Here is a 118,542-nt window from a genome sequence, read left to right as displayed (position 1 = left end):
GGGTGTAAAAAGTGCCATGTCAATTAAAATCTAAAGCACTTGACTATGGGAAAACTCAACTGTTGTTAAACATTGAGTTAACTAAGCAAACCTATCTTATCTAAATATTTCAAAATCTCAATCTCTCTCCTCCATCGCCATGCTTTGCTCTCTCTCAACCTTGCCGTCGCCGCTGCCACAAACACCAACGTGCCAAGCCATAGTTGTTTCGTTGGCCACATCTCACACTAGCCAAAATCGTCGAACCCACTACCTAGTAAGTTTTCTCTCCCTGATTTCTTATTTATAAGCTCTGTTTGGTTGCTTGGAAAACAAAGAAAATAAATAAGTATACTACTATTTTTTTATTATTGATTCTGTGTAGGTTGAGCTTTGGATAAAACAAAACAGCTGGTGGGTGTTTTAGCTTTATGGGGTTTATGGTTGTTTTGATTTGAATTTGTTCCAAAAGGTATGAGATTTTTGGGTTGTTTTGATACCACACCCAAGTTTCTTGAGACTAAGATGAAAAATCTGAAAAAGGAAAACAATAAGCAAAGCTAATACTGGAAGGGCGTGAGAAGAAATAGAATTAATCATTGGAAAATGCAAAATCTTTATAATTTGCAAAAGTTGGAGAAAAAAGACATGTAAATGATAACATATAAGAAAAGCATGAGTTATTTTTTGTAAGCTAGGGTAATCTCTTTTCCCTTTGTTGTGTCTCATCTTCTAATTTATTAAATTATCTTAAATTTTTGGTTAGTTGTTTGCAAACTTTCAATCCGATTTTTTTTACTATTCTTTTGGGGAGGACTTAGGGGAAAATTTTTGACAATTTTTATTTGGTAAGCATGCATGAGTGCACTAATTCACCTTATAAAAAGCTTACATCCTTGTCTGTTATTGTAAGGTCAATCACATTGGCTTGAGGATGCGTAGACTAAATGTATGATATTGTGAATGTTCAATTTTGGCTTTTAATCAGTTGTTAATTATTTTTATTATTCTTTCCTCTCTCCCCAATCCCACAAAAAACATAATATTGGTTGCGAGCATTCATCAAAATACAAGCTTAGTGTTTTACTTAAATCATAATAGTTAAACCTGTTGGAAGATAGAGAAGTTTACAATATGAATGATTGGCATTTGTTGGATATTGCTTGTAGGTTTCATCAATCCTTGCTTGGTATACTTTCCTGCATTATTTTGAATCATCAGTAGCTTGAGGGGAAAGACTCTCAAAGTGCAAGGTACTCTAGGCGATTGCATTTCATATGTCGAGAAACCTGGGATTCTAGAGCTTTGGTACAAAAAACTTAATAATGAAGAGACTTCATACTAGGGCAAGCTATATAACACAAGACAAGTTAAAGTGATCAAGCTAAGACTGAAAATTGTAGACTGTGGAGGGAATGTATGGTCAAGAAGCAAGAGACACTTCGAGTGTGGAAGTGTCTGACATTGTTATCAAAGTGTTTATTTCAGTAGAACTTTTGTTATTATGGCATTTGTAATCAAAGTGTACATTTTAATAAATTTGTTCTTTCTTGGATCAAATTTTGATTGTAACGGACCATCAATTATTCAACTTGAAGCAATTTACTTTATTGTTGATGATGCCTTATGAATTCAGTGATGTGAACGTTACATATTCCTTTGGTTTATGGTTTCTTTAAAACAACAAAAAAATAGAAAAATATGTTATACACAAGTACGCACCAGTTGCAATGATTTAAGAGCTTTGAATGTTAATGTAAAAGGGCATCAGCACTGTTATACATGAGTCAGTACCAACATATTTGAGTATCTTCCAAAGCCAACTACAAAAACTATCCAAAATGTGCAAATAATAGTCCAAGACTCCAAGTTGTCCTAAAAGCTAGAATATATCAAATGTGAATCTTTACTAAAATTGAATTTTAAAGTTGCTCAGTTCAAGATACATTGTCTTCAATGAGGCATGGAATACTTCAAAACCATTCAAAACGTTTTCTTGATAACGAGCAAAATTTGGTACATGAAACTTTGCATAACAAAGCTTGCACTTGACTTCATGAATAACACTTATAACCTTCTCTTCAAACTTTTTTTACAGTTGGGCTGTTAGGCTACTTCAATTCTTCACCTCATTTTCTATAAAAATAAAAAATCATATGCATTATGTACATCAGAAAAAGAAAAAAACAATAAAATTCCTTAATAATCCATACCATCAAATTAAAAGTTCTACACATATTGCAAATACACCGTGACAAACTGAAAGTGGTCCACATACTCAGCCATGAAAATGGACCAAAATAAGAACAAAAGCGCTATTTCCTTTTAAAAATACCTTCTAGCGTAAAGGAAACTAGGTAAGAAGCGAAACAAAATTCCAAACACTTCTGTTTCAAAAGAACATGAATTCAAAGAGAGAATGGAATAATGTTCATCCACTCATTAGACTCCAGAGCAAGACAAGAAATTGCACTCAAAAGCCATTTAATAATAGATATTTTGATGATAAATATTTATGCTTTTATATGCAGCAAGCCAAATGTTCAATGCTTTAAACCCCTTCACACAAGCATTTTGACATGTCAACCCAAAGGCCATTTAAAATTCAAGCACTAGTTAGCTAGGGATATGATACAATGTAAATGTATGATTCAAGCACGCCAAGATGCAAAACCAACCAAAAAAAAAAAAAAAAACATATATTATGGAGATTCAAAGGCCTGTTGTCCACTTTAATAAATTCCCTAAAATAATCATATCCTTTAGTTATATTAGTTTTCCTAATAAAGAATAAAAAATGGTTTAAAATGTATTTTACTATGTTCCGAATTAACTCGCAAATACAGCTTCTCACCAAGGTTTTTAGACCCGGACCGTTTATTGAACCGTAAAAGGGAGAGGTTCAAGATTTTTGAAGTCGAACCGAGGTCGAACCCTGATGATGTCATAATTAATTTAATCTAAATAAATATATTAAATTAGTATAAATAGAAAATTTAACTAAAATTATCCAATTAAATATAAATATCTATATTTCAAATATATATTTTCATATCATAACTTTTACAAGACAAATAAGAAATATCAAATCCTAAGCAAATTTAAATATAATATCTATTTATTTATTTATATATTGATTAGTTAAACTTGTAATAATAATAATAATAATTATTATTATTATTATTATCTATATATATATATATATATATATATATATAAAACCGAAGCCTCTAAAGCTCTCACAATTTTCCACATCATCACTATTTTCTTTTTCTTTTTATTTTAGATTCTTTTTATTTTAGTTTTATATCTTATATAGAATCCACCAGAAAAAAAAAATGACAAAAGTTTGAATTTTTATTAATATCAATAATATTGAAAAACGTATACAAACTTGGAGGCCTATTTAAGGCTCCATAAAACTTGATAGACAAGAAATATATTCTAAAATAAGCCTTAATTAATACCTAAGCATAATAGGAACCAAATTTGACCTAAAAAACATTAAAAGAACCTAAAAACAAGGAAATAAATCACCTAGACCTAAAATAACGTTTTTGCATAAAAATACCAAAATTAAATAATTACAAAAATTAGGTTTCAAAAAAAAAAAAAACCTCACATAACACGTTAGAATTTTATTAAAAAAAAAAAGGACTTACCAAAAAAAAAAAAAACTTTAGGATTAAGAAAAAAGAGAGAGACTCCTGGTCGGACTCTCTCTTCTCTCCTTAAAACCTTAGCAATTACCATCTCAAAATCCTAAACTTAACTTCACTTTAAGATTAAAAAAAAAAAGAAGAGAGAGACTCACTAAAAAAATTTTAAATTGAAATAATTTTTTAATAATTTTTTTTTTGAGAATGAATTATTTAATAATTATTATATGCTTAATTGTAAATATTAATTAAAATTAGAGCAATAATAGGAATATAACATTTTATACAAATTTTGCCACAATTTGCCACGTGATGAGATGTGAGTGGTATAGATGTAAACCCATAAATTTTTTTTTTCATTACTCACACTTTGGCTTGTGTCAAATTATAGCAAAAAACTGTGTAAAATATTAGAGAAATAATATGCTCATAATATTTTTACAACAAATCTTAAGTGGCAGGTTGTTACTGATTGTTATCGTTGGGGCAAAAAAATAATCTTAGTGTTAGTTTCAAATTTGAACCAATAACAACTGTGGGGCCAGAATATTGGGCGGCCTCGGCCCATTCCAAGCCAGGCCCAAAAGGCCCACGCCGAAGATTCATGAGTGGTCCGAGGATGAAAGCGCAAAAATCGACTCCTGATGATCATATCCGAGGAGCGCCCATCCTCGGGCATCCGAGACCTCGGGGGAACACGAGGGCCATCCCACCAGAGGACGCTTTGAATATCCGAGGAGGAGAGGGCCCAGTGCCACGCGTCGGCGACAGGAGAACGGCGAAGGAGCAAGCTTGAGGTGAACTGTCACTTCTGCATTGAATGCGCTCACCTAACCCCCCTGGCCGCATTAATGGGGATGTAACCTCTTGACAGGGCAGCATCGATCAGGGTGAGCCACTGGAGCATGGATAAGACCTCTGATAGGACGGACGGTCAGAGCAGAGGCCAGTGGATGATCAGCAGAAGGAAGGATATAAGAAAGAGGAGCAAGATAAGAAGAGAGAGAAGGAAGGAACTTGAGGGAGAGGGGTCTCCTCGGACGAGTGCCGAGGAGCTATCTTCAGTTGTAAACTGGGCTCACTCCCCTTCAATAAAGGGAAAATGATTTGTATCCCGTTGCTAGTCTGTTAGGGCCTATACCTTTAACCCACTCTCTAAAAATGTATTGTTGGGGAACCTTTACAAAATGAGTCCCTACAATTGGCACCGTCTGTGGGAAGGATTAGTGCGCTGGCCGGCGCAACGGGCGATCGTTCTAAGTAGTTATTCTACAGAAGGTTGGCGGTGATGTATCAAAAAAAAAAAAAAAAACTACCAGACAAACATTGCAAAAAAATAAAAAGTCCGAAAAAGAAGATCCAGCAAAAACGAAAATGAACTCCATGTTACTTTATTAAATCAAAGGGGTACAATGTACAAACAGAGGCTCAGGTAGGCGTGTATTAAAACTACTCCTACAAGCTAATTCTACAAACAGAGGCCCAGGTGGGCCTATCCTAAAACTAGCTAAAGGAAAGGGGGCTGAGGCTGGCTTGCTTCAAGGCCACCAACAACTCCTTGTCCGGTGCGGCGAAGCTTGAACAAAGAGAGGAGCAGACGCAGGTGCTCCGGGAAGCCCTCCTCCGTGATGTTCTCTTAATTCTCTTCAATCCTCACGAGCGTTGGCCGTTGGAGACAGCAACACTCGGGCACCAGCCATGACATGAGTTCGCGCATCTCCTTCGGCAGGGGTACGCTCCGGGGAGAAACATGAGGTACTTTAGCGACATCATTCCTGGCCACCGTGCCTGGCACTATCAGTGTTATGCCTAGACTCTGCTGCGCCGGAAGCCCAGTGGGGGCTGCGGTTACAACGGCTCTTGGCGCGGATGTCCTCACACCCGCCCAAAGCAGCCCCATATCTACCAACTCCGATCACAATTCTAGCGGCGTTATTAAAGGGGCTTGGAGAATGGAAGGACTCGAAAAGAGAATCATCAGCAGTGCTAATCACGAAGCTACCAAATTCCAAGAGGACCGTAGACCGCTGGATTTGTGTCAATTCACGAGGATATTAATGAAAGTGCGGCTCGCGCACCGAAATGTCAAGCGCGGAGCGCGAACGGTTAAGGGACGCCTCATAAATGAAAAAGATGGGGACTCGAGCTAGAGGCGAGGTCAACGCCACATGTAAGATCATAGTCCGACACAAGGAGGAATCGTCTCCAATAAAGCGGTCCGAGGACAAACCCCTTCATACAGAGAAATGGAAGTGGTAGACAGAACCAAGGCATTGCATGGTCCTCGGACTCAAGCCTATGGGGAAACTAATCACTCAACTCTACCTGGGTACTAGACAGAACCAAGGTATTGCATGGTCCTCGGACTCAAACCTATGGAGAAACTAGGTACTTACAGAGAAATGGAAGTGTTAGATAGAACCAAGGCATTGCATGGTCCTCTGACTCAAGCCTATGGGGAAACTAATCACTCAACTCTACCTGGGTACTAGACAGAACCAAGGTATTGCATGGTCCTCGGACTCAAACCTATGGGGAAACTAGATACTTACAGAGAAATGGAAGTGTTAGACAGAACCAGGGCATTGCATGGTCCTCGGACTCAAGCCTATGGGGAAACTAACCGCTCAGCTATACCTGGGTACTAGACAGAACCAAGGTATTGCATGGTCCTCGGACTCAAACCTATGGGGAAACTAGATACTTACAGAGAAATGGAAGCGTTAGACAGAACCAAGGCATTGCATGGTCCTCGGACTCAAGCCTATGGGGAAACTAACCGCTCAGCTATACCTGGGTACTAGACAGAACCAAGGTATTGCATGGTCCTCGGACTCAAACCTATGGGGAAACTAGATACTTACAGAGAAATGGAAGCGTTAGACAGAACCAAGGCATTGCATGGTCCTCGGACTCAAGCCTATGGGGAAACTAACCGCTCAGCTATACCTGGGTACTAGACAGAACCAAGGTATTGCATGGTCCTCGGACTCAAACCTATGAGGAAACTAGATACTTACAGAGAAATGGAAGTGTTAGACGGAACCAAAGCATTGCATGGTCCTCAGACTCAAGCCTATGGGGAAACTTATCACTCAACTCTACCTGGGTACCAGACAGAACCAAGGTATTGCATGGTCCTCGGACTCAAACCTATGGGGAAACTAGATACTTACAAAGAAATGGAAGTGTTAGACAGAATCAAGGCATTGCATGGTCCTCGAACTCAAGCCTATGGGGAAACTAATCACTCAACTCTACCTGGGTACTAGACAGAACCAAGGTATTGCATGGTCCTCAGACTCAAACCTATGGAAAAACTAGATACTTGCAGAGAAATGGAAGCGTTAGACAGAACTAGGGCATTGCATGGTCCTCGGACTCAAGCCTATGGGGAAACTAGCCGCTCAGCTATACCTGGGTACTAGACTGAACCAAGGTATTGCATGGTCCTCAGACTCAGGCCTATAGGGAGACTAACTACAAAATATCCCAAGTTGGGAAAAGATCAAGCCCTGCCTAGCCCTTGAGACGTAAGAGGGCTGCCCATGCATACGTTCTCTCTCCTTATCATCGGTACTGGCACAATTGGTCGACATACAATTCAAGCTAAAATCGTGCAGATCAAAGAAAAAGAGGAAAAGCAGGCAGCATGTACACAAATAAGTAATTGAAATAAATAGAAAGGGAAATTAAATTCGCAGTACAATAATGAGTCCGTAAAAGTTACATGGCAAGAGCCACAGTACATAGAGGAGAAGCACAACAAAATAAAATAAAACGACGTGAAAGTAGGACGAGCTGAGACGCTGGGGAGTCTACTCCTTTTGCTCAGGTTGGACAGGGGCAACCCCTGACCCCTCCGAACCCTGGCTTGAGGGGACGGCCTGCAAGGGTGCGGCGAGAGCAGCTGCTTCCTCGGGTGTGGAGGTTTGATCATCGGACGGGATCTCCACTATCTCTTGGGGCACCTCCTCGCTTGAATGCTCCTCTAGTTCAGCAGCCCCTACCTCTTCAACAATCTCCCCGGCCTTAGCGCCGTCAAGGGCAGCCTCGCGGATTGCAGGGGGGTAATACATGCTCTCTGCCTTCTATAGGTCGGACGTGGCCTCCACCCCAGCATGTTTGAGGGCCTCAGCCCAGACCTGGGAACATTATCGCCTACACACCCCCGGGACTTGAGCTTTGTAGAGGGCCTCTACCGCAGCCACCTCATCAGCGTAGGCTGTAGTCTCAGCCTCCTCCTTGGCACTCAGGGCCATCTCCCTGCCATAGTCAGCCTCGTCCTTAGCCCGCCGAGCCTGGTCTCTGGCCCATTCTGCCTCCCTCTGGGCTCCCTCGGCCTTTGTCACCTTAGCTCGCAGATCTGCGATCAGATCCCTCGCGACCTGTAGCTGCTCCTCCGCCTCGCCCAGGCGCCTTGTCTGCTCCTTGGCCTGGTTCTGGGCGCCCTCAAGACCAGACAGGGCACTGTCCCGCTCCCTGGTCACCGCCTTCAAATCCGCTCGGGCCTTGGCGAGGTCAGCCTCGAAATTCTTCAGAGCCCGGGTAGCCTGAAAGCGCCAATCACGCTCCTGGTTGAGGGCCTTCCTCTGGTCGTTCGCCGCCCCCTCCAGCCTAAAGATAGCCTGTACATCCTGCCAGAATAACCAATACGCTATAAGCCCAATAAAAGAAAAAGAGTGGGCGAAGAGTCAAAGTTATAGCCCTTACCATCCCCACATATCGCTTGAGGCTGAGGAAGACCTGCTCGCTCGTCAAAGAGTTAAGCTTGGCCATGTCCGTCGGGAGCAGCAGGCTCCTCTCCAGTGCATCTGCCACGCGTGCACCTTCGCCTTCGTTGAAGTCCCTGAGGGAGGCGTTATCCTTCAAGGGCTCCCCGCGGAGCATCGGAGCTGGGAGCCAGGCCTGGGCCTCAGACGAGGTGGTATTGACAACTTGCCTCTCCTGACTCTGGTCGCCTATTTTAAGCTGCTTGGACGGCCGCAGAGTAGTATCCTCCTCCTGCGAGGACGCCGTCTTATCCTCCTTAGGCCTTTTGCCCTTGTCCTTCTTCTTCTTGGGGCTGACAGGCACGGACCCAAGGGGTGAGCTTGTTTGGGAAGGAGGAGGAGGGAGCTTCTGCTGAGCGGAAGTCGACCTAGTCTTCGGAGGAGGAGGAGGTAGTTTCTGTTGAGACTTCCCCGACTGGCCTTCAATCAGGTCCAACAAATCGGTGGTGGGCTTCCTCTTATAACCCATTGTCGGCGGAGGAGGGGCTCCTGAAGCAAAGAGGTCTGCTTCGGTCAAATTAGGATCACCCAAGTCCCTAGGAGGGTCCTCGGACTGATCAAGCTGAGCGAAAACGTCAAACGCGTCCCCTTCCCTCTCTGGACCTTCCTCGGCGGCCTCAGTGAATGGTTGGGAAGAGGAGGGGACGGCTAGCGTCACAGCTTCCTGGTCGGAGGGCTCCTCGGGGAACGAAAATCCTTCTTCGGTCACAGTAATCATCTGAAGCCGAGGATCGTTGGCTCGGATGACGTGCTTTGGAATTGGAAACGACTTCTGGGCAGGTTTATACCCCAAAATTATGTGGGCGGCCCTAACCTGATTGTGGTCCTCGTTCATATAAACTGACGCCCTCAGCGTTTTCTGCAAGGTTGACTAAATGGAAGTGGCGCTCAAAAGCGTGCGGGTCTGCAAGGGGAAAACACCACCATGTTAGCAAAAGGAAAAAGGAATGAAAAAAGGGGCAAAAGAACTTGAGACCCCTCCTACTCCTACTGCCCCACCTGGTATTCCCTCTGTTGTTGGGCAGTGAAGGCCATCGTGCCACTCCCCTGACACGATGAGGAAGTCCTCATTCAGCCCCTTGCTGGACTCAGGGAGGCACTGGATGAGCCGCACCCTGTCATCCCTTGTCTTTAGGTAATAAGACTTGCCCTTGAGAAGCTGAAGGTTGTAGCACCAGTTCACGTCGTGGTGGGTCAACCTAAGCCCCATCTTCTCGTTCAGAGTGTCCACACAGCCCAAAATCCTAAAGACGTTTATCCCACACTAGGTAGGGGCCAACCGGAAGTGCGTGAGGTAGTCCTTCATCACTGGTCCCATGGGAATCGTCATCCCCCTTTCAAGGAAGGCGACGATGGGAATTACCACCTCGCCCTCCCGTCTATGTATACGCCAATCCCCATCCTCACAATATCTCAGACCTACATTGCCGGGAATTCTGTGGTCGGTGATGAATTTCTCCATCGCCTCCGCAGTATCGACGTATTTCTTAAACCTACCCATCCCAGTTGACGCCTAAAAGAACTAAGAAAGAACAGGCGAAGTAGAAAAAAGGGTGAAGAGAAAGAGAGGTCAGAGAGAGACAGAGCGACTTACTAGAAAGAGGAGGAGCTCCTCAGACAGGCTTTTTGTGCTGGAGATGTAAATGAGATTGTGGCTGAACTCAGGAAGGACGCACGAGAATTCTTGATTACAAGTAAGGAACAGGAAGAAGCGGTTCGTACGGATATTTATACCCCAAATCGAGGAGCCATGCGGGTTTTTCCGCCCATAAATGCGAGACAAACCTGCACCGTTGGATTGGTAACGCCTCATTAGACGTGGGGAGCACAGAGCAGCCTGAATTTAATGACGGGCACGTTACGCGCTCCGAAACGTCAGCGACGTGCTTTGGGTAGATGAATGGACCCCAGTGCTGACGAGGGGTATGGCCGAGGATGTCAAAATCCTTCTCCCCGCTCGAGGATGCGTGCAGCAAGATTTTGAGGGGCTATTATGGGGCCAGAATATTGGGCGGCCTCGGCCCACTCCAAGCCAGGCCCAAAAGGCCCACGCCGAGGATTCATGAGTGGTCCGAGGATGAAAGCGCGAAGATCGACTCCCGAGGATCATATCCGAGGAGCGCCCGTCCTCGGGCATCCGAGACCTCGGGGGAACACGAGGGCCATCCCACCAGAGGACGCTTTGAATATTCGAGGAGGAGAGGGCCTAGTGCCACGCGTCGGCGACAGGAGAATGACGAAGGAGCAAGCCTGAGGTGAACTATCACTTCTGCATTGAATGCGCTCACCTAACCCCCTTGACCGCATTAATGGGGATGTAACCCCTTGACAGGGCAGCATCGATCAGGGTGAGCCACTGGAGCACGGATAAGACCTCTGATGGGACGGACGGTCAGAGTAAAGTCCAGTGGATGATCAGCAGAAGGAAGGATATAAGAAAGAGGAGCAAGATAGGAAGAGAGAGGAGGAAGGAACTTGAGGGAGAGGGGTCTCCTCGGACGAGTGCCGAAGAGCTATCTTCAGTTGTAAACTGGGCTCACTCCCCTTCAATGAAGGGAAAATGATTTGTATCCCGTTGCTAGTCTGTTAGGGCCTAAACCTTTAACCCACTCTCTAAAAATGTATTGTTGGGGAACCTTTACAAAATGAGTCCCTACAACAACTAACCACTTGTAATTTGTTATAAAAATATTGTAAAAATATTGTGGACGTAGCATATTTCAAAATACTACATTACTCTTAAAAATACTTAAAATATTTAGTGCACCTATCAATCATGTTACATCACATTGGGCAGCTGAAAAAATATCTAAATCTAATGGCTGAAATTTTTTTGCTTTTATTAAAAAATTAAAGTCTTTCATCATTTCCAAGTTAGCCACGTGAAGGACAGGGACTTAGGAATTCAAAAGGAGTAAAAAAGTAATGTAAGTCCAAAGAAAGAAAGAGAACCACATACCCTAGAGAAAAAGAGGAAATTACAGAGCTCCATCAATGGAAAAAAGAAAGAGAAGAAAAAAAAAGAAGAAAGAAGAAGAAGAAGTAACAGTAGCAGAAGACGAAGCGTGATCGGCGACTATGTTGGTAGAAGACGAAAATACGTGTTATTGTAATTTGTGTTTTTTATTTTTTATTTTTATTTTTTTTTATTATCTAATGTAGTTTGTGTTTACTATTTATTTGTTGAGCAAGTGTGGAGTTTGTTTTGGTGAAGATTGTTTATTTGCTGAGTAAGCGTGATCGGCGACTGTTTTTTATTTTTTGATCTAATGTAGTTTGTGTTTTTTTGATCTCTGGTTCTTTTTTTTTTCCTTACAAATCCCTTTGTTCAAGATCTGAAATTATCAAATCTCCTTCCGATCTTTGTTCTTCTTCATGTTCTTTCATTTCTTTTAGATCTGATCATAAATTCATACCGGTGTACTGGCCAAAATTCACCGGAAAAGTTGAAACAAAAAGAAACCGTCCGAACCTCAAAAACCGGTCACGGTTCACAGAATCGGGCAGTCGGATCACGATCCGTGCGGGTCCCTGCTTTTTTTTACATGGAACGGTTCTTCAGCCTAGACAGATTGTAAAGCTGAACGGTTCGAGGTTTTCCCGGTCGAACCGTAAGGTCCGATTCGGGTTTCAAAACCTTACATCTCACCAAGATTCAATCAGCCACTTTCTTTTCATTTGTATGCCACCTCATTTCTCCTCGCTCTTTCAATCAATCCCCAAGCTCTAAAAAAAAAAAAAGGATCAAAATTAGCATGAAGAAATCAATAAAAAATAGCTGTATAATAATTTATTTTCCTTCTTTTTTCAAGCAACCATACAGAGGTTATCAATAAGAAATAAGAGACAGAGAGAGAAAACTATCTGGATAGTGGGTTTGGCAATGTTGGGCTGGTGTGAGATGTGGCCAGCCAGGGCGGAGGCATAGTTGGACCAAGGGGGGCAATGGCCCCCCCTAATTTTTTTTTTTTAAATAGAAATATCATATAGGTAATAATTTTAGCAATTTTGTTCTATAAAATTACACTTTGCAGCCCTTAATAATATCATTAATTCTTTTACTAGTAATGCTATTGTAGGGACTCATTTTGTAAAGGTTCCCCAACAATACATTTTTAGAGAGTGGGTTAAAGGTTTAGGTCCTAACAGACTAGCAACGGGATACAAATCATTTTCCCTTCATTGAAGGGGAGTGAGCCCAGTTTACAACTGAAGATAGCTCCTCGGCACTCGTCCGAGGAGACCCCTCTCCCTCAAGTTCCTTCCTCTTCTCTTCTCTTATCTTGCTCCTCTTTCTTATATCCTTCCTTCTGCTGATCATTCACTGGCCTCTGCTCTGACCGTCCGTCCCATCAGAAGTCTTATCCGTGCTCCAGTGGCTCACCCTGATCGATGCTGCCTTGTCAAGGGGTTACATCCCCATTAATGTAGCCAGGGGGGTTAGGTGAGCGCATTCAATGCAGAAGTGACAGTTCACCTCAGGCTTGCTCCTTCGCCATTCTCTTGTCGCCGACGCGTGGCATTGGGCCCTCTCCTCCTCGGATATTCAAAGCGTCCTCTGGTGGGATGGCCCTCGTGTTCTCCCGAGGTCTCGGATGCCCGAGGACGGGCGCTCCTCGGATATGATCCTCGGGAGTCGATCTTCGCGCTTTCATCCTCGGACCACTTATGAATCCTCGGCGTGGGCCTTTTGGGCCTGGCTTGGAGTGGGCCGAGGCCACCCAATATTCTGGCCCCACAGCTATAGTCACAAAATTTTCTACAACATTTTTACAAACTACTGACATAGTAAATTATTATTGGTTCGCATTTAAGTTCATCACTTACATTACTTTTTTAACTTATCAATAATTACTCACCACATTAGTAATTTGTAAAAAAATTTTGTAGCTTTAGCATTTTCCTCCTTTTAAATGCCATAAAAAATAAAATTTGATCTAAAATCTAAACATAATATACAAGCCCAAAAAAATTAGCCAAACAACAAAATTACCAATAGTAAAGTTAAAAACAATTAAGCTTAATCAACAATTTTACCCAAATCAAACAGCCTAATCCTTTAAAAAAAATTTAATGAAATAATTTTGTCCTTACTTAGAAGCAAGACACACGTCAAAAACATACAAAAATAAATAAATAAAACCCATTAGTAGTTAAGCAACAAAATCAAAAGCCAGAGCTCTACATGCAATCAGCAGCAAAGTTGGCCCCCCATATTCCTAGTCCTGGCTCCGTCCCTGTGGTCAGCATAATAACAACGTTGATGGCAAAGTTAAGAGAGAGAGAGAGGGGGGTAATGGAGAAGAGAGAGAAATTGGGGTCGTTTGGTATGGTAGTTTAAGCAACACTTTTTAGTTTTTTAAACAACATTAAGCGTATTTCCACACACTTTTTCACCTATACAATTTCTAAAAAATACAAATAACGTTATTAGAACAAAGTTACCAAACAGCCCCTGAGATTTTGAAATATTCAAACCGGATGGGTTTTCTAAAGGGTTAACTGAATAATTAAACACATATTTTTAATTTTAAACAACAATACACATTTTTTCACTCACATATATTTTTAAAAAATACAAAAGAATATTACTCAAGTTCCTTTAACAAACAGCCGGAAGCAAGTGTTTTGGATTTTCATTTACATGTCATATCTTACACAGTTACACCATTAATTTATTTCGAGTACATCCTGTCCATGAAATGGAGAGTATTCATCTCAAAGAGAAATGGAGAGGATCCAAATCCCTTGCTCCCCATCTCTCAGTCTCGATATTTTCTTTCCCTCTCTCACTATCAGCTCTTCTCTCCCACAGCCCAGCCAATCACTCACCCTCGGGCTCATCACCTTCCATCTCTTGGTTCTTCTCTCCCCCTCCATATTTCGTTGGCGCAACTCATCACCGGCTCCACCATCGTCGTAGCAACCAGTTCTTAGGTTCGATTTCTCAGTTTGCAGCGTCAATCTAGTCCACCAATCTCACCGCCGATATCTGGTTTTGTCTCCTCAATATGGGTTTTGGGATTGTTTGTGGATGCCGATCTCATTTTCTGCCACCGGGTTTCTATGTCGATCTGGGTTCTACCACTGGGTTTTAGTCGCATGGTTTGTTTTGCTAAAAACTGTGAAAGACCACCTGAGTTTGCTGGGTTTCAATCTTGCTGGGTTTTTACCAATAGCGAGTTTTTTTTTTTTGGGTAGCCTATTTGAGATTGGGTGAGTTTGTAGAGAAATTAAAATTCGGGTTAAGAATTTCTGCTTTGACTGAAATTAGAGAATTTGAGTTTGATTTGTTCAGAATTTTGAGTTTGGGTTTTTCGTGATTGAAGGAAAATTTCCATTTTACATGTTGGCAACCAAACACGGTAAAAGGAAAACATTTTCAGTAAAATATTTTACTTCACAACGGAAGAAAAATGTAACGGCAAATGAGTCCAGCGACACGGTGATTTTCTGAAAATGGGTTGTATTTTGTGGTCAGGCAAAAGGGTAAATTTGGGTTTTTGAAAAAATTGTAAGGGTAAATTTGGGTTTTCGTATTGGAATTGGACCTCCGAGAGTCCAATGCGAAAACGTGGGTTTTCACGCAAAAACAAAATATTAGGATTTGGTTTGGTTTTCAAATCAAAGCAAAAGACAAGGCTCAATAGTGTGTATATATAAAATAAAGAAATTGAACGAATCAAATAAAGGAGAAGCAAAGCATGGGGGATAAGAGTCGGAGCCTACCCGTGGATCCCAATCTGCCCCGATGGGTCTGCCAGAACTGCCGCCACTCTCTCTGCGTCGTCGGCGTCGATTCCTACGCCGACAAATTCTTCAACGACTATTCCTCTCGCTCCGGTAACCAATCAAATTTCGCAATTTCATTCTCTTTTTTATTTTCTTGCAGATTTTGATATGAGACCCTTTTGAGTAACTCAACTCACAACTCCTTTTTTTTCCTTAGCTTCTTATTTCGAGTAATTATTAGCATCTGGGATTTGTACAAAAAAAAGAAAAGAAAAGAAAATCAGCCTTATGTGTTTTTTAAAATTGATTATAGTATTTGTGTTTCACATTAATATTATATGATTTTGCTTGAAAAGTGATATGGTTTGTTTGGTTGGTTTGTTGATAAGTATGGTATGTGGTTTTCGGCAATGAGGATGTGTAGGAATGCAGGGGTCTTCAATTCATGGGGCCAATAGTGTGTTAGGTTCGACGCGGATGGACAACTCTTTTGTTGTGTTATCAAAGCAAAAACCCCAGCAGCAGCTACAAGGGATTCCTCCTCGTCCTCGGGCTGGGGCTGGACCTGTCCAGCCGGATATTAGCCAGCCTGGGAAGACAATGGAGGAGTCATTTGTGGTTGTGTATAATACTATTACTATGCTCAAACGTGCATTTGAGATTGCCACAACTCAGACCCAGGTATGCTTATTGCAGAGGAACTCGGATGTAAATTTTAATGTTGCTTTGAAAATTTGACTCCATGTTCATATTTACAGGTTGAGCAACCTTTATGTCTTGAATGCATGAGAGTGTTGTCTGACAAACTTGACAAGGAGGTTGAAGATGTGAACAGGGACATCGAAGCATATGAGGCATGTCTTAGGCGCTTGGAGGGAGAGCCACGTGATGTTCTTAGTGAGGCTGATTTTCTTAAGGAGAAATTAAAGGTGCTTACTCAGCAACTGGCTCTAATCCATTAATCACTTTGTTGGACATGCTCTTGCTTTTGATTTATAGGAAGTTAGTCAGCGTCTTTTTTAAATAATTTACCTTCATGTCTGTGTGAGTATTGAATTTAGTGATGAAATTTGTTGATCCACACTGGTATCTAAAAGACATTCGAGTGCTAATGCTATCATAAGTGCTACAACAATGTTTATCCTTTGGGAGGGTGGGGAAAGGGTGTTAGATCTCACATGTTGGAAAGATTTTTTAATTGTTGAAGTAAACAAAGTGCTCAATGATTCTTTGTTTTCATTATTTTTTGGTTAATTTTACCTATTGCACAAAAAGGGGGGCAAGGAGCTATTTATCTTCAAATAAGGAAAGCAATGGTCTGTTAATTATTTTATGTCTTAAAAACTTTCCACATTTGTAGTTTTATGCCTGCGTTGTACTTTTTGAAGGTATATTAGATCAATGTGACCAGGATACTAGTGGGTCTGCAATTTTACAAGATGAAATTACTAATAAAGCGAATGTTTTAAAAAGGAGTGTAAATGCACTTTGACATCTTACATTAATTTATATATGCTTATTAGATGCCAGATTTTATAGAATATTGTGGTCAAAATGGTCATTCAATTATTTTTGTTTGGTGTTTAAGATTGAGGAAGAAGAGAGAAAGCTCGAAGCAGCAATTGAAGAAACAGAGAAACAGAATGCTGAAGTTAATGCTGAACTGAAGGAGCTGGAGTTAAAATCTGGCCGCTTTAAGGAATTAGAGGAGCGGTTAGTTTCTTCTCCTCATAATGCTTGGTGAAATCATTTTTCTCATATGTTCCATGATAAAATAAAAATGAGCACGAGATTTTGTTTTAATTTTTTTTTTTTTTTTTATATTTGCTTGTAAAAACTGGATATGTTCATAGTACTAAATCAAACAGTTATTTTGACCTTTGCAAGACTATTTTAGTTTAATGTTGTAATCAACTTCCGTTTTCTATTGTAACTCATTTATTGTCCTATTCTCCTATAATTGGATGATGTCTTTTTTCTATCTATTTAAAACCTGAACTTTCGCTGCCTTTAATATGATATTTCCTGAGAACAAAATTGTTTTGGTCAACAGGAAGAGAGAGATGCAGTTCTAGCAAAAATTGAGGTCTCCCAAGCACATTTGGAGCTGTTGAAGCGAACTAATGTGCTTAATGATGCATTCCCCATCTGTCAAGAAGGAGAATTTGGTACATTAACAATTTTCGACTTGGACGACTTCCTAAAGTTCCGGTAAGCAAACTTTATTACATCTATTTTTTTATATGAGTTAATTGAAAGTTTGTCCATCATCTACCTTCGTTGTTTGCCTACCATAATCAATAACCTTCAGGACAAACACATATTGTGTTGTCTCACCTGGGGTGTAAAGCTGCTTACTTTAAATTTCTCTCTCTCTCTCTCTCTCTCTCTCTCTCTCTCTCTCTCTCATGTTCCCTGTGCAATATGCAACTTAATGGAAGGTAGTATTGAATACAAGTCACATAATGCTAATCATTCAACTTAATAAAGCTTAAATCTCATACTTGGGGTTGGTAGTAACCAAGAAATATCATAGGTGTTAGAAGTTTAGCAGATTTGATAAGTATCCACTCAACAAATATTATATCTGCTGAGATGAAAATATGGCAAGTGGCCTAAGGACAACTTTGTTACCTCATATTTGGGATACCTGACATGGGTCATAATCTGTAAAGATACATGTGGTATGTGGGTAACCTTGGATTTATTTCTGTATTATTTCTCCTTATTGATGTTGCTTGCCTCATAAGTTGTGTATTGCTCTTGATACTTATAGAATTCCAAAAAAATATAAAAGTGTGCTGCTCTTGGAATTTGATGGCTTTTAATTTTACCTTTTCCTTTATTCTTAGTAGTTTATAACTTAACTGAATTTCTCCTTTTATAATTCTTTTCTTTCTCACACTTTGATAATTATGATTTGCTTATGATTTTTACCGTGTTCTGGGATCATATAGGTTGAGTGGGATGAGATAAATGCTGCTTGGGGCCAAGCTTGTCTTCTTCTCCATACAATGTGCCAATATTTCCGGCCAAAGTTTCAGTATCCTTTATCAACAAAATCTATGGATTTATTTATTTTTGAAGTTGTTATAATTGAGCATCTTTATTTCTTAATTCTATATGTTTAAAATGATGATATTTATAGTTAGCAATATATGAGATATAATATATGTACATACATGCTTTATTTGGCTCAAGGTTTTGGAAAAACTTACTAAAAATTGGGTATTACAAAGGGAAAAAATGTAAAAGATTTTTATTACTCATAAAAAAAATAAATAAATAAATAAAAAAAATAAAAGATTCTAACTTGTGTCCTACTTTTTCAAAAATTGCTGTGTCATCATACCGTACCTGTACCCATACCCTTTCCGGTATTCGTGTAGGTGCTTCCTAGCTTTCAAATTGGTCCCTTAACTATGAAAACTTGCATTTTACAGCCTCAAGTTGCAACAGTATCAATGTGCCCCTTATGTTAACATCCATTATAATCTTGCCGATACTCACACAAAAAAGACATTTTGGACAAAGAAATAGAAAGGCATTTTTTAGCGGGTTAATGGTGAAAAATCCAACAGACCATAATGGAAGGAGCATATTGACATCATTTTAACAGTTGAGGGTGTCAACTGCAAGTTTTAAAAGTCCCCTAACTGATTTTGAAGCAGCCCCAAATTTAGAGAATGTAAAGTGCATAGCATTTAATTTTCATTTTTAATTATAAGTCATAATCTCTCTAGGAAATGCCTTGTTCCTATTGAGGCAATCCTCCATAAGCTTCTGTAGAATGAGGGAATCTATTCTGTTGGACTAGTGGACTCCACAAACTCTAATTAATTCATGCATTCTACATTGTCTTATATTCTGCATTGTTCGGCCAAGATTGTCTCTAAAATGATAAGTGTTGTATCCTTAATTCTTTTATCTTTAGATATCGAATAAAAATTATTCCTATGGGGAGCTACCCTCGAATTATGGACAGCAACAACAATACTTATGAGCTGTAAGTGTAGACTACTCTCTTGATAGTTGATACTGAACCGGAATTTACTGAGCTGATTTAAAATGATCAACTAAGTGCAATATAAAATGAAAAGAGCATGGGCATCAGTAACCTGCTGTGCATGGTCCAAGGAGTTGGGGGGGGGGATGCCAAACTCTCCCAACTACTAACCTCCACAAAACCTAGACTCAGTATAAAAGCAAGCAACGCAGAAAATAAGAACATTAAATATGAAGGTCACTCTCCTCTCTTCTGGATGAATTTATAAAGATATCTTCACAACTATACATACAAAGACATATAAATGGAATATTGTCCATAAAGATAAGAAAACTTACTTATAGGGCAATTTGAATTGTTTGTCAGGAGGTATGTTGTTTTCCATATCCCTTAAACGTGCAAACTCAGCAAAGTCCTTGAGGCATGTGACAAACAATGTCATTGCTTTGTCATAGCGAGTGCTCCAAAACAAGTTCACAGGACCAAACCTAAGAAATACTCATCGTTAAAACAACAAACAAATAAACAATATGAAACAGAAATGTGAATAGGTTAATCACATACATGGTCTACGCATCTTTTTTTATTAAGAAAAAATCAATAGAAAGGACATCCATAGATAGAAGCAGTATATATAAGAATTAAAAACTAAAAACTATCAATATTGTCCACAAAATAAGATAAGAAACTCTGCCAATACCAATAGACTACTCATACAAAGACTGTAAAACTAAAAAAATAACTTCATGAGTAGAACTTAATGTGTAATTATTTCACTCTCTGAACTATCCATCTCACCACTACACTTGTGCATGCAACACTAGTCTATCATGATAAGGTTCTTTTTAATTAGATTATCCATTATTAAAATTTATTTCAAAGCAGCTGTCCAGACAAAAAATGGAAATTTTCCTAAGGACTTTGCTACCCAAATACTCCTCCAAGGAAATTGCACAGCATTACAACCTCTTAATGTCTCAAAATAATACCATCAAATTTAACTCCAAGTTTCAGCTTACAACATATCAAGAAATGAGTTCACAGATTCTATTATAAAGGATTCAGTTTCCATGCAACTAAAGGTGTATATGTGCCATGTTATTTAAAATATCATACCACCAAAGAAGTAATGATAACTGAATTTAAAGAAAAGTGATCCCTGTGTTCATCTTTAGATTTGTATATTGCTAAATCTTTATCAATAAAATGGACTCTCTCCCTTTCAAAGCAAACAGAGAGGATCCTTTTCCAAATAAATTTAGGCTTTCAGGATTGACTCATCCTGCCCACTGAAAAACTCAAATAAGAATACACAGAAGCTTTTTTTTATCTTTAATGATTAAAAATATATCAGGAAATAACTCCTTGAGGGCAATGTCCCCACACCACACATCATGGCAGAAGTGCACCCTTCTTCCATCCCCTACCACATATGTTATGAAACCCAAAAACCTCTTCCAACCAACCCTCATGCTATGAATTAAACTTCACCCATGGGCCATGAGGTCACCTCACTAGATTTGTCCACTAACCCATACTTCCCCAAATACGTCTCAAGAAGTGATTTCCTTCCTCACCATAACACCACAACCATTTACCTAATAAAGCTTGGTTGAATGTAGATAATTTTATCAAACCCAATATTTCATATTGTACGAGGGAACAAACCAACTTTTAATCCACCAAATGAGACTTGAATTCCACAAAGCTACTGCCTACATAGGATTTTCCCATATGCCAACCCTTAAACAGGCTGCTCATAATTTGTAGGGAACAGACCAAATTAGATCATATCCCCCCACCCNAAAAAAAAAAAGATGATTTGACATGCCCAAACAGCCAGCCCGCGCATTTTGGTATTAGACTGAGAGAGGGGAAACATTTGTGTATAATCCCATCAGACATCAGTAGACAACAGTTACCTTTTCCACACAAATTCCCAACATACAAATCAACTGTTAATCTCAAATTAAAGTTCAAAATCAACGGTGTTGATAAGAGTGGAAGCTGAGCACGATTTGACTAATTGCAATGGCACAATTACCCAATTTCGAATCAACAGTTATAATACAAAAAGAAGACCTAATTTAACGGTGAGAATTTCATATCAAAGATTAGATATCTAAACGGTAATTAGATACCTTGTTGCACGTGATCTTCTTGTGATTCGTTACCGTTTAGATATCTAATCTTTGATATGAAATTCTCACCGTTAAATTAGGTCTTCATTTTGTATTATAACTGTTGATTCAAAATTGGGTAATTGTGCCATTGCAATTAGTCAAATCGTGCTCAGCTTCCACTCTCATCAACACCGTTGATTTTGAACTTTAATTTGAGATTAACGGTTGATTTGTATGTTGGGAATTTGTGTGGAAAAAGTAACTGTTGTCTACTGATGTCTGATGGGATTATACACATACATGTTTCCCCTCTCTCAATCTAATACCAAAACGCGTTTTGTATTATAACTGTTGATTTGAAATTGGCTAATTGTGCCACTGCAATTAGTCAAATCGTGCTCAGCTTCCACTCTCATCAACACCGTTGACTTTAAACTTTAATTTGAGATCAACGGTTAATCTCAAAATAAAGTTCAAAATCAATGGTGTTGATGAGAGTGGAAGCTGAGCACAATTTGACTAATTGTAGTGGCACAATTACCCAATTTCAAATCAACAGTTCTAATACCAAACGCGTGGGCTGGCAATCTGGGCATGTCAAATCATCTTTTTTTGTAAGTTTATATAAATAATTCGATCGGTTCGGGTTATTCGGGTGAAATTTTTGTAAACCCAAATCCGAACCGAATTATTCAGTTATTTTTATTGCCAACCCGTGACCGACCACTGACTGATTTCAGAACCGCCTGTGGACCTTCAGTTTAGGCGGGTTCAGGCGGGCAGGTCAGTTGGTCCAGGTCACTGGACAGCCCTAAGAGAAACACTAGTGTCATACACATGCCAAACTCTCCCAACTACTAACCTCCACAAAACCTAGACTCAGTATAAAAGCAAGCAACGCAGAAAATAAGAACATTAAATATGAAGGTCACTCTCCTCTCTTCTGGATGAATTTATAAAGATATCTTCACAACTATACATACAAAGACATATAAATGGAATATTGTCCATAAAGATAAGAAAACTTACTTATAGGGCAATTTGAATTGTTTGTCAGGAGGTATGTTGTTTTCCATATCCCTTAAACGTGCAAACTCAGCAAAGTCCTTGAGGCATGTGACAAACAATGTCATTGCTTTGTCATAGCGAGTGCTCCAAAACAAGTTCACAGGACCAAACCTAAGAAATACTCATCGTTTAAAACAACAAACAAATAAACAATATGAAACAGAAATGTGAATGGTTAATCACATACATGGTCTACGCATCTTTTTTTATTAAGAAAAAATCAATAGAAAGGACATCCATAGATAGAAGCATATATATAAGAATTAAAAACTAAAAACTATCAATATTGTCCACAAAATAAGATAAGAAACTCTGCCAATACCAATAGACTACTCATACAAAGACTGTAAAACTAAAAAAATAACTTCATGAGTAGCAACTTAATGTGTAATTATTTCACTCTCTGAACTATCCATCTCACCACTACACTTGTGCATGCAACACTAGTCTATCATGATAAGGTTCTTTTTAATTAGATTATCCATTATTAAAATTTATTTCAAAGCAGCTGTCCAGACAAAAAATGGAAATTTTCCTAAGGACTTTGCTACCCAAATACTCCTCCAAGGAAATTGCACAGCATTACAACCTCTTAATGTCTCAAAATTATACCATCAAATTTAACTCCAAGTTTCAGCTTACAACATATCAAGAAATGAGTTCACAGATTCTATTATAAAGGATTCAGTTTCCATGCAACTAAAGGTGTATATGTGCCATGTTATTTAAAATATCATACCACCAAAGAAGTAATGATAACTGAATTTAAAGAAAAGTGACCCTGTGTTCATCTTTAGATTTGTATATTGCTAAATCTTTATCAATAAAATGGACTCTCTCCCTTTCAAAGCAAACAGAGAGGATCCTTTTCCAAATAAATTTAGGCTTTCAGGATTGACTCATCCTGCCCACTGAAAAACTCAAATAAGAATACACAGAAGCTTTTTTTTATCTTTAATGATTAAAAATATATCAGGAAATAACTCCTTGAGGGCAATGTCCCCACACCACACATCATGGCAGAAGTGCACCCTTCTTCCATCCCCTACCACATATGTTATGAAACCCAAAAACCTCTTCCAACCAACCCTCATGCTATGAATTAAACTTCACCCATGGGCCATGAGGTCACCTCACTAGATTTGTCCACTAACCCATACTTCCCCAAATACGTCTCAAGAAGTGATTTCCTTCCTCACCATAACACCACAACCATTTACCTAATAAAGCTTGGTTGAATGTAGATAATTTTATCAAACCCAATATTTCATATTGTACGAGGGGAACAAACCAACTTTTAATCCACCAAATGAGACTTGAATTCCACAAAGCTACCTACCATAGGATTTTCCCATATGCCAACCCTTAAACAGGCTGCTCATAATTTGTAGGGAACAGACCAAATTAGATCATATGGCATGTCAAATCATCTTTTTTTTTTTTGTAAGTTTATATAAATAATTTGATTGGTTCGGGTTATTTGGGTGAAAATTTTGTAAACCTGAATCCGAACACAATTATTCGGTTATTTTTATTGCCAACTTGTGACCGACCATTGACTGATTTCGGAACTGCCCGTAGACCTACGGTTTGAGCGGGCGGGTCGGTTGGTCCGGGTCACTGGATAGCCCTCTCTAAACCCTTTTTTTTTTTGCTTGACAAAACTGTTTGCATCTTGCATTTAGCATGCAATATCTCTCTGTCTGTAGCTGAACTTTTTAATATTAAGAATTCATCATCTTTTATATTACCTTTTTGCTTAGTTGATTCTAAGTTACTGGTTACTACTCATTGATTGTCTCTAAAGGTAAGCGCACAGCACAAGCCATACTCTCAGGTGAGAGCTAATTGCTGGTTTTCAATCGAATGGGAAACTAATATCTTCTGGAAAAGTTGTTTTACATTTACCATTTTTTGTCTAAATCGTGAGTTTAGTAAATGTATCTTGTATTGCCAGGAGTCTTGTAATACAATTGGCACCGCTTAGTGTTTCCAACAAAGACATCCATGGTTTGAATTCCCCCCTCCATTTAACTATGGAATTATAAAAAGTCTTGCATTTTGTATGCAAAGTAGTTTGCTCACTTCTTTTGCTTGTACAGTAATGTGTGAAAATGACAGTTTGTCATGGTTTAAATTAGTTGGGTGTGGAAAAACTGTAATGCAGTAACATCTTTTCTCAGGAACTTCCTCTCTGCCATTGTAGTATTGGATTTGAAATAAACAATGCATGATAGTGGAAAAATTCAGATTGATTGAGATTTTTTTGTCATATAATTGGGAATTGATTATACTTAACAAAAAAGTAATTGGGAATTGATGATAGAAAACGCTGACAAGGTAGGTGTATCTCTTGTATACTTCCCATGCATTGTCCTGTGCTCCTATTTAGGGCTTTCTTAATAAATTTTTACTTACCCACCAAGAAGAAGAAAAACCTGAAAAGAAACGTGTGCATAGCTTGAGAAAAGTTGAGAATGATTTCTGGGGGAGAAAGGTATAGAAAATTTGCAGATAGATAATATTCTTCAACTAGAAATTATTCTGTTATGCATGTTGAGGCACTTTTCATGTGTAATTATGGATTAAGATTGTTAATGCTTTTGTTTTCTACATGCCTCTATAATCATTATGGGCTAATTTGCAGGATTGAGAATGACAAAGTTGGAACGTATTCCATCACGCAAAGCTTCAACAAGCAGGAAAACTGGACCAAAGCTCTCAAGTACACCCTCTGCAATTTAAAATGGGCTCTCTTCTGGTTTATAGGGAATACCAACTTCCAGCCTCTTACCTCAGTGGCATCTTCACATGCTGAAGTTCCAGACATAGGTTCTTTATACAGGCGTGGGACCGACTCCAAACTTGAATCTCGAAACACATCAAACCCGTGATACTAAATGAAATTTATACAACATGTCAACTTGTAAATTAAAATTCACAGTTTAATTTTGGTTAGTCCAAATCATTAGTGTTTGTTGGATTATGTATTCCGTATGCAATGGACAGTTTGGAAAGGAAAAGTTTCTATCTTGTTCTGTAATTGCCTTTTGACTTGTAAATATCTTAAGATACATAGATTGAAAGATAATAGACCTGGTTGTCCGTCTAAAACTCATTTACTGCATTATCTTGCTGCAACGTATTGTCCATGATGATGCTTAAGCTTAACAGACAGACCCCGTTAATGCTATATAGGTACTTTAAAACAAATCTTTGCATAGGCCTCCTGTACTTTTTGTTGTTGCTATTTATGGCACTTCAAAAATCATTGGTCTACGTGGTATACTGATAATCATTCATTAGATATTTAGGATTTAAAAAAAAAAATAAAATTTATTGAAAACAAACAACTTCATTAATTAGTAAAAGATACATCAAGGATAAGAGCTTGTTCTAGAAAACAAGGACTCTCATCAATTCAAATTGTGTAAGTTGAATGTGCAGAATTGTGAATGATCTTCAAAAAATTCATACATTGAATATACAAAATTATGTAAATTTTTTAAGGAATTGTGTTCGTTGAATGCTCAAAATTTTGAACATTCTTTGAAAATTTGTGTATGTCAAATCTGTTTTTTTGTTTGTTTTTGTTTTTTTTTTGTACATTTGTTAAAATATTGTGTATGTTGAAAAATAAGAATAGTGTACATTCTTTGACAACTTGTGTAGGTTGAGTACAATGAATTGTGTGCGTTTTTTGAAAAATTATATACTTTGAATGTGCTGAATGGTGTACATTCTTCAACAAATTGTATACTTTGAACGTAGAGAATTATGTATATTCTTTGTGAAATTATGTTTGTTGAAAGTGCAAAATTTCAAACATTCTTAGAAAATTTGTGTGCGTTGAATTTATAGTTTTTTTGTGCGTTTGTTGAAATATTGTGTATTGAAAAAAAAGAAAGCATAGAGTATACGCTTTTCGATAACTTGTGTATGTTGAGTCTAAAGAATTATGTATATTTTTTGAAAAATTGCGTACCCTAAATGTGCATAATTATGTATGATCTTTAAAAAATTGCGTACTTTGAACATACAAAATAATGTAAATTCTTTGACAATTTGTGTTTGTTGAATGCAAAGAATTTTGAACTTTCTTTCAAAAATTGCATACGTTGAATATACAGATTTTTGTACATTTATTGAAATATTGTGTACCTTGAAAATAAGGAACATGTGCACTCTTCTACAACTTGTGTACGTTGAGTCCAAAAAATTGTGTACATTCTTCGAAAAAATGTGTACATTGAATGTGTAAAATTTTGTACTTTAAACATATAGAATAATGTAAATTCTTTGAAAAATTGTATTCCTTGAATGCGCAGAATTTTGAAAATTCTTTAAAAATTTATGTACGTTAAATCTACAGATTTTTTGTACATTTATTGAAATATTATATTCTTTGAAAATAAGAAATAGTGTACACTCCTCGAAAACTTCTACAGAAAGTGGAGAACAAACCCTTCTATGGGAAAGGCTCGTTTTACAGAGAGTAATGTTCTTTTTGTAGACTGGAGGATGTCTCGTTCCATAATAGAGCAATGTTCCTTTTAAAAATTGTAGAGAACAAATCCTTCTGTAGAGAAAGTTTCATTGCATAGAATAATGTTCCTTTTGCACACCGTGGAGTAGGTCTCGATACACACCAGAGTAATGTTCCTTTTGCAAAAAGTGGAGAACAACTGCTTTGCTGGTAGGAAGTGGAGAGAAGCCCAAGCCCATTCTGTAAGATCGCTCCCTGAACTTTGGATTTAATGTTTGTGCACAAACTAATAGTGGCAAAATGAGACTCTGGAGACCATTCTGCGAAAGCGTCAAGCTCAACTTCTTTCTTAGCAAAAACACATTCTAGAACTTGTTTAATAATATCAAGACTAGTGTCTAAGGTGTAAAAAAGACCCTCAACACCAACATAAACCCGAACTCTGAACCTGACACAGTTGTCCAGTGGGATCCATTCTATTGTGTTCGTCGTTGCCCATTTCCACTACTTCCACCACTTACAAGAATGATATCATCATACTGTGGATTACCAGTTACTAGGCTAGCTCTAATACAATTCATAATGATCCAAAGGAATGTGCTAACCGCATCTATACAGTATCCCAAAATGACTAGTCTAATCACAGTTGAGGATTTTAAAGTTGTTAATAAAGCCCAAATTACCCCAATTTATGCCTGATATGGGACACAAAACACACCCACAACATACAATCAATCAATTTCCCCTCAATCCGAGGCATCACAGATACCATCTCAGGAACTTGAGATTCATAACTTTCATTCACAGTTCTCTTAACAAAAGATAAGAAATTTTTAACTCTCAAAGATTAATCATAAATTAAAGGACTTTTTCAGTACCTAGTATAATGTTCAATTTTATTGTTAGTTCCAACTAGGATTAGTTCTTGTAACATAGGTTTATAAAGGACCACAGGTTCGATGAAAAATTGGTCCTATAAAGTATGCTCTTTAACACAACTCTAATGCATCCTTACTCCCGGGTAGGATGCAAATGGTGCTTAGTTCTTGAACTATAATAATGTTCAAAAACAAAAGCAAAATCTAATCATTTTTCCGGGAGAGAAATAAGAAAAGGAAAAAAAAAGAAAATTTGGTATTTTCTCTTTCAGTTTTTGTTCGGTGCATCAGGAGATTGAAAGCTAGTTTCAGAGGAGACTAGACTCACCCTTCTTTTTACCATGTACAGTTAAAAATGAAAAGATACAATCAAATTTTAATGTACTTTTATATACAAAAATGACTGAGATCTGATATTTATCAAATGAGTTATCCAATAAGTCATTTGTAATTTTGTTTTATATTTGGAAGGTTGATATTGTGCAGAAATAAAACTTGTGTATTTGTTTTACTTATCTTTGTGTTATTTTGTTTTAGATAGTAATGTTAGGATTTGTATAATTTTAAAATTGTTGAATAAGTATTAATAAGTTTAATTGAGTTCATTCTTGATATAAGTGGTGAATTCAAAATAATGCATTTTACATTAAGTAATTTGTTGCATAACTTTCCAAATGACAGATACATGTTGTTTTCTATATAAAAATTAAATAAAAAAAAATTAATGTGAAAAATACGGGTCAACCCGACCCGACCCGAAACCCGATTGACCCAAACCCGATTTTGACCCGCTTAAAGTGACCCGATTTTGACCCGTGACCCGTTTGACCCGTAACCCGATTGACCCGACCCGACCCGACCCGACCCGCCCGTTTTGCCATGTCTACATACTCTCAGGTGAGAGCTAATTGCTGGTTTTCAATCAAATTGGAAACTAATATCTTCTGGAAAAGTTGTTTTACATTTATAATTTTTTGTCTAAATCGTGAGTTTAGTAAATGTATCTTGTATTGCCAGGAGTCTTGTAACACAATTGGCACCGCTTAGTGTTTCCAACAAAGACATCCATGGTTTGAATTCCCCCCTCCATTTAACTATGGAATTATAAAAAGTCTTGCATTTTGTATGCAAAGTAGTTTGCTCACTTCTTTTGCTTGTACAGTAATGTGTGAAAATGACAGTTTGTCATGGTTTAAATTAGTTGGGTGTGGAAAAACTGTAATGCAGTAACATCTTTTCTCAGGAACTTCCTCTCTGCCATTGTAGTATTGGATTTGAAATAAACAATGCATGATAGTGGAAAAATTCAGATTGATTGAGATTTTTTTGTCATATAATTGGGAATTGATTATACTTAACAAAAAAGTAATTGGGAATTGATGATAGAAAACGCTGACAAGGTAGGTGTATCTCTTGTATACTTCCCATGCATTGTCCTGTGCTCCTATTTAGGGCTTTCTTAATAAATTTTTACTTACCTACCAAGAAGAAGAAAAACCTGAAAAGAAATGTGTGCATAGCTTGAGAAAAGTTGAGAATGATTTCTGGGGGAGAAAGGTACTGGATTGATAATTAGAAAATTTGCAGATAGATAATATTCTTCAACTAGAAATTATTCTGTTGTGCATGTTGAGGCACTTTTCATGTGTAATTATGGACTAAGATTGTTAATGCTTTTGTTTTCTACATGCCTCTATAATCATTATGGGCTAATTTACAGGATTGAGAATGACAAAGTTGGAACGTATTCCATCACGCAAAGCTTCAACAAGCAGGAAAACTGGACCAAAGCTCTCAAGTACACCCTCTGCAATTTAAAATGGGCTCTCTTCTGGTTTATAGGGAATACCAACTTCCAGCCTCTTACCTCAGTGGCATCTTCACATGCTGAAGTTCCAGAAATAGGTTCTTTATACAGGCGTGGGACCGACTCCAAACTTGAATCTCGAAACACATCAAACCCGTGATACTAAATGAAATTTATACATGTCAACTTGTAAATTAAAATTCACAGTTTAATTTTGGTTAGTCCAAATCATTAGTGTTTGTTGGATTATGTATTCCGTATGCAATGGACAGTTTGGAAAGGAAAAGTTTCTATCTTGTTCTGTAATTGCCTTTTGACTTGTAAATATCTTAAGATACATAGATTGAAAGATAATAGACCTGGTTGTCCGTCTAAAACTCATTTACTGCATTATCTTGCTGCAACGTATTGTCCATGATGATACTTAAGCTTAACAGACAGACCCCGTTAATGCTATATAGGTACTTTAAAACAAATCTTTGCATAGGCCTCCTGTAGAGAAAGTCTCATTGCACAGAATAATGTTCCTTTTGCACACTGTGGAGTAGGTCTCGATACACACCAGAGTAATGTTCCTTTTGCAAAAAGTGGAGAACAACTGCTTTGCTGGTAGGAAGTGGAGAGAAGCCCAAGCCCATTCTGTAAGATCGCTCCTTGAACTTTGGATTTAATGTTTGTGCACAAACTGATAGTGGCAAAATGAGACTCTGGAAACCATTCTGCGAAAGCGTCAAGCTCAACTTCTTTCTTAGCAAAAACACATTCTAGAACTTGTTTAATAATATCAAGACTAGTGTCTAAGGTGTAAAAAAGACCCTCAACACTAACATAAACCCGAACTCTGAACCCGACACAGTTGTCCAGTGGGACCCATTCTATTGTGTTCGTCGTTGCCCATTTCCACTACTTCCACCACTTACAAGAATGATATCATCATACTGTGGATTACCACTTACTAGGCTAGCTCTAATACAATTCATAATGATCCAAAGGAATGTGCTAACCGCATCTATACAGTATCCCAAAAAGACTAGTCTAATCACAGTTGAGGATTTTAAAGTTGTTAATAAAGCCCAAATTACCCCAATTTATGCCTGATATGGGACACAAAACACACCCACAACATACAATCAATCAATTTCCCCTCAATCCGAGGCATCACAGATACCATCTCAGGAACTTGAGATTCATAACTTTCATTCACAGTTCTCTTAACAAAAGATAAGAAATTTTTAACTCTCAAAGATTAATCATAAATTAAAGGACTTTTTCAGTACCTAGTATAATGTTCAATTTTATTGTTAGTTCCAACTAGGATTAGTTCTTGTAACATAGGTTTATAAAGGACCACAGGTTCGATGAAAAATTGGTCCTATAAAGTATGCTCTTTAACACAACTCTAATGCATCCTTACTCCCGGGTAGGATGCAAATGGTGCTTAGTTCTTGAACTATAATAATGTTCAAAAACAAAAGCAAAATCTAATCATTTTTCCGGGAGAGAAATAAGAAAAGGAAAAAAAAAGAAAATTTGGTATTTTCTCTTTCAGTTTTTGTTCGGTGCATCAGGAGATTGAAAGCTAGTTTCAGAGGAGACTAGACTCACCCTTCTTTTTACCATGTACAGTTAAAAATGAAAAGATACAATCAAATTTTAATGTACTTTTATATACAAAAATGACTGAGATCTGATATTCTCTCTCTCTCTCTCTCTCTCTCTCTATATATATATATATATATATATTCTTCATATCTTTTGCAAAAATTCTAGAGTCATGAAAAATGACAAGAAGTTAAATTGCAACAGCAAAGGCTGGCCAGTATTGGAGAGTAAACAAATGGCGAATCGCACAAATTGGGCTCATGATGTTTTAAATCTAGAAAAGCCAATACTTTTTTCTAGCTGCCCTGGTGGGAACATCTGTAAATAAATTCAGGAAAATAGTCAGGATTATTTGTGAACTAGGTAGACTTAGGGCTAACAGTGTAAAAGAAGGGAAAATTGTAAACAGCAATTAAAGCAAATAGTTGGGTTCATCACCTCCACTTCCATATAACGAATTATAATGCACTTCACTCCAAAAGCTCAGCCAGAGCTCTAGAAAACAGAAAGAGGCAAAATGTAAACATCATCAGATAAAAGCAATGCAAATTTGAAATAAAAGGCATCCACAGACCACAATACGTATCTAAAAATAAGACGAGGAAAACAAAGGAAGATTTTCAAGTTTTCTTGGTAATGACCACAGACTTTTAACAGAATTTGTGAGTTGAAGGCCACTCTTTTCCAATGGTCCTAATTGTGATTATGCTACATGAATTATTTACCATTCAATTGTTGCTGACACCAAACACACCTTACCGGTTTGCTAGGGGTCTATTCTTAAAAATAATCTGTCCCTGAAACTGCATGGCCATTTTCTAGAAAAGGAAGTGACGTAGGACAAGGGGGAACAACCAAAATCTGACTTAGAAATCTTGGGGCAGATCTGGTAACACTTCTGTTTTGAGGGTTTAGGGGTAGGTGTTGGTGGGGAAAGAGCTGAAAAATAATAGGATTATAGGGTTTCCACGGGACTAAGGATTAGTAGGGTTTAGGGATGAAACAAAGGAGAACAATCAAGGTTTGGGCAGCTGTTCCTGTGCTGTGAACAGTGAAGTAAATAAAATAAAAGATAAATTCCAGGCATCAAACCTAGACTTCCTATTCATCACATCTGGGGTTCCTTAGCATCGCATCTCGGAGAAGGTTGCATCACACAAACCATAAAAACATTAATCATCTGAATAGAAAGCATTACAACTCTTTAAATAGAAGTCTAATACCTAATCCTAGTTGAACTAGGATATCTTAAAACCCTAATAAGACTTGACTTGGACTCCTTAGGCTATTACTAGTAAGCCCAACTAAATAACTAAACTTAAACTAAAATAAGACTCAACACAGTCCTTCTAGAATATCAGCAAATTACAAAATTGCCCTTGATACATAAAATCAAATAAAATATAATAAATCTGTCTTCCCACTGCCTCCTGCATCAGGAAGTCTAGTAAAACAAAGAAGAATACACTTCTGAAGAATAACTCTCTCGAGCTGAGTTAGTTCAAACCTGATTCCCCCCAACCAAAAAATAAAAAAAGAACCCAGAGAAACTACTAAAGAATGCAAAGAAAAAGGAAAGTTAAAAATAAAAGGGGATCAACAGTTCAAATATGTGTTATGAAACCTTCAAAGGAAAAATATACCAAATTGAATGTGCACATCTTTCGCGATAATTTTATATACCAAAGAACTAGGGTATTGGACACTTCATCATTCTAATACACGTTTCAAGTACTCAACTATCCCAATTTGTCTGTTCTTTTTAAAAGGCCTATCCACTATCCAATACTACTCCTGTCAAGCATTTTATGATAAAGTGACTGCTCTCAAGATTGGAACAAGTGCTTCACAACCCAAGATTTTCACCATTGCACCCAGCAATGTTCACTATTTTATCATTTCTGTAATCCATTTAGGTCTATCAATTGTGTCAGTAAGCATTTTCTTTCAGTGTTAGGTTCTGCAATATCCTTTACAAGATTTTGTTCTTTAGAGGTGGTGAGGGATCAACACCTAGAAGATAAATTTTCCAAATGTAGAGGATGATTTCAAAGATAATCCAGTAATCTGTCCGCATCCCAGCTCTAGGATCCAGCACCGCCGTCGCTCACCAAAAACCCACTGGCCTGTGATTCCGTGTTGATATATGAGATGGAGAGAGAAGAGGCAAAGGTAGCAATGAACAGTGTCTCAATATGTCTAGGGAGGACACTGTTCATTGTTAAGAATTTTTGACAAATTATTGAGTCTGAAGTGCGAGGTTTGGGGCTGGGTTTAGTTTCTATTTTTATTTTTTTACTAATGGTCGCTTTGGAGAGGCTGCTGTAAGTGCTCTTAGATCTCTATTTGAATGGACGTTAAATTCTACTCCTTTTAACACTAATTCTATGACTTTTTAGCTGATATGAACTTTAGAAAATACTTATGTACTTTTTTATTTTATTTCTTTTACTTTTTTGGGTTTTCCTTGTATACTGTCCTGTACTAGGGTTGCGCTGCTTTTTGCCATCTTTTATGGCTTGTTTGGAAGTTTAGAGAGGGAGGAGAGTAGAGGGGAGGGGAGTAGTGGGGAGGAGAGTAGAGGAAAATGATTCCCCTCCACCTTGTTTGGATGTTTTTAAAATTAATAAGGAGGAAGGGAGTAATTAGCCGTTCCCCTTGTATAATTTTGTTAATATAATAAGGGTAAATTAGGTAATTTACTTGGTCAATAGTTTATGTACTCTACTCTCCCTCCAAATCTCTCCAATTTGGGGGAATTAAAAATGGGGGGCTAGAGGGAGTTGAAACCCCTCCAAACCCCTCCAAACCCCCCCCTCCTTCCTTAAAAAACTTCCAAACAAGGTAATTAGATTACTTTCCCTCCCTCTACTCTACTCCCCCTCCTTTTTTAAACATCCAAACAGGCCATTAATGATATTGATTAATTATTTTAAAAAAAGAAAGAACCTAACATGGTAGTGTTGAGAGGGGGTGGAACCTGATAGCATTTGGCTACAAAATAGCTACGGTACTATAAACAACACAAGATATAATATTTATATAGGAAGAGAATAAAGAAGTATAGCTGAAAACAAACATCATAATTTGAAAAGAAATCTGGTTGAATAATATTTACCTCTGGTGGGATTCTTGTCTTTTGGAAGGATCTCAATATAACAAGTGTCTCGAAAAGAGGTTACTAAACAGATTTTGGCATCAAACTGCAAAATGTGTCATAGGTCAGAAACCAATCCCCAGAGAAATTAATAAATATTAAAAAATGGAAAGGATAAAAACCAATAAGAAAACAATAAATACATGAAAATAAAGACAATAAGATATAATAAGAGAGATTGAATTTGACCAATAAAATAATAAACATGACATGATCACAATCACTAAAAAAATCTTTTGGTGTGTGTCCTAATTTTTTAGCAGTCTTCACAAGCAAGGGGTCCATGCAATGCTGACTAAGAAAAGCCTATTAAGTTAATGTAATCTTCAAGAAATTGAAAGCCAATGCCAAGTTGTTTGACTTGTTACACAATATCAGCATTGGGTATAGATGAAGAAACAAAGTCACTGCTGATTGCTGACAGGACATAATTGCATGGGCAAATTTTCCCAAATCTTAAGAAGATTCCAAAACTTTTTTTTGCAATCTTGTAACTTAAAAAAAAAAAAAAATATCATTTCCCCCCCCCCCCCNGAACCTTTATTCTCCTCATTAAAAAAAAAAAAAAAAACTAAGCAATGCCATTGAATTACAAGGCTCTTGGCACAATAAGTCGATATTTTAATGCTAATAAGAACTTTTGGTTAGATGTCGGCTCTCTAAATGATTACTGCCAGCATAAGTGCTGACCATCAAAACCCTCTTTGGGCTGGCACGTTTGGTGTACCACCAGTTCAATGAATTACTAATTGTCATTTCCTATCTTGTCAATGCGGACTTATTTGAAACTTGGTTAAATGTCAACACTATAAAACCATGCCACACTCACTAACAAACATACACAACATCAAGAGTAATAAATCAATAAATAAGAAAACACAAACTCCTGATCCCTAAACAATCTGGCATGTGACAAACAACTTCTAAAATTGAGTTGTATAGAATTCTTAGGATATGTTTAGTACACTATAATGGGCATAGTAATATAATAGTTATTCTTATAGTTTACCTATTTAGTAGTTTGATTATATTTTTATTACAAGAAATAATCATTCCTTATGAATAAATATTCTTTAAAATGAGGAATAACTATTCCTCCCTAAAAGGGTTGTAATAGCTATTCCTTAGTAGGTATTATAATTTTAAAAATTAATATATTTCCAAATAAACAAATTTTTCATATGCACATAACAATTATGGAAATAAAAAATCATAAAAATTTCTCTCACAATTTTAAAAAATATTATTTTTTATGAAATATAATTATATGGGTAAGATATTTCCTAAAATATATTTTAAGTTTATTCTACTATTACAATGTACAACCAAACTTATGAATAGGTTTGGTTATTCCATTACAACACATTGTACCCAATAATAAAGATTACCATTCCTGTTGTAATTCACATTCAGTGTACCTAACATGCTCTTAATTTTTTTTAATAATACAAGATAGATACAATGGAAGCTTCTGCATAATTCTACAGACATCAATTATCTTTAGTAATTTCTGCATTTCCATCAGTAATGTCCGTTCTTCTAGTTCTTGATACACAAAATACGATATAGTCTATAAACACACAAATCGAATCAGGTTCTCCAAGTTTGGTGTCGTCAATAATAACACAAAATCCCTTGTTTCATTTGAGGAAATAAGCCAATGGCTTCCTTCAATGTCATGTTCAATATCTGTCCTCCCCCCCCCCCCCCTCCTTGTACAAGCATGAAAATTATCACAAAGGGGAAAGATGAGCATGAAGTTGATCATGGAAATTTCAAGACGAAGGAAGATTTGATGTCATTGCTATGGTCATTCTAAACCAGATTTTAAGTCGCAAAGCCCTCTAATCATTGATTTCATTATTCCACATGAATTTAGCAACATGGTGGAAAAGGAAGATTCTTTATTTGTGCGGCTTCATCCGAAAGTGATTGAAGAATTGGTGAAAATTTCAAGTTCAAAGGTTTTTATACTCCAACACTTCAAAACTCGAGGTTGAATTATTCCAAGTGATGAAGTCATGGAAGATTAATATGCTTTTACTTTGCAAATTCACCTATTCAAGAATTATTTTATTGGGTCCTCTTGTGAAGTCCAATTGAAGTGAAATTTGTGTCATTTTAATGGTCTAACTATGAGTCTTTTAGGGTTAAAACAATTTTTAATTTGTGTTATTTATTTATTTGATTAGTTATGGTCAATTTTATATTCGGGAGAAAATCTGTAATTTTTGCAATTCCTACGAATTAAGGGTATTTTAGTAATTTTGTTGAGTCTAGAATCTTCTAAGGTATTCTAAGTGTCTTAGGTTTATTTTCTTTAGGTCCAAGTTAGTATATATTAGGTTTTATTTTGCTAGTCAAACTAATAATCCTAATTCTACTAGGAGTCTTATAANTCATGCTTGTACCACATTCTGTTGGCTTTTTGTTAAGGTGGACTTGTGGGGAATCATAAGGCTGACTTTCTTCCTTTAAGGCCACACCTTGAGGTACTAAACCAATATGCAATTGAGGCTGCTGTAACAGCAAGTTTTCAGTGCTGCATCTATCAAATTTGAAGGGGTAATGGGTGCAACATTTTGCCAAAAAGGGTGGGGATAAACTAGGCTCTAACTTAGGATCTCTAAATTGTTTATAAATTGCTACTCTAACATGATATTTAGCCAAAATAGTAACTTCCAACTTCTTCATATCATCTCGCATAGAGCATAATTTGTCAAGCTTTGCATCTATATAATTCAGCTTCTCATCCATTTAATTAACCTTCTCAGATAATTGATGCAAAGCTTGAGACAAAGTCACCATAAATTTTAGTAAGAAAATTTTCACAAAGAACTTGTGCTAGGATTTTCGATCTGATACCAAATTGATGTAGGATAAATTAGGGAATTTGTCTGTGTTCGTGGTGGGTTTAGGGTTATGAAAGAAGAAGAATTAGAGACACATTAATGGTGCTAGGGGATGTATGAACAATAACTTTAGAAAAAGAAGATGAAGAAAAGAAAGAGAAGAGAGAAGGAGAAAGAACCAACAAAGGCCAATGTGCCTATTGCTCAAAACACTCAATTTTATAAACCAACTCATTCTGTCACCATTGAATATATTGAGCACAATATACATAAAGACTCTTGTTTGTACTAGTAGTAATAGGACTCCAAGTAGTAGTATTAGGACATTAGTTTGATTAATAAAATAAAACCTAATAAAAACTAACTTTGACCTTAAGAAAATAAACATAAAATACTTAGAATACCCTAGAAGATTCGAGACAACAAAATTATTAAAATACCTTTAATTTGCAGGAATTGTAAAGTTACAGATTTGCCCCTGAATATAAAATTGACCATAAGTAATAATATAAAAACCCAAATTAAAAACTGTTTTAACCCTGAAAGACACATACTTAGATCATTAAAATGACATGACTTTCACTTCAACTGGGCTTCACACGTGGACCCAATAAGATAATTCTTGAATAGGAGAATTTTCAAAGTGATAGCATATTAATCTTCCATGACTTCATCAAGAGCATAGTGAAAATTTGATTTTTGATTATTTACATTTTACCCATTTGTGTTTTAGGTCTTTTAGGTCTAGTTAGATTTCCAACTGGTTTTTTAAAAACTTGCACTCTATTCACCTAAGGTCACATCCTTCGACATTTTTTCAGCCCTAAACCACATGCCTTGAGAGATGGCCTAGAAAACCCAATAGCAACTTCATCCCAATTTGATTACATTAAAGCTCATGAACCAAAAGCAAATATTAGACCTCAAATTGATAAAGTGCAACTTTTCAAATGAAATATTGGCAATTTGAGCCATAGCACATGCAAGTATAAAACCACCCCCCCTCCCCCCTCCTCGAAAAAAAACCAACACCTGTTGTAGGCAAACACAACTCCCAAACTTCATTTATAATATGATACCCCAAACCAAAAAAAAACTTTAACGAGAAATTTGTGATATGAAGAAAGTAGTGTAAAAAATATTTTCTAAGAGATCTCAAAAGCTGAGTCATAAAAAGGATTGATAAAGATTAAACTTACTCGGTCTGCAGCTGCCTGTAGAGTAATATGATCTCCCCACTCACCTGATCTAGTAGAATAAAAGATTGAATGAAAATTGTATTAGTGTTTACTCACATATCAACATGCTTTCTGGTTTGCAATAAAAAAAATAGGAATCACCACAGATGTCTCACTTTTTCATCTTCTTTACGTAGCTTCTGTACTTCTCTGGGACATAACCTTCATAGAATTTTCTGCACTGCTTTAGCTGAGAAAATAATAATAATAATAGTAAGCCACATACAGTGATTATTCATTTTACATCAGAATTCATAACCTTTTAATAATATATTAAAATTGGCAAAATGCACACAAAAAAAAACATAGGTCTTACTTCTACTCTATATATTTTAACATTTGCATTATTTTAAAAAGTATAGGTAAACTAATAAAATCTGTGATTAGAAATAGGCTATTATAAGAGAGTGATTTTTAGGTTAAGGTTGCTCATACAATGATATAGACCAAGAGAAAATTGAAAACAAGCAACCACAAGAAAATTATTTTAAAAAATTGTGGATTCCCAAAATATCAACTAGAGAAATTGATGATGTAAACATGGTATCACTTTTCTTGATATTACGAATCTAGTCTTCTTTCCATATCAACAATATCAACACCATTATTGAGACAAAACTGCATAAATGTGGAAAATTTATGGAACATTAGAATTCTTCTAAGGCCACAACAAAATCTCACAACAGCTAAGGTGTCAATCCACCATAGGTCAAAATAAAATGAAATCAAATAATATTATACCAAGACCCTCCACAACTCAAAACAAGGATGCTGTGAGACTTTGTTGCATTCTTAGACTTTCTCAACAGTCTATGAGTAACAATGCCAGCTAGTGAATCTAGTGGTCATCCCATATCAACAACTAGAACTGTCAATAAATCAATACATGAACTTGTAATCCCAAATCAAAGAAGCAACTGCAACACTCTATTGCATCTTTCTCAACACTTAGTAATAATCAACAGAAGTGATACATTCCTGTAATCATGTGGACAATTCTGAGCAAAAGGACGGACCTTGGGCTAGCTCAATCCAATTGAAAGCCCAGTCCAAACAAGAACTCATGTAAGACATGAATCATAATGAGTATGCAACACCACTTTCTAGAACAGGATGTGTGTGTGTGTGTAGTAAATACTATATTGCATGTGCATATATGCTTCATTCCTTGTATCTAGAAAATATTATGATTATATCTCCTTTGTTATTGCACTATAAGATAAACTATAATATATATATATATATATTATAGAATTTGAACTTGTGGTTTTTGTTGCATGATGATTGCTTTTTATCATCAGGCCAAGACACCAATTGGTTTTTGGTATAGGCAGGATCCAAACTTAGGTCCCTTATTTGACAATAAGATACTTCATTAGTTGAGTTAACTGGAACGCACATTATAAGCTGAGTTATGTAGTGAAGTATTTTCAAACTGCTGATACTCCCAAGAATAAAGAAGACTAGCAATATAGCAAGCAGCAACAGGTTTTGGCAAATGATAGTAAAAGACTTGAACTAGAAACTTAAAATTCAAGAGACCACAGTAAAGACACCATGTATTATTTTTAACAGTGCACAAGCTCCTAAGAAGACTTTTAAATAGACTATTTATGCTAGGTCTAGCAACCATACAGTATCAACTGATAATTGCACATATATCTTTCTAATCTTAATCATCAAAAATCACTAAAGTTTATGCACATGAACTCTTTAAAATGCTAGAAACATAGATGCAGTTTGTAGAGGTAACATAAAGTAGGACAAATTAGAACAAATGGGACAGGACTCATGTTGGCTGTTGAGTTGATTCTATTAAACAAGAAGCCATACTTGGGCTTGCTTTTACAGCAGGCTGCTTGGATACTCTTGCATCAATCTCCCTATTTTTCTACTTCATAAACCTGACGATGATAGTATCATATCAAAACACTGACAAAATTGGGTAAACATTACCCCACCTCACCCCAAATTGATAATCTGCTCTAATGTCATTAAATATTACAGATAAGAACATGGAGCACCCAATATCAATGATGGTCAACATCATCTAAAAAATGGGCATAAGAACCATTAAAAGATCAGAGTATTTGCCCAGGGAAACAGTCTTCTGAGAATCATCAAATCATAACTAATAACATTTCCAACTTGCATCTTTAATATTAGCTAAATAACTGAATGCAATAGTGAAGTTTTATCAACTATACCTGCTTGATGACCTGCTTCCTTACATGCTTGTGATAATCCGGATTGCGAAACAACTGATCTGCTACAGCTCGAAACTGTCCAACAATTTGATCAAATATTTTATTAAATACAGGCAAAGAGAAAACTATCCAAAGAAAGGGTTGTGCATAAGTTGACAGAAAAAGAAATCAATAATGAATTGAACCTGACAATTCCCATCACCCTCCATTTGCAGTTCAGCTAATCCATATGTTACCAACCTATGAAAAACGAATTCATTATCACCCAGAAAACACAAGCCACATAACATGCACATCTACGGTATGGAGTATACAAATCCTGATGATGAACCATTAATGTCAAATCATCAATAATCATTCCCATTAGCATTTCTTTCAGCCAGATTTACACTCTACATTATCACATAGCATAGCTATAAATATAGTTACTATGCTCTATTTAGCTTCATTGTGTTACTTTGCCAATATGGTATTCTCATAAGAGACCAACCAAAAAGGATGTCATGGAGTAAAACAGAAGCCAAGAGAAGTTACTGAAATGCAAATTAAAATGTAAAGAACCGGAAAATCCAAAAAAGAAGAAGGGAGTGCTGCCATCAAAACTGAATTTTAATGAAAGAGTGACCATAGAAACAACCTGGGAAAGCACTGAGCTCCCTTTGACCATACTGGCAATTATTATAAGTTAATGATGAACATTTTTTTTTCTTTCTTTTGAAGTAATGATGAACACATTAAATAAGTTAACTCCACAATGCACAGTGAGCCCTGAACCAAGGATAATCTCACAATAGGTTATGGAAATTTACAATTTTACGATATATATATATATATATATATGTTATGGAAATTTACAATTTTACAATATATATATATATATATATAGAGAGAGAGAGAGAGAGAGAGAGAGAGAGAGAGAGAGCTCATAATGGAGTCAGAACCTTTCAGACAGCCGCTCATGGTCTAAGGTTGCATCATTTACATCAGGAATTTCCCCATTAACCCGGGGAGTATGCTGCCAACACAGTTGATCAATAAGTACATAGGTAGCAGGGTAATTAATGCAAAGCTATCCAAATTACAACAATACAGATGATAGAAGATTATTTTGTGAGCCTTAGTCAAATGCTAATCAACAAAACAAGTAAAGAAGGAAGAGAGATACATATGATTGATTCTAAAACTAACAAGTAACAAAAACTCAGGAAAAAGTTCAAAAGAATCCTAATGTAGATTGATGGACTTAATAGAGTAAGCAGTGCCACCTAGATAACCACAACAGCACATCCCTGAACAAGGCAAATACTAAAATTAAGTGTAATGAAAATAGAAACAATAGAATACATGTACTTTTACATAACACAGACAGAGAAGGGAAGACTAGATCTACATCCTGATCAATTAAGAATGCCTAAGTTATAAGATGCCAGACTGTATATACTATGACCCTGTTTTTTGGAACAAGTAACAACTATAAGCACTATGAACCAACAGAGAATAATTATACATGGTCATGCTATATCTTTTAATTTATTTTATAAGTAACATAGTCATGCTATATCTGACACCTCTACTCCACTTTTCATTTACAGTAATACAGAAAAACAAGGATTTATAGGGCATCTTTGAAATTTTGATTATAGCAGCTTGAACAGTGTCTTATTACTTTACAACATGAAACTCTTTCAAATAAATATCTCAATTGGCCACTTATACATCATTAAGTGAGGATGAAGGGAATATGGATGATTTTTAAGCTCATTTGTCTCTATGGATAGAGTTTGACCCAGACTTTGCAAATTTACTGAAAAAAAGAAAAGAAATGGAAGTTGACAAAGAAGGGGGGTTTTGACATCTGCTTGTTCTATAATAAGTTACGAGGTCCCTTGCCTATTATCTTTCCTTGGAAAGGTATTTGGAAGGTCAAGGCTCCTCGGCGTGTTTCTTTCTTTGTTTGGACGGCAACTTGAGATAAGATTCTTACAGGTGATAATTTGCAGGGTAGAGGCCTTGATTTTGTTGATTGGTGCATTATGTGTTGTTGTAATGGGGAGACGGTGGATCATTTGCTACTCCATTGTGAAAAAGTTTATCAGTTGTGGAGCTTGATTTTTTGATCTTTTGGGATTTCTTGGGTCTTGCCAAGATTGGTTGCAAATACTCTTTTTGGTTGGTGGAATTGGTTTGGAAAGCACTCTTCTAGCATTTGGAATTTATAGCTCTATTGTGCCTAATGTGGTGTATTTGGAGGGAGCGAAATTGGCAAACTTTTGAGGGCATGGACAAATCCGATGACCAGTTGCTTGCTTCTTTTAGTGGTTCTCTTTTTGAATGGTCTAGGGCTTGGGGACTCACCTCTAGTGATTCTCACCCTTTGTTTCTTAGTTCTCTCCTTTGTACTTAGTTTTTTTTCTGTCTGCTTGTTTTTTTTTTTTTATGTACTCTTTGTTCTGCCTTATGTTTTTTTCACATGAGGTAGTTTTTTTAATATACATCTTTCTTACTTATCAAAAAAAAGAAAAGAAATGGACATGGTTACAATATTTTGCCCAAAAACTCTAAATATTGAATCGCACAAAAACCAGTACCTTTATTTAATCAAAAATAAAATAAAATAAAAATTGTTTCACTCAAAAACCAGATGACTTCAGCAGTAGCTTAAACAGTTAACCAGAAGACTTCAGCAGTAGTTGAAGTGGTTAACCTGACAATGTGCTCTGTGAAAGAATGCATAACAAATCTTACTGATTTAAACAAACAGAAAAAGTAATTATAGATTGCTATAGACTGTGATGTAGGACAACCTAGGCTTCCCACCTAGATTAATCCCATTGTAGACCTTAGGCTTCACCACCTAAGGTTGTTTGGATTCACCACCAAACGTAATGCTAACTTTGCACGAATAATCACTGAATAATATTAATAATCGTCTGAATACAAAAGAAACCATCTGGAGCTTTATATACAGTTTTTAGGAATCACAATGATAAAGATAAACTCTCGTAATACGAATTACAAATGCCAAAAAAGGAGGAGGATTTAAAATAAAATGCGAGATCTAAAATAAATAAATAAAAACATTAAAATCTAAAATTATCCAATGGAAGTCCAAAATAAAATATTGAGAAAGTTTCTGGTTGTGCTCTGCATCACTAATACTACAAACATATCTACAAAAAGGCCAATTTACATGACATGCATGTTTATAAATAATTTTACATTAAGAAGGCATCAGCCATGAGTTATAATTAAGCATACCGGAATGGAATCCAAATGGGAGAGTCTCTTCCCAAGCCTGCGATCAAATTTTGAACTTTCCTCTTCGGCTAAGATGCTTGCAATGGTTTGGTCATCCTCGGTATCCTGGAAACTGCTACTCAAACTTGAACTCGAGCTTGCACTTGCATTGATATGACTGTCATCCATACTACCTCAACTGAAACAGATGGCTAATACAACCCTGCAAAGCATGTCAAAATAAAATAAGTCAATGAATTAACTTGATCTATACAATACACATAGAGTAAACGCATAGATGTCCACGCACCAAGTGCCCATTTGCCATAGGTTATTTTCAGCTTATGAACAATATTTCAGAGTCCTAATTATTAAGCCTAATAAACCAATGAAAATAACTTCTCCCAAACTGAGTACTAATGCAAATATAGGGTTATTAAGGATCCATACATGCACACACCTAATAAACCATTACGCGTGTCTAAACACATAAATAAAAAAGACCCCACCCCAGATCCTTATCCGAACAAATAAGGAATACCCAGATGCTTATATCCATGAAAGTTACAGAAGAAAACATGGAAACCCAAAATCGATTGCTTGTTCTTCTTCATGAATTCTCTATCCAGTCATACGAAAAGAACAGAAAACCCATACAGATGAAATGAATCTTACTTTATATTGGGTTGTTGTTTTAGATTCTTCAACTGAGGCTCAAATTACTGTCTTATCGTCAAGCAACAGAGAAGAAAACAAAAAAATAAAAATAAAAATAAACTAACTAAAATAACGGATACCCAGAAGTCAAATAGGAAGGAAGACAATCAAAGAACAGAAATAACAATATATTCTTCAAGCTCTGTGCTTCCCAAAAAGAAGCATATAAAAAAATAGTAAACCCAGATTTCAGTTCTTTTTTAAATTTTGTTTTGTTTTCTGAACAAGCAAACAGAGGCAACGAACTTCAACGAATTGGAATCAGAATATTAATAGAGAGAGAATAGTGGTTACCCAAATTTGGAAGAATTCTTTTTTTTTTTTTTTTTTAAAAATAAAAATAAAAATAAACTAACTAAAATAACGGATACCCAGAAGTCAAATAGGAAGGAAGACAATCAAAGAACAGAAATAACAATATATTCTTCAAGCTCTGTGCTTCCCAAAAAGAAGCATATAAAAAAATAGTAAACCCAGATTTCAGTTCTTTTTTAAATTTTGTTTTGTTTTCTGAACAAGCAAACAGAGGCAACGAACTTCAACGAATTGGAATCAGAATATTAATAGAGAGAGAATAGTGGTTACCCAAATTTGGAAGAATTCTTTTTTTTTTTTTTTTTTGAGAAAAATTTGGAAGAATTCAAGGAAGGAAGGCGTCCAAGTTTGTAGTGTGTGTGTGTTATGACTAACGCTTCATTTCAAGACTTGTACTAAACGTAACTCTTTCTATCTCTGTCTCTCGCCGACGAGAAACCTACACGTCCACACAATACACGTTCACCACACGAGGATTTATTTTTTTTTTTTTTTGCCATTTAGCATTATTTTAGCAACAATTTCATTAGTTAGCATGTTTTTGAAACATTTTAGCAAACTAAGAGCAACCACATCAGTTAATGCAAAATTTCCTTCTATTTTGCAAGAAAAAATCTACTTTTTCTATATTACACATTCACTTTTACAAAACATCCACATCAGTTTATCTATTTTACACATTTATTTAATAAAATATTCATTTCTTTAACACTATCATCCCTCTCAAAGACCCAATAGAACCCACACAGCCACCATCATCAAACAACCACCATCCAACCCAGCCATATGAAATCCCAAAACCCACTAATCAAACAAAGAATAAAAAATGGATCAAAACAAACAACGATTAAGGATCAACCCAGTGATCAACGATCAACGATCAACCCAATGATTAACAATCAAACAACGATCAATAATCAACAAGAAATCCACTGATCAAACAACAAAGTTAATGCCCTGAGCAACAAGATTAACGCCTTCGACCTGAGCACTGAGCACTGATCAACCCCATTCAACTCGAATGGAAGCTAGAGGAAGAAACTCGATCAAACAACGATCAACAATCGATGGAAGTTAGAGGAAGAAAGATTTATGAGATGAGAGAAAGAGAGAGTTGTGAGCCTAAGAGAGTTGATCTGATGAAATGAGAAAAAGAGAGTGAGGTGAGAGTCAGAGGTACAGAGAGGAGAGAGAAAAAAAATACTAAAATATTAAATGGAAGAGTTACAGTAACTGTGCATATATATACAGTTACTGTAGCAGTGGTGCATATTTGCACACTTTTACATTGATTGATGTGAGCATTTTTTTTTTTTTTGGGGTTAAAATGTGCAAAATGATGCACTTTTTGTATAATGCAAGATTTTGCAAATGCTGATGCAGTTGCTCTAACATCTCGAGTTTGTTAAACTCACTCGCACTCAATTTTGATGTTCTGGAAGGCTGATGTGGAAATTTTTATACATGTAGAACTCGAGTCTCATGAACTTAAATTAGTTTTTACTGACCTGAGAAACAAAGAAGAAGAACGAAGTAGAAAGAAGGAGAAGAAGAAGAAAGAAGGAAAAGAAGAAGAGACCCATGACAAAATCAAACTCACTCTATGAAGTCACCTGCAAAACCAAACCCCCTCATGGCAAAACCAAATACACCCCTCTGTTGCCATCTCTATTTGCAAAACCAAACTCACCTGCAAAAAAATCTTTCTTTCTTCTTCTTCGTGTTCTCTAGATTAGATGTGTAATATTTGCTTCAAAGCATAAATCGAGTGTATTAGACTCAAGATCCACGTGTACAAAAGATCCACATCAGCCTCTGCCAAAGCATAAATTGAGTGTGTTAGGTTCGATTTCCTTAGTTGAAATAGAGTTTAACAAACTAGAGATATTAGTTTGCTAAAATGTTTAAAAAACATGTTAACTAACGAAATTGTTGCTAAAATGATGCTAAATGGCAAAAAAAAAAAAAAAAAAAATCCCACAAAACGACCTCAAAGGATTAAATGACAATTTATGGCATGAAAGTAAAGAAACAATGCCAATGGCAGAGCTAAGATTTTAGGTCGGAGCAAAGTTAAAAGACAAGATTGAAGGTAAAATTAATCTAAGAAATATTAATCAATACTAATAACAAAATAAATAAATGACTATATGCCTAAGTCATTGTCATACATGATCTAATATAAATTTTACTTTAATTCATTTTTTTTTTCATTCCTAATTTTATTTACTCAATTGCAAAATCTACCTCGATACGAGCTCGTTTAGAATTTGACTAGGAAATATTACTATGAAGTTGTATATGTTACTCAGTGCCATGAATGCTTTTAAAATGTTATGTAGACATTTGAGTTTATAGCAAATCTCGTTTTATTTATTTATTTTTTTTAGAATAGCAAAACCTCAGGTTAAGGCTGAAAATTGTAGATAACGAGAGATAATAATTGTAAATAAGAGGCCGACTAGTGAGGTGCTACAATTTGGTATAATTATTATTTTTTTTTTCAATCCTATTCGGCAAAGTAATGTGCAAAACCAATGTACTAGTAGGTGGGCCCCATTATTATTTAATAAAAGTGCTATTTCAGTACTTTGGGAAGAAGAGCAGAAAATCTAAATTTTTACCACCTTAATTACAAATCTCACAAGTAGAACTATAAGAGCATCTGCATCAGATGTGGCAAATGCCAAATATTTGGCACATTTGTCACACCAAGCACAAAAATGAAGCTTTATCAGATGTTCCAAATTCCAAAAATTATACCACACCACTACAGTACCGTCTTAAATATGAGACGGTACGGACAGATGTTGCAAATTTTTTTTTTTTTTTTTTTTTATATTTTTTATAGTTTTATGTTCTCTTTCTCTCTCCTCTCTCTTCGTTTTTTCTTTTCTCTTCTCTCTCACCAGTTCCCTCTCTTTTCTCCCTGTTTCGGTTCCCTCTCTCTTCGACTAGTCCGGGATGTTCACTGGCAGCGACAACGGTGTAGCTCTGACGACGACAGCACACTCCGCCGGTGAGGGCTTAGAGGACAGCTTCTTGGAAATGCACGCCGATCTCTCTCACCCTCTGAAGCCGCCACTGCCGATTCACCCCGAGGCCGCCGTTGATCTCACCTTGAGGCTGCCGTCGATCTCACCCTCTTCCTCTCCTCTCTATCCGCCTTTCACTCTGCCTCTCTTTGGTTGTGGTTTTTTTTTTTTTTTTGGCTACAATTTGGGTTGATCTGATATTGGTGAGTAATTGTGGTGGTTGATTTGCAGTAGGTGGGTTGTAGTGGTGGTGATGGTGGGTTCTAATATAATGGGTGAGCTGCGGGTGATGGTGGGTTGTGGGGTGGTATGGGTTTTGTGTTTGTTTTTTAAATTGTAGGCGGCAGGTGGTGGTTTAGTTGATTTGGGTGGTGGTGGGCTGTGGGCTATGGGCGGTGACAATGGCAATGGTGGTGGGCTGTGGGGTGATGGTCGTGGTGGCTGTTGGCGTTGTTGATGATAATGGGGGAGGGGATAATAATATATTTTAATGTGTAGTAAATATTAGTTTAATGTATAGAATTGAATGATAAAACATTTGATAAATGGGATGTTGTAAAATGATGTGGTAAAATAATAAAGTAAAGTTTTAGTGTGGCAAAATGGCATAATTTTTGCCACATTTGATGCGGATGCTCTAATCAAAGAAGGTAAAGACCTTATCATCCTAATTGCTCCCACTTGTTTATGGATTTTCTATTTGCAAACTTGGGAAAGAAAGAGAGGCAAGAGAGTGAAGGAAAGGGAGAAAGAATTTTTTGGCTATTCAAGCAACACCATGTAAGTCTTTCAATCCGATTTTCCTTAATGTATTTAATATTTTTTTTTATCATTGTTTATATTTTATTTTGAGTGAAAGTGCAATTTTAGGGTTTTATTTTTTTAGATTGGTTCACAAGAGGTTGGGTTTTTGTTTGTAGTTTTTTCTCCCTAATAAATTTTGGTTGAATTTTCAATTTTTGTGGAAGTGTGAAAATCCTGTGAAAAAATTAGTTTCAACCACTGAAATTTGGGAACTAAACAATGAAATTGTTTGTGACTCACTTTACTCTTTGTCACTAATTTTATTCTCAAGCTTTTGACTATTAATTTTATTTTCCTCTTTCTATAGAATTTATTTTCCTATTTTCCTACATAATTTATATTATATTGGTTTAGCCATGAGCTTCTTGGAAAAAGNTTTTCTTCTTTTTGTGTTTTTGTTTTTGTTTTTTATTTTTGTGATTACCATTATCCTTTTAAAATATAATAGTTTATGCCAATCAGCTATAGCTCAAGGTACTCCTTCCCCCCCCCCCCCCCCCCTTCTTCTTAAAGAGGACGTGTAACTTATCAATTAAAAACAAACTTAATTACTATTTTAATAATGAATTAGTTTTAACTGTTGTAATTCGTTTCTCCAAAAAAAAAAAAATTGTTCTAATCCAATTATAAAATATTTCTTCATAGTTAATTCTCTTTATCCTTCCATATTTGTTTCATTGTTCTTTTTACCATGGATTACCCTCTCATCATTTAAAGTTCTTTAACATACATTCCAAATATGTAGGTTGTATTGACCTTAAATGCTATGAAAGGGATGTATTGGGATCCCCACATCTATATAATAAGCAAGGCAGTAATTTCTTCATTATGTACAAATTACACCTATTTGTACTTTTTAATTGAATAAGCTATTAAAGAGCTAATGGGAAGTGGCTAGAAAAACTATTGTTGGTGCTAATTCTTTTGCTCATGAAAGTGATATTCAACAGTTGGATATTACTTATTATCTGATTGTTCCTTATTTGTTATTGTTATTTGTAGACACCCCATTTCGTTTTGGCCTATATCCATCCAAGCTCCTTGGTCCCAATGATGAGAAATCAAATCGCTACCAAAATTATCAATATCATGTGTGGAACCTGTGGGCGCAAGCACCCGCAAAGAGTTGGTCTCCAATTGTGGGAAGTACACCTCGGCCTAAGGTGGACTAGGTGAAGGGTAAAAATAGAGTCACCACCTAGATTAGGTTTAGGAACCATCTACATTGTGTCCTTGTGGAATGACTAATCTTTACCAAAGCATGAGTTTAGAGCATGACATCATAGCATCTAAACAAGTGTGTTCATCATTCTATTTCTACACAACCAACTCATAATCATGTTAGGCAATCAAATCATATACATGTTCGAGTGATTATGCATAACTCACCTTACTGCACCCCAACACCTTTTTTCTAAAATATCAAACACAAGCCTAAACACTACCCCAAGTCAATTATCAAACCTTTTTTCTAAGCTCCATCATATAAGCGCATCCATACATTCCCAGACAAGAAAATAACCCCAATGAGCCTATGAACAATCTCCAAGATCTCCTCAATACCCTTGTCTCAAGCCAAATCCAACTTCGAGAAGACTTCATTTGGGCACAAGTGCCCACCCCTAGTGTACTTGTTCAACTCCCCTTTGTTGTGCACGATCGTCATGCTCTAAGGAATACACCTTAACCAAGTGATTCATGGAGTTGTCACCTAGATTAAGTCTAAGAACCATGTATGTACCCGTTGCAAAGGACCTGATCCATCCAAAGTATTTGTCCATTGTTAAGGTACAGAGATGGGAAGGTGCTAGCCACCCAACTCTGCTCGACTTGTGGGTTGACCTCCACTTATTGTGTTTTATATTCTAATTCTATCAAAGTGTCATCTAATAGGCTACCCTATACACACGCATATATTAATCCTACCCTAGCATACATCTAGCATTCATCTAATCATGACATGACATACATCAAATGGCGTCATGAACATATATCATCCTGACATTCATCTAGCACAACACATATCCTACCATTCATCTAAGCATTTCATACCACACATATCATCTCATAGGTCTTAACAACATACATCTAGGCATATCATGACATCTCATCATCTCATGGTATAAACACATAAAATCATGTTAGCATACAAACTAGAATCATCATCATGTAGATAGCAAACATGATAACAAGACAGCAAGTATATCTCATATCATCCAAAGGCAATAAGCATTACATGTTATAAACCAGTTATGTTCATCATACTATTTGGTTTTGTTTGTGTTTACCTTGGTTGTGTTTACCTAAGTTTGACAATGGGGGTATATTTGGTGGTTTTCTTATTGAGTTGAGGGTATTTTAGATTTTCATAATAAAATATTATAGGAATCAAAAGATTTTGTTAAGTTTAATTGTGTGTGTAACGAAATGGGGGTATTTGTTCATTTCCAAAATATAAAGAGGGAAATTGGTTGGATTTTACTCATAGAATAGGAAATTATGAATTAGAAAGTTTTTTTTTTTTCCTCTCTTAAAAAAAAAAAGATTATATGTAATGTTGTTGAGGTTCAAAATGTGACAAAGAGCCCAGCTTGTGAATGTAAAGAAAGTCCAATCCATGGGGACAGAAAAAGGAGGGCTTGGGCTTTAAGTAGAAAGGAAGTCTAGCCTATAACATCAGAAGAACATAAAGGCCCAAAAGAACCCAATGAGATAAGTAAGAACAAGGAACAAGGAAGCCTAGGAAGGAAGAGGACCTGGGCTCAAGCTTTAGTGGGTCCTCCATCCTTAGAGAAATCTAGAGGATGCTGAGAAAGATATGGATAGCTGATGTAGAACACACAGCACATGACTACCTAGAGCAGCAGAGGCGTAAGAAGTTACAATGCAAGATCAAAGGGGGGTACCAGTAGAGGCCATCGAGGCGACAATGTCGAAATTGCATGAAATTTGGTAGGTTGAAGCGAAACGGTATTCTAATCTAGACTCATGAGCATCGCATAAATTTAGGCGAATTTCTTTGTTAAGGCCCTAAAAACAGTGTTTTTTTCTATTTATAGTAATATTCATTTTTCCTTAATAACTTTTAGTTTAAAAGTTAAAATAAGTTCCTGTCTGTTTTGGGATGACCTTTTGAGGTCCGTAGTTTATGATTCTACATTTAACTCAATTTTGTCATTTTTTATAAATTTCGGTATTTTGTTACCTAATCACGTAATTAGTGCGAATAGGGTTTTAGACGTTTTTCTCAGTATTTATATGTTTTGTAGCCGTCAAAGTCAAATCAGATTATTATCAATAAACACAAACTTTTGTCAAATTATTTCTCTAGTGGATTCTAGTTTGTTTGTTTGATTTTTTTTTTTTTTTTTCTCTTTGTGGATTTAGGGAAACCCCTTGTGGATTGAGGTTTACTACTAGAAGCTAATAGTTTAGTTTTTGTTCATCAAGAGAGTATCGCGTGTGCTTTCTTTAAACTTCCGCAACATCAGTTGGTATTAGAGCCTTGAGTTACCTTGGTCTAATGGCTAACCAGCGAGACAGTGACCACCATAACAATGACGGTGGTGACGACGTCGATAACCTAGTCCTCACTAGGGTTAAGTTCCTCGATTTTCGTGATGAAAATCAACGATTTTGTTATTTAATCCAACAGACTCTAGACCAGGTTCAAGAAGCGGTTGCCTCCCTGCTTAACCGAACCCTAATTGTGATGATGAAGAGTGATGTGATAACTAAGCATGTGGCCCTCCTCATCGTGATCCAAATTAGAACAGGCAGCAAGACTACAACGAAGAGAACAGTGAGGACGAGGAGAATGCAAAAAGAGTCCTTGGGAATCATCGTAGTCATGCGAGGGATAATGACCGAGATTATCAGGAGCAGAGGGACTATCGGATGAAAATAGAGTTAACATCCTTTAATGGTAATATCTCCATTGAAGAGTATTTGGATTGGATTAGTGAGGTGGAGAAGTTTTTTGATTATATGGTATTGCGGATGACAAAAAGGTGTGTTTGGTGGCTTACAAATTGAAGGGAGGAGCATCTGCCTAGTAGGATCATGTTCAATTAAATAATACCCGTGAACGAAAGCTTCCGATACGATCATGGAAAAGGATGAAGAGATTAACGACAGATTTGTTCTTACCACTAGATTACTAGCAGGAGTTGTTCAGACAGTACCAAGATTGCAGGCAGGGTACTCAGACAGTTAATGAGTACACAGAAAAGTTTGACAGGTTGGCAAATCGCAATGATTTAGAGGAAACTAGAGATCAATGGATATCTAGATTTGTACACGAGCTACGAGTTTCCATCGGAGACCAAGTATCCTTATAGACCCTATATACTTTAAATAAGGATGTAAACCTATCCAAGAAAATAGAATATCAGCATCTTATGGCAAGTTCGAATTTTTCCAATTGTAGTTTGGAGTTATCCAGTTCCATTGCCAACAAAGGTAAACAGCCCATGTTTACACCACGATCAAAACTCGTGGTTAGGGAGAATAGTGGTGTCAACTAGTCCACGGTGGCAGTAGCAGGTTTCGCAACCTAGCCGATAGTGAATGCCAACCCCTATGCTAGACCAACTGGGAATAAGTGCTACAGGTGTGGAGAACCCGGACATCGATCTAGTACTTGCCCTAAGTGAGTCGTAGTGAATTTAGTGGTGGCAAAAAAGGGTGAGGCGGATGGAGAGCAAGAGGGTGAAGAGATTTATAATGATGCTGATCCATATGCCTAGGATCCTAAAAAGGTTTAGGAAGATAAGGATGGCATGCCATTACGGAGGTCTTTGGTGATTCAGAGGTTGTTGCTCAAACCAAAGGTGGATTACAGTGGTCAGTGGAATGAGATCTTCTGAGCATGTTGCACTATCAGTAAGAGGGTCTGTGATTTGATCATTGACAGTGGCAGTGTAAAGAATATCACGTCGAAGAGTTTGGTTTCCAAACTGGGGCTAAAGACAAAGAAACACCCCTCTCCATACAAAATAGGTTCGATCAAGAAAGGTACGAAAACTCTAGTTACTCAACAATGTCGTATTACTTTTTCTATGGGTAAAAGTTATGTAGATGAAGTAGTCTATGATGTTGTTGAAATGTATGTATGTCATTTAATATTGGGTAGACCTTGACAGTATGATGTAGATGCTACTTATAGGTGTAAGGATAATGTATATGTGTTCTTTAAGAATGGCAGAAAAATTGTCCTTGGTCTTATTAAGGATAGTAGTGTACCCAAAGCTTCTAAAGTGGAGGGGAAGCCGTCTCTTCTTATAGTCAACAATGAGGATGAGTTTAACAAAGAGTGTAAGGAGATGAAATAGGATTATGCAGTAGTGGTGATGGATGGAGAGCCGAAGAAGGTTGCTAAGATATCTGAGGCAATTCAACAATTGATCAAGGAGTTTGAGGAGATTTTTCTAAAGGAGCTGCTTGTTGGTTTACCACCAATGCGCAACATCTAGCATTGCATTGATCTAGTTCTTGGAGCTAGCCTACCAAATCTACCACATTATAGGATGAATCCTCAGGAGGGTTAGATTCTACGGGGGTAGGTGAATGAGCTTCTGAGCAAGGGGCAGATCAAGGAAAGTATGAGTCCTTGTGTAGTCTGGGCATTATTAACACCAAAGAAGGACAGAAGCTGGCATATGTGTGTGGATAGTCGAGCCATCAACAAGATCATAGTCACCAACTAGATGACATGTTTGATATGATGAGTGGGTCCAAGTGTTACACCAGGCTGGATCTCAAGAGTGGGTATCACCAGATTTGGATCCAACTTGGAGATGAGTGGAAGACAGCTTTCAAGACAAAGGAAGGGTTGTATAAGTGGATAGTGATGCCTTTCGAATTGTCTAATGCTCCCAACACTTTCATGAGGATTATGAATCAAGTATTGAAACCATTTATTGGGAAGTTTGTGGTAGTTTATTTTGGCGATATCCTAATTTACAATAATACAGAAGCATCCCACTATAATCATGTGCGAGAAGTATTGACAGTGTTGTAGGCTAATGAGTTGTATATCAACTTGAAGAAGTGTAGCTTCTTGACTGATAAGTTGTTATTCTTAGGGTATGTGGTTAGTGTGGATGAGATTCATGTTGATGAGGACAAGGTCCGTGCAGTCAAAGAGTGGCCAACCCCAAAGATAGTGAGTGTTGTGCGAAGTTTCCATGCATTGGCAACCTTTTATCAAAGATTTCTTCAAGATTTTAGTAGCATAGTAGCCCCTATCACTGAGTGTCTGAAGAAGGGTAGGTTTTCATGGGGAAAGGAGGTAGAACAAACTTTTCCTTGATTAATGAGAAGTTGAGCACTGCTTTAGTTTTGGCATTGCCCAACTTCAATAAGGTGTTCTAGGTGGAGTGTGATGCATTTGTGGTCGGGATTGGCACTGTTCTTCCAAAAGAAAACAGACCAGTAGCATTCTTTAGAGAGAAAGTTTGTGAAGCTTGAAGTAAATGGTCAGCCTATGAGCTAGAGTTCTTTGCTATAGTATGAAATCTTAAGTATTGAGAGCACTACCTGATTCGGAGTGAGTTTGTATTATATACAAATCATCAAGCATTGAAGCACATCAACAGTCAAGTTAGCATTAACCAGATGCATGCTTGATGGTTAGCTTATATACAATGCTTCCATTTCACTTTGAAGCATAAGTCCGGTATCACTAATAAGGTGGTAGATGCGCTTAGTAGGTGAGCATCTTTGTTGACCACATTACGTACTGAAGTTGTAGGGTTTGATTGCCTTAAGGAGATATACGAGAATGATGAGGATTTTGGTGATATTTGGGGTAAGTGTTAACAAATTCACACTGCTGTCAATAGTATGTATGTCCAAGATGGTTTCCTCTTTCAGGGTAATCAATTATGCATCCCTAAAAGTTTATCGAGGGAGTAGATTATTAGGGAGTTGCATGGTGGAGGTTTGGGTGGACACATGGGTAGAGACAAGACTATAGCATTGGTGGAGGAGAGGTATTATTGGCCATAACTCAAGAGAGATTTTGGAAATCATGTGAGGAGGTGTCCAATTTGGCAAACTGCCAAGGGTCAATCTCAGAATACTTGTTTATACATGCCATTACCAGTTCCACAAGCACTATGAGAGGATCTGTCTACAGATTTTATACTGGTTCTTCCTCGAACCCAACGAGGTATGGATTCGATTTTTGTTATGGTTGATAGGTACTTAAAGATGTCCCATTTTATAGCATGCAAGAAGACTTTAAATGCTACTCGAGTGACCAATCTGTTTTTTAAAGAAGTTGTGCATTTGCTTGGAGTACCAAAGTCCATCACCTTTGACCTTGATACCAAGTTCCTCAATCACTTCTGGCAGACCTTGTGGAAGCGTTTTTGACACTTCCTTAAATTACAGCAGCACTAGTCTTCCTCAAATTGATGGCCAGATAGAAGTCGTTAATTGAACTTTGGGGAATTTGATCCAGTGTATCTTAGGAACGAAGCCCAAGCAGTGGGATCTTGTACTGTCCCAAGCAGAGTTTGCTGACAATAGCTCAGTCAGCAAAAGCACCAGTAAGTCTCCATTTGCAATTGTTTACTACGTGCCCCCCAAAACAAACTTTAGACTTGGTACCTTTACCTGAGCTTCTAGGAGTGAGTTAACCTGTAGAGAATATGACTGACCATATTTAGGCCATGCAAGAGGAGGTGAGACAGAAACTTGAAGTTACAAATGCCAAGTACAAGGAAGCTATCAATAAGAATAGGCGTGAGAAGATCTTCAATGTTGGAGATTTAGTGCTGGTCTATCTTAGAAATGAGAGGTTTCCTATTAGTACCTACAAAAAATTGAAGGACAAGAAGTATAGGTCATTTTCGATTACTAAGAAGATCAACAACAATTCTTATGTGGTTGCTCTTCATCTAGACATGAGCATTTCCTCTACCTTCAATGCTTTTGACTTGTATAATTATCATCCTCCTAATGAACTAGATAGTGGGAACTCAGGGTTGAGTTCTTTTTAAGTGAGGGAGATTAATGTAGAGCATATAGCACATGCCTTCTTAGAGTAGCAAGGGCGCAGGAAGTCACAACGCAAAATCAAAGGGGGTACTAGTAGAGGCCACTGAGGCAACAATGTTGGAATTGCATGAAATTCGGTAAGTTGAAGGGAAACGACATTTTGATCTAGACATTTATAGTAATATTTTTTTTTCCTTAATAATTTTTAGTTTAAAAGTCAGAATAAGATCCCGTCTATTTTAGGATGACCCTTAAGGTTAGTAGTTTATGATTCTGCATTTAACTCAATTTTGTTATTTTTGGTAAATTTTAGTATTTTGTCACCTAATTGCGTAATTAGTGCGAACTAGGGTTTCAGACGTTTTTCTCAGTATTTATATGTTTTGTAGCTGTCAAAGCAAATCAGATTATTATCAATAAACATAGACTTTTGTCAAATTATTTCTCTGGGGATTCCAATTTTTTTTCTCCTTGTGGATTCAGGGAAACCCCTCATGGATTCGAGGTTTACTACTAGAAGCTAATATTTAGTTCCTATTCCATCATGAGAGCATCGCGTTGTTGACACCCCATTTTGCAACCTGCATTTAACCTCACATGGAGGGTAAAATGGTACTTTCACCTTGGAAATATGCATTTTGATTCTGGCCATTATATCCTTAATCTCATTTCACTAAAATAATCTTGATATTGTAACAATCAAATTGATTGGTTATAAGGCATAATCGGACTACCAGATTGAAAGTTATCATCAAATCAAGTTTTAATGGCTGCGATGCACTATCACAAATTGAGTTCAACTATATGTGATTATAAACAATTGATTTCAATTAGTTATAAGTGTAATCAATTGGAGATCAATGATGTGTCATAATTTGATTGGTTAGGACTACATTTTATGGTGAGGTTGCATACATTTAATTATTAGATAATTAAACATTAATTATTCAATGAGTAATTTGTGCAATTATCTTTTAATTAGAGTAAATTTGGATCCAATTAATTCTGAAATGGGAGTGATTGGAGCCATTTAGTGTTAATTGGGAGCTAATTTGAGACCTATTAATGTTAATTGTGCTGAAACCATTTTCTAACAAATGACCTCTACTCACCATTTCGTTGATATCTCTCAGAATATTTTGAATCTGTGAATGAGGTTAATTTTCCCAGAAATTAGACATTTGGGGTTTCAATTTGAGCACAAGAATGAGACAATCCCGATCAGAATTGAGTCAGATATGATTTTTTGAAGTTGGCTCTACAAGCTGTTACAGCAGCTATGGGAAAATCGAATTTTGGCTTGCTCCTCACTCCTACCAATCTTTCCATTTAATGCACCAGATTTTCTCCAAGGCTAAAATGAGGTCTAGGTTCATGATTCTTTGTCAACCCTCATTAAATAGCCTTCCATTCATATTTCCTCCACCACTACTATATAAACCCTTCATCTCCTTCATTCCAAAGCACACAAAAAATCCCCTCTCTTATCCTCTCTTGAGTTCTAGTGAAGTTGAGTAGTCTTGTCATATCTTGGTTTTCCTGAAACTCAAGGTATTGAGTGAGACTTACTCTCCCTCTCTTAGTTCTTCTTTTCTCCTCCACCCTTAGGACCTCCACTAAGAGTCTTCTCCTCCACCGTATGGATCTTGTATGAAGACATAATCTCTTTCCCTAACTTGTTTTTTATGTTGTCATGATGAGAATTCAAGATTAAAGTATGATAGTAATTATTTAAATTTTCTTGAATATGTTTGAATGTTTTTAAATGTTCTTATATGTTCTTCACATGTTCTTGGTTGTTCATCACATGCTTATGCATAAACACTAGCTTTGATCTTAAATCCACATAAAAAAAAATATGAAAAACATGTTTGTTTCATAATTCTTTCAAATCTTTGATCTAGAATATCACCATCCACGCACATTCACTAGAATTTATTTTTCAATCCAAATGCAATGTTTAATAAATTAAATTAGGGTTTATCACATGCATACACTTTAAATTCAACATGCAAATTGATTAATAACATATTGGATGATGTGATATGAATGTTGGCTACCATAGTCTAGAAGACTGGTTTCACCGGGTAAGGTGGGTGCCTAACACCTTCCCACCTTGTAACATAGCCTCCGAACTTAGATCAAGGGTTAGTAGGTCAAATGCTTATCCATGTAATTTTTTTATTTTTAGATTGTAAATAGGGAACAAAGCTATGTACTTTATCTTAGATTGTATCTAGGACCAAAGCCATGTAATTTTTCGATGATCAATGTAAATTTCAAATTAATAAAAATGAGGAATTCTTCAATTATGGTTTTCTTATTTTTCTAACAATTAAATAAGTGGCGACTCCATTGTAAAACCCTTAATCTAAGGAGGAAAATATAACTAGTCGAACCTCCATTTTGAGAGGCAATAACACAACTCCACACATTCACGTGGGTTTGGCCCAACACACTCTAAAAAAGGGGGCGAGGGCGCGGTCTCTCATACGTGTGTGTTTTCTTTTGGCTTTCGCGACATTAATAGCTTAGGAGGTGGTTTGAGGGCAAGGCATGCTTATTTTGAAAAGAAGGAGAAGACGAAAGAAGTCCTGTCAAAGTCAAGCTCTTGGGATCCAGAAAGAGGTGATAAAGACAAATGATGGCCTTAAGACCAACACTTGGTGAAGAACCAAGGGACCTCAAGTAAGGCAGAGGATATGGAGTAAAAGGAAGGTGGTCAAAAGCCTTTCAAGTTCACCATTTGCAAGAAGTACTCCATCTCATTTTAAGAAAAATGCCAAATTATGAGAAGTCAACATCAAGGCTTAAGGATCTTTGAAGTATCCTTTTAAGGCTTTGAAGGATGAATAAGAGGTGTTGACCTTAGAAGGAAATATGGGTTTACCCAAGAAAGAAGTCCCCACAAGTAGAAAGTTAGTGGATGAACTTTCAGGTACGAGTTCTCAGGAAAGTGAAATAAGAGGAAATAAAGAAAGGACCAGCCACCAATGTCTCAGACAAAGTAGTGACTCAGGGATCTAGAAGAACAAATGGAGGGAATAGTAATTTGAAGAGCCCTCCAAGAGCACTATAAAAGGGGGAGCCTAAGGTAAAAAAGGGGCATGTAGACACAATTTATCAAGAGAGAAAAACATAAGAAAAATGGTCTTAAATCCCTAGTTGAGTTCATTAAGAGTAAAGGCATTACAGGAGATCCTAAGATAAGCTATGTGAGGAGCCACTCAAATTCAAAGGAACTTAAACCTCACAAGTCTTGAGAATCCAAAAAGAGGATTACTCAAGTCTATGATTTTTGAGCTTTATTGAGCCTTGTGAAACATCCTCACAAAACATGATTTAAGGTACTCTAATAACTTGACTTAATCAAATGAAATATAATCCTCTTTAAGGCATTTATAATAATCGTTTCTTACTTTGCATTGTGTATTTGTTGTTCCTTCATTATTTGCTCAGCCAATATGTGTGTGTGTGTCGTGGAGTTCACTTGTTTTGTACATAAATTAGTTTGCATAATAGTCCAAAATGATTGTGATGAGCCAAGCCCAGTCCATCCAATATCCACTCACTCCTTTTGGTGGCCCAGTATCCCCTATTAGTGCTGGGCGTGGGAATCGTCAAAAGAAAGACCAACAAATGTTAATCATTTTATTTAATATTATATAATTTTAAAAAAATTAATATTTATAGTTTCTTGAATTGTGTTTCACGTGAATAAGGTATGAAAACATTGTCTCTCTAGATGTTTCTGTGAGAGGTTGACTTGTTCTAGATGTTTCTTCTTCTCAAGCGCTTACCTTCGAGCAATCCCTTGCATTTTCTATGCTTCATGGAATTTAGGTGGATATAAGCTGAACTCGAGTCTCGAGCCTCGAGGGTAGGATAGGTCGTGCTCGTGCTGCTACACCCAAACTTAAATTTTTTTTTTGAGAAACCAAACCTAGTCCTTGAAGTCGGCCGAACAAGATGTTGCCCATTGGCTGTGCGAATTGGGCTTTCATATATACATTTTATAACAAAGCATGTCTAGATTTGTTGTCAATGAAAACATTAATATTAGAGCCTCTTCTCAATACCCCACTTGTTATCATAGCAATTCATGTTTTTTTTAGGTCAATAGACAATGAACCATAGTAATTTATATTGACTCTATAAACCTGTCCACATTTTATTGAAAGCCAAAAGCTATCTAACAAATCCAAGCAATTGTCCTATTTTACAAGGAAAAAAAAAAAAAAAACTAAAAATTAAAATCAGGAAAAGATTTAATGGGATTGCCAAGCGTTATTAATTGAGATCATGGATAAAGGCCGTGAGATTAGACATTACTCTGGACATAGCCTCATCTCCCATTGTTCTCTCATGTAATCTCTTTAATCTGTTCTGCATCTCAGTGTCTTCCATTACTCTTCTTAAGCCTTCTTCAACATCTTTTCGTCCAAACCCATTGAGTTGCAACCCAATTTTCCACACTTCAACAATGTACTTATTATTTATGAACTGGTCCCCTGCCACTGGATAGCACAGAAGTCGCTTTTGGCATTGTACGGCTTCCATTGTTGAATTCCATCCACAATGTGTAAGATAACACCCCACAGCCTTGTGTCGCAACACTTCCATTTGGGGAGCCCATGAAACTACTTTGCCTTGAAATTTAATGGCCACCCTCTCCAAATATCCAATTGGTAGCCCTTCACGCCATGTTGACCCTAGCACCCATAGAAATGGCCGTCCTGATGCCTCTAGAGCCAATGCTAGATTCTTAACTTTACCTTCTCCAATAGGGCTAACCCAACTTCCAAATGAGATGTAAATAACAGAGCTAGACTTTTGCTTGTCTAGCCAATCTAAGCAACTCTTATCTTCTTCCCAAAAGCTGGGGTTCTTGGACATTACATGGTTAGGCAAAGGTCCAATAGAGAACACACGTGGATGATCTTGAGAGCTTTTGACCGATTGAGTATGTTTTCCATCTATGTATTCATCAGGAAGGGAATTCACTAGGAGCCATCTAAGAGTTCTTGATCGATCCAAGGTTCTGGTCCAAAATTTGAATCTTGCTTTTCTTGCTGGAAGAGTTCCAATCAGCCATGGTAGATCTTCTGTTGATAGCATTGGTTGATTTGGTAAAAAGTGAATTCTACCTAGATGTTGGGGAATTCCTGCCACAGAATATCAAAAAAAGATTATAATGTAGTTAATGGGTCAAAGATTTATTTCATTGAGCAACATGCCCATATTTTTTGAACAACAAACAAATAAGCGTATGGCTAAAGATAATAATTGAATTTAGAAAGTGGCCAATAACAATAGCTAAAGATATGACTGTTCAGAAAAATCTGCTAGACCTGCCACCCCGCTTGACCAATCTATGTAGGTTCATTAAGTGAGGCAAGTTGGGTTGGGTGGATTAGATAGATAACTTAAACGATTGGGTTGAATAGTAGGTTAAGATATTTTAACTTGTCACAATCCAACCCGCTAAGGTGTATGCGTGTCTATATATATATATATATATATATGGATTATGTGTGCATAAACGCGCTTCCCAAACGCACGTTTTGCATTTTTTCAGTTTTTTATTTTTTTTTAATTTTTTTATTTTTATCCTTTTGAGCCGAAATGGACCCTATGTTCAAGTTACACCTGATTTAATTTTAAGTAATATTACACCACTCAATATTTTTTAATTAGATGTGAATTTTGATAAATCTACCGTTGGATTGCATTATCTTCATTTTTTAACAACTTTTTTTTATTAAAAATGGGTCCTACGGTACTACTCACATATTTAAAAATTATTTTGCTACAATATTTTTCAGTTTTCAGTTTTCAGCTATATCTAAATGGACCCTATGTTCAAGTTACACTTGATTTAATTTTAAGTAATATTACACCACTAAATATTTTTTAATTAGATGTGAATTTTGATAAATCCACCGCTGGATTTCATTATCTTATTATATTCTCCATGCTTACAAAATTTAAAGATGATCAAAGATCAATAGCCGAACCATCAATTAATTATTTAAATTCAAGTTTTTGTAATTTAAAATAATATATAAAATATGAGTTTATGAATTGAATGGTAAATTACATTCGATTGGCATGCTTATTAGGAACATATAATTCAACGGTTGGATTTTCAAAATATGAATTGGATAATAAGTTATTGGGTGGTGTAACATTACTTAGAATTACACCAGGTATAACTTGAACCCAGCCTATATATATATATATATATATATGCACCCCCTTTATTTCTCTCATCTCTTTCTCTTTCTTTTTATTTTTTTCATTTACACATTTTTCTTCCCTAATAAACTCCAGCCACTCTCTCTAAGATTTTGTTATTATTCTTACTTTATGTACACCTCTAATTTCAGATTCTTAAATTTTTTCATTTTAGTGTGATAAAATTTCAGTCATTCTAACAAAAAGTATGTAATATTTGTAATTATTTTTAATAAAAATTGCAAAATTTTCTTTTCTTTTTTGACTTAAGAGAGTAAACAATTATCCAATTAAATTAAAATAATTTCATCTAGTCAATTGAATTTGCCAACTTGTCCAACCCGCTCAACCCGCCAAGTTGAAAATGTTAAAATTTTCAACTGACTAGCCAGATTTATAGATTGGTGGGTCGGCAGCGGATTGGAACCATTCCAACCCACTATTAGCGGATTAGTTAAAAATATTACCCTCCACTCGCCCAACTTGACCCATGTATACCTCTAACTAAAGATATAGAAATAAATCAAGTTGAGCTTGGAATAAATTGACATTTTTCACTTACTATATATTAATGGGATTTATTTTCTTAATTTTTGAAAGTTATATTAGAATGTATTCATTTAGTTGAGCTTTATATGATAGAAAACGTTTTTTTTTATTTTAGAAAGTGATAAAAAAAGTTAAGCAGGAAGTAATGCAAATTATTTAACGTTGACCAATTCTGGTGTCATGGTATTGACAAAATAATAATAATAATAATAATAATAATAATAATAATAATAAAAACGTTTTCCTTAAAAGCTTTTAGAGACTAACTACTGTAGAGTTCTTAAATTTCTATTAATTTATTTGAAAATAAGTGAATTATATTTTACCACAATACTAACATTTTAAAATTTTAATTATATTTAAGTATCTATTTAAATTATCGATGATGTGAGAAAATTTGAATAAAATAGATGATTAAAATTTTAAGAACTTTTAGAATGAAGATACCATAGAAACACTAGAGAATCTTGGTCTAAATTGGGAAATTATTGGGTTACAAACAGAGGCACTGTCTGAAGGGCAATAATTCGTGAAGATGGGTTAAAAATGTAACTTCGCACATGCAATATGCACCGGCACTCAATCATCTTTATGGCACTGGTCAACTTCTTATTGAAATATTTGAAGCACGTTAGTCAAGTTCTGTATAAAGATTTTCCCATGTGACATATTCTAACAAATCACCGATACTTTTGCTGCCGACTTCTAATGATAGCCAACCATCAGCACTCCACAAAAAGGGATAAGATAAGGAGAGAGAGAGAGAGAGAGACATGAAAAAAAAATTATAATTTCTTTCAATACATTGATAGCTGGGAGTAGAGCGATTTAAACTCTTATGTTTTGTTTGGATTAAGAGAGAGTAGAGTAGAGTAAAATTTGCCAATTTTTAGCCAACTCTACCCTACTCCCTTCCACTTAACCTTCTTTCTCCCTAATTCAAACAAGTCCTTAATGTTTTTGTAGGTGTCAACCAATTAAACTACAAAGCTCGTGATATATTTTTCATAATAAATTGATCAACATAATGTAACTGGTGTTAATAAAAATTTGGTCATAAGAGATCCATTTAAAGTTGATATTTTTGTAATTAAAACTTATCACGTTTCTAATTGTAATCAAAAAAATCTAAAACAAAAAAATTTATAATTATATCTCCCTAAAATCATTCATTCTCTAATTCAATATTGAGATAGTCAACTTTTCTTAACAAGGCCCACAAATATTTTATAATCCCTCTTAATTTCTTATCTCAACATGTGCCATGCGCTTACAATGTCACCTAGGAATAAAAATATATTAATCTAAAAAGAGGTTGCAGATAATTAGTTACTAACCTGTATCAGAAACAAGACCTGTCCGGACCATGTCTGGTATGGCTGCAATCATTTGATAAGCGGCAAACATGACAGGCCAAAATCCAGCAACGGGGACTCTGCACCGATTGGCTACTTCAATAGCCCATGATGCCAACAAATCAACCACCACACATACAACTTCACCATCCTCAACAAGCTTATGAATCATGGCTTCCAAATGGACAGGCATGTTTTTCTCCATAGCCATTTCAATGGCAAAGAAATCACGTGGGGTGTCCTTGTCTAGACCATCTGGTATTGGCATGCACAAAATCTGGTCTTTTGGTTCCATACTTGATGCAATCTGATGGTGAATGAACTCTGGGGTGATCAGGATTGTGTCAAATATTCTACGGTTATGGAAGGCAGAGGCTAGCTTAAGCATGGGAGTAACATGTCCCTGTGCAGGGTATGGAACCAAAATCATCTTTGCTTTCTTTGTGCACTTCATATTACCCATCTCTTATTCCCCTCCTATGACAAATCAAACTCAACTTCTATTCTGTATGTGTGGTTTTTTGTACCCATTCAAGCCCTCTAACCAAATCCCAATATATAGAAGAGAGAGAGAGTGAGAGTCAACTAAGCATGTGCCCCAAGATGTGCTAAAATAAGTTATAAGCCAACATGACAATTCTTTTCTCAACAAAATGTTATATAAAAGGGTGGGAATAAAATTCTAGCACTTTTATTGCTTCAGAAATTGACTTGACTCACTAGTTACTTGTAATTTTGCAAAAGCATAATTTTAGGATAATTATCCAGCCAAACTTAATTATATAGAACTTTTTTGGTACTTGAGTTTGTCAAATTCAAATTCTAAGTGAAATTCAAGTTTACCAAATTCGAGTTCCAAGTATTATATTTAATCAGACTGTCATACAAGTCCATAATACTTGAAACTTGAGTTTTAGTGTTACATAATTAAATAAATTTGGCCAAATGTGTTTCTCATGAATTTTTCATTAAATTATGCAATTTGGCAACAAGGCCCTCTATCACTCTAGAGAAGCAATAAATGTAAAGGAGTACAAATGCTGTAAAAAGGGTGTAATTAAAATTTAAAAACAAGGTGTAAAGTTCCATCCAAACGAAAAAAAGGTGTAAGTTAGGCTAAGCGGCACCCATAAGTTTTCTGATTGAGACATGGGAGCATTTTTTTTTTCTAACACGTGATAGCATTTCACGCCACATGCTTCAACTTTTAGGTTGCCTGTTTGATCATCCACGTATTTGCAATAATAACTACCTGCCTAATCAACCTTTAGGTGAATGGGTCCCAATTAGTATTCACTCAGACGTGGAGGCTATATTTTATGCCTATTTTGCACTTTTTGTTTCCTTTTTGGATGCAATTGAAAGAAGTTTCTTTACGTATCTTTTTTAAAATTAAATTAGACCACTGAAACAGAAGGATGAGCTTTAAATTACCATTAGACATCAAAAAGAAAATGCTATTTTTTAATTTGTGAGTCGTGCCAGTGGCAGAAGCAAAGGGATCGACTCGATCCATGAGAAAATTATGTCTCTTAACTCTTATTAATTTCATTCCTTTATGCGCATTTGTGTTGTTTACATCTCTCTCTCTCTCTCTCTCTCTCTCTCTCTCTCTATATATATATATATATTTTTTTTTTTAAAGATAGTTTCAATTTATGATATTCGCTCTCAGTGATATCAATCAGTTTTTGGTGTAGATGGGAGATGAATCTCAAATCTCTTATTCTACCATTAGAGACTTTACCAATTGAGCTGGAAACCCACTATCTATATCTTTACTTACATTCTTTAGTCTTTGCTACTATTTAAGGAGCTTTTAAGCTGTGATTTTTTTTTTTTTGAAACTTAAATATCCTAAATATCCCCTCTAGATTTTTAACTAAGGGGGATAAATTCGTAAAATAAAATCCCACAAGGGCAAAAAATGCAAAATTAGCCCAAATCTCCCCTTGAGCTCTTTAGAAATGTTTATTTGTGGAGAATCAAATCTTAAAATTCCAAATGTATAATGAACAAAAGGTTAATAGTACTTTAACAAGAGAGAAATCAAAATGCCATAACTGAAATACAAGAAAATATAGAAAAAGTGCAAAGGTCTGAAACTTCGATCCACAGTCAACTCTGTGGGGAAGAGAGGGAAGGTTCTCTTGTACCCATATTTCCACCCTAAAGCTTCAGAATTGTGAGGATGTTAGCTGGTTGAATGACCTTTTGCTTTAAAGTTTCAACTTCGTGGGAGAAAACTTGGTTGGTTTCTTTAGCTAAAGAGAGACTCTTGTATTGTTTAAAACGTGGTTACTTTTGAATCTAATTGGGGCCTTTTGTATTGAGTTTGGGAGGCTCTAAGTGACTGAGTTTTGGTCAATAAAAAAGGCTTTGAACCCTAAAGTTTCAATTAACAAGGTTATGGTAAGATTTGCTTTAATTGGGTAAGAGGGTTGGCTTGCTTTTTGCATAATTTGGGAAATAAAATGGCTTAAATTCATGGGCTAATGTTTCCTAGAGATGGCAGGTTCTTAGAGGCTGCATTTGGTTGCTGTAGCAGACAAGACTAGTCATTTAGGGTCAGCTACATGTTTTAGGCAGTAAAAGTGTTAAGTAGAAAAGTTAGGCCACAATCAACTAGACCATAAAAGCTTTTTTGGGTTGGAAATTTAGGGTACAAGGACCTCCTATATGAGCTTGAGGTGCTATCAATGTTATCAAATCTAGACCGGACCGGATGGTCCGACCTGGTTACTCGTGACTCGTGCTCCAACCTGGTTCTTTAGCAATTGAAATGGGTCCTGAAATAAAAACGCATTCATCAGGTATAGAACCAACAATCTCCAACACATTTAAGCCCTTTGTCCAACGCAGCAACCACTGAACTGGTTGGACTCATTGTGTCAAACTATAATTTATATTATATTTATTTTAATTTTAAAAGATTAATAATTATGCATTTAATTTTATCACTATTTACTTAATAGTATTTTCTAAATTTATTTTTGTTCTAGAATTATGCTTTTACATCAATAAATATGAATATGAAATTGGTAAATTTATGTTAAAAATGATATTATTTTAAATTAAAATGCTTTTTATTTGAAAGATTAATAAACATAATTTTTTAAAGCTTGTTTATATTTATTATTTTCTACTTACTTTATAAAAATAACGAAAATTATTTTGAAAGTTTTTTTAATTGCTTTATTTTTTTTAAGGGTAAATTTCTATATTTTTACACTCTCTCTCTCTCTCTATATATATATATATATATATTTTTTTTTTTAAAGATAGTTTCAATTTATGACATTCGCTCTCAGTGATATCAATCAGTTTTTGGTGTAGATGGGAGATAAATCTCAAATCTCTTATTCTACCATTAGAGACTTTACCAATTGAGCTGGAAACCCACTATCCATATCTTTACTTACATTCTTTAGTCTTTGCTACTATTTAAGGAGCTTTTAAGCTGTGATTTTTTTTTTTGAAACTTAAATATCCTAAATATCCCCTCTAGATTTTTAACTAAGGGGGATAAATTCGTAAAATAAAATCCCACAAGGGCAAAAAATGCAAAATTAGCCCAAATCTCCCCTTGAGCTCTTTAGAAATGTTTATTTGTGGAGAATCAAACCTTAAAATTCCAAATGTATAATGAACAAAAGGCTAATAGTACTTTAACAAGAGAGAAATCAAAATGCCATAACTGAAATACAAGAAAATATAGAAAAAGTGCAAAGGTCCGAAACTTCGATCCACAGTCAACTCTGTACCCATATTTCCACCCTCAAGCTTCAGAATTGTGAGGATGTTAGCTGGTTGAATGACCTTTTGGTTTAAAGTTTCAACTTCGTGGGAGAAAACTTGGTTGGTTTCTTTAGCTGAAGAGAGACTCTTGTATTGTTTAAAGCGTGGTTACTTTTGAATTTAATTGGGGCCTTTTGTATTGAGTTTGGGGGGGCTCTAAGTGACTGAGTTTTGGTCAATAAAAAAGGCTTTGAACCCTAAAGTTTCAATTAACAAGGTTATGGTAAGATTTGCTTTAATTGGGTAAGAGGGTTGGCTTGCTTTTTGCATAATTTGGGAAATAAAATGGCTTAAATTCATGGGCTGATGTTTCCTAGAGATGGCAGGTCCTTTGAGGCTGCATTTGGTGGCTGTAGCATACAAGTCTAGTCATTTAGGGTCAGCTACATGTTTTAGGCAGTAAAAGTGTTAAGTAGAAAAGTTAGGCCACAATCAACTAGACCATACAAGCATTTTTGGGTTGGAAATTTAGGGTATGTTTGGTACGCTGTAATAGCTCCTGTAATGGAATAGCTATTCATGTGTAATATCAATTCGGTCATTTGGTTGCATCTTTATTACATGGATTAATTATTACATTGGAATAACTATTCTTTAAATTGAAGAATAGCTATTCCTCTTTAAAATGGATGTAATAACTATTCCTTAGTGTATATAATAGGTTTTAAAATTAATATATTTCAAAAAATGTAAAGTTTCCTTATACATCTTCTTTTACAAGTTTTCCATATGTAACAACCAAACTTATGAATAGTAATAATTATTCTATTATAATGTCTTCTATTCATAGTAATAAAGATTACTATTCCTAATGTAATCTACATTCAGTGTACCAAACGTGCCCTTAGGGTACAAGGACCTCCTATATGAGCTTGAGGTGCTACCAATGTTATCAAATCTAGACCAGACCCTCCTATATGAGCTTGAGGTGCTACCAATGTTATCAAATCTAGACCGGATCGGATGGTCCGACCTGGTTACTCGTGACTCGTGCTCCAACCTGGTTCTTTAGCAATTGAAATGGGTCCTGAAATAAAAACGCATTCATCAGGTATAGAACCAACAATCTCCAACACATTTAAGCCCTCTGTCCAACGCAGCAACCACTGAACTGGTTGGACTTATTGTGTCAAACTATAATTTATATTATATTTATTTTAATTTTATCATTATTTACTTAATAGTATTTTCTAAATTTATTTTTGTTCTAGAATTATGCTTTTACATCAATAAATATGAATATGAAATTGGTAAATTTATGTTAAAAATGATATTATTTTAAATTAAAATGCTTTTTATTTGAAAGATTAATAAACATAATTTTTTAAAGCTTGTTTATATTTATTATTTTCTACTTACTTTATAAAAATAACGAAAATTATTTTGAAAGTTTTTTTAATTGCTTTATTTTTTTTAAGGGTAAATTTCTATATTTTTACACTTTTCATACATTTATTTGTATTTTAACTAATATTAAACAAATTTTGACGTCATCATAGTTTGACCTTGGTTGAACCACGGTCCGACCTTAAAAACCTTGAATCTCTTCCTTCTCTGATTCTTTGAACGGTTTAGGTTTAAAAACCATGGGTGCTACTAGTGTCCCTTATTCACTTGGTAGCATGCATAGGCCGGGCTCATGTAAAAGATCTGAAAGAAATTGACCTATACCCTCCAAATCACACTCTCCCAATTTTCCCAATATGTTACATGGGCTTGGGTCATGCTTAAAAGAATAAAATATAATATAATACATGAATGAGCCCGTAATAAGGTCGAGTTTGGTTGAATCGGGCTTGTTAAAAATGTATTGTGAAAATGGATATCAACATTCATCATGAACAGAAAAATCCCTATAGGCATTTCGAACAAAAAAAAAGAAAAAAAGAAAAAAAAAAATCTCTATAAGCATTCAACAAACTCAAATTCACCACATATTTTGAGTGCACGATTATCATTCCAAAGGTATGTTTCTTAATTAATACAAAATGTGATTCCATTATATGAAACATTTTCTTTAATATTTTGTTCTACTTTGTAAACTAATTGGTAAATGGATGAGATTTATATTTCGTCACAAAATGTAACTATAGTGATGAATTTAAGTGACGAACATTTTTTTGTTGCAAAAAAGTACCATATAGTGACAAAATTTATATTTCGTCGCTATTTATAAAAAAATTAGTAACATTTAGTGACGACACTTAGATTTCGTCGGTATAGGTTGTGTTGAATTAAGGGCGCCAAACGAAAGTGTAGGGGCGAAACCAAATTGATCTAAAGCGATGAATTTTTTCTTCGCTAAAGGTTTAAGTTTTTTGCGACAAACACTTTCATCGCTAAAGGTGCTGCTGGTCATGCTATTAGTGACGAAACCCGTTTTGTCATTGAAGGAGACAATTAGTGACGAAAATATGTTGTCGCTAAAAAGAAAAACAAAAGATTATTGCGGAGTGACGAACTCGGATTCATCGCTAAAGGCAAGCAATAGCGACAAAACATAAATCGTCACTATAGATGTCCTATATATATCACTCATCAGCCGCTTTTTTTTTCCCTCACTCACTCACACCAATACTCCCTCACCCACTCTCTCCCTCACACAGTTGAAGAAACATGGCACCGCCGTACCCCACCAGTGTCGACCCACCCCTCTACTGGCGACGTCGACCCACTCACTAGCCGCTGCTGCTGTCAACGAACCCACCACCGGTGAGAAGAACTCCTTTGACCCACTTCCTTTCTCATTCGACCTCCCTCTCTCCTTTCTTTCCCTCCCCTTTTCCTCCACTACCTCCCCTTTTCCTTCCCTTTGTCTTGCTCCACTAATTTTAGCATTGTAAGGTTTTTTTTTTTTGGGTAATATTTGGTTTGTATTTGATTAAATGATATGGGTTTTGAGTTTTTTTCTTGTAAGTGTAAGTATGAGTTAATGGGTTTTGTGTTAGTTACTTGTAATGGGTTTTTTTTTTCTTTCTTTCTTTCTTCACTTCTCTCCCAACTAAGAAAGTTATTAATTTAGTTGCAAGTTCTCTATTTGGGTTCTTTTCAAAAATCAATTCTAGTATTTACTTATCTTTTCTAATGTGTTAGCCTTTGTGTGCTATTTGGAATTGTGTGTTCTTGCAGAGGTACTTATCCTTCTATCAACGTGTTCTAAGAGAATCAACAGTAGGCCTGCCATATGCCAAATGTAAGGTACATTTGGCATTCAGGCCCAAAACACACTAAGCAACTGGAAGGCCAAATGGGAAAGGCTAAATTTTTTTTGGCATATAGCTAGAATACCATCTTAAATGTAAGATGGTATTGTAGTTAAATGGAATTAAAAAAAAAAAAAATTTAATACTCTCTCTCCTCACTTTTAACCCGAGAATTTCTCTCTCCTCTCTCATTATTTCTCTTCTTTTCTCTCTCTTCCTTCTCTCTTTCTCATTTGCTCTTTGCTCTCTTTAGACCCAAGACCCCATGCACTCTTTGATGACCCTCTCTCTCCAATAAGTTAGATGCTTGCATGTTTAAAATCTGAAAGGCTATCCGATTATGTACTTTCGAGAAGCTGAGATCAAGGTCGGCGTGGGTTTTGACAATGGTGGAGATCGTGGGTTTTGACGATGGTGGGTCGGTGGGCTGGGTTTAGATCAGCGTGAGGGCTTCGATAGTGATTCCGATGAGGCATCAGTGCTCCGATCCCTTTATCGATTCACTCATCTCATAAACCCAACACTCTAGATACCCATTTAACTTTTCACTCCATCACTCTCTCTTCAAACCGACATTCTCAAGGGTTCTCAAGGGTTTGTCGGTTTGGATTAAGATTTTGTTTGCAAAATCTTAAAACGAAGCTTCGTCGTTCTCTCAAATCAAATCAAAATCAAAGCAATTTACTATATGGGTTTTGATCAATGTATTCGAGTTTTTGTGTTTGTGTTTCTTTTCTCTTTCTGCAAGAAAAATGGGGATTCAGCTTGTGTTTATGTTAGGGTTTTGATCAAAGAATTGTTGTTGATGTTTGCAGAGGTGGGATTCAGCTTCATCAAGAGGGGTTTTTGCTCTTTGTCGGATTAGCATCTTCAAAAAGTTTGCTCAGGTTCAACTTTAATTACCAAAATCCCAGTTTTATCAAAATCCCAATTTTATTAGATAATCAATGTTCTTGTTTACTGATTTTTTCTTCAACAAATTAATATGTTGTATGCAAAAGTTCTATCAGTGGTTTTTGTTGTGTTCAACTCTATGGTTTTATTTGATTTCTATTTGTACATGTTGGCTATGAATGGGCTGTGTTTGCAGATATATTATGCAGAGTATATTTTGAGTTATATTTGTTGTTGTATTCTATTAATATTTGGCTGTGTAAAGGACTAGTATTTCTATAACAAAAAATTACTATTGTATATATAGTCAACATATATATATATATATATATGTGGATTTTTAAAGTTGGCAAATTTGAGTACATTGATAAAAAAAAAAAAAAAAAAAACTAGCAGGTTGTTGAAAATTAACTGTTGGAATAGTTGAATTTGAAAAAAAATGACAATTGGAAAGAAATAATAAAGAAAGATTTAAAAAATAATATTTTAATAAAATGGTAAAATAATAGAGTTTTGGGATGTTAGGTGTATTGTAAAATGGTATGGTATAATTGATAAAGTAGTTTTTTGGGATGGTAAAATAGGATGAGATGGCAAAACCGGTTGGAGATGCTCTAAGCAACTTAGCCTTTCATTGTTTCTAAACCATACACAAATAGCCCATCACATTCCTTGCATCAGAGAGAGAGATGAGTGGGGGAGAGATTGGGAGGGATTTTGCCGTTTGGACTCCTTTCCTAGGGTTTTTTGGCCGGTCCTTGTACCTAGACATGTTTTCATCCTCCTTCTATGATTTTTCACATCTTTTCTAGAAAATTCAGGCTATTTAAGAACAACCATTTTGTAGATAAATACCTTAAAATAAATCTTGATAAAGTTTAGATTATTCACAATTTTATTGTTATCCAATCATCCTTTTTATTCCTATGCATGCAATCCTATTTTAAACACTAATTATCAATCAATCACAAAATTATTTAATTAATTTTAATGGCATAACCAATTAGAATTAATTTAAACTAATCATGTGTGGTCGACCTTACCTAGACACAATGCATGTTGACTGTGCAAACTTGATCATGCGATATCTTTCGATCCGATGGACCGATTTGAAAATCGGAAACACTGTTGCAATCGTTAGAATCTCAAGATCATTTTTATGATATGTAATGAATGAATTAATGCATGTAATGCAAAGACAAGTTGATGTATGCAATGCAAGAACCAGTTGATGCATGTAATGTAGTCATGATTTTTGAAGTACATGGATGGTCATTTAAGTCATTCTCTTTGATTAAATTATGAGTGCAAAATTGAGTGTCTACAATACACACACACACACACACACACACACACGAGAATAGCTATTGGATCAGTTTCAGGGGAAAAAAGCCATTATTTTTGAGTTGGAGTAATAAGCAAAAATGCATAATTTTTTTTTTCAAAATGATATTGAAAAAAATAACACAAAGTTTTATTAGTTAGGTAGAAAAAAACAATGTTGTTTTATATATATAAACAATAGTCGCTAACCTGTAGCTACTAGATGAGTTTCAAGAAAAAAAAAAACTATTATTTTTGAGTTAGAGTAGTAAGCAAAAATTCATAAATAAAAAAAAATGATATTGAAAAAAATAGTACAAAGTTTTATTAATTAGGTAATATTTTTAAAAAATAAAATAGAAAAACCTCTAAGCATACACGTGAGCGTGTGCTTAGAAGCTAATTAGAATTAAAGATCATTTGGGTGAACAGTTATTCATACTTTTGGTATGGATTGTTATGTTAGTTTGTATTAGACTACGTGAAAAAAAAAATGTATGTCCGTATCTTGTGTCAGTAAGTGAATCTTGGTTCGAGTAGAGAAGCAATTCAGACAAACGTTAGATGCTCACAGACCATGGGGCTAAGCTCAGACATCATACGACAATTCCATCCCTATAGTCACTATCCTTGAAGCAGTTTTTAGTGGTTCTATATGTGAAATTCAATAGCACAAAAAGGAATAGTGATACAGAATTCTTCAAGAAATTAACTAACAATTTGACAATATCAATGGACTAGATAAAAGAAAACTTGGCATATTGTTTCTAAAGCAAAGGAAAAGGCAATGATTAAACAAAAGAACAATAATAGTATAAAATCTGGCTATCGAGAACTATAACCAGTTTAGTTGAAATCCTAGGCTAAACGCCCATGCTACAATGCATTTCCATTGCTGTACAATTTGCTCTGTATTGCAATTCACAGTAGCAACGATACACATCCCGTGTAAATATTTATGTAAAATTTAAATATTACTTAAATTCATTGAAAAATACATACCTCCTGTCTTGAGCAATACCCCTGCCCCCTTCACACTTTGAAAGTCCTTTCCACAATCGTCAAAATTGAAAATGAACTTAATATGGAGGTTGGGTAATAAGTGTTGTGTTTATGGTTAACCGCTTCGTAGTTTGTAGTGGGTTTTTTGAATAACCATAAAGTAGTGGCTGATCTTGGGAGAGTGCTCCTAGTTTTTAGATAATGTTTTAGAGGTGTATTTTTATCGGATTGTTCTTGAATTTTTTTCCTTGCTTAAACACAGGGTGTAGAAGAATTTTGGACTTAACGAAATGTCCATTCCAAACAGAGAAAGCCCCTTAAATGTCCATTTAAAGGGCTTCCCCAGTTCAGGATCCTCATTTTTCTGGTTAAAAAATGCTCATAAATCCCTATGTTTAAGTAGAGACAAAACTAAAGGATAATTCGGTAAAAATACAACTCTAACTCTCACTAAAACATTGCCTAAAATATAGGGTCACTCTCGTGATAATTTTCAAATTTCTTTATCCACTTATAAATTAGATTCTCAAAATAAAAAATAAAATAAAATAAAAACACAGATTTTTTTTTTTTGCTACAAAATAGGACTGCTAAAAAAAAAAACCTCATCGCATACGCGAAGCACGTGTATATATATATATATATATAATAGCACAAAAAGGAATAGTGATACAGAATTCTACAAGAAATTAACTAACAATTTGACAATATCAATGGACTAGATAAAAGAAAACTTGGCATATTGTTTCTAAAGCAAAGGAAAAGGCAATGATTAAACAAAAGAACAATAATAGTATAAAATCTGGCTATCGAGAACTATAACCAGTTTAGTTGAAATCCTAGGCTAAACGCCCATGCTACAATGCATTTCCATTGCTGTACAATTTGCTCTGTATTGCAATTCACAGTAGCAAGGATACACATCCCGTGTAAATATTTATGTAAAATTTAAATATTACTTAAATTCATTGAAAAATACATACCTCCTGTCTTGAGCAATACCCCTGCCCCCCTTAACACTTTGAAAGTCCTTTCCACAATCGTCAAAATTGAAAATGAATTTAATATGGAGGTTGGGTAATAAGTGTTGTGTTTATGGTTAACCGCTTCGTAGTTTGTAGTGGGTTTTTTGAATAACCATAAAGTAGTGGCTGATCTCGGGAGAGTGCTCCTAGTTTTTAGACAATGTTTTAAAGGTGTATTTTTATCGGATTGTTCTTGAATTTTTTTCCTTGCTTAAACACAAGGTGTAGAAGAATTTTGGACTTAACGAAATGTCCATTCCAAACGGAGAAAGCCCCTTAAATGTCCATTTAAAGGGCTTCCCCAGTTTAGGATCCTCATTTTTCTGGTTCAAAAATGCTCATAAATTCCTATGTTTAAGTAGAGACAAAACTAAAGGATAATTCGGTAAAAATACAACTCTAACTCTCACTAAAACATTGCCTAAAATATAGGGTCACTCTCTTGATAATTTTCAAATTTCTTTATCCACTTATAAATTAGATTCTCAAAATAAAAAATCAAATAAAATAAAAACACAGATTTTTTTTTTTTGCTACAAAATAGGACCACTAAAAAAAAAAAACCTCATCGCATACGCGAAGCACGTGTATATATATATACATACACACATACACATTATCATCTTTTTTTTTTGGATTTATTACATTATCAAAAAAAAGTGTCAGACTAAACTATCCCACATTTCTTTTTTAAACTATTACATTATCAGCTATTTTTGGATTTATTACATTATCAATTTGAATTTGGATAAACATGCAAAAGCTTCTAATTGAAAAAGAAATCCTATTCTCTTTTTTTTTTTAATTTTTTATTTTTAAATCTTATCTATTTTTTCAAATTGTGATGAAAGAAAAATTATGATACTAAATCCCCAAAAAAAGAGCCTCATCGCACATGTAAAGCGCATATGATGAGGCTAGTATATATTAAAAGGATTCAGAAAGTAAGTTATGACTTCAAAAAATATCAAAAATACCCCTAATCTAATTAGATAATCCTTATTCTTAAAAATAAAAAATAGAGTTAAAATTGTAATTCAACAAAATTCAAAAAAAAAAAAAAAAAAAAAAACTACCAGAGAAACTTTTTTCCTAAAAATTAGTACACACTCTCTATATAAATATATTTACAGACGTTTGATACATTTTTTTCCTAAAAACTAACATGCACTAAACCCAACAGTTTACTCATTTTCAAAATCCAAAATTTTAGTTTTTTTAAAAATCCCCTCATGTGTAACCTCATTGACAATAAACAATTTCAAATTGAAAAATTACATTAAACTCAAAAAAAAAAAAAAAAAAAGAAGGCGTCATCGCACTTGCAGAGTGCATGTGGTTAGGGGTGGCAATTCGTATTCATGTGTCAGGTTCGTGTTGACTTATGACTATTCAACTATATGAGTTAACCTTAACCTGACATATTTATTAAACGGGTCAGTCGTGTCGATCTATTTATCAGATTTTATCAAAATGAAAAAGAAAAGAAAAAACTAATAATCAATCATAATATGTCAAAGAAAATAAACTACAACAATTAATAAGTTTATATACTTAGGGTTTGAAGGGTATTGGTAAAATGTCATTTAATTAAATGGGTTAAACATGTCAAACGGGTTTCATGTGATGGACACTAACCAACCCGTTTATTAAATGGATCAATTGTGTCAACCCAAATATGACATGAACCCATTAAGTCTCAACCCATAACCTACTAAGTTCGTGCTGTGTCGTGTCGGATTCATGGATTGTGTCCAATTTTGCCACCCCTACGTGTGATGAGGCCAGTCTTCTTCTTCTATATCTATATATTAAGAGGATTTAGTAAGTTAGTTATGAGTTTAAAAAGTGTCAAAAATACTACTTGATGGTGTAATAAAAAAATCCAAGTCCACGAGTCACGTCTCATCCATACATGTCGTCCAAAGAGGAGGTACCCCGTGCTCGTCCATGGCGACCTTGTCTGTCCGTCCTTCGAGGCTGTTGTGTCCTGAGCACTTTGAGCCTTAAACATGCGTATTTTCACTAGGTGTGAGAATAGACGAACTATTGTAAGCCAAGTCCAACCGTTGTGAAAGGCATACCCAAATAATGTAACATACATGGCAGTCATGGAAGTTACCTCCGAATCTTTCGTATTAGTTAGCAATAGGAACGGTTATCAAATAAGTAACCGTTGCCCACATGCTATATAAATGATCACCAGTGAAAGGGTAAGACATTCAGATACTTCCAACATTTTTGGAATTACAGAGACTAACTTTGTCATCGGAGGATTCTTGGCCGGCTTCCACCAGTCTCCTCTGATTCTGTGTTTATTTTCTCAGGACTTATTACAAAATCATCAACCTCCGAGACTTTCAGCCCACTGACATAACAAAATTTATCACCACTAATCTAAATAAATAATCCTTATTCTTAAAAATAAAAAATAGGGTTAAAATTGTAATTCAACAAAATTTAAAAACAAAAAACTACCAGAGAAAAATTTTTCCTAAAAATTATCGCACACTCTCTATTTAAATATATCTACACGCGTTTGATATATTGTTTTTCCTAAAAATTAGCACACACCCAGCAGTTTACTCATTTTCAAAATTCAAAATTTTAGTTTCTTAAAAATCTCTTCATGTGTAATCTCACTAATAATAGATAAATTCAAATTGAAAAATTACATTAAACTCAAAAAAAAAAAAAAAAAAAAAGTCTCATCGCACATGTATTGAATGATATAGATAAATTCAAATTGAAAAATTACATTAAACTCAAAAAAAAAAAAAAAAAAAAAGTCTCATCGCACATGTATTGAATGATGTTTTAATTTAGTGAGTGTGTAGTGACTAGTGAGTACTAAGTATGTTGCTCTTGAAGAGGCGTGTACATGTTGTCTTCTAAGGCAAAAGTATCCATTGCTTCATGATATAGAAGTTAATTGCAGATATACATTTTTTTTTTTGTTTGATAAAATGTGAGAAACACGTTAGGTAAATTTAGAGGCAGAAATTTATATAGAAGTTAATACATTTTCTTGTTTGATTTAGTAATTATTGTCATTTTTTGCTTTTAATTTAAATCTTGGATTTTATTCAATGTTGTTGGCATCTTCCTACAGATCCATAATTGGAGTGCCAAGTATCTGTATGTATTTCCAATTTTCTCTTATAGAATCATATCAATTTGTTCCTTTGTTTGTTTTGGGATGAATTTTTTTTTTGGCTATTGTTATATTAAGCTTGCATATAATTTTGTGTATTATGTTAATGATATCAATACTATGTTGAATGAAGGCTTTTTTCCTGATGCAGAGCATTGGAGGAAGAATAAAATTAGTCAGCAAAATCAGTGTTCCCTCATGATGTTCCAAAGCTGGATTGGGTTCTATAAAAGTTAATTGTGATGCTGCAGTGGGTAAAAGTTTTGTAAATGTTGCTTTGTCTGAGTTCAATAGTGTTTTTCTGTAAATGTTGTTTGGTATGTGGATGAATTGTAGTGTTTTTCTGTACTGCTTTCTGTTTTTCTTAATATTAATTTATGCTTTAATAACAAAAATAAAAATAAAAATATATAAATACAAATTAAATGAGGTGCAAATACAAGAGAGTGGCGGTGGAAACTCCAGAAAGTGGGACCTCTATCATGAAGTTCCACTTTAATTTTTGTACCAATTGTTTAAACATACAGATTTCTTTTTTTCTTTAATTTTTTTTTTCCCATTAGATTTGAATGTGGTTCAATATATTTTAAATTTTGTATTTAGTGTTCGGGGGATTTCAATTCAATTTTAGATTTTGTGTCAAGTATTACGTTATTTTAAAATTATATAGCATGGATGAAGTTTTAATTTAATTTTTGTACTCAATATTTTTTGCATCAAATGTTTCAATAGCTTTCACAGTGTTACGGCATATTTCTATTCTTTTTATGGAGTGTTTTAATAGATTTCAACTTTCAAGTCCATTATTTTTATTTTAAAATTTTCTTTAAATTCATTTAAAATTAGTTCGAGTCCATTTAAGAATTAAAAGAAAATTTAACACTCTTTAAAAAAACCATATTGATTAGATTTGCATAACTTAATTACTTTTATTTGATAATAAATATAAAAAAGTTAACAAAAGTCTAATAATTCAAAAAACAAGAAGTATACGACTATATAAAAATTGTTCAAAATATTATTATTATTATTGTTATTATTATTATTATTTTCTTTACATTGGCCTATAGACAAAAAATGAGAAGTAGATTAGAAATGTCCTATAAATAAATTGAAGTTGCAGAAGAAAACATTGGCACATATGTTCTATCATATGTCTCATTAATAAATAAATAAAATGGAATTGCAGAACATTTTTGTCAAATGGCCTAGAAAGATCAATATCCACTATCTAGTGTGCCCGGGTTCAACAAAACGCATATACTTGGAGAAAATTGATCCGCTCACATTGAGTCCTACAAACACAAATTTTGGTCACTTGAAGCATTCTTAGTAGATTAACATACTATGGAATGAGATGACAAGTATAGTTCGTAAGTTCTGGTGGGGCCAAACGAACGAGAGAAATAAGATGTCTTGGCTGAGTTGGGAAAAAAATGTATTTACCCAAGGAGGAAGGAGGCTTGGGTTTTTGCGATCTTAAAGCTTTTAACTTTGCTTTATTAGCTAAGCAAGGGTGGCAACTGCAAATGCGTACAACTTCCCTAATCCACAGGGTATTCAAGACTAAATATTTTCCCAATGGGGATTTTCTTTTGGCTGAGCTGGGGCAATATCTATCATATGAATGGAGGAGTATTTTGGTTGCACATGTGGTTAAACATGGTCATCGATGGCAAGTGGGGAATGGGCAATCAATTGACATCTGGAACGACAAGTGGTTACACCAACCTTCTACCTTTAGACTCACGTCCAAGCTTGCTACTATACCCACTAATGCAAATGTGGCATTGCTTATTGATCCACATACTCGAGCTTGGAGTTTAGACATCATACGTCAGTTCTTCTCACTAGATGATGCTCTTGCTATCATGATTATTCCTTTATGTGCTTGATTACCTAGGGACTAGTTGGTGTGGGCATATACACCAAAATGGAATTTCATGGTCCGGAGCGCTTACAAGGTCGCACTATCACTAGCCACCACTAGTTCAGGAGAGGTATCAAGCAACAGTGTAATACCTCGCATATCTTTATTTGAGGTTATTATATATTTTTATATATATACATAATTGATGGGCCATAAGTATTTTTTGTTAGTAATTATAGCTCACTACCCCAATAAGCTCACATCTCTGATGTGTAAAATATAAGGTAGATGAAGAGATAAATTAGGTTTTTCATAAGAAGGGTTTCATCACTAAGGAGGCTAGGAGGTGTATTTTTCCTTGGAGTTAATTAAGGAGGCAACCAAAGAATTCCAGGTATGATTTTTCATTTGTTAGAATCAAAGAATTAAAAGAGTTAGGGATGTGTAGATTGTTTAAAAGGGATTTTCCTAGAATATGACTTACACTTTTACGTTAGATTACCCACTGCCCATTACGTATATTCTTGAATTGAGCCATGGAATTACAAGTTCTAATCTATGATTATGGCTTATGTTTTTCTTTTGGATATGTACATATATATATATATATATATAGAATTACAAGTTCTAATCTATGATTATGGCTTATGTTTTTCTTTTGGATATGTATATATATATATATAATAAGGGCAAAAATGGTATTTGCCATTTTCACCAAAACTTTCCAGCAAAATGCCATTGTTTTGAAACTATTTAGCAAAATACCTATGTTTTAAACTCGATTTTCTAAAAATCGAGTTTCAATGAAAAAATCGATTTTTAGAAAATCGAGTTATGTGAAATCAAACTTTAAATAATAATATAATAATAATACATGGAGCTCGAGTTCCATGTAAAATTTCTTACATTACTCGCTTTTCATCAAATCGAGTTTTTCATTGAAACTCAATTTTCTGAAAATCGAGTTTCAAAACAAGTCATTTTGCTAGATAATTTCAGAACATAGGCATTTTGCTACATCTTTTAGGCGAAAGGGACAAATGTCCATTTTGGCCTAAAATAATCAATGATATTGCCCTCTATTTTTCATTGAGGTTATATGCTGTTAAACCCATTGGGAGACATATTTGTATATAAATATTAAATCTTAGAATTGGCCTCTGTGGATGGCTTTAAAGTTTTTCTTTGGGTTTATATATATTAAATCGATATTCCTTCTCATTAAGTGCTTTCCCAATCCTTTTCCCCAGTTTAGTTGGAAACCATGCACTCCAAGTAACTAAGGACATAAGCAGCATTCCATCTGAGTCCATGAGAAGATGTGTGAATGCGGATCTCCTGGAGTTTGCTCACTAGTTCAGTTTCAGTATATGTCATCTCACTAGCAAATATGTTGAGGTTATTTCTCACGGAACCAGAATTATGCATCAACTCAGCTAGCCCCACAAACATATATATATATATATATATATATTAAATCCTAGGTTTGCCCATAGTGTGTATTTTAGAACAAAGTTATGGTTATAGAGCCTAATTCATGTTTAAGGTTTTACTTTTTGTTTAGGACATATATTAAATCCTAAAGTATTAGCTGTTGCTTCTAGTTTTGATAAATTCAAGGAAACATAGTTTTGGGTAGAGATGCTTTGCATTAGTGTTATCATTTAGTTTAGCAAAGTGTTTTTCTAGTGAGTCAATTTGTATAATTCAATAAGATTTATATTTTGTGGAGGATATTAAGTAAATTCCATGATTTATTATAGGCCCTATTTAAGAGTATTTTGAGACTATTTTGGAGGGTGCTTCAGCTAGACTTTTAGAGTGATTCAAGGTGTTAAGTAATTATGCATAATATGCACAAGTTTTGTCATTTAGGTTCTTAGATGTCAAAGGTTTTTGAAAGTCATATTTTTAAGCTTACGTTTTCTAAAGTTTATTGAAAGAATTTTTACATCATTGAAGGAGAAACTTCAAATTTTAAATAACGTTTTGAATGTCCGAATCTCATTTAAAAGATGATTTCTAAACTAAACTCTTTTCATAAAATAATTGAGTTTAAATGTAAGTTTTCTAAAATAGTTCTTGTTCTTTAAGTTTGTTTAAAATCCAGGTGATTTCAAAGTCATATTCTTATTTTCAAATGGTACTTAAGACGTTTTCTTTTAGCAAATTAAGTTTTTAGATTTACTCAAGAATTGTAAAATATTTGTATAAACTCCTCAGTTCCTACTCATTCCCTAAGAGAGTCAAGCATCCTTTGATTTATGTTTCAATTCGACATTGAAAATTCGATATGCCTTTATTGTTGGAATAATTGTTAATATTAAGAAATTTATTCTATTTTGTATAAACTTTGCTTTTGTGATATGTGAATCAAAATAAGTGTTTTTAGAATTGATCAGGTATACGTGTAAGCTCGCTCATAGGGTTGTATGTAAGAATAAGTGTTGATCCCTCACCAGCAAGGGTTAGATTTTGTTATCCGCTACAGGATTGTATGTGAGAATATGTGATATGTGTATATGTGACACTGTGCTCTGATCAATTATATGTGTGTTTTTGAATAATTTTTAAGACGTGATTACATATGTATTAAGTGATTCATTATATGTTTTGGAATAATTATATTTGATATCATTGAGTGAGTTTGTGAAAAATCAAAATACTCGTGCTTTGCTTGACTCTTTACTGTTGTGTATTGTGTATAGCTTATTGGATGTGTGGCTCACTCCATCAATTACAATTTTCATATTGAAGTTTAGTTGGGGAACAGAACTTTGGGATTACTTTGTAAGATGCAAGGTAGAGCATGAGTCTTTAGGCGACGTCAATAATACTTGAAGCCTTAAAGGATTATTAAGTTATTTTTGTTCTGCTTTAGATTTTTAGTATTAGAGATTATTTCTAAATTGTGGATTTTAGTTATTGTAGGAGATTTATCAAGAGCATTGTTTATTTGGAGGTTATTGAATTATGTTTAAATTAATTATGTTTATTGAGTTATGTAAGATCAACAAGTTAGTCATGCATCTAAATTCATGTTCCATGGATTTGGGTTGTGACAAATAGAATAACAAAAAATTTTGGAAGACGATTTGGGGGCTTAATGTACCTAATAAGATTAAATCTTTCTCTTGGTGGGCGAGCAAGAACGTACTACCTACAAAGTCCAATTTGGGTCGAAGAAACCTTCTGGATAATCCAACTTTTGAAGCTTGCGATGAGGAGGTGAAGAGTAGTGGACATTGTTTGTGGAGCTGTCTAAGGCCTGTGAAATCTGGACTTTATCTGGTATTTCGTTTAAGTGTCAAGGTGGTGTTTTCCATGAGTTTAGAGACCTTTGGTATTTAAAATTTGGGCAGCATATGGATGATGAGCTGTTGGGGTAAGTCATCATGGTGGCATGGTGTATATGGTTTAATAGGAATGTAGTGAGACAAGGTAAAACACGACAGGCAGTGGTTGAAATTTTGCGGAAGGCCAAGTACTTATTGGAGGAGTTTCAAATGGCTAACTTTAAGCTGGCTTGCCATGAAACCAGCAATAGAGTGCAGTGGATACCCCTAGCCCAGTCTTGGTATAAGATTAATACTGGTGGGGCTACTTTTGTTAACACACAATTTGCAAGAGTTGGGTTATTACAAAGGGCAAGTAGAGGCAGCCCTAAGCAAGGACTTACCAGTCCCGCTGGATCCTATGGAGATTGAAGAAAAAGCATTGGAGGAAGGGGTTCTTTTTGCTTGGGACATAGGGGTACGAGACGTGGTGCTTGAGAGTGACTCCAAGATAGTTGTTGATGCGTTCATTGGAACTAGCGAAGCTCTAGTTGCTATTGACTATATTATAGGCGGGACTAGAGCAAAATTGCAGTATTTTAGATGTGTGGATATTTCCCATGTCAAGCGAGATAACAATCATCTAGCTCATCTTTTGGCACAATATGCCAAATATTTAGATAGTTATCAAACTTGGATAGAAGAAAACCAAATATGGTTAAGTCGGCCTTGGCTCATGATGTATTATATTTATCTTATTCTTAATAAAGTTATGGTCTTTTTATCCCAAAAAAAAAAAAAAAGGAAATACATTAGAGCTATTGATCATTTTATTTTAAGGGTTTAAATAGTAAGGAAACTTTAGAACATTTGTTAATAATCAATTTTAAGAAAATTTTAATACCACTTATATGGAAATTAGAAAAAAATGTCAAAAAATTAGTTACTTTTTTTTTTCTTTTCCCATAAAACTTCCTAAAAATTGTTCACTAATTAAAAATAAACATAAATACACGTAAATCTTCATAAGATATATATATATATATTGTGTATAAATCAAAATCTCATATGGAAATGGTAGAATGTCATTTATAAAAACTAGTCTCATTGCATGTGCTCAGCGTGTGCATGAGACTCTTTTTTTTTGGGTTTATTGTCATAATTTTTCACTTATTTCAATTTGAGGTTTACACTTTTTTCCACAAAAAATGTGCATTTAAAACTACTAACACAGTTAGAAGTATCATAAGACTACCTCTAAAAAATGAACAACAAAATAGCATTGAAATCATATATTTGTGTGTGAATTTGTTCATTTTTTAGAATTAGCCTTATGATACTTCTGGCTGTCTTAGTAATTCTAAATGCACAATTTTTGTGGGAATAAGTGTAAACTTCAAATTGAAATAAGTGAAAAATTATGATATTAAAACTAAAAGAGAGAGGTTAGTATATATAAACTAATCTTAATACATGTGCTTCACGCGTGCAATGATGCTCTTTTTTATTAAAAGTAAGATAGAGATAGTGTCTTAATTTTTAAAATTTTTTTACATGAAAATTAATAAAAGGTTAATAAATATTTGAAAATTTAAGAATGTTTTAATATGGAAAAGGATGAAATCCAAATAAAGAATCATGTTATTAGTAATATATATATATATATATTTTTTTTTACGTTAGAGTTCAATATTTTTATTTTTATTTTTATTGCAAGCCTATGTCTAAATTATCTTAAATTAAGCGCATTTTATTATCTAATAAACTGTTTTTATGAGACCCAATAAAAATGGTAAGAGAGGCAGTAAATGGTTAAGTATTTCCCGTGAAATTTTAAAAAATAAAATAAAAAATTTGTTGATGCCTTCAACAGTGGTCCAATCACCAATAAAACTTTATTTAAACAGAGATAGAGATCCATTTCCCATGACATTGACAGCAAAGCATTGAGCAAACCAGAGAGAGGGAAAGAAAGACGAACAAGAAGAAAGATCAGAAAGAACGAGAGAGAGAGAGAGAAGAAAAAGAAATAGTAAAAAGAACGAGAGAGAGAGAGAGAGAGAGAGAGAAAGAAGAAGTGGTTGAAGCTTCAACAATGGCCATAAGGTGCTGTAAACTGTAAGCCAAGTACTTTTTTTTAAAACTTATTTAATTAAAAAACCCTCTTTCTGAAGGAATTGATGTCACTTATTTAAGTTGCCTGAAATTGCTTGAGATGTTGATTGATGCACGATTTTTTATTTTTATTGAAGTTACCATTGGCATAGCCATTGTATTTGTATGTGATCAATTTGTGCTGTCTCTTCCTTCATTCAGTCCCTTTTTTGCGGCATGTGTTCACAAAACACATAATGCATTATTGTCAATTCGCTTATTCAAGCCTATCTGTGTAACTATTCTTTTAGTTCCAAATATGTTGAATGTGCAAGAATCATACGAACTTGAAGAAGTAAAGATTCTACTATACAGTCTTTCTTCTGCTCCTATTGCCTGTGACAGTGACTGCTTCTCTTGGAGCAGTACTGATGTAGGACGACCTAGGCATCCCACTGTAGACCTTAGGTAGTGGCTTCACCACCTAAGGTTGTTTGGCTTAACCACCAAACGCAATGCAAATCATCTGGAGTCTGATTACAAATCATCTAGAGCTTTATATAGAGCTTCTAGAATCACAACAGATAAAGATAAACATCCTAAAACAAATGGGTTGAGAATGATAACTTAGCAGCTGTTCCAAGCGCTGCTCATGAGCAAGGAGATGCCCATATAATTCATCAAGAGAAAGAGGGTTCACCTGAGTGGTGACAGACGTGACAAATGGGTTCTCCCATAAAGTACGAGAGGTATTACAGCCAAGAACCTAAGATAGAATGACTCTCAGAGGAATGCAATCAGTGTGCCGAGGATAAGTTGATCTTGTTGTGACCAAGAAACATATTCAGGATTTGGAATAAGGATAGGCTGATTTGATCCAGTGACAGTATGAGAAATTGTGGAAGGAGGCGCTGTTTAGGATCCATCAACATAGCCAAATAAGTTTTGACCATTGAGATGAGTAACACCTTGGTATTTCCAAAGAAAATAGTTGTCCTTGGTCTTGGTGAGAGTAAGGCAAATTGGATGATTTGGTAGTGTATGAACAGAGAGAGAGAGAGTGGTGGAAGTGGAGGAGTTGGTTTGATTTGTGGAGGAGCTGGAATTAGAGGAACTCATGACCTTAGTCGTAAAAGCTCTGATACCATATAAGAACAGAGATATTATATGAAGTGAATTTATGCTCCCAACCCAAAATGTTGGGACTGACTTTCATCTATATAATGTGATTTGTTTACATGGTACAAGAGATAAGAGATAAGATATTTGAAGGATATCTAAATGAATTCAAATACAAATTACAGATGAGATAGGAGTGTTCCTATTGTTTATCTAATCTTGAATTGATCTGCTGTTGTATTTGAATTAAAGTCATCTCTTGTATATGATTTAGCATCCTTATCCTTATCCAATAGATGTGCTTCCATAGTGTCCCAGTGTTGCACTTTGGTAATATTTCTACCCTTGTTCATCTCGATCCATCTCCATCTGCTGATCTATAGGTTCGGGAGCATGAAAGGAAACTTTTGGAGAAACACAATGAAGCCTTTCTTTGATGCAAGGTGAATTTGGGTTGATATCATTCTTTATTTCTCTATTGGGACAAGGATTGTAAAATCAATTACTGTATTAGTAAGTACTATTAAGATTCTCATTGGAAATGTATATATTGCCCAAGAACCCATAACCTTCCCAATCAAGATAAACAAAAAAGAAAGGAACGTTTCTTTTTTTCCCTGCGCCCTTTGCTGTCAGTCAAGGTTGCTCAGGATGCACAGGAAGTATGATTCCTTTTTTCTTTTTCCCTGTTTGACATTTGATGTTTTTTTATTCAGATGAGCGGTCAGTTCAGGTAGATTAAAGTTTTTTGGAGGGGGGAGTGGGGTGCTAAAACTCACACTTCCAGAAAATATTTCAATTAAAGCAATAAACCCTTTTACAGTAATATCATTTTTTTTAAAAATTAAAATTAAAATTTTTTATTTTTTTTATTTTATTATGACAGGGAACCTCTTCAAGGTCCCCCTTTGGACCCGCCCTTGTTGAGAAAAACCCCAGATGCACAACCCCGCCAACAAGAGCCCGCATTGGGTGTCAGTAATGGAAAATACTTAAACAAAATGAATTTATGTGGTTATTTCAACATATATTCCTATTATATATGAAAAAATTCACCTCAAGTCATGTGTCATTTTATTTTAATATTTTCTATTAACTGCTTAACGTGTGATGGGTTTATCATTTGAATTGAAGCGTTTTTGAAAGTATAGGCTTTAATTTGAAATCACCTCTATGGGGTTTAAAATGTAATTTACCCTTGCTTTTCTTTCTCCTGGTTATAGTGGAGGTTCAATGATATGTGATGGTCCATGCTTATATGTTCTTTAGATCTACTGATTTAGGTCTCTGTTAGTAATAATAGCTAACCAGCTTGTATTTTGCCTATTGCATCTCTTCAGTTAATATTTTTTTCACTGTGAACACTGAATAGAAATTGTCTCAAATAATTAAGGATGAAAGTGATTATCTTTATATGGAAATCTCAGACCATGAAACGTATGTGCGTTGGGTCATTTAGACCAACAGATTGTTGGAACAAGCTAGTTTGTCAATATTTGAGTATTTTTATTTTTTAGTCAAATATATTTATTTGGCACGTTATGGTTGATGACTTTGTACTTGCTCTCTTGGCAAACCGTAGCCATAGTGGATCTGGTGAGTGTATGACTGTTGAGGAGTTGGAGTAAGGGAAGCAATGGTTGAGTGATACATTTCATCTCATTAGGTAACTATAAGTTCAAGCCCCTTTTTGAGGCTGTAGGGGAATGTAACATGTTATTATATGCTATTATGATCAATTATGCAGTGGAGACTGCACTTCAACCTTTTTCAGTCTAGACTGGATTGCGTTAATATTTCTGTTGAGCTTGGCCTCATTTTCACAGTCATAGATTAGTAAAACAAGTCTTTGATAAGGATCTAATTAAAATGGTGATTAGGGTGGTTAATTCAAGATAGCTAGCTAGGTCCCCAAGAAATGATTGAATTGAGAGGGATGGAATTTAGAGAACAGAATTATAAGGAAGAAACTGGACGTCATTCTTATTGCTTACCTTTCATTACAATACAATTCCTTATTTACCTGCGTAGTTCCAGTAACTGTCCAACTAACTTCAAGACTCTAACTAACTAACCATCAGGAAGCTAGCTTAGCTAAATTCTTACTGAATTACACACATGATTAATTTAAGAATAGCACGTGTCTACTAGCAATCAACTAAGACAAGATATTTAGCACTAAGCCTTGCAATTCCCAGCTGCTGCTGCTGACTAAGCATAAGTACAGAACTACTGCTGCTGACTAAGCTGTGCTCTTGTTGCTGGAGTAGTTAAACTTCTGGACTGTTGCTCAACTATGCCACTAACTAATACACCCGCTGGTACTGCTGCTAACCAGCTGGCTACTTATCAGTCTTTCCAAAGATTTATTATCAGTTTGTCATTACAGTATTGATATGAAGGTGATCAGTCTGCTTGAAAGCTTATTTTGCACGGATAGGTTATGCTGAAAACCATGGTATAGTGTTTCAAAAATAACTGTTTCTCTAAACTAAGAAAAATATTTTTGTATCAAAATTAAATGGAGATTACTGACAGGATGACGTTGCAAAGGAGAAAAACAGAGATAAAGAAACATGACCTGCTAGTTTTGGCTGGGTTGGTCTTCTGAGGATCTGTGTGACTATCTTGGTGCTACAAATTATAGAACATTATTAATCAGTCTTTTGAATCACTCAAAGAATTGTCTTACAGATCTTCATTTCCATGCTGATAAGAATGCATAATTGAATGATTCTTTACACAACACAGCAAATAGAATAAGTGTAATTGTATTGAACACTTACATGGTTGTATTTTATTTACCTAAAAAGGTCCTTGAGCAAAACCTTTGATCTTTGATGTTGTTTTCTTTGTGAGCTGTTATAGGTGTGAGGATGATTCCCTTTCAAGTATTAACTGGGTTCTTAATCTTGCAAGAGCAGTGGTTTTGAGGCATGGGATGCTTGGTCACGCTCACACTCGATCTCAACCCTGGTGACGTTCATTGGTGTGCTCTTGGCTCATCAACACTGATCTTGGCTCATCAGCACTAATCTCTGCCAGGTGTGGCAGTCCATTCTCTTGTCAATCTCTATTTCTATTTCTCTTTTTCCTTCTTGATCTCTATCTCTCTGTCTCTCAGTTCTTGGTGGTTTTTTTTTTCTCCCCTAGTTTTAGAGCCGTGTTTTAATTTTTGTTTATTTTAAGCTCTTTGGGTTCTAGTCTGGTTTTAGTTATTTGCACGCGTGCACACATACACACACATATTTGCTGAATTTTAAATTGTGAATAGGGTTAAAGGATTGCGCTTGATTACCTGACCTGACAACTGATTCTAGTGGGTGGGGGTAAGTTGTTTGTAGGTTTTACTAGCTAAGGCTAGTCAAGAGGGCTCTTTTTTAGAAAGATTCCCTACGTTATAAAAAAAAAAAGGTTTTTGGTAATGTTTTTTGGCTTATTTTTAGGGTTGCAAGTCTCAACCAAACATAGGAAAACAAATCAATTTTCTAGAAAATAAGTAATTTTTCCAGAAAACATTTTTCGGCGAAACAAATGGAGCATTGGTTTTTGGTGACCTATTATGTTAGTTAAGTTGTAAAATTTGAATATTCAGAGTTGAGTGAGAATAATGAGGAAGAGAAGAGAAGAGAGACAAAGAGAAAAGAAAGAAAAGGTTGAGGGCATTAACTGATCAAGCCCACAACTTAGCATATAATTATATTAGGGTTCATAACGTGATTACAAAAATACTCTTATTGATAAATGACAACTAGAACTAACTCTAACACTCTCTCAAGCTGGAGCATACACATCAAACATGCCTAGCTTGGAAGATAATCATTGAAAGGAAGCACGAGCAAAAGTCTTTGTAAGAATGTCACCCAATTGATCAACTTACTGAACAAAGGGAGTGACAATCAGTTTCTTCATTAATAAATCCTGAATGAAGTGACAATGCACACCACTATGTTTCGTACGTTCATGGAGCATGGGATTGTTAGCAATAAAGATAGCAGCTTGATTGTCACAACACATTTGCATAGGAATAGGAATAACACCACCCAAGTCGTGAAGGAGAGATTGAACCCATAACATCTAAGGATTAGTATGAGCCGGAGCTCTATACTTAGCTTTAGCACTGGAACAAGCAACAACATTTTGCTTTTTACTATGCCGAGTAACAAGATTGCCACCAACAAAGGTACAATAACCAGAGGTGTACCAACGATCAGAATGACTACCAGCCCAATCATCATTGCTAAAACCTGTCACAAATAAAATAGGTCAAGGCTTTTTCAAAGGTCAGGGTTTGTACAAAGGTCCGTGTTCAGTAGTTCCTTTGAGGTAACACAAGATACGACAAATAGCTTTATATTGAGGTTGGCGAGGAGCTTTCATAAACTGACTAACCACACCAACTGCATAAGTAATGTCAGGACCAATAATCGTAAGGTAAATTAATTTCCCAACCAAGCAGCAATATCAACCAACATCACTAAACAATTCACATTGCTCTTTATCAAGTTTAATAGTAGTCCATAGGAGTATTAGTAGGACAAGCACCTAAAAAACTAGTCTTAGTCAAAAGATGAAGAACATACTTCCGTTGAGACAAAAATATACCCTGGGAGAAATGAGCAACTTCAATCCCTAGAAAATAGCAAAGAGTACCTAGGTCCTTCTTATGGAACCCAAATATATTTTTAATTCAGTGACACCATTAGAGTAACTTCCAAATATAATAATATCATCCACATAAACAATCAAAACCTTCACCAAAAAAAAAAAAAAAAAAACCAAAACAATAGTACTAGTGGAAAAGTGACGAACAATGACAAAATCATCAGAATGAGAACGCTAGAAACCATACCCAAGTACAACAGCACTAAATCGATCAAACCATGCGTGAGGAGATTGATTCAAACCATACAAAGCCTTTCTTAATCTACGAACAAGTTGTTTACTGCCAGAAATAACATACCCAGGGGGTTGATCCATGTATCCTATTTCCTTAAGGTCTCCATGAAGGAAAGCATTCTTTTTATCAAGTTGATACAAAGGCCAAGAACCATTAACTGCAACAGATAGTAGGATCTGAACCAAGTTCAAGCCACAGAGGAGAATGTCTCTATATAGTCAACACCATATGTTTGTGTATAACCTTTGGCAACTAACTGCTCCTTAAGGCGCTCAACAGAACCATTAGGGAGGTACTTGACAGTGCATACCCGAAGACAACATACAGTTTGTTTCCCAGTGGGAAGGGCAGTAAGTTCCCAAGTCTGATTCTTGTGAAGAGCACTCATTTCCTTATCTGTAGCATGTTTCCTTCCAGACAAAGTCAAGGCCTGCTTATAAGATGAGGGAGTAGAAATAGAGGACATAGTACAAGCAAGTGAATGCATACAAGGTGAAACACGATGATAGGACTCAAAATTTGCAATTGGGTGTTGAGTACAAGAACGTTTACCTCGTCTGATTTAGGACAGAATCTACCATTTAATTTTTGTAATTTATTAATTTTAGTTTTTTTTTTTTTTTTTTGGTTGTTGTTGTTGTTGTTGTTGTTGTTGTAATTTTCGTCATTTTAGGTTTAGGGCTTTTAGTTTGGGAAGCCAAAGGTCTTGGAGGAGGAGAAGAAAAAGGTACATGAAGTGTAGGAGATGGAAATGAAACCTCCCTACTCACGATTGGAGATGAGATTAGTTGACATACACTAGCCAGGTGAGGAAAAGAACGGGGTTGACTCAAAAAATGTAACATCAGCACTCACAAAATAGCGATGAAATTCATAAGTAAAACAACGGTAACCTTTTTGAGTATGAGATATCCAAGGAAAATACACTTACAAGCTCGAGGAGAGAGTCAATCTTAACCAGGATCAAGGACATGAACAGAAGCAACACAACCAAACACACGAGGAGTATGTGTATATTTTGCAGGACTGAGACAGTATGTGAGTTAGATGCTTACCAAAATCAAACGCTTTGCTCAACATCACTCTGGTCATGTTTGGTTTGTAGCACATCCTATACAGGTTGGCTACCATGACTTGTAGTTTGTTCCAGAGTATCTCTTTCTTTCTAAATTCTTCCCTTGTTTTACAGTTGCAGTAATGGGTTGGTGGTCCTCCTAATATGTATGATATAGGTGGAAGTAAGTGCTTTATAAACAAATGTGACAATGGGATTGTTTATTCATTGTAATCAGGATCCAGCAGCTGGGCCAATTGATCAAGTACAAGTGAGTATTATTTTTGTCATCATCATTGTTGTTGTTATTACGCATGGGAATCTATTTGTAAACTTACCAAGTTGTAATTGCAGGTTTGTGTTAGGAAGGTTCGAAATAATGTTGCCAGAACCATAGGCGATGCCTTCTTGTCTTATAATAGGTATGCCTTAAAGGTTTACTGTTGCAGTCTTGTGGATTTAAAGAATGCACTTTTATTGAGGAAGGAGAGTGCAAGAGTGAAACAAAATTAGGTGCAACTTATGCATAATCATAGTTGCCACTAGAGGACATTCTTCAGTTCACGCATCTATTGTTTTTTTGTTATATTGTGCTCTACAATTCTCTCCCTTCTCTCGTTGTCCTATGTATGTCATCAAATTTGGGCATGATATGAAAGAGTGTTAAAAGAAGGTATCATTCATGTACTTGTGTAGGGTAACTGGTGAATTCTTGGATATTGATGAACCATCTGGCAAGACATAGGCAATGATATGATTATTGAGGAAGAAAACGTTTGTCCAGTCGTATCCACCAATTTATAGGCCCTCAAAGATGCCAAAGTTTACTTGGTGCAAACTTTTGGTGGTGAGAGATTATGATTGGAAGTAATTTTGCATCGAAGCTGATAAGATTATGGTTGGCATAAAATTCTGGAGGGTAGGTTAAAATTTTTTATTACTAGAAACTTATTTTTGGAGATGAATTAATCAATGATCTATTTTTGGCAATCTTTCTATATAAATGATTTATTTTGTTTGAACTTGTATAATATCAGATGATATTCAACAACTCAATGATTTCCACTAATATGTACACACACGTCTGCACAGCACAATCCCTTGGCAGAAGTTGGAATGCATTTTTTTGACATCCAGGATGAAATTAATGGGACCGTAAATGAGTCTAGCTTGAGCTCAACACCAAACTAGATTACGTGCTCAAGTAATTTGATTTCATATAAATTTATATAATCCAATTTCAAATACGTATAAATATATTTTTATACATGGAAACATACTTTTAATATTATATATACTCAAATTGAGTCTCATATTCATGAGTTTATTTACAGACATGTTTGAGTTTGGTTGGTTTGTGCCCATTTGGTATGTGTGTTTAAACAACAGTTTTTAGTTTTTTTAGAAATATGTGTGGGTGAAAAAATGTGAAAATATGTGTAATGTTATTTAAAAATTGAAAACATGTGTTTGAACTCGTGTACTAAACAGGGGCATAAGGTAAGCTGTTTCTTGACTTGGGTTAGAAGGTTCATAAATAGCTTGGTTCACATGTCTGACCTAGTTTTTTGGGATTAAACCTTGTGAGTTATTTCTTGTTCCAACTCCAAGCGAAATATTTCAAGCATATGTATTTTTTTACACCAACGGTTATTGAGTGGAACAATGCGGGTAATATAAATTGATCAATGAGCTGTAGGCTAAAATATATAGGAATTAAAAATTAGGTTATTGTAATGTGGGCCAACAAGTCAACTCCGTCAATTCTGACCCGGTTCCCATAAACAATAATTGAAGAAGAAGACGTAATTTCCTTTCTTTCCCATTTCTAACCTTTAAAGGGTAGGGGACATAGGGTTAGGGTTGGGGGGACCTCCATTAATTTTATGTTTGATTACGTTAGAACTTTTTTTTTTTGGGATTAACGATTACGTTAGAACTTAGAAGAAGGAGAGAAAAAAAAAAAAAACTGCCACGTGCGAGATACAGCATTAAATACATTATCTTTATATTATAATATGGTTACGTGACCTGTAAAGTTGAAAAATGACACGGAAAAAGACACATTAGGTAAGCCCGACTCACCCAGAATTTTCTCGTGTGGCAATCAAAAGTAGGTTCCCCAGATAAGACCGGCTCTTAATGACACGTAATATAATAATAATATAGCCTGCAGCCTTGCTTTCTTCTCGCTCCCATTGATTTCCATTGCTAATTTGCCTTACGCCAGGTACTCTTTAACTTAGTATTCTATTCTTCCCAACGCGGTGTAGCCGCCCGCGCTTATTCGTAAACATATCTTCCTAAGAAACAATAACTCCACCCAACCCAAACCCCCCTTATAAATATATGTAGAAAACCCTCCATCAATCCATACCTATATTCTCTTATTCTTTTCCTTTTATCATTTCTCCTACTTCGTTTTATCAATATCTACACATACCTTTCTTGTGTTTCTTAAGAGAGCTTTGTTCAAAGATGAGTTCAAGTGAGCCTGCAGGTAACTACTAGATACCATGTTTTATTAGTTATTGCTCATGTATTTCATTTTTCACCACAAGTTATGTTGATGTTTGTAAACAATCTTTGAATTTTCTGCCACACACTGACACTCAGGAAAATTGGTCAGGTGTTCGTTAGGGAAAAAAAATTATTTCAATATTCATCTGCAAGAAGAAAAATAATTTGAATATTTTTTTATGGAAAAAATAATTTGATTTTTATAACCTACAATTGCAATATTAAGATTAAGAAAAGCCAACTGTGCTACCCATACCCTTATTGCCTGGACTCCTTTTTGTAATGGTTTTATTTTTGGGGCCTTCCCCATCTTCAGTTTTCCAGTCCACATTAAAATTTTAATGTTGTTTATGATTTCAAAACATTTTGGTCATAATCATGTACTCCTTATGGAAAATATTGTAATCTTGCACTTGCAGGCAAGATGCATCCGATCACTTGCTATATTTATTCAAATAATTCATGTGTTTTTTTTGTTGAATTAAGTATTGATTACATGGAGTGGTTTTAAAAAAAATTTCAGTTGCATATCCTCCACCTTCAACCGCGCCAACTTATTATGTAGCTCCACCACCGGCTGGTTATCCTACAAAAGATGGCTCCGGATACTCTCAAAATCCTCCTCCTCCGGTGGAAACCAAGTCTAGGGGTGATGGGTTTTGGAAGGGATGGTAAGCCTTCTCTCTCTTTCATTTATTTATCTATTGATTACCTTTTGATTTACATATTATGTGTATGTTTATTTTATGCATAGATGACATACATAATAATGATCTGTCTATTTGTTTGCTATATGCAGTTGTGCTGCCTTGTGTTGCTGCTGTGTGCTGGATGCATGCTTCTGAGGGTTGACAGCATTCTAGAGGCCTGAGGCCATTATTCTTTTATTTGATCTCGCCCCTTTTTTTTTGTCAATAAAATATTTATAGAGTTTGTATTCTTTTTTTTTTTTTTTTTTGAAAGGTGCAGAGTTTGTATTCTTATGATGTGAGGAATGTCCTTTTTTTTTGTCAATAAAATATTTATAGAGTTTGTATTCTTTTTTTTTTTTTTTTTTGAAAGGTGCAGAGTTTGTATTCTTATGATGTGAGGAATGGACCATTGGATATTTGTCCGGTTCTTTATCTTGACATAGTTATCTTTACATTGTTATTATCGCATTGTTTTCGTTTTAATTACTGCCTTAGTGGTTGATTTGCTGTCCTTGTATTGTTGTAGTAATTAATATTATTATACAATTGATTTATTTTTTTTAATATATAGGCTCTCTCTCTCTCTCTCTCTCTCTCCTGACTTCTGGTGCAGTCCGTTTAAACAGCAAGCTTTCTATAACTTTGAATTGTAAATCTGATATACACAAGCGTAGTCTATGTGAAAAGCAATAAGTCTAATGAGTCATGAGACTTGACACAATGGGTCTATTTATTTTTAAAGACAGTTTTAACCTACGGCGATTGCTCTTGATGGTATAACTCTTTATTATTAGACTAAGATATCAATTGATTTTTTGGTGTACGTAGAGATTGAGTTGAACTAATTGACACTCACACAATAAGGCCAATTTGCTCATAAGGTGTGTTTTTTAGTGTTTAGGGTGTCAAATGCTAAAATTTTAGCATTTAGTACACTTGCTGCCAATGCTAGCTCTTAACGAATCATTTTAGAAAAATTTTAAATATGAGTTCGTTCAAAGTTTCATTTTTTTTTAGAATTATGCAGACAAGAATGCCTAACTTGAATTTTGACCATTATTAACTGTTGGTAAACTATTTTTAATGGTATTTTGTTGGTCACGACTCGTCAATGGTGTCTCTTCATTATATATATATATATATATATTTGGAATTCTCAAGAATTGCTATTTATAAGTTTTATTGTACCCTAGAGAATGGATACTTTAAAGTAATCCTCTTGCAAACTTCTTAGAGTGGGAGAAAAGGAAAAAAATTTGTTGCTTACAAGTATGCAGCAATTGTTGTATATATGATTATGTGGCAGCAAAAAGAAAGTAACAAGTGTCTAAGAGTCTACCTGATTATGTGCATTGCACATGACCCTTGGACACATGTTGATTTCTTTTTGCTGCCTCATAACCCATTATGTAGCAAAATCTCTCTTAGGAGCAAATATCCTCTTAAATGAAAACTCTTGATTCTTCTTCTTTTTTATAAATAAATTCAAAGGTGGGGGAAGAAAGGATCTGATGTATAGTTTTCAAAATTATAAAATAAGATTTTGTGAATTTGGACGGATTCAATTGAACTAACTTTGCATGCTGGCAAGACAAGATGAAATTTCTAATTTTATGATAATTTGCAATCACTTCCTAAATTGACTCTTGAAGAAACTGGTGCAATCTAGGCAAAAACTTGAAGCAAATGAACTTGTTTATAGTGACCATATTATGGACATTCTAATTGATCAGTTGTACGATTTTTTTAATTGTAAAATGGCTATAGGTATGTAGCATGTAGAATTGCTTTCTGAAGATAATATTTAAATAAAAGCAACAATAACATAAATATAAACGTAAACATAATGAGGATAATTTTATTGTACTCATAAATATATAGTGATGAATCCAATGAATCAGTAGGCTAAAATTTCCGGACGTAATGATTTACAAGCCAAATCCTGAAGAAAACAAACAAGAAGTTAGAGGAGACTGGTGGAGGCCGGCCAAAAATCCTTCGATGGTGAAGTCAGTGAATTCTCAATTCTCAGGAAGGGAAAGAATTTTTGGATGGAAAATTTCTGAGTTACCTCTTGCGTTTCAATAGAAGAGCCTTTATATAGTGTTTTTTTGAGGCAGTTATTTCTCCAAGCGTTATGTAATTTAGAAGATTTTGAGGTAACTCTCCTAACTGCTTTGGAGGTTACTTTATTTGGGTTCTATTGATTATACTCGTTTTCAAAGGAGGAACGGTTATATTCTAATAGAAAAGCGGAGTGTAGAGGAGATTTTCAGGACCCTCGTCCATCTTGCTAGTTTGATGGACAAGTGAATCCTCAAACGAGTTCGTCCATCTGGACAGACGGATGGACAAGCTTACAACAAATGGGGTTGCTTTCCTGTGGACGAACTCTATGGACGAGTTTAGCAGTTGGCTTTTTTGGTGAGACCATTAGTTGCCCCCAGTCCATAGGTCGTCTAAGGAAATATTGGTTTATAACTCACTTTCTCTTTCCTTTTTTTTTTTTTTTTGAACGCAGTTGCATTAGTGAGACTGAATGTGCCACGTGTTGCAATTCTATTGGTTCTTACTTGTGTCATTTTATTCTTTTAAGGCACATGCCCTGTGGTCTCTTCTGATTGGCCCGTGTCGCTTCAAGTGCCCCATTTGGTTATCTATAAATAGTGGAATTCCTCTTGTACCCTTCACATTTACTGAAATTTTCCTCCTGAAATTCCTCATCTAGAACCTCGTCTAGAAGTCTCTCCACGTCTAGAGCCAGGTACTATCTTCTTTCCTTCCTTTAGGTTTTCCTTTTTCCTCAAAATGTCTACAACCAATGTTTCCTCATCTAGCAATAATACAGATAGGGCTATAGATGAGTATCAAGATTCCTCTAGTTATAGTGGTTCTAGTAGTAGTAGTGACAGTAGCAAAGGCGGTTCTACGGACGAGGAATATATCTTTGGCGTCCCTGGATTTCCTGTAGAAGCTCTTCAGGAGCAACTTAGGAAAGCTTCAGGTTCCCAAGCTGGTACCTCGTCTAATGTTCCTTCGTCCAACCCTACAGACGAAGAGGAGATCGTCTATAGTTGTGCGGTAGGCATCAACTCTAAAACATCTGAACAAATGCTCTTAAACCTTAAGGCGTGGTATCAGATTCCGGACGAATTTAACCCAAGGTTAGCCGTTTGTGGAGAATGGTGCTGCAATCCTCGTTTTGGAATAGGCGTCTATGAAGCCTACTTCTTGGGGGGCCTTAGATTTCCTTTAAATTCATTTGCTAGAGAGTTGCTAGTTAGGTTAGGTTTGGGTGTTTGTCAGTTCAATCCAAATGCATGGAGATTGATTATCTCAATGCAAATTTTGTGGAATGAAGTGTTTGGAAGGGACCGTCCTCTTACTGTGGACGAGTTTCTTTTTTGCTATAAACCTTCTGAGATAAGCTAATCTCTTGGCTTTCATCAATTTACAGCAAGGGGCAGGGATTGTAGATTAATCAAGTCCTTGGCCTCGTCTGACAGGAATTGGAAGACGGAATTTATTTTCGTCTCTGGTTTTTGGTTTGGAAATCCTATAGAGGTTGGAAGGGACCCCTTTGCTCCTTACACTGGAGACTTAGGGAACCTGCGTCCTGAAAGTACGTCCTTCCCCTTTTACCTTTCTTTCTCTCTTTTTTGTATATATAACTTTATCCAAATGTCTAATTTGTGATTTGTTTCACAGGTGTTAAACGTCCGTCCTTGAGCAAGTTCCATCGTGATCGCGTCCATAGGGCTCGCCTTCATGCCAACAGAAATTTTCATTCCTTAGTTAATCTTCGCAATCTTTTTAAGTGGGGGTTTGGTCCTGATCCCTCGGACGAGGCAATTTCCCACGAAGTTACAGTACGAAAAAGTAAACATTTTTTATGATATTTTTCTAACTTTTATTCAAATTCCTATAATCTGTCACTTATTGTTATTTTTATTTGCTTCAGAAATGGCAACATTGAAGGAAAACAGAGGAAATGATACTCTGGTTGAAGAGAGCCATCCTGAGACTCAGGCTCAACCTCGTCCATCAGTTGGGGAGAAGAGGAAAACCATATCCAAGAATTTGGATTTGGGAAGCCTCCCCAGCCGTCGAGGCAAAAAGGGAAAGCATGACTCGTCCCAGGTTGTTAAGCCCAAGCCCCCTTCGTCCCAGCAGCCTACTCAAGTATTTGATGTGGACTCGTCCACCCCAGTTGATGTGACTCCGTCCAAGACTCCTCCGCCCAAGACGATCGTATCTACCTCGTCCCAACCTTCCCAAAAGGCATCTTCAAACATTATTGAGAATGAAGATCTAGCATGGGAGCGCTTCCAGAACGCTATCACAGACGAGGATATAAACACCTGCTATGACATGTCTTTAAAGGATTTTGAACACTCTGGTGTTCATGATCTTTTTAAGGTATGTAAACATATTTTTACCTCGTCTTTATTATTTGAAGATTTTTTTTTCTCTTTTTATTTGTTAATTGTTATTATTGTTTTTGTAGGCCATGTCCAAATTCATAGCGGCGTCTAGGCAAGCTACTAGGTTGGATAGGATGAGAATCATGCTAGAGACCAGAATAAAGGAAGTGAAGGACGCGTTGAAAAAATGAGCTGAAGTAGCTGCTAAAGCTAAGGAAGAGATGAAGGAGGCACATAACCTGGTTGAGGAGTTGAGAGCTGATGCAGTGGAGAAAGATACTCGTCTTGAACATATACAGAAGAAGAATGACGAGCTGAGTACTCTTTTCACCAAGGCAAAAGAAGATGCAGTGACCGAGTTTAAGGCGTCCAAGCAATACACTGATCTTCTAGACACCAATTATGCAGCAGGCTTTGAAGACTTTGGGATGGATGCTATGGAAAACTTCCCTGAAGTGGACTTCAGCTCCATTAAACTTAACCTGAATGCTGCTACCAGCTCTCTCCTTCAAACAGGTTCTGAAGACGCCAATATTGAGGACGATGCTACAACCCTTCCTCCTCAAGACGCCTCCAATGATAATGCTCCCCAGACTTAAGAAATGTTTCAATGTTTTGTACCTTTTTTTTTTTTTTTTGTTTTTTTTGTTTTTTTAAAATTTGGTCCATTGTTTTAGGACCTTTCTATGTAATGCAAGTACACTAGGCTAGTCCATAGTTTAAGGACGAGCTTTCGCAAAACTCAAGTTTTAACTTTACAAGGGTGTTTGGACATTGGTTGTCTGCCCTTGAAACAGTTGAATGAATGATGTTACTTTTCTTTAACATATGCATGGACGAGAGTCTTTATTTTCATATGCTAGACCTTATGCTTAGCTCGTCCATATTTCATATATTTTTACCATTTTTATTGGAATTTCACTAAGTGTGATTTATCCATATGAAGTAGTAATTCAGCATTATTCATCTTTTGACTTAGCTAATCTTCGTCCTGAGACTCTGCATTTTTACTCGTCCATGGACCGAAATGTTTTTGGTTTCAAAGATACTCGTCTATGCATTTCCTCTTCCATAACTAGGTCATGCATAATATTTTACTTCGTCCATTGTATGGATGAGTAAATGTTAATCTTACTCACTGGCGTAAGTTTTACCTCGTCCTTTTATTTGGACGAGTTTGCCTGGATGACATCAGTTTTACCTCGTCCTTTCATTTGGACGAGTTTGCCTGGATGGCATAAATTTTACCTCGTCCTTTTATTTGGACGAGTTTGCCTGGATGGCATAAATTTCACTTCGTTCTTTTATTTGGACGAGTTTGCCTTCGCTTTTCTTAAGAAAAGTTTGGCGATACATCTCCGCGTCTAGAGAATTTTCTCGTCTTGAGCTTTTAGCTTTTAGCTACATGAAAATCAATACTCCACACAACATTATATACATAACATAAAAGTATTGTTTAAAGACGAGGCATATACTTAGAGTTTTTATGCCTTCTAGAAATATAAGTACAAACCAAACCATAACTCTGTCTATGACTTAAATATAATAACAAAGCAATATTAGACAAATAAGTCTTTATGTAGTCCTCAGTTCAGGCTCGTCCAGAATTACTCGCCCAGGTTGGCCTTTCATTGATAGTATCTCCTCAGATGCTCAACATTCCAAGGATGCTCCAACCTCCTCCCGTCCAGGGCTTCCAAGTAATAGGATCCTTGTTTTTTACAGTTGATAACTCTGTAAGGGCCTTCCCAATTAGGTCCCAACTTCTCATGAGCTAGGTTCTTTGTTGTTAAGGAAACCCTTTTCGGGACGAGGTCGCCTATGTCAAACCGCCTTGGCTTTACCATTGCATCATATTGCCTAGCCATAAGATTTTTGTACCTTGCCATCCTTTGTTCAGCGTCCATCCTTACCTCGTCTATTAGATCAAGGTTCAAATGGAGTTGCTCCTCGTTATCTTTGTCCTGATAAGTTGCCACCCTATGATTGGCCATGTGCACTTCTGCAGGTATGACTGCTTCTGTTCCATAGGCTAGCTTGAAAGGAGTTTCTCCTGTAGGAGTTCTCATTGTCGTCCTATATGCCCATAGAATACCTGGTACTTCGTCTAGCCATACTCCCTTTGCTCCCTCAAGCTGAGTCTTGATTATTTTTAACAAGGATCGATTTGCAACTTCAGCCTGGCCATTTGCTTGTGGGTGGGTGGGTGAGGAGTAGTGATTCTGAATCCCGAAGTGTATGCAAAAATCTTTGAAGAGTGCGTTGTCAAATTGTCGTCTGTTATCGGATACCAACATCCTGGGCATGCCAAACCTACACACAATGTTCTTCCATGCAAAGTTCTTGACATTTTGTTGTGTGATATTAGCTAAAGGTTTTGCTTCTACCCACTTGGTGAAATAATCGATACCAACCACAAGAAATTTCATTTGCCTTACGCCTATTGGAAAAGGACCCAGGATGTTTAGTCCCCATTGCGCGAAGGGCCATGGGGCCGTCATTGGAGTTAGGTACTCTGATAGTTGTCTGGGGACATTACTGAACCGTTGGCATTGATTGCAGACCTTGACATAGGCCTTAGCATCAGCTTGCATATTTGGCCAGTAATATTCTGCACGGACGACTTTGTGGACGAGTGATCTGGCTCCTAAATGATTGTCACATGCTCCCTCATGAATTTCTCTGAGTACATAGTTTGCTTCGTCTGGAGCCAGACACCAGAGATAAGGCTGGGAAAAGCCTTTTTTGTATAGAGCCTCGTCCATAAGAACGTACCTGGCTGACCTTACCCTCAGCTTTCTTGCTTCGTCTTTTTCTTCTGGAAGTCGTCCATCTTTTAAGTATGATACAATTGGAGCCATCCAATTTTCTCTGCTCTGCACCTATTGCACTTCTAGGATATCTATACTCGGCATATACTGAATCTCATCAAACTCGTTGACGGCTTCACTTGCCGAAGCTTCTTTCGCTAAGGTATCTGCTTCCATATTCTCCTCCCTTTTGATTTGAACGAAGTTAGTTTCCCCAAATTTTTTCATAAGTCGCATCACCCTATTAAGATACTTCCTCATTCATTCTTCCTTAGTCTCATACATCCCATTCACCTGGCCTATGATTAGCTGAGAATCTCCCAAGACGAGTATTGACTTTGCTTCCATGGACTTGGCCAATTCCAGCCCTTTGAGAAGAGCTTCTTACTCAACTTCATTATTGGTTGCTTGGTACTGCAAGCGAACTTTGTGTTTCAGTTTATCCCTTTCCGGAGATTGCAAGACCACACTTATTCCTCCGACGTGCTGTGTAGACGATCCATCCACATGGACAATCCATTTCTGGTTGCGTTCCGTCTTACTTACATCATCATAACTTGGGGTGAACTCTACAATGAAGTCTGCCAGAGCTTGAGCTTTTATGGCATGCCTAGGTTGGTACTTTATGTCGAATTCACTGAGCTCGACAGTCCATTGAATCAATAGTCCTGCAGCCTCCAATTTGTTCATTGCTTTCTTGAGTGGGTGATTCGTCATGACATTGATGACATGAGTTTGGAAGTAATGCCTTAGTTTTTTGGAGACTGTTATTAGTGCGAAAGCCAACTTCTCCATTAGGGGATATCGTCCTTCTGCTCCCCTAAGTGCCTTACTTATATAGTACACTGGCTTTTGTATTTTCCCTTCCTCTCTTATCAATGTTGAGCTCACGACATGTGGGGTTACTGCTAGGTATAAAAACAGCTCCTCTCCTGTCACGGACGGACTTAGCAATGGAGCCGTAATGAGGTACGTTTTCAAGTCTTGAAAGGCTCTCTGGCACTCGTCTGTCCACTCAAATGCTTTCTTTAGAATCTTGAAAAATGCTAAACACTTGTCAGTAGTTTTAGAAACAAACCTGTTAAGGGCAGCAACTCGTCCGGTAAGAGACTGGACTTCTTTGATACTCTGTGGAGGCTTCATATCTAGAATTGCTTTAATCTTTTCTGGGTTTGCCTCAATCCCTCTGTGTGAAACCATGAAACCAAGGAATTTCCCTGAAGATACTCCAAAAGCACATTTGCTAGGGTTCAACTTCATGTGATACTGCCTTAGTGTGTCAAACGTTTCCTGCAGGTCGTCTAGATGCCTTCCCTCGTCTTGAGTTTTCACTAGCATGTCATCCACGTAAACTTCTACATTCTGCCCGATCTGTGGACGAAACATATGGTTAACCAGTCTTTGATATGTTGCTCCAGCATTTTTGAAACCGAAGGGCATTACTTCATAACAGAATAATCCCTGGCTAGTGACGAAGGACGTCTTCTCCTGATTGGCCTCGTTCATCCTTATTTGGTTGTATCCTGAAAAAGCATCCATGAAGCTGAGTAATTTATGGCCCGCGGTGGAATCCACCAATTGGTCAATGCGCGGCAATGGATAACTATCCTTGGGGCAGGCCTTGTTGAGATCGGTAAAGTCTACACACATCCTCCATTTGCCGTTTGCCTTTTTGACCATCACCACATTGGCCAATCAATCTGGATAGTATACTTCTCGTATAAATTTCGCAGCCATCAGCTTCTAAACCTCGTCTCTGATAGCCTCATCTCTCTCCAGAGCAAACACCCTTTTCTTTTGTCGAACTGGCTTTGAGGTAGGACATACATTTAGACGGTAAGTAATGACACTAGGGTCTATACCTGGCATATCCTCATGAGTCCAAGCGAATACATCAGTGTTTTTTCTCAGAAACTGGATGAGGTCCTCCTTAATCTTTTCTTCTAGATTTGCCCTAATCCTGGTACACCTCTTAGGATTTGTCTCGTCTAAAGAAACATCTTCTAACACTTCAGCAGGTTCTGTTACGACTCTCTTTTCTTCAATATTCATGGCTTGGATTTGTTTGTCCATTGCCAACATTGCCAAGTAACACTTTCTTGCTGCTAGTTGGTCTCCATGCACTTGTCCTACTCCTTGCTCGGAAACTTAACCGACAGGTGATAAGTGGATGTTACAGCCTTCCAACTGTTTAAAGTCAGTCTTCCAATTATAGCATTGTAGGAGGATGAACAATCTACCACAAGGAAGTTCACCTCCTTGGTAACTTGCTGCGGGTATACCCCCACTATCATTGGTAATGAAATACTGCTCACAGGTTGTACCTTCATTCCACTAAAACCTACTAGGGGGGAGCTCGCTGGTCGGAGCTAGTCTCGTCCTAACCTCATCTGTTGAAAAGCTGGATAATACAAAATATCAACTGAACTTCTATTATCTACAACACCCTTCTAGTCTTGTAGTCAGCAATAAGGAGGGTGATGACAATAGCATCGTCATGAGAGTGATGAATTCTCTCTGCATGCTCGTCCGTGAAGGTGATCGCTTGCTCGTCCGTAGTCCTTGTGCTCGGTGATCATCCAAAGAGTTGAACGTTCTGCACTGCTTTTAAGTATGCTTTCTTTGACTTGGACGACTGTCCTGTAGAACTTCCCCCTAGGATGATTCTTATTTCTCTGAGCGGTGGTCGTGATGATTCCTCTACCTTCCCTTTCAATTTCTCGTCCTTGTGGTCTCGTCCAAGGAAATTTCTCATCTTCTCTTGTCTGAGGAGATTCTCAATCTGCTGCTTCAAATCGAAGCATTCGTCTATGTCATGCCCATGATCTCTATGGAAGCGACAATACTTATTCCTATTGTGCTTGTTGGGATTTCCTTTCATCTTTTTTGGCTACTTTAAGGAAGGCTCGTCTTTGATTTGCATAAGGACTTGCTCGAGTGGCACGTTTAAAGGGGTGTACTGTTGATTCCGCGCTGAAGGACCTGCCTTCTTCTCTCCGTCTTTCTTATCCTCTGTTCGCGGACGAGGACCTTGTTTAAAGTGACGAGCAGGGTTTGTTTCCATTCTTTCAGCTCTCTTCCTCTTCTTAGCTATGATTGCGTCCTCTGCATTCATGAAATTTTGGGCAGAATGGACGAGTTCGGTCATGGACTGAGGTTCTTTTTCATAAAGTTTATGTATGAACAAGTCGGAGTTGACCCCATTATGGAAAGCTGCCAACAATAACTTGTCATCCACCTTGTCCACGGTTAAGGCCTCCCTGTTGAAGCGTGTGATAAAGGATCGCAAGCTTTCATTCTCCCCTTGCTCTATAGTCAATAAACTGGATGAGGAACGCTTGTGCCTTTGTCCCTCAATGAAATTATTAACAAACAATTTGCTTAACTCCTCAAAAGAACTTACTAAATTTGGGGGTAGTTTGCCGAACCAGACTCGCGCGGGTCCCTTGAGGGTGGTGGGGAAGGCTCTACACATTATCTCATCTAGAACCCCTTGAAGGTGCATGGTAGTTTTGAAGGTGGTGATATGGTCAAATGGGTCACGCGTCCCATTATATGAATCCAAGGAAGACATCTTGAATTTCGGAGGCAAAGGATGACCATTGATAGGGGCTGTGAAGGGGGAGTCTGTTCGGTGAACCAGGTCCCCTACAGGATTTGTTCTTCTCATGTTTTCCCTCATCTCAGCCATAACTTTCCTCATTTGATCCATCTCCCTTTCTAAGTGTGGCACTCTTCTTGGTGCATTACCCCTCGATTGGCTTTCTGATTCCACATTTCTTCCATCTGCTTGGTTCTGACCATGCTCTTCTCCATAGACCTCCTGACCCTCTAAGGTTAATTTTCCTTCTCAATTCCTGGTTCTGGCGGGTTAATTCCGCCATGGCTGCAGCCATAGACTGCATGTGTTGAACTGATGAAGGTTGCATTGCAGGCGTCGATTGACGGTCATGATGAGGGTTGCTAGAGGCATCTCTACTCTATTGAGGGCCTGGACTGGTAGCCCTTTATCTTGTCTGGACCATTTCAGTCCTTTGTCGGAGAAAGAGATTGCAGAATTCAACGATGAAACTTAAACGTAAAAAATTCTATCTTCTTTCCCACAGATGGCGCCAACTGATGAATCCAATGAATCAGTAGGCTAAAATTTCTGGACGTAATGATCTACAAGCCAAATCTTGAAGAAAACAAACAACAAGTCAGAGGATACTGGTGGAGGCCGGCCAAAAATCCTCCGATGGTGAAGTTAGTGAATTCTCAATTCTCAGGAAGGGAATGAATTTTTGGATGGAAAATTTCTGAGTTACCTCTTGCGTTTCAATAAAAGAGCCTTTATATAGTGTTTTCTGAGGCAGTTATTTCTCCAAGCATTGTGTAGTTTGGAAGATTCTGAGGTAACTCCCCTAAGTGCTTTGGAGGTTACTTCATTTGGGTTCTATTGATTATGCTCGTTTTCAAAGAAGGAACGGTTACATTCTAATAGAAAAGCGGAGTGCAGAGGATATTTTCAGGACCCTCGTCCATCTTGCTAGTTTGATGGACAAGTGATTCCTCGGACGACCTCGTCCATTTGGACAGACGGATGGATGAACTTACAACAAATGGGGTTGCTTTCTTGTGGACGAGCTATATGGACGAGTTTAGCAGTTGGTTTTTTTGGTGACACCATCATATAGTTTTTTGACAAATAAAAACATTAGAAAATGTTTATATATAAAAAATTATATCAATTTTGAATTTATTAGGCTTTTGACAAATTTATTTAATACATATATTTTTGTAATGTCATATGTATCATGTTTATTTTGAATTCGCGTATCAATGTTGATATTTATGAATATTGGCTTCATTTTTTTTTTTTTTTGGCATAATATGTTTGGCACATTCCTTAGGAAGTTTTTAGTTCTTTTGACCACTCTTAAATCAACTCTCAAGTACCAAGTGAAAATGTTTTGCAGATGAATATGTTAAATTTTTAGTAATTAAATTGAAGAGCATGTGCCAAACTAACAAGTATTTCAACATGCAAAAAAATAAATCTAATAAATAAACTATTCATTGAGTGGATTATAATGCCCAAGGTTTATATAATCTGGGAGAATAAAACAATTTATTAATTGAAATTGTCATATAAATTTGATTTTAGAACTTAAATCCCAATCGATCAACTAATAGAATCCACTACATCCCCTATGTGGGAGTATACAAATGAATGAAATTTATGGTTTGTGTTAGTGTATGGAGAAGCAACATTGTAGCAACAAGAAATGAAATCATTGCCCAAGGACTACTGAAATAATTGCGCTTTAGTTTTGCAATCCATACTTCTAACGTATACTACAGTGCATTTCAAATTGTTGAAGATTTTAGAGTAATTCATTAGATGAGTTGATGAAGTAACCAAGCTTGAATATCAAGGAGATTGCTTAGTAATCACCAAATCCAATATTCCACAATTCATTTGAGATGCACCAGTTCAACATCATGGCAATATTGCTTATATGTAATTAGATTTCGAAAGTTACTCTTTGTTCAATCCTCAAATGTCAAAGTTGGGATTTCCATTACCTAATTTCTAAACTTTATATAAACTATTTTTCATTTCAATGTTTTCGTAAATTCGGATTTGGCCCTATGAAGTAGTGTGACACAAGGCATTGACTCCTAGTTCTTTAAATTATGTACTTGTTAGGTTCTAAAGATTTAGGATTTGATGTATTTAGAACTCTAATGTGTAATGTTGGCAAACCATGATCAAAACAATATGTTTAGTCTTATTTAGGCTTGCTCAAAGTTGTGTAATTCATGTAAAGTTGGAATTAAGTGGTTGCAGAAAGTATTAGTGACTTTCGGCCTGACTCGATCGATTGAAGCTTAGACTCGATTGATCGAAGGTCGGGCAGAAAGTTTTTTCTGTAGAATTTCCAACTCAGCCCAAGCCTATTAAGGATTAGGGTTTCAAATCTAATTCTCCTAGTATATAAAGAAAACCCTAGCCATGTTTTGGAGGGCAGTTCGTGTGGCTTTGGTTGTATTGTTGCTCATATTTTGCGGTTTATGTGAATCTCTTGTGAGATACTTGAGGAGCTTTCCTTCACATAAATTTAGGGTTTTCAAGGTAGAGATAATATCAACATCTTGATGATCAACTCAGTTGCTGCCATTGGAGCTTAAAGAAACACAAGGAGGGATGCTTGTATCTTGATTGGAAAATCCAAGAAAGAAGGAGTCAGTGGATTCGGAGCTTGCACGTGGTCGTGTCAGTAAGTTCTACTGGTGGGTAGCATTAGGAAGTCGAGCGTGGGTGCTTGTAAGTCCTTTTGTATGAACTTCAATTCTTTCAGATAGTGGATTCAAGTTTACCTTGAGGATAGCTAGGTCAAATCCTCCTCAGGTTTTTACTGTGTGGTTTCCTGGGTCATCATATTATTGTGTTATTTACTTTTCCACTACTTTATATTCTTGATATGATTGTGTGTTTGTGTTAACCTAGATTTGCATAATTTGACTAAATTAATCATTTGGCTAATAAACTAGGTTAATCAAATTGTTGTGTTTTAAGAGGTCTAAAAACTGTTCAAGTGGTATCAAAGCAGGTAGCTCTTCTGTTTTAGATCTTTTGATCTAAGAGCTGATCCTTGACCCCTGTTATCATGGATAATTTGAAATGTATGTTTGTGATGATTTGAATAAAAAGGACACTGTTGTTTCTGTTGATTTTATTGATGTCTGTGAAACTCTTCGTAAGGAATTATCTAAATTTTTGAAAATTTCTAAGAAATTTAAAGAAGAGTTAAAATTGGCTAATCTTGAAAAAGAGGAACTGATTGTTAGATTAGATGAATCTAATAAAAAGAATGAATTTTTGAGAAATCAAATTTCCTCTCAAGATGAGAAGATGAAAAGCTTGGAACAAAAGTTAGTTGAATCTAAAGTTAAAATTAAAAATTTGACTAGTATCAAGCCTGTTGTTGATAACAGAAGTGTTTCTGTTTCTCTTAAGCCTAAAACTAAGAAAGTTTATATCCCTCATTTCAAGAGGAATAATAAAGAAAAGGTTTATTTTGCTAGGTTAGAGAAAGGTAAAAGTTCTGATGTAGATGCTGAAGTGTCTAAACCTATTACTAGAGAGCATAATAAATTTGTTTTTGTGCATACTTGTCACCTTTGTGGTGTTGTTGGTCATATTAGACCAAATTGTTCTTTGTTGAGGCAAAAACTGAAATCTGAGACTAGATTTGTTGTTAGGAATACTGATCTTCCTAAATTTGTTCTTGTCTGCCACTTTTGTGGTGTCCATGGTCACATTCGTCCTAATTGTCATAAGTTGAAATTTAAACATTCTATATGTCAATCTAGGATATGTGATGATATTTCTCTTGCCATAAGTCCATATAAATTGTTTCATATTCTTTTGAAAAAATTGAGTTTGTTGGCTTGTGAAAGAAATTTGCGGGATTTTAGTCTTTCTCAGAAGATTGGTGTAATTCCTCAAATACCCTCTGCTTCTCATGGATTTTCACCTACAAAGCCGAAGAATCGTGCTATATGGGTGAAAAAAGATTCTTTAAGGTGAGTGTTGCTGACTTGTCCCTGATTTAATTCTTTCAATTAATTGTGGACATGTTTTGTTTTTGTTTTTGATTGTTTTGTTTTTTTTATTTAAAAAAAAATCCAAAAACATTGAAAAATTTTCAAAAAGACAAAAATATTTTTTTGAGTCTTGTTTTATTTTTCTTGAGGATTACATGAATTATGATATCTCTCTTTTGATTTAGAACATGCTTGACATTGTGGAGAAACTTAAATAGTATGTGTTATATAAGTGCTAAACTATTTTTGATTTTGTGTGAGTATGTACTAATTTGTACATGTACTCATGGGTTAATTAAGAAATTGATATTTCTTATTTGTGTACCCTCTATAGCTTAGTGAAGCACTATCATGCATAGCTTTGCATTGTTCATTTAGTATAATGTGTGCTTTTTGTTTTTGGTCATAAAATTTGTTTTAAACCAAAAAGTTTGTTATTTGTTTTGCATTAATTTTTCTTGGATTTGAAATCAAGGTTGGCCACCTTATCTTTACATAACAAGTTTATATACCTTGTTTAGCTTTGATGAGCTTATTTATTGCACTTTACTAGTTGAGTTTTGTAGTGCATGTTGTGTGGGAAGATGTTTATAGTTTTTGATCACATGATCTTGATCTTGAAGTTACATGTCTTTGACTGTCGGACTTAACCCTTTTGAGAAATGCATAAATAACCATCTCACCACTGTTCCCTAGCCAATCATGAACACCTTAGTGCATATCGTAAGATTCTGTGCTCGAGAAAGTGTAGCACATGCACAAAAAGAACATGAGGTGTAGCCTCGGTTTAATTGCTTAATGCTTAAAATTGGTGTGTACTATTAGACTTGATGCCAAATCACATAATTAAAATTGGTATGTATATTATGAGGCAAAATTCAAGAAACTTACATGATTGCAAGCTTATGTTCTAGGAGATGTGAGAATTATATGATGTAACTCTTTAGGTGATAGTCTCTTTTAAATTCTATGTGATGAATTTTGTAGACTTTGTGATTGATTGTTATTCACATATCACCTTACATGTATCTTAACCTTTTGCTAGTTGCACACATTACACAAGTTACTCTTTACTAAATTTGGTACATTATATTGTGTGTGATTTTGTTGTGGCCATCCAAGATTAATAGTTCCTTGATCTTAATGCAAAATGTGTTTAAAGTTCGAGATATTGGAAATTCTAGAGCTTGAATATACCCGAATTGGGGATTTGTTCAAATTGGGTTTAATTGATGAAATTGGCTTGTTGATTTGATGTGGCGAGCTTACAAGAACATCCTCTCAATTAAAAATCACCTAAAAGCTAGGGGAGTGGGAAAATTGATTGTTCACGTGTTCGTTAGGGGGAAAAAATTATTTCAATATTCATCTGCAAGAAGAAAAATAATTTGAATCCTTTTTTATGAAAAAATAATTTGATTTTTATAACCTACAATTGCAATATTAAGATTGAGAAAAGCCAACTGTGCTACCCATGCCCTTATTGCCTGGACTCCTTTTTGTAATGATTTTATTTTTGGGGCCTTCCCCATCTTCAGTTTTCCAGTCCACATTAAAATTTTAATGTTGTTTATGATTTCAAAACATTTTGGTCATAATCATGTACTCCTTATAGCAAATACTGTAATCTTGCACTTGCACGCAAGATGCATCCGATCAGTTGCTATATTTATTCAAATAATTCATGTGTTTCTTTGTTGAATTAAGTATTGATTACATGGAGTGGTTTAAAAAAAAATTTCAGTTGCATATCCTCCACCTTCAACCGCGCCAACTTATTAAGTAGCTTCACCACCGGCTGGTTATCCTACAAAAGATGGCTCCGGATACTCTCAAAATCCTCCTCCTCCGGTGGAAACTAAGTCTAGGGGTGATGGGTTTTGGAAGGGATGGTAAGCCTCTTCTCTCTCTCTCTCTCTCTCTCTCATTTATTTATCTATTCATTACCTTTTGATTTACATATTATGTATATGTTTATTTTATGCATAGATGACATACATAATAATGATCTATCTATTTGTTTGATATATGCAGTTGTGCTGCCTTGTGTTGCTGCTGTGTGCTGGATGCATGCTTCTGAGGGTTGACAGCATTCTAGCTAGAGGCCTGAGGCCATTATTCTTTTATTTGATCTCACCCCTTTTTTTTCGTCAATAAGATATTTATACTGAGTTTGTATTCTTATGATGTGAGGAATGGACCATTGGATATTTGTCCGATTCTTTATCTTGACATAGTTATCTTTACATTGTTATTATCGCATTGTTTTCGTTTTAATTAGTGCCTAAGTGGTTGATTTGCTGTCCTTGTATTGTTGTAGTAATTAATATTATTATACAATTGATTTATTTTTTTTAATATATATGTCCTTGTATTGTTGTAGTAATTAATATTATTATACAATTGATTTATTTTTTTTAATATATAGATTCTCTCTCTCTCTCTCTCTCTCTCTCTTCTAGTCCAGTCCATTTAAACAGCACGCTTTCTATAACTTTGAATTGTAAATTTGATATACACAAGCGTAGTCTATGTGAAAAGCAATAAGTCTAATGAGTCACGAGACTTGACACAATGGGTCTATTTTTTTTTTAAAGACAGTTTTAACCTACGGTGATTGCTCTTGATGATATAATTCTTTATCATTAGACTAAGACATCAATTAATTTTTTAGTGTAGGTAGAGATCGAACTCTATATATTATATTTTATTTGACAATAGGAGACTTTATTAGTTGAACTAATAGACACCCACACAATAGGGCCAATTTGCTCATAAGGTGTGTATTTTAGTGTTTAGTGTGTCAAATGCTAAAATTTTAGCATTTAATACACCTGCTGCCAATGCTAGCTCTCAATGAATCATTTTAGAAAAATTTTAAATACGAGTTCATTCAAAGTTTCATTTTTTTTTTTTTAGAATTATGCAGACAAGAATGCCTAACTTGAATTTTGACCATTATTAACTGTTGGTAAACTATTTTTAATGGTATTTTGCTGGTCACGACTCTTCAAAGGTGTCTCTTCATTATTTATATATGTATACTTGGAATTCTCAAGAATTGCTATTTATAGGTTTTATTGTACCCTAGAGAATGGATACTTTAAAGTAATCCTTTTGCAAACTTCTTAGAGTCAGAGAAAAGGGAAAAATTTTGTTGCTTACAAGTATGCAGCAATTGTTGTATATATGATTATGTGGTAGTAAAAAGAAAGTGACAAGTGTCTAAGAGTCCACCTGATTATCTGCATTGCACATGACCCTTGGACATATGTTGATTTCTTTTTGGTGCCTCATAACCCATTATGTAGCAAAATCTCTCTTAGGAGCAAATATCCTCTTAAATGAAAACTCTTGATTCTTCTTTTTTATAAATAAATTCAAAGGTGAGGGAAAAAAGGATCTGATGTGCAGTTTTCAAAATTATAAAATAAGATTTTGTGAATTTGGACAGATTCAATTGAACTAACTTTGCATGCTGGCAAGACAAGATGAAATTTCTAATTTTATGATAATTTGCAATCACTTCCTAAACTGACTCTTGAAGAAATTGGTGCAATCTAGGCAAAACCTTGAAGTAGATGAACTTGTTTATAGTGACCATATTCTGGACATTCTAATTGATTAGTTGTATGATTTCTTTTTAATTGTAAAATGACTATAGCTATGTAGCATGTAGAATTGCTTTCTGGCGATAACATTTAAATAAAAGCAACAATAACATAAATATAAACATAAACATAACGAGGATAATTTGATTGTACTCATAAATATATAGTTTTTTTGACAAATAAAAGCATTAGAAAATGTTTATATATAAAAAATTATATCAATTTTGAATTTATTAGGCTTTTGACAAATTTATTTAATACATATATTTTGTAATGTCATATGTATTATGTTTATTTTGAATTCGCATATCAATGTTGATATTTACGAATATTGGCTTCATTTTTTTTTTTTTTTTGCATAATATGTTCGTCACATTCCTTAGGAAGTTTTTAGTTCTTTTGACCACTTTTAAATGAACTCTCATGTACCAAGTGAAAATGTTTTGTGGTAATTAAATTGAAGAGCATGTACCAAACTAACAAGTATTTTAACATGCAAAAAAATAAATCTAAAAAATAAACTATTCATTGAGTGGATTATAATGTCCAAGGTTTATATAATCTGGGAGAATAAATCAATTTATTAATTGAAATTGTCATACAAATTGTCATACAATTTATTAATCTGGGAGAATAAAATTAATTTTGAGATGGAAGTAGATGGGAGGGTTCCAACGAATGGCTCGAGCTGATTGTTAGGTGGGGTGAACAGTGGGCCCATGAACATGCTGACAATCTTGAAGAAAAACCATTTCTCTTTGATGAATCTTATAAATCTCCACCACAACCTCCCTTACTCTCATCGAATTTCTTCAATTCTGGATAAAGCAGAAAAGTTTGGCGACAAGGTTAAGATCCAACCTTTCCCTCATCCTCAGAAACATTTCCCACAAATCAGCAAAAGAGTTGAAGTGATACTTGAAAAACTTCTTGACGACCTTGTTTGGTTCCCAAATGGTAATGTTGGCAAAATATAATGTTGGCTAATATCATAAAAATTTGAAGGTATAATTATGGAGCTCGTTGAATGAGACAAAATATACTTCTTTTTTCATGTGATTAAATTAATAAATAAATACAAACATCTAATGGATTTGATGGATGACAACGTGAAAATAATTCGATAATTATATAATTCCCTATCAAAAACTAGAATATATATATATATGTGTGTGTGTGTGTGTGGGTATATGATGTTATATTAACGGTCAAGTATTTAGAAATGAATTTCTATTTCTAAATATTTAATTCCATATAGATCATATAATTATTATTATTGTTGAAAGATGGCTTATAGAGCCCAAATAATAGATTGACAAAGCCTAAATAACATTGGGCCTTGGGCTAAAACAGGCTCAGAACATATTCCTTCGGGATGAAAAGCCTCCCTGAAGGGTACACATCTCGGATTACAAACCGAAGGGTACATTACCAAGAATTCAGTGAAAGCCTTCCCAAATGGTCTATACCTTGGATCTCAGCCCAAAGGGCCCCACCATCTTGGATCTGATCATAAATCACCATTGAATCCATCCGAGGTGAAGCGCTTCTACTAGACTAACAATGTTAACCTAAATTCCGAGTTTTTGAGGAATAACTTCATAGCATATGTGGCTATCTGAGAATGCCTTCTAGAGCTTCCTGATAGATCTACAACAACCCGCTTGATACAGTTGTATTTAATGTTGGATAACTGATCAGAATAAAAAAACCCCAAAAGTCTTTGTTCATTATAACATTGAGAAAAGAAGAGCCTGATGGGATAGAAGGTTACCTAATTAAATGAAGACAACTCATGCTGATGCTTGTGCTGGAGAAGAAAATGAAGCACATGAAAGAAGGGATAAGGATGAAAAAGGAGGGGAATGGGTAGTGTAAAAGAGAGGACCTTGATAAGAAGTGGGGGAGATTTTTTCAAATTTTGAGAGAAAATAGTAAAGAGAGATACACTATTGAGATATTATCATTTCAATTTGGGTTACCTAGTTCATTTTTTAGTTAGTACTTCAAATTCCTAGGTTTTCATATATTATTTTTTCTCTAAGTTTTGGCAAATATATATATATATATATATGTTGGTTAAACATGGTTTGCATTTTATACAAAACATACGTAGCGGAAAATTAACAAATTTACTTCCTTCGCAATTGATAGCATGTATTATGTAAATTTCAGAATTTAGAACAAGAAAGTGTACCTTGGTGTGCTGAAATTCAAAACCAAAGATTATATGTACTTAGGAACACTTTTAATCTTCACTTCAATTCCACTAATGCCCAAGAAGTGTGGTTTCTTAATCAGTCCAAGGGAGAATAAGAGATTGGCTTACACTCACACATGCACACCATTTCACAATATTGTCTCTTTTTCTTCTTTCAAAATTCTGTATGTTTCTCCATTTATGTCTAACTGATTATCTAATTGGGCTAGCCTTTTGGGTCATTCCAATTAGGCTTAAGCATGTGGCTTGGAGTGGGACCAAAAGGGAACAAATAAGACTCTAGCTCCAATGGACCTTGGGCTTTGTTGTCAACTCTTGACAAGTCCAAAGTTACCATTAATTATATTTAATACCACTATACAAATATAATTGCACTCTAGGTCTTATTAATAGATTATATTCCAAAACTTTATTGTACATGCAACTTCTTCATAAAATATTCGTAGTAATATAAAGTTATGAATGTAGACTACCGCTTTGAAAATTACTACATCTTAGTTCTTGAGTACCCAGTTTAATCCTTTAAGTTATTCATCATATATTTATGAAATCCAATTTCATAAATATATACTTTAGTAACTTCTTACTAAAGTGGTTAGACCTAACTCTCTGAATAATTAAACCCATTAAACTTATCTCAAGGAAATATTTGATATCTCTGTTAAGAGATTATGAATTCTATCTTGAGAATATATGTTCCTCAGCACTAAATATGACTGCCTAACATACTAAGGTTTTAATCGTGACTTTATATCCCACTCTTGATATATTAAAGCAACCTACACTTCATGATCAAGTCCATTGTTCTTTCAGGATTAAGAGTCCATGTAAATAGAAGTCATGAGATTTATTATTTATTTGACAGTCGTTAGGAGACTATGAATTCCATCTTGAGAATATATGTTCCGTTAGCACTAAATATGACTGCCCAACATACTGAGGTTTTAATCGTGATTTTAGATCTCACTCTTAATATATCAAAGCAACCTATACTTCATGATCAAGTCCATTGTTCTCTCAGGATTAAGAGTTTATGTAAATAGAAATCATGAGATTTATTATTTATTTGACAGTCGTTAGGAGACTAATAAATTTCATAGTGGTCCAATTCAATATAAAACATATCAACATACTTACG

At 35.6% G+C, this 118,542-nt stretch overlaps 5 protein-coding genes and 6 long non-coding RNA genes across 19 annotated transcripts; 7 read left to right on the top strand and 4 right to left on the bottom strand.

The window, feature by feature from the left end:
• Positions 1–7,792: 7,792 nt before the first annotated feature.
• Positions 7,793–9,245, bottom strand: LOC136062657 (uncharacterized). The gene is made up of 2 exons (XM_065761990.1): positions 8,352–9,245; positions 7,793–8,275 (listed from the first exon to the last, which is right to left on the bottom strand). The coding sequence occupies exons 1-2, from the start codon at positions 9,243–9,245 to the stop codon at positions 7,793–7,795; spliced, it is 1,377 nt and encodes a 458-aa protein (XP_065618062.1).
• A 4,830-nt stretch (positions 9,246–14,075) lies between these two features.
• On the top strand, positions 14,076–29,891 carry LOC112034206 (beclin-1-like protein). Its single transcript, XM_065761989.1, is given in 10 exon segments — positions 14,076–15,253; positions 15,567–15,823; positions 15,901–16,071; positions 16,731–16,882; positions 16,996–17,009; positions 17,173–17,313; positions 17,316–17,353; positions 18,100–18,185; positions 19,077–19,148; positions 29,313–29,891. Coding segments are annotated over 10 exon segments (1,428 nt in total). The 5' UTR covers positions 14,076–15,114; the 3' UTR covers positions 29,671–29,891.
• LOC136062655 (uncharacterized) lies at positions 23,761–25,457 on the top strand. The gene is made up of 2 exons (XR_010624383.1): positions 23,761–24,349; positions 24,987–25,457. It is a non-coding gene; the product is annotated as an uncharacterized LOC136062655 (long non-coding RNA).
• A 1,124-nt stretch (positions 29,892–31,015) lies between the features above and the next one.
• On the bottom strand, positions 31,016–45,263 carry LOC112034216 (OVARIAN TUMOR DOMAIN-containing deubiquitinating enzyme 11). 4 transcript variants are annotated; one of them, XM_065761986.1, is made up of 10 exons: positions 45,106–45,263; positions 43,825–44,026; positions 41,508–41,581; positions 40,752–40,806; positions 40,567–40,641; positions 38,476–38,549; positions 38,321–38,369; positions 34,231–34,315; positions 31,551–31,607; positions 31,016–31,430 (listed from the first exon to the last, which is right to left on the bottom strand). In XM_065761986.1, exons 2-10 carry the CDS (start codon positions 43,990–43,992, stop codon positions 31,387–31,389), a joined length of 681 nt encoding a protein of 226 aa, XP_065618058.1. In that variant the 5' UTR covers positions 43,993–44,026; positions 45,106–45,263; the 3' UTR covers positions 31,016–31,386. The 4 variants fall into 4 exon arrangements, with proteins under 4 accessions (XP_065618058.1, XP_023922787.1, XP_023922789.1 ...); XM_024067019.2 differs by lacking the exon at positions 45,106–45,263 and adding an exon at positions 44,815–44,861; XM_024067021.2 differs by lacking the exon at positions 45,106–45,263 and adding an exon at positions 44,601–44,758.
• A 15,540-nt stretch (positions 45,264–60,803) lies between these two features.
• LOC112034215 (UDP-glycosyltransferase 82A1) lies at positions 60,804–65,456 on the bottom strand. Its single transcript, XM_024067018.2, has 2 exons — positions 64,805–65,456; positions 60,804–61,846 (listed from the first exon to the last, which is right to left on the bottom strand). The coding sequence occupies exons 1-2, from the start codon at positions 65,283–65,285 to the stop codon at positions 60,972–60,974; spliced, it is 1,356 nt and encodes a 451-aa protein (XP_023922786.2). The 5' UTR covers positions 65,286–65,456; the 3' UTR covers positions 60,804–60,971.
• A 20,812-nt stretch (positions 65,457–86,268) lies between these two features.
• LOC112034193 (uncharacterized) lies at positions 86,269–94,557 on the top strand. Of its 5 annotated transcripts, XR_002885334.2 has the most exons (5): positions 86,271–86,484; positions 90,448–90,624; positions 93,153–93,804; positions 93,888–93,955; positions 94,230–94,557. It is a non-coding gene; the product is annotated as an uncharacterized LOC112034193 (long non-coding RNA). The 5 variants fall into 5 exon arrangements; XR_010624391.1 differs by having other exon boundaries at positions 86,269–86,472; positions 90,448–93,804; XR_010624390.1 differs by having other exon boundaries at positions 86,269–86,484; positions 90,448–93,804.
• Positions 94,558–95,427: 870 nt separating this feature from the next.
• LOC136062663 (uncharacterized) lies at positions 95,428–96,662 on the top strand. Its single transcript, XR_010624394.1, has 2 exons — positions 95,428–96,033; positions 96,163–96,662. It is a non-coding gene; the product is annotated as an uncharacterized LOC136062663 (long non-coding RNA).
• A 394-nt stretch (positions 96,663–97,056) lies between these two features.
• Positions 97,057–100,948, top strand: LOC136062665 (uncharacterized). Of its 2 annotated transcripts, none has more exons than XR_010624397.1 (3): positions 97,057–99,509; positions 100,454–100,624; positions 100,707–100,948. It is a non-coding gene; the product is annotated as an uncharacterized LOC136062665 (long non-coding RNA). The 2 variants fall into 2 exon arrangements; XR_010624396.1 differs by having other exon boundaries at positions 97,057–100,367.
• A 121-nt stretch (positions 100,949–101,069) lies between these two features.
• On the top strand, positions 101,070–102,024 carry LOC136062664 (uncharacterized). Its single transcript, XR_010624395.1, has 2 exons — positions 101,070–101,164; positions 101,253–102,024. It is a non-coding gene; the product is annotated as an uncharacterized LOC136062664 (long non-coding RNA).
• Positions 102,025–106,869: 4,845 nt separating this feature from the next.
• Positions 106,870–107,691, bottom strand: LOC136062656 (uncharacterized). The gene has a single exon (XM_065761988.1). It carries the CDS (start codon positions 107,689–107,691, stop codon positions 106,870–106,872), a length of 822 nt encoding a protein of 273 aa, XP_065618060.1.
• A 5,201-nt stretch (positions 107,692–112,892) lies between these two features.
• LOC111989387 (uncharacterized) lies at positions 112,893–113,927 on the top strand. The gene is made up of 2 exons (XR_010624385.1): positions 112,893–113,464; positions 113,607–113,927. It is a non-coding gene; the product is annotated as an uncharacterized LOC111989387 (long non-coding RNA).
• The last annotated feature ends 4,615 nt before the right edge of the window (positions 113,928–118,542 follow it).

Source organism: Quercus suber, unplaced genomic scaffold, assembly GCF_002906115.3.
Source record: "Quercus suber isolate HL8 unplaced genomic scaffold, Cork oak 2.0 scaffold_437, whole genome shotgun sequence".
Lineage (NCBI taxonomy): Eukaryota > Viridiplantae > Streptophyta > Magnoliopsida > Fagales > Fagaceae > Quercus > Quercus suber.
The sequence above is the reverse complement of the archived record's forward strand: the minus strand, read 5'-3'. Positions and strand labels throughout refer to the sequence as shown.

Excerpts from the sequence above, each read along its gene's own strand:
- LOC136062656 (XM_065761988.1), bottom strand. The coding sequence starts at position 107,691 with ATGGATCAAATGAGGAAAGTTATGGCTGAGATGAGGGAAAACATGAGA.
- LOC112034216 (XM_065761986.1), bottom strand. The coding sequence starts at position 43,992 with ATGGATGACAGTCATATCAATGCAAGTGCAAGCTCGAGTTCAAGTTTG. Across the intron at positions 41,582-43,824 it reads CCCATTTGGATTCCATTCCG|CATACTCCCCGGGTTAATGG; the intron begins GTATGCTTAATT and ends CTGTGTTGGCAG. Across the intron at positions 40,807-41,507 it reads CATGAGCGGCTGTCTGAAAG|GTTGGTAACATATGGATTAG; the intron begins GTTCTGACTCCA and ends CGTTTTTCATAG.
- LOC112034215 (XM_024067018.2), bottom strand. The coding sequence starts at position 65,285 with ATGGGTAATATGAAGTGCACAAAGAAAGCAAAGATGATTTTGGTTCCA. Across the intron at positions 61,847-64,804 it reads AGGTCTTGTTTCTGATACAG|GAATTCCCCAACATCTAGGT; the intron begins GTTAGTAACTAA and ends ATTCTGTGGCAG.
- LOC136062657 (XM_065761990.1), bottom strand. The coding sequence starts at position 9,245 with ATGAACGAGGACCACAATCAGGTTAGGGCCGCCCACATAATTTTGGGG. Across the intron at positions 8,276-8,351 it reads TCAAGCGATATGTGGGGATG|GATGTACAGGCTATCTTTAG; the intron begins GTAAGGGCTATA and ends TTATTCTGGCAG.